Genomic DNA, 144,179 nt, shown 5'->3' with positions numbered 1-144,179 from the left:
GAGGTGGGGTGGCTAGATGGTAACAGTGGGAGGTGGGGACCCAGTGGGACGAGTGTGTGGGTGACCAGCAGATAGAGTGGGTGGAGAAGGTGAAAGAAATAAGGTGACAAGGGAATGGTGGGGGCAGTGGGGTAGGTGTAGGAGGAACTGGTAGATCAGAAGGAGAAAGGAAAGGGATGGGGGGGAGCAGGTTACTTGAAACTGGAGAATTCAATGCTCATGTCATTAGGTTGTAGACTACGCTGTCGGAATATGAGGTGCTCTTCCTCTAGTTTGTGCTTAGCCTCGCCCTGGCAGTGGAGGAGGCTGTGGATAGACAGTTTGATGTGGGAATGGTTAGGGGAACTAAAATGGCTAGGAACTGTGAGCTCCAGAAGGCCACAGTGGATGGACTGCAGGTGCTCAGCAAAGCGGTCTCCTAGTCTGCTCTTGGTTTCACCAATGTAGAGGAGGCCACATCATGGGCATTGGATACAATAAACAAGGTTGGAGGAAACACATGTGAATCTCTGCTACACTTGGAAGGGCTGTTTCGGCCCTGGATGTTGGTGAGGGAGGACATGTAGGAACAGGTGTTACACCTCCTATAGTTGCAGGGGAAGTGCCTGGAGAGGGGGAGGGATGGGTGGGAAGGGATGCATAAGCCAACAAGTCACAAAGAGAGAGGTCCCCATGAAAAGCAGAAAAGAATGGGGAGATGAAGGTGTGGCTGGTGGTGGGATCACATTGGAGCTGGTGGAAATGTTGAAGAATGATGTGCTGGATGCATAGGCTGCTAGGGTGAAAGGGAAGGGCAAAGGGAATTCTATCCCTGTTCTGTCTGGGGGAAGGTCGGGTAAGAGCAGAAAATAGAAGAGATGTGTGTGAGGGTTCCAACCACTGTGCCACACCCCCCCACCCCCATTTCATCACAAGCCTCGTTTTCTGAAAAAGGAGGACACGTCAGATGTCCTGGTGTCCTGCAGTCATATTCCAGCTGGGTAGTCTACAATCTAATGACATGAGCATTGAATTCTCCAATTTCAGCTAACCTACTCTACCTCTGTCCCTTTTCTCTCTGCCCTGTCAGTATCAAAAGTCATGAGAATAGCATTGAAGGAACAGTAAGGCTGTTTTCAGTTTGCTGAAAAGAATCTGCTTTCTATGAATCTTTCTACTTAATAGACCTACTACAGTTGACATTTATAGTTTAAAAAAGTCTTCTTATTTGCCTGTCAGTTGATACTGAAAGCAAAACGCTGAGAAGACAAAGAAATATTCAATGCTGCCTATGGGTCACCAATATTTTAATACACACAAGATGGCCTGTCTCCACAACTTCTCGCCAGAAAGAAGATTTGAAAGGAGTAGGGGAGGGGTGGTGATTGGAGACTAATGGAGGTTAGAGAGAAAGTCAGGGAGAAACTCATAAGAGTGGAGGTAAATGACTGGAGGGAGAGAAAATTAGAAGGTGCTGTTTTAAAGTAAGTGCTGAGGAGAAGATAACAAGGGGAGAAGATGATCTGGGAGAAAATCAGGGATGAGGAATCGTTGATGGTGGGGAGGGGGCTGTGGTGGGGGTAGTGTTGATTGAGAGAAGTTCCACGGGAAGGGGTACTGAGGGAGAATTGCATTACAGGTACAGATAAGAAGATCTGAGGAACCAAAGAAAAGAATTGAATGGGACAGGGAACTGTTTGGAATGGATCAGGGAAAAGACCAGTGTGTCGGCTGGATTACAGTCAGAGAGAAAAGGAGAAGCTTGGGAAGGGGAGATGCTCAGGGAGCGGTCATTGTGCATTTAACATACTGTTTAATGATAATCCTGAAATTAAGCACAAATATCTAGGGTAGCATTTTTGAAAATGGGATCCATTGAATAAGATATTAAACTGAGACCCTGTCTGTTCTTTCAGATGGACATAAAAGATCCTATGGCACTATTTTCAGGATCAGCCAGTGCTATCCTTAGTGTACCGGCCTATATTTATCCATCGATCGGTGTTACTAACAAGATAAGATAAGATAAGATTTCTTTATTAGTCACGTGTACATTGAAACACACAATGAAATGCATCTTTTGCGTAGAATGTTCTGGGGGCCGCCCACAAGTGTCGCCACGGTTCCAGTGCCAACATAGCATGCCCACAACTTCCTAACCTGTACGTCTTTGGAATGTGGGAGGAAACTGGAGCACCTGGAGGAAACCCACGCAGACATGGGGAGAACGTACAAACTCCAGACAGCGGCCAGAATTGAACTCAGGTCGCTGGCGCTGTAATAGCGTTATGCTAACCGCTACACTACTGTGACTGATTACCTGTTCACTTTTGCTCTTTATGACAGCTTACAGTGTGCGAGTGGACTGCCATGTTTCCCACGCTACAACAGAATCAGGTTTATTATTACTGACATAGGTTGTGAAATTTGTTGTTTTGTGGCAGCAGTACAGTGCAAGATATAAAGGCCTAAAGATCACCATGTCACATTATTTATTTATAAATAGATAGATAGATAGATAGATAGATAGATAGATAGATAGATAGATAGATAGATAGATAGATAGATAGATAGATAGATAGATAAATAGATAGATAAATAGATAGATAAATGAATGAATGAACAAAATAAATAGATAAATAAATGGATGGAGCATAAGAGGAATAATGAGGTAGGGTTCATGGGTTCATGGACTGTTCAGAAATCTGATGGCGGAGTTTAAGAAGCTGTTCCTGAAACGTTGAGTGTGGGTCTTCAGACTCCTATACCTCCTCCCCGATCATAGTAACGTGAAGAGGGCATGTCCCGGGTGGTGAGGTTTCTTAATGATGGATGCTGCCTTCATGAGGCACTGCCCCTTGAAGACGTCCTTGATGACAGGGAGGGTTGTGTCCATGATGGAGCTTACAGAGTCGACAACCTCTGCAGCCTCTTGTGATCCTGTGCATTGGAGCCTCCATACCAGGTGGTGATGCAACCAGTCAGAATGCTCTCCACTGTACATCTGTAGAAATTTGCAAGAGTCTTTGGTGACATACCGAATCTCCTCAAACTCTTAATGAAGTAGAGCCGCTAGCGTGCCTTCTTCGTGATTGCATCAACGTGTTGGGTCCAAGGTAGATTCTCTGAGATGTTGACACCCAGGAACTTGAATCTGCTCATCCTTTCTTTTTTTCTTTCTTTGACAAACCAGTGCAATTTGCACCTTCATTACTGATATCACCCAACGCAGAAACTCTGCTTCAATGATCTGAAAAAACAGTCTGGAAAATATAATAGATTTCAGACTTTCTTCCTACATGTATTGTTTTTTTATTGTTCCACCCAGTTGAGAGGGAAAAGGGTAAGGAAATAATAAAAAGGCTAACATAATATTACATTAACATTTTTGTTTTATCTTTCATCAATTATTAGTTTAGACCTCAGAGGAGTTTTCACAGTAGACATTTGTCAGTAGTAGCATGAGCTCAATACATAATACAGGAGTAAATGCTCGTTGCATTCCAGTTCCAAATACAATTGCATTGATGATGCAATATTTTGCATTTTGTGCATGATGTGGACATTGAATGTCTACCTACTGTCTCCCAGCCCACACTTTTTAAAATTAACTCTTTCTCTGATATTCTTCTTATTTACTATCTCCGAGAGTTCCAAATGATATTCAACTTTACTCCAAACACATTTTAAAATAAACAAGAGGAACATAGTTACAAGGTAAAGTCATGCCTGTCATGCTAATCCATACTTCAAGGACAGCAAGTGTCTTTTCCTGATGGAGCTGAATTTTGTGTTAGGCAGAAGAAAAGGACCGTAACTATCTGTTGCAGAACCTTGGCATTGTGCTATTACCAACAAAATTATGTCAATCAGCGCTGACATATTGATCAGACAGGGATCTGTGCACAATTACAAGCTTTTCCCACACAACTTCATCTTGACCCAAGCATTTAGCAAAATGTGAGGATGTGAACACTCCTGGAGAAAACAGATGTGGGTAACTCTTTCAGAATTCAAAACCCACATCAAATAAGCAGAAGAAAGTTCAACAGAATTTCCTTTTCTGCACCTCCATGTAAAGAATCATGCTGAGTTGAGGGATGTTTTGACCTTTCCAAAGAAATGAATTTAAACCTTGTACTCCATATGTTTGATGATAAAGGCAACCTGCACTCCAGAATGTCTGCCTCCTACATATTTATCTTGAATTTTGCTATGTAGGATTTTCTATATTCTCCTTCTGAAAAACATAGACAACACTAAACACAATTTTGTTTATATGCAATGATCATATGTCTGTTGTTTGTTTTAATTAACGTCCTGTCTTTTAGAAAAAAAGTATAAAACCCAGTTTAACATAATTAATATTGGACTGAAATTTAGCCATTTCTACAGATTGTTTGACTTAGATTTGGATGCTCAATACTACATTCAGGATGATCTTCCAGTCTGGTGTCAGAAAGACTGAACATTGAATTATAGTAAAGATAAGTCTTAATTAGAGCATGAAGTCTTCAGTAAGTAGCAAGAATGTGATAATGGTAACTCCAGGCAACACAACATTTAACAACAACAAAATAAAAGGGAATGTGTGACAAGGCAAGAGAAGATACAATAAATGGAAGTAGAGTGAGAGGTGTGGAGGAATAGATGGACATTGGAGTGTTTGTCTATTGGTCTATAGGAGTGTTGGTCTACTGCTCAATACTTAAAAAGGCACATTTCTTTAATTGGCCAAGCCACAGAATATAAGAACAGGGAGGTTATGAATACAACTGAATACAATGCTGGCTAGATCACAATTTGAGTATTGTGCTTCATTCTGGTCACCGCATGGAAAGAAAGGTGTTTCACTGAAGAGGGCACAGAGAAGATTTATGAGGATGTTGACAATACTGGAAAATGTTAGCACTGAGAAAAGATTGGATAGACTGATATTATTTTCCTTACGAGAGCCTGAGGGAAGATTTAATTGGGGTGTATGAAATTATGTATAATTTATAGAGAGTAAATAGAAAGGAGCCTTTTCTCTTATCAGAAGCATCAAAAACTAGTGGCATAAACTTGAAGTAATTGGTGAAAGAATTAGAGGAGATATTAGATAAAAAAAAATTACAAAGAGAGTGGTAGGAGTCTGGAACTCACTTCCTTAAAGAATTTGAATAGGTATTTCATAACATTTCAGGACTTTCAGGGCTCTTTTTCCACCAACAAGAATACAATGGGTTGTGTAGATTTCTTCTGTGCCACAATTGTTCTTTAATTTCATTATGATCTGCTGGTTTCAAGTTAATACAATCTATTAGAGTGATTTCACAAGTGCTGCCTAGAAGACCATTTTGACAACTTTGCTACTCAATATTCATTTTCTATTTAGTCTCCCACACGTTAATATTAGTACATTAGTAAAATATGCATTTATATTAATTCTTTCACAGTCTCAGCCTTCCCCAAATAGGGTCACATTTGACTGAAGTAGTTCCCAATGATAATTGTATGAACTGCTCAGTAGTGCCAAAGTCAAAGTTGACTTTATTGTCATATGCACAAGTACATGTATGCAATGAAAAGCTTACTTGCAGCAGCATCACAGGCACATGGCACCAGGGACTCAACATTCACAAGAAAAACATAAATTAAACTTAACTTATACAAAATTATACAAGAAAGAACACAATTAGAAGAACAATAAACAAAGTCCACTGTAGTGCAAAGTGGTCAAGGTGATCATAGTGTTGCTCATAATTAGGATTGTGCAGATTGGTTCAAGAACTGAACGGTTAAAGGGAAGTAGCTGTTCTTGAACTTGGTGGCGAGGGACTTCAGGCCTCCGTACCTCCTGCCTGATGGTAGCTGTGAGAAGATGGCATGGCCTGGATGGTGGGGATCTTTGATGATAGATGTTGCCTTCTTGAGGCTGCACCTCATGTAGATACTTCTGATGGTGGGAAGGATGTGCCAGTGATGTAATGGGCTGGGTCCACTACTCCCTACAGCTTCTTATGTTCTTGTGCATTTGAATTGCCATACCAGACCATGATGCAACCCGTCAGCCAATAGAATACTCAGGCATGAACCAAAGATCCTGGCTATTCAATTGTATTAATGGTCTGAAATATGTCTTTTATAAATCTTATGTTTAAATATAGGGATGATAAAACAATTAAAATGTAAGATGTTAAATTCAAACGATTGTAGAACTTAGTAGCTACAATTGATTAACATTCAGAAATCTTTGGTAAATTGCACTGAAACTAAAACTGCACATAGAATTGCAAAATATTGTTTCATAAATGGAATAAGAAATAGATTTGATTGCTATAAATTGAAAATGTCAAGACTGCTCATTGTATGATAGCTTAGTAGTTATGATATTGGAACTAAAGTCCAATGGCAGCGAGCTTAAAGTCATATAATGCTAATGCAAGGTTTGTAAACCAGTGCAAGTCATTCCTGAATAAGGGTGGCTTGTTTTGATTTTGGACAACTAAACATTTGTTCCAGTGAAAAAGAGAATACAACCTTATTTAAATTCAGTAGGCAAGGAACCCATGCAGTTTGTTGACTGAAGCCCTCATGACAAGCCTGGGCAGCCATCAGGATGTTAAGTTACAGGAGTGCAGGTTCTGGATAACTGTTTAGGAACCACATCAACATGCTCCAGCTCCACTTTGACCTTGTTCATGATTTGTCATTTGCCTTTGAAAGGCTTCTTTGGTGAAACTGATTGGAGGTTAAATAGCAAAAACTGGTATTTGATGTTCTATTAATGGTTACCAATTTCCATATTAACAAAGGATTATTAATTGAAACAAGTACTTCTGCAACCTGACAGTGAGTAAATAAAAAAAAATAGAGATGGCCGGTGTTAACAGGAAGTAATAACCTCATTTTGAAACAATTGCTGTGAGGTTAATGCCAGGAAAAGCATTAACCTTTCAATCAACCTTAATTCTTACTCAAATTAAAGTAACTCGAGCTCAAGCTTGATTGTCTGTGAAGAGTTTTGTGCTGTGTTGTGAAAGGCATTCTCATAAATTCATAAACATTCTTCCTTTTTGTCTTAAATATTTATGATCATCAAATAGATTGAACATGCATAGATATCTTATGTAATAGTAGGAAAGAATCTTAAGGTGAAGCCATCTGGGACAAAAACTTTCTCCATAATTTCTAAGGGCTTGTCAAAATCAGACTTTTTGCTCTGTTGCCTCCGTTGTTCTCTAAATCACTCCAGATTTAAATTGCCTTTTGTCCCAGTGGCCATCTCTACCCAGCCCCACACCTCCATTCTACCTGCAGCTCTTTCCTCCCACCAGAATTGCAGCTAAAATCCTCACCACTAGCAAAGTGATGCCATAAATTACGTGAGAGTCCATCCTTTCTATTTAAGCTGTCTGTTTCAAGGTAAGTACAACATCTGCAAAACCCAAAGGATAATTTGACTTTTAGAGATGGGGGTCTCAGAATTTAATGGCTGGTGCATTTAAGTTGTGTACTTAGCTTAAGGCCATCTGAAGAAGGCAAACAAAAATGTAGAATCATAGGATGTTATGGCACAGAGGGTGTCCATTTGGCCTATTGAATACATGCTGGCTCCTTGTAGAACAATCCATTAAGTCCCTTTCTCTTGCTCTTTCCCCCAAAGTCTTTCAGATTAATTTTTCTCAAATGCCCATCCAATTCCCTTTTGAAAGGTCCAATTGACTTCTAAAGGTATTGAGTTTTAGATCATTGTTACATGAAAGGATTTACCTCACAATTCCCCCCATTCCAAATCGTTTGCCCATCAATTTGAAACTTTGATTCAAAATAAGACAATTAAATCTTGTATTTGACATTGAACATTCAGAAACTGGCTACAGAAGAAACAGTTCAGTCAGAATCTTGGTCCTTGCAGGTCATCAAAACAGGATACTATATAAGGAAAAGTTTCAACACATAATAATTAAACCTTGGGTGAACCTCATCAGTACAACACTAATACACTATAAAGCAAGCAAAACAAATCCTGACCAACAAGAAGTTTCATCAGCTCCATAATATTCACAGTTGTAGTGGATTAAGAAGTGACATCTTAAAGCATTTTTTGTTTAATTATCAGCTGCATCAATTATCCACTGGGAACCATATTATATTCTTAAAACAATTTAACAAAATAGCATTTAATGAGAAAAAAAGTTGGAAAACAAAGGATAAGGTTATGTCATTCACCTGAAACTTTAAGTCCATTCTTCCCTCCACAGATGGTATCTGACCTGATGAGTATAAAGCACCTGGCATTGGGTAGGATACATTTTGTCTCTCTGAATGTCCATTTAAAGTCTAATTAATCTGTAATTGTGTGCTGAAGGGAATCTCCCACATGTGCCCCTCTACAATCCCCTACTCATGCCCCCACTGTGCCAGTGTCTCCTTGCCATACTTCACCCAAGCTTCTGAGGCCTGCTTGAGACAGTTGCAGATACCCATGAGCTCTTGGACAGACTGCTGGTTGGACAAAAGACAATGATGTCATCTATGTTCAGGGCACATTGACTGAATACGTTTGCTGCCTGCGATCACCACGCAATTCCTTGCCCTAGGACCTGTGTGCTTCCTGATGGATGCAGCAAAGAGCTCATTACAGCATTACAAATAGAGGCTGCCCTGCCTGTCTTCAGATCTATTCAGAAAGCTCTCCAACTTCTAGCCACTGCAGATGTCCACTTAGAGCATTTATAGTCAATTGTGGACTCCCTCCCGGTCTATTTTGGAAAACATAATCCTCAGGTGAAGGTGGAATATTTTGCTGAAGGCTTTTACTTGGTCTCTGACAATAAGCTTTTTGCCCCTTACCCTACATATAGGTGATCATAAGTGGTGTCAAGCAGTCTTCTTGGCCACTGGTCTGATCAGTTGGATCACCATCAAAAGAGCATATCCAAGCCTGTCAACAATGATCTTCGATTGTATTGTGTAGCTGATATTTAGCAACAATAAAGATTGCTAGTTTATGATTTCTTCCTTCTCATTCTTGGCTGATTTGTAAGGACAATATTGCTTTCCTTCAGTTACTTTGAAATGCTACTTGCTAGAAGCAAATCCACATCAACTTACAACCAGTTCTAATGTAATAAGTGCAATTCCAGCAGTTAGTCTTTGCTTCCAGGGGTGACCTTTTAGAGGGGTATAGATAGAGTAAACACACATAGTCTTTTTCCCAGGGAAAGGGAACTAAAAACTAGAGGGCATAAGTTTAATGTGAGAGGTGAAAAATTTAAGGCAGGCACAGTAGCGTAGCAGTTAGCGTAACGCTATTACAGCGCCAGTGACCCAGGTTCAATTCCGGCCACTGTCTATAAGGAGTTTGTACGTTCTCCCCGTGTCTGCATGGGTTTCTTTCCACATTCCAAAGACATATGGGTTAGGAAGTTGTGGGTATGCTATGTTGGCACTGGAAGCGTGGCGACACTTGCGGGCTGCCCCCAGAACACTCTATGCAAAAGATGCATTTCACTGTGTGTTTCGATCTACATGTGACTAATAAAGATATCTTATCTTAAAAAGGACCTGAGGGGCAACTTCTTCACACAGAAGGTGGTGGGTATATGGAATGCCAGAGAGAAAGTACAATAATAACATTTAAAAGAGACAAGGAAGGGTTTAGAGAGATGTGGGCAAAACACAGCCAAATGGGATTAGCTTGATGGGCACCCTGATTGGCATGGACGAGTTGGGCCAAAGGGCCTGTTTTCATGCTGTATCACTCTATGACTCTATGACTTGAGATCCAATGCGGACACCAACTCTTCAGGCTATTGTTACATTTTAAAAGGTTTGTCTGATTTGCCACTTAAACTCCATTCCAATTATTACTGATGTATAAGACCAATTCTGTGCTGTGGATTCAACACCATGAGAATCATATTGAGGTTTACTAAACAAACTTTACAAGCAGGGAAATAGAAGATTTTTATCTCAGTACTCATCTAACCCCATTCAATTTTTAATCTGAGCCATAATTTTTATTACTATATGTTTATTACATCAATTTGTGAGGTGAAATTGGCATTTATCAAAGTTTATCAGTAAAAATTATGTCCTACCATACCTATATTTACTAACTCTTTAAATATTCCGTCATTTTCAAAGATTTTGATACATTCGGATTCAGATTCCTCTATTCTTGAGTACCTCTTAGAACTGTGCCACCTCACCCCACCTACCCCATCAAGAACTTCCTACCTCATCTGTGGAAGAATTTGTGGTTCCCACAATGGGCTCTTTAGCTACCTCAGAACCCACGAAACAATGGAAGCAAGTCACTCCCAATTGCCTAAGACAGGAAAGCTCCAGGTGCAACCAAACTTGTGTATGTTCTCTCATGTCCTGCTACAATATCCTACAATATGTGATTCACTACATTTGAATCAATGCCCCGGGCTGTGTAAATTTAAATGATAAAAAATTAAATGATCAAGGAAGTACACTTATGTGTCTCACCTGCACTTGTAGAAATATCTATCGATTCCCCAGTCAAACCTGATGTTTAGTTCCATACCCTTTTTTGGCACCGTTAGCTTGTCACCTTCAAATTTTTTCTCCATAATTACTTGCCAGTGAACAGATGTTTTCCATTCAGCACACTGAGATCCCTGGATTACCTCCTTTTACAATTTCCCGCCCTGATGATTTGACACGACTTCACCTCTTCTGCACCTGCTGGGCAATCAGTTGCTAGAAAATGCATATGAAGAACAGCTCATCTTATTAAGTGGTGTCAGATTATCCCACACAACTTCTTGGTCTCAGTAACCTTTGGCACAAGTAGTTAATAAGGAGAATTTCCAAACCTTGAGACCATCCTGAACTCACTTAGCATCCAGGATAAACCATATCGCCAGACACAAACATTACAGGCTTCAGCTGCCTTCTGCCTTGCAAAACTGGCTTTTTTCTTATTACTTTAATAGAATCATGCTTCGTGGTTTAATCTGTCAATTATTGAAAAGTTTAAGCCCTTAAATAAAAGTTTAAGTCACATGTACCTTGAGGTCAACATTCTGCCAGGTCTGTTTAAGTGATGGTCTTTGCTAATCTCTTACTTTTGATCTCTCTTTTCACAATACTGCACTGTAAACATACTTTTATGACAACACACATGTCATTACCATTATTTTATCTTGTTTGATTGGGCAGCACAATTTAATCCTGGAATCAAAACCACATTTTTTTCTAAACTCAGCAGAACAAGTTGCATCTTCCAGTAGAAAAATGTTCAGTTGCCTCATTCCTGCCATGCAGAATTCTCCACATAAACTTCTCTGCCCTACCACCTTAAAAATCTCCTCAAAACCAACTCCTTGACCAAGCTTATAGTCATCCACCTAACTCAGGCATCCCAACTCAGCATCCATTCACTTGCATGTATTTGTAAATCTTGGGGAACTATATTTATGTTTATTTAATGTCCTGAATTTCTTTACAGTGAGGTAATTTTATTATTGTTGTTTGACATTCTTAATTTGCAACTATAGAAGTTTAAAAGTACTTAAAGCATTAAATATTTTTAAAATGCTAAGCACTGGTAAAGTTATTACATCAGAGGCAGGGGTGAAACATTGAGTTGTCCAATTTTTAACTTCTGGCTGCCATTGTTTTAGTTCAGTTTTTCTTTTTCTCCTTCTCTTTTCTGACTCACTGCCACATTAAGTCATCCAATCTCACTCTATCAAAGATATTCCTTTTGTTTATCTGCTATCTAAACTAACTTGTTTTTAAATTCTACTAAAGGGTCCCAGACCTGACATGTCAACTGTTTCTCTTTCCATAGATGCTGACCCAATTGCTGAGTATTCCCAGTAATTTCTGCTTATACAGTAAAACTCAATAATCTGCTATCTGACCAATCGGGAGATCCTGATGGTACACCATCTGAATCACCAGGTGTTGTTTGCTGCACTCCAACTTGTCGGGGCCTCGGTTCCAACTCACCTGAGCCCTGGTTCTCGTGCTTCCTTCCATTCGCCACTGCCCATCTTCCCACACTTCCTTCCCACCCACTGGTGCCCCAATTCCTGTGCTCCCTTCCACTCCTAGAGTCTATGTTCTGGTGCCAATTTCCAACTCACCTTGGGCCCATTTCCCAAACTTCCTTCAAACTGACCAGGGTCCCATTTCCTGTGCTCCATTTAAACTTACTGGATTCACTGGGGAATTTATTCTAATACTCTGCAACGTCTAAACAAAATATATAAAAAATGTTAGCATATTAGCAGGAATAACATCCAATAGTCAGGAAAATCTGTTCGTTTGGTATCCCAAAGTCCTGACTATACCAGATTATTGGAGGTTTACTGTATTTCAGATTTCCAGCATCAACGGTTTATTTTGATTCCCTTTAATTTGATAAACTGCTTTCCTGACATCCAGCACTAGATGTGCTGGCATTTTTGCCAGCTAGGCATTGAGAGGAGCAAAGTCATTGGCTCAGAGAAGATAAGATATCTTTATTCATCACATGTACATTGAAACACACAGTGAAATGCATCTTTTGCGGAGAGTGTTTTGGGGGCGGCCCACAAGTGTCGCCATGCTTCCGTCGCCAACATAGCATGCCAACAACTTCCTAACCCATACATTTTAGAATGTGGGAGGAAACTGGAGCACCCGGAGGAAACCCACACAGTCACGGGGTGAACATACAAACTCCTTACAGACAGTGGCTGGAATTGCTGGCACTGTAAAGCATTATGCTAACTGCTACGCTACCGTGCCTGCCCCTTACTTAATATTAATGCTTTCAATTAATTAATACCGGAGAGACTTGATACTTGATTTAAATCACAAGACCAGCAAAGGTCACTGTAGCCACAGAGATAGTGCAGAGGGTAAGTGCAAGGAGGTACAAGCTGAATTTACCATGATCTGTCCATTATACTCAATCCCCATCACAAATTATGCTCCCTAACCATTCCATCCTTCTCCTGGGCATTTGTCTAAAGCTGAGCTAGTATGCCACAAATTTAGTGTCATATTTGGCCTTGGACTGACTATGGATTGCATATCTCCAAGATCATTAAAATCTCCTATTGTTACTTCCACATTGTACAAACATAGAAATATACAAATGAGGAACATTTGACTCCTTTAGCCTGCTTCATGATTCAATTAAGATCACAGCTGATCTGTCTGTAACCTCAGCTCTGCATTCCCTTCAATTCCCAGTGACCTTGCTTCTGAAGAATCTACTTAATTCTCTTAAAACTATTCAAAGACTCTGCATCTACCGCCCCTTGAGTAAGAGTTCAGAAGACTCTCAATCCTTTCAGAAAAAAGATCACCTCATTTCTGTGTTAAATAGTGACCCCCGGTTCGAGATTTAACCACAAGAGGAAGCAACCTCTTCACATCCTTCCTGTCAAGACCTCTCAGATTCTTATATGTTTCAATTGAGTTGCCTCTGACTCTTTTAAACTTCAGCCAGTCCTTTCTTTCCTTAAAAGACAGATACTTGTCTAGTAAATCTTCTCTGAGCTGTTTCCAACACACTTACATCCTTCTTTAAATAGGAAGACAAACACTACACATGGTACTCCAGTTGTGGTCACAGCAAATCCCTATATAACTGAAGCATAATCTCCCTACTTTTGTATTCAATTTGCCTTGCACTGTTGAGTGGCTATATGCCTCACAGAAGCCTTCACCAGTTAAAGCTAACCTGCTCTACTTAAAACCACCTACATTTAATAAATGGGAGATTCATTGTGACTGCAACAGGTAGCAGATGTCAGCAAGGATATCCCCATTTAAATGCAAGCCTCTCATGCCATTCCTTGCCAAGGAGAATTACTCCCTAAAAACCATTCCAAGAGAGTTGTGTGATCCCACATCCTGCCTGTCAAGACCACTCAGAATTTACAGATTAGATTTTATAATTACACAGAACACAGAACAGTACAGCACTGGACAAGCCATTCGGCCCACGATGTGGTGCCGATCTTGATGCCAATTTATACTGAATGTCTTCCTAAATGTATCATCCATATCCCTTCAGCCCCTTCATATTTATGTGTCTATCCAAAAGCGTCTTAAACTCCACCAAACTGCCTGCTTCCACCATTACTTCTGGTGACCTATTCTAGGCATCTACCACTCTCTGAGTAAAAACTTGTCCCTCACATCACATTTAAACTTCCCCCCTCAAATCTTAAAAGTGTTCTCTGGTGTTTGACATTTCTACCCTGGGGAAAAGATTCTGACTGTCTACTCTATCTATGCCTCTCATAATTTTAAAAACCTCTAATAGGTCTCCCCTCAGCCTCTGACACTCCAGGGAGAACAACCCAACTTTGTGCAACAAGTTCTGAGACATTCAGTTGGAATGGTGGTGAACAATGAAATAGCTAGCAGGAGGAGTGAGCTCCAAGAGTATTCCCATCTTCAACAAAGGCAGGGCGTAGTGTGTGAGTGCTAAAGGGAAGGCTGAAGCACTTGCAATCATATTCAGCCAGATGTGCCATGTAGATGATCCATCTTGATTTTGCTCTGAAATTCACCATTATCAAAAAAAAGTCTCCAGCCAATTCAATTCACTCCACATGATATCAAGAGACAGCTGAGAGCACTGAATACAGCAATGGCTATGTGACTGCTCAACATCCCAGTTGTAGTACTGAAAACTTAGTCAGAACTAGCTATGCCTCTAGCCAAGCTGTTCCTGTCGTTACAACACTGGCGTGTACCCAACACTGTGGAAAATTACCCAGGTATTTCCTGTTTACAAAACACAGGCCTAATCCAATCCAGCTAATTACTGCCCAATCATTCTCTTCTCAGTCATTAGCAAGGTGATGAAAGGTGTCATTGACAGTGTTATCAGATGGTACTTGCTCACAAATAGCCCACTCACTGATGCTGAGTTTAGGTTTTGCCAGGACTACTTGACTCCAGACCTTATCACTACCTTGGTCCAAATACGGTACAAAGAGCTGAGTTCCAGAGGTGACGTGAGAGTAATTGCCCTAAACATCAAGCATTTAACCAATTCTGACATCAGGAACCCAGGTAAAAATGATGTCAATGGTACAGGAGCCTGAGGGCACATAGCACCAGGCTCAAGGACAGCTTCTACCCCACTAAGCCGATTGAATGGTTCCCTTATACGATGAAATGGACTCTTGACCTCACAATCTACATTGTTATGACCTTGCACATTATTGTCCACCTGCAATGCACTTCCCTGTAGTTGTGACACTGTACTCTGTACTCTGTTATTGTTTTTACTTGTACTACCTCAATGCACTCTGTACAAACTCAATGTATTTGCATTGTGTAATGAATTGATCTGTATGAACAGTATGCAAGACAAGTTTTTCACTGTACCTCAGTACAAGAGACAATAATAAATCAATACCAATACCAAGGGGAAAGCGCCAAATGATTGGAGTAACAAAGGAAGATAGTTCTGATTGCTGGAGGTCAATCACTTCAATCCCAGGACATTACTGAAGAGGTCCTCTGGACAGTGTCCCGGGCCCAGCCACCTTCAACTGCTTCAATGACGTACCTATGGTCATAAAAGATGTTCGCTGATGATTGAACAATGTTTAATCCATTCTAAACACCACAGTAAATGAAGCAGTCCTTGCCTGCATATGGCAAGGCCTGAACAGCATTGAAGCATGGACTGTTAAGTAGCAAGTATTATTTATGACATAATAGAGCCAGGCAATGACTATTGCTAAGGAGAGTCTAACTACTTGATGAAGGATTCTGAGCCTGAAGCATTAACTGTTTCTCTTTCCTGAGTGTTTCCAGCATTTTCTGTCTTAATTTCAGATTTCCAGCATCCGCAGTTTTTTTGATTTTTGTCTAACTGCCGAAACATGAAATTCAATAGCATTGCTAACACTAAGCACCCCATTGTCAATGTTTTGGGGTCACCATTGTCCAAAAAACTCATCTGGACCAGCCACATAAATGCTGAGGATACAACGGCAAGTCACAGGCTGGGTACCTTGCAGCTAGTGAGTCATCTCCTGACACACCAAAACCTTTCTATCATCTGCAAGACCCATCTCAGGAGCGTGATGGAATAGTCTCTGTTTGTTTGGATGACTGCAGGTCAAACAACACTCAAGGAGTTCCACATGGTCCTGGACAAAGCAGCCTGCTTGACTGACATCTCATCCACACCTTAAGCATTCCCTCCACCATCAGTGCAGTTTGACTGTAGAGTCTATGCATGTTACTCACCTAGGCTACACCAACTGCACCCCCAATCCTGCTACCTCTGCCACAGAGATGGACAAGGGCTCATGGGACACTATGATCTACAGGTACACCTGTAAATCTCACACTATCCTAAGTAACATATTGTTTTTCCTTCATATCTGGGCCTAAGTTTGTAATTCCCTACCCAAGTGCAGCATGGGAGTACCTCACCAGGACAACACTGGTAGCAATGGCTAAGAGGCTGGTTTAGCACCAACTTCTCAAGGGCAGTTAGGGTTCAGCAATAAATGCTGGCCTTGCCAGCAACACCTAGATCCTGAAAAATGAATGAATAGAAAAAATATAAGTCATTCAGACATTAACTTGAAATTAAATTGGACTAGAGGGGGGTCCTCCATGCTGAAATGTTAAGGTCCAAAGTGACAACACCAGTGTTAGATCAGTATTGCATGTTGGTTGACATCATGATCTGCATGCAATTATGGAGCTTTAGCTCAGCATCAGCTAACATCCACAATAAGTGGTATCTGGTGCAAACCATGCCACAGAAGTCCCTGAATTTATCAGACACCATTCTGAAATTGAAGCTGAATCACAGAAATCCCAGTCCAGATGAAGGATTTCGACCCGAAACGCCACCTATCCATTTCCGTCTACAGATGCTACTTGACCCACTGAGTTCCTCCAGCAGTTTGTTTTTTTTGCTGCAGATTCCAGCAGCTGCTGTCTCTTGTGCCTTCATCTTACAGAAGTGGTTGCAGCATTAAAAGAGGCCATTTGAACTATCGAGCCCAAGCAGTATCCAGCATTTATTTCCCATTCCTAATTGCCCTTGAGAAAGTGTTGTGGATCTTCCTTCACCAACTAGTGAGGTGCTCATTTTATTTCCTCAGTCTTCAGGATCCTTGTGTTGTTGGCAAAGCCAGCATTTGTTGTCCATTCCCATTGCCCTTCAGAAGGTGGTACTAAACCACCTTCTAGAACTGCTGTTGTCATTCCGGTAAGATACTTCCACACTGCAGTTAGGGAGGTGATCCCTGGCACATGGGATGATGCAGAAACTGTGATATGTTTCCAATATATTTTTCTGTAAAATTAATTCAGCAAATCCCACTCCCCACCATCTCCTCATCACATTGTAATTTCTTTTCCTTTCAATTACTTACACCACATCACAATTGAATTTGCCCTCACTACTACTCCTGGCAGTACACTGTAGACCCCAACCATTCAGAAATATATTGGCATCCTTCATTTCTGGATCTTAGTGCTGGAACTTCCTGCCCAACTGCAGCATGGAGTACTTTACCAGAGTTTTGTTCAGATCAGTCTAGTGGAGCAGGGTCAAGGGGCCAAGTGACCTGTTCCTGCTCCTAATCCATTTGCTCACATGATCCTCCTGCCAATGAGAGCAGTTTCTTCTTGATCTACGCTGTCTTGATTTAGATACCCCTACTGGATTCCCTCTCGATCTTTGCTGTTCCAGCTTCTCCAGTCCATCCACATAGCTAAAGTCCGCATGGACTTATTAGGGAAAGTCAGCATGGTTTTGTGAGGGGTAGGTTCTGTCTTACAAGTTTGATTGAGTTTTTTGAGGAAGTGACAAAGATGATTGACAGGGATAGGCAGTGGATCTTGTCTATGTGGACTTTAGTGAAGCATTTGACAAGGTTTCCCATGGTAGGCTGGTCCAGAAGATTAAGTCACATGGGATCCATGGTGAATTGGTAAGTTGGATACAGAATTGGCTTGGTCATCAACGACGGAAGGTAGTGGGTGGAGGAGTGTTTCTCTGACTGAAGGGCTGTGACCAGTGGTGTTCTGTAAGGATCAGTGCTGAGACCTCTGTTGTTTGCGATATATATAAATGACCTTGATGAAAATGTAAGTGGTCCGATTAGTAAGTTTACAGATGATGCGGAAATTGGTGGAGTTGCAGATAGCAAGGAAGGTTGTCAAAGGGTACACCAGCATATAGGTCAGTTGGAAATTTGGCCAGAGAAATAGAAGGTGGTGTCTAATCCAGACAAGTTTGAGGTGATGCATTCTGGGAGGTCAAATGCAAGAGGAAAGTATACAGTAAGTGGGAGGACTCTTAAGAGTATTGATGTACAGAGGGATTTGGGGTGCAAGTCCATAGCACCCTGAAAGTGGTAACACAAGTTGATAGGGTGATAAAGGCATTTGGCATACCTGCCTTCATCGGCTGGGGTGCTGAGTATAAAAGTTGGGAAGTCATATTGCAGTTGGATAAAGCTTTAGTGAGGCCACATTTGGAGTAGAGTGTGCAGTTCTGGTCACCACACTACAGGGAGGATGTGGAGGCCTTGGAGAAGGTGCAGAAGAGTTTCACCAGAATGTTGACTGGATTGGTTTTAGCTATAAGGAAGGGTTGGACAAAGTTGGATAGTTTTCTCTGAAGCATTTGTGCTTAGGGGTAATACTAAAAGAAGTACGTAAAATTATGAGAGGCATAAATAGGGTAGATAATCAGAGTCTTTTTCCCTAGATGGAAATATCAAATACCAGTGGGCTTAGGCTTAAGTTGACAGGGGAAACATTTAAAGGAGATTTGTGAGGCAAGTTTTTTTACCCAGAGAGTGGTAGGTGCCTGGAATGCATTGCCAGCGGAGGTGGTAGAAACAGAGATAATAGCAATGTTTAAAAGGCAGTTAGGCAAACACATGAACAGGCAGGGAATAGAGGGATATAGACCATATGCAACAGATGGGATTAGTTGGACTGGCATCATGGTCAGCGCAGACATGGTGGGCTGATGGGCTTGTGTCTGTGCTGTACTGTTCTGTGTTCTATGTTCTATCCCCCAGACATTGAATTTGCCCACCCAAAGTACATTCTGTGCCTTTGCTACTTCCAAGTGTTGTCCAACACTGATTCATTTGCTGAGGAAAAGAAATATATAGTATTTTAGGAGGATGTTTCCTTGGGCTTGGTTGACCTGACGCACTTAGACATCATAGAGCCTGAAGTCAATGTTGAGACTCCCAGACTATTCCCTTCTGTCTGTATACCATTCTACTACCCCCACTGGTGGGTCTGTCCTTACAGAAGGATAGGACTTGCACAGGGATTGTGATGCAGGAGTCTGCTATATTATCTATAGGTATGATTCTGTGAGTATGATTGTGTCAGGCTGTTGCTTGGTTGCTTGACTAGTCTGTGGCCAGCTCTCCCCATTTAGACATCTGACCCAGATGCTTGTAAGGACTTTGCAAGGTCAACAGGGCTGGGAGCCCTGTTGTCTGTCTAAATTTAGTGCTAAGATCAAAGATGAGCAGTCATTTTCTGTAACAGATATAATACAACTGAATGGTCTGTTAGGCCATTTCAGAGGGCAAGGAAAAGTCAACCACAATACTACAGGTGTTGAGTCACATATAAAGCAGACTTGGTAAGTGTGGAACCAAATAGATTTTTATAAAAATCCAGTGTTTGTTTTTGGTCATCATTACTAAGGCTAGTTTTTCTTTTTCATTAAGTTCCAGAATATTAATCTGAATTTAAATTCCCCAGGTTACTGTGGTGGAATTTGAATCCACATCTCTGTGGTATTAGTCCAGGCCTTTGAGTTACTGGTTTAGTAGCTAAACCACTGCTCTACCACCATAACTTAACCACTCTAGGACATCCTTTCTTCCTCTCTCTCCAGCACTGCACTATTCTCTTTAATTAATACTGCCCATCCACTCCCTGACCCTCCAGCTTCCTTCCCTATCTTTGCTGAATGCCTTGCAACCTAGAATATTTACTACCACATCCTTTTTTTTTAGCTAAATCTCCATTATATCACAACATTAGAATCCCACATGGCTAATTACATCTGCACTTCTAGCACCCTATTTTGATACATTTTATCTGTTAACGTACTTGTACTCTAGGACTTTCTTAGATCTTCCTGGACTCTCTCTTAGTCCGGTCCCACCTGAAACAATACTATTTCTTGCTTTTGTGCTATCACTCTCAATCCTTTGTGCATCTTACTTCACTTTTCAATGAAATATCCCTGGTGGCTATCCCCCTGCCTAATCAGTTTAAATCATCCTCCCTCTGTCGTCTAAATCCACAACCCTAGCAATCTTCATGAGGACATAGATAGGAAATATTTAGAGGGATATGGGCCAAATGTGGGGAAATGGGATGAGCTTAGATGGGAATCTTGGTCGGCATGGACCAGTTGGGCCAAAGGGCCTGTTTCCATGCTGTATGACTCTATTACATTAGTTCCCACTCTGATGAGGTGTCATTTGTCCACCTTTAGCAGGTCCCACCTCCCAGAAATGGCCCCAGTAGATGTTGTCTGGAATGGAGGGCTGTAGTCATGAGGAAAGATTAGACAGGCTTGGTTTAGTCTCACAAGAACATGGGACACTAATGAGAGACCTTACAGAGGTTTATAAAATTATGAGGGGCATTGATAGGATATATGGTCAGTCTTTTTCCCAGGGCAGGGGAATCTAGAGCTAGAGGGAAAAAGTTTATGGTGAAAGGGGAGAAATTTAAAGGAGATCTGAGGGGTAAGTGGTGGTTATCTGGAACAAGTTGCAAGAGGAGATGGTAGAGGTGGATATAATTACAATGTTTGAAAGGCACTTGGATAGGAAAGGCATAGGAGGATTTGGCCTAATACTGGCAAATGGGATTAGGGACAGGCATCATGGTCAGCATAGATGAGGTGGCCTGACAGGACCCATTTTTATGCTGTATAATGCTATGATTCTATGACACTATTGTAGTGGGCCAAATCTCAAATAACATTGAGTCGGGGGTTAGGAAGGAGGTAGAGAGGCTAGTGACATGGTGTCATGACTACAACCCTGCCCTCAATGGCAGCAAAACAAAAGAGCTGGTCATTGAATTCAGGAAGTGGGGCGGAGTACATGCCCCTGTTTACATCAATGGTGCTGAGGTCGAGGTGGTTGAGAGCTTCAAGGTCCTAGGTGTAAACATCACCAATAGCTCATCTTCAGCCAACCACATAGACACCATGGTCAAGAAAGTGCACCAGCACCTCTACTTCCTCAGAAATCTAAGGAAATTTGGCATGTCCCTGTTGACCCTCGCCAATTTATATCGATGCATCATAGAAAGCATCCTATCTGGATGCATCATGGCTTGGTATGGCAACTGCTCTGCCCAAGACCGCAAGAAACTGCAGAGAGTTGTGGGCACAGCTCAGCACATCATGGTAACCAGCCTCCCCTCCATGGACTCTGCCCACACTTCTCGCTGCCTCAGAAAAAAAGCCAGCATAATCAAAGAGCCCTCCCACCCAGACATTCTCTCTTCTCTGCCCTTCTATCAGGCAGAAGGTACAAACTCCTGAAAGCACATACCACCAGGCTCAAGGACAGCTTCTATCCTGCTGTTATATGACTATTGGATGGACGTTTTGTACAATAAGTTGGACTCTTGTCCTCACAATCTACCTTGTAATGGCCTTGCACCTTATTGTCTATCTGTACTGCACTTTCTTTGTAACTGTAACACTATATTCTGCATTCTGTTGTTGCTTTTCCCTTGTGCTATCTCAATGTATTGATGTTGTGAAATGATCTGCATGGATGGCATGCAAAACAAAGATTTTCGCTGTACCCGGTACATGTGACAATAATAAACCAATGACTAATTCCTGGCCTAGGACCACTCAAAATAGAGAAGCAACATTTGGGATGGCATTGTGAACCTTGAGTCCATGCGTTGGGAATTCTAGCGTAGTCGGTGGAAGGAGTTCATCACTTCCCACATTCTGTGGAAATCCATCAGCTACCTCAAAACTAGATTGGAACCAAGTTGTCCTCACTCCCAATGGACTGCCTAAGAAGAATTCTGAATGAAAATGTTCTCATATCCTTCTACCAAGTATGAAATCTCAAACAAAACTGTGTAAATGTGATGCCACAGCATGCAATTCGTGGAATTTTTTTTGATTGTATATCACAATTTTTGTTTGTAGAAATGTTTTAGACAAGAGTAGCCAGCCTTCAACTTCGAGTGATAAGTTTGTTTTTGCTATTGTAATTGAAAATGGCCTGATATTATCATTTTTATTTTAGGATCAATCAAAACGTCTGGCATCTTGACCAGACCATTTAACTTCCTTAAACTTGCATGCAGCAACTGCTGATTAAAGTGCAAGACGTTTTTTTTGAAATGTCACACCTGCTTGCACAAAAATGTGAACTGGGGGAAACTATTTTTATTCTTGGTATTCTGAATTTTGTGCAAGCACGCAGTAACAATGTTGGGTGGATTTTAAAATCAATATTCAGCCAGTATTCAGAGGTATTAGGACAACTGTGCAACCGAAGCTCTGTTTTAGTTGCATTTTGTGTGTTCGCCGATCCATCGATACGGAGGAGCCAGCCTGTCTAGCTCTGAAAGGAAATATTGGGCCTGTTCCTTACTTAACAGCTGATGATTGTCAGTTTGGATGGAGACTTCTTACCCCTCCGATTGGATATTCGGGGTTAGTGCTGACATCACTCTGTTGCTGGGTGGAAGACTGCTGGGGCAAACCTTGTTTGTTTTGCGGAGATTTGTCTAATTTAACTATTGAATGAAATCTTTATGTGGTGCATTTAACATCCGCTGCATGTGTACATATAACATTTTAAAGCAAGGGACTTCAATTAAAATATAGTATTTACTCAAATTTATCTGTATTTGAAACTATGCTGTTCAATTAACGAAGCACAATAGATACTACGGTGCTGTAACCGATTTCCACAAACTAGTTTGACCTTCGGTAGTGTATTAGCATATTATAATTTGCTAATTAAAGAGGACGAACGTTGGTTACACAATTAAGATTTCATTGCACAAGGAAGTGCATTAAGATTTGCATTGTTTTTTTAACACGGTGAGTTTGTTTTCATAACAAACTTGTTTTCAGCTGAACAGAAGTTGTTAAACCAAGGTGTTACTTTCTGCCCTTTGCTTTATCAACGATTTTGACTGACAGCCGCTATTTGGAACGTGAACCCGGCCGGAGCAGTCGTCCGGGGCTACGTCTTGGTAGGAGCAGGCGTTCGGTGCTTGGAACACGCCACCAGCCGAGCAAAGGAATCGGTTGCAGTGGGATTTCACTTGCAAATGTAATACATTTTACATTTAATGGTAGTTAATGACCAAGTTGGTTGAAGGGGTAAATGTATTCAAGATCCATGTAGAGCTGCAGATCATTCTGAGACAAAAAAAACCCTCAGAAAGCAGCTTACGGTGTCTTTTTAAATAAAGGTCCTTATATTTCAGGAAATGCAGCCTCCCGAATGTGTTGCTATAAAACACACGAATTTGGCATTTCACCCATCCGTGCAAATATAGTAAATCAGCGCATACAGATCTTCACATATCACAAACATATCAAACAATCCAATGTCAAAAGATTAACAGAAACAACTTTTTTCCCGTTGTCTTTCATTTGTGGCAAAACATTTATACGTTTGACTATTTCACTGCAAGCGACGAAGTGATTGGACCAAACCTGCGAACGGGACAAGACGGTTGGTCAATGAAAGCGGCTGTGTAACTGGCTCTATGTTAATGAGGACTATTGCAGCGAAAGACGATTGGTTAAAGGGTGGGCGTTGATTTAATATCAACAAGGTTATTGGTTAGAACTGCGGCGCAGTCCGTGATTTTATTGGTTAAGGCTAGTGCACAATGATTGGCTAGATCAATGGTGGCAGGCTATAGTTGTACAATGATTGGTATCGAGAATGTCAGCCAGAATGATGCTGTGTAATGATTGGTCAGAACGATGGAAGCCGGTAAAACTCTTGTGCAATGACAGGTCAGTGTGCAGGCAGCTGGTAACGGTCTAATGTAATGATTGGTCAAGAGGCAGGCAATTTGGTTACAGCGGTGAAATTGTTACATTAAACTCAGTGGGAACAGGCGGCTGGTGGGATTGAGGGAAGATTAGCTGATGTAGGTGTTTTGTTGGAGTTGAGGAATTGACTGAGAAAGATCTAGAAATTTAGAAGTCCTGGCGTTATGTCATTACATGAAAGGAACTAAGTGTGTGCACCTTTTCCCATTGACTCACACGCACATGGAATGCTTATTATCTCGATCGTGTTAGAAAAGTGACCCCCAAATCCCGTGTAACAATGTTCATATCTACAACTTGCAAAGAAAACACGAATGCCATGAATACGGAAAAGGTTTCTACCAACTACATGATCTGCGCCAACTGCCAGAAAGTTCTTCGAAAGGTAACATTAGTGCAGCTGGCACGTTTTAAATGCAAATAGAACTTAGTGTTTGGTGTATATGGCTCGGAAAAGGAAGAGCTTGTTATTAACGCGTTTTGTGTGTTTGTTAATGCACCTACACTTTGCTTTTCCTTTTTTTTAAAAAAAAGAAAACATTACACTGGGCACTTTGTGGTATCTACAGTATGATTTAAATATGTAAATAGTCACGTTTGTATGTTGGTTATAAAACGCTCCAGAGCAGGGTTAGTGTGAGTTCAGCGTTTTATTGTATGTTTCTTGCAATATGAATTTATACTTTCGGGATAGTTTTGTATGACGAGGAATGGTTCTCTCGCATCGAAACTGTGGGCTAGACATTGAATCGTGCATGTCTTTGGCTTCTCCCTATCGGCTGGCGGAGATGTCAATCAAAGTTGTTTTTAACAAACTCCGTCTGCGGGACTCGATAAATCCGATCTCTTTGACACTCTACATTTTGCAAAAATAATGCGCTTGAAGAATTTCAGTAGCAATAACGAGCTGATTTTTTTTAAAATTACAGACGCCGTTCTGCTTGTTTTGGCAGAATATATTTGTAATCCCCACCCTGAGTTCCCAATCCGAGATAGCTCTAATGTTATTATCACATTAGGGTTGATTCCTTTCTATCACTGGTGCATATGTCTTTACTGTTTTTATTTCAAATATGCCCAATTCCAGTCCGGAATGTCCCAGTGTTCTCTTCAGTTTTATTCGTTCATCCATTGACTGAGACCAGCCCCGGCCACCGCTTTGAGCAAGCAGCATTTCCATTACCATTGCGGCTCGTAAGTAACCTCTGGCCACAAATCCGAAGAGTTCACTTGAGATCAAGCACGCTTAATTGTCCGTAGTTACTTCATTAGTTAAACATTTAAATGCCTCGAATATGTTGACGTTCAGAATCGCGACCAATTGTCTGGCCAACCGTTCGCCAGTGAGCTGATCTTGTGGTCAGCTTGCACTGTGTGTCTGTTCTGCGGTGAATTTCATCCTTCGAACACTGGGGCTGATGAAATGCTGCATGGATGCCTGCACTTCTTATAGGGACAGGGCATCTCTGCGACTTGTGATTTTTAAAATTAAACTCCATTTCAAATCAAACCCAAATTGCTGCAGTCTGCTTCCTCCCGTCGGAAAATAGTTTATTTTCTGACGGGCTCAAATGTCGTACTTTATCTAAAGCGCAAAATATAAAGACAGACTGTGATACGGCATTGATCAAAAAAACAAAAAAAACTGCGGATGGTGGAAGTACTCAGCAGGTCAAGTAGTCTTTGCAGGGAGGGAAACAGTCAATATTTCAGATCACTGACCTTTCATCAGCACTGTCGAACAGCTTCTGGTTTTGTGATTTTTAATTTTGCTTAAATGTTGAGCCCCTGGTGAGATTAGAACTTTTATTTTGTTGAATTCCTTCTCCCTCTCTCCACCAGCTAGTTTGTGTATAAACTCTCAATTGTTCTCTAGTAATCATTCCTCTTGGTTCTCTGCCACATTTTGGAAGTGCTTACAGACTTGCTGATTCAGCAAGCAAGTTTATGAAGACTGCTAGCACCACTCAACAGTCAACAGCCTGGCTGAAATGGGAAAAATTGAGATGTTCTTCAGAGAATTCTTTTATTTCTGCATTTTGGCTGTTTTGATTCTGTTATGTGAAAGATGCTGCTCTTTGTGTTGTTCTGTCATGACTGTTGTTGTGGTTTGAAAGCTCACAAAGAAAACCTAAGCATGACCACTTGACATGACACTTGAAATATAAAAAAAAATGAATCATCTTGCACAACACACCTAGTTCCTAATGTGGTATTGGAGAAGAAAGTAAATATAATGGGTAAGACTTGATAACTTAAATATTTTGTTTGGTAAACAGTGTCGTTTGTCATTCAGCTGCTCTTGTTTGATGGCAATGCTTGCCTTGGTTTCCATAGTCCATCTGAGGTCTTGGTCTTCCTAAAACTCATCGTCAAGCTTATGGTTGACTGAGCAGCAATGACGCCTGCTCTGTTGTACTCCTCTGCAACTTTGTTGACACCTCCAAAGACTAAACAAAAACATCTATTTAGTTCATGTAAAATCAAACGGGTCCATTGGCAAGTCAGTGAGGCTGAAAGTCTACGCATCCCATGGTTGGCCATCATTTCAGCCTATTACAGCCATTCCCTTTGTTCCACCCATCACCCTCCCCAACCTTCTCTGCTACTTAAACCAATGAAGGGTCATTGACTGGTTTCTCATTCCACAGATGCTGCTTGACTGGCTGAGTTCTTCCAGCATTTGTGGTTTTGTTTGGGCAAACCAGTATCAACATTCTTTTACAGGAAAATGTTTATAGAGTATTGAGGCTCTTGGTGCCCAACGAGCTCCAGTGAGCATGCCACCATGTCCCAGTATCTGACACCAGATACCTGAAAGATGTGCTCTACTCCAAGCTCTGTCACAGGAAGAAATCTTCAGGAGGAATGAGAATCTAGTTCAAGGATATTCTTAATCTTCGTGGGGTGGGGGTCGTGGAAAGTAATGGCCCCACTGGCTTGGGAATCCCTGGTCCATGGCCACTCAAAATGAAAATGGAGTATCTTAGAAGGCAATGGGTGCTTTGAGCCTCTACTATGAAAGCATTTGGAGGCCATTCAGAAATGGCAGAAGATGTGCACAACTTCATTAGTTACATTCCCTCCCGCCCCAAGTTTATTGTCAAGCATTGCCCAACTGCAGAATTAGCAGATCCCACATGGAACCTGCCTGCCACTACTGACTCCATACAACTGGAGCAGAGCATGTTGTACTCTATCTCAAGGTACTGCCTTGGTGTAGTAATTGCACGTGTTTTTTGCGTAGTAATTAATAGAATATCTGTAGGTTGATCAGTTGTGTAGCGGTTCTTAATGCATAACTGAATAGGAGGTAAATTTTAAAGGTTGATTAATGTTCTTGGTGTCTGTTGTGCTTTCATTTGTTTTTTGCAGATAAGTGTCTTTTGCTACAGATGTGAACCACCTATAAGTATATTGAAGGTCAAATTTTGCAGTGCTTGGTATGTTTTAATATGGTTGCAACAGTTTAAAGCAAGTTTTTGTTTTGGAATATTATTGGATTTGTACATTTGAAACAAAAGTAGGCCATTTTGGCTCTTCACATTATCTGCCTTCTAATGAGATTATGGCTGATCCAACAAATATTTATCTTCATAGTTAACAAAAATCTATTAATCCCAGGTTTCTACCATCCTCTATATAGAACGTTTCACTTCAGCTTCACTCCTGTAGGACCTGGCCCTAATTTCTTTAGATGATAGCACTTGATCCTACACATCTCAACTTCCTAGAAGTACTTTCTCTGTTCCCCATTGGTTCCTACTAATGTTTTTAAAATTGGTATCAATTAATGCCCTCTTCTTTCTAATTCTAGGGAATTCCACAATACCTTTGGGGAATTTATCATCTTAAGTTTGGAATTCACTTTGACAGTTGCAAAATATTTTGAATCAAATGGCTGAAGGTCGCCTGGCTTGTTGGTAATTTATGCTCCATAACCTTGTAATTATTCTTTTATTCTTTCTCCAGACTTTAAGGATATCCATATTTGAGTAACATAGAATGAGTTTTTGCAACATCATATTTTAGCACAGAATGAAGTTCTCCACTTTGATTCTTTTCTATGAACTGGGTATCTTTCCTTTGACACTAGGGTTACTTTTCCAGTTACTACACTGACTGTTCTAAGGTCTTGATGCTGTTAATTAACAGGTTTAGGGTGGTTTTATTCTGAGGGCTCAGTATTTTTTTTGGAATCAAACTGTGCAGGAGGTCGGTACTATTCTGTTTTTGAAAGAGCAATCCGTCCCACTTCTCTGCTCTTTACCCATTGCCCTAATTCTTCTTTTACTCTCCCTGTTTAATTCCACATCCTGATTTGAAAGGCACACCAGATGCCTCTCTACCTGTCCCCATTCCCTTCAAAGAATTGGTACAGCAAATTCAGCTGTTTGAAATTCATGTTGGCTCTCAATAGATTTGTCTCTTTCCCCATATCCCTGTATATTATTTTCCCTTGGGTGACAATCTAATTCCTTTTTCTCTGCAACAGACCATGTGCTGGAGGAACTCAGCGGGTCATGCAGCACCTGTGGGAGGAAAGAAATTCAGGTCAAAACCCTGCATCAGCCCATTTTTTCCTCCAATTGTCATGGTATCATTTGCCTGAAAACTTTAAATCTGTGGCCCCTGGCCTGGGTGCATGAGAAATGGAGTAGGAGCCATATGGATTCTTGAGCCTAGTCTGCTATCAACAAGATCATGGCTGATCTTCTACCTTGCCCCACATTTTCCCTTCATTCTGTTAAAATCCAGAAATCTATCCATCTCTGTTTTGAATGCAATTGATAACGGAGCCTCCGCTGTCCTCCAGAGTAGAGAATTTAAAATATTCAGCACCCTCTGCATGAAGAAATTTCTTTATTTTGTTTCTAAATGGATTTCCCTCATTTTGAAATGGTGACTTCCCTAGTTCCAGACTACTCAGCAGAGGAAAACATTCTCCCCACATCTACCCTGTCAATCCCTGTAAGAATTTCTTGTGTTTCAGTGAGGTCACCCCTCATTCTTCTAAAATCTAGAGAACAGAGGCCCAGCTTACTCAATCTCACCTCCTAAAACACACCTGTTGATGGACCAGTTTAGTAAATCTTTGCTGCATTCCCTCTTGTATCATGTATTTCTTTTTCAGGCCTCTCTCTCTCTTTTCACCTATTATGTTCTTGGACACCATCTATCACATCTCCTCAGTGATGCCTATGCTCAAAGAACAGCTCAGCTTTTCAAGTCTAACATTGTAGTTGAAATTTCTTACCCATCGAACCATTCTGGAAACAAAAGTTTCTATATCCTTTCCAGGGCCTTCATGTCCTTCCTAAAATTGAAGTGACCAGACCAGAATTCGATTCAATACTCTAGTTGTGGTCTAACCAGTGCTCTATAAAAGTTTGTCTTCCTCCTCTTTAAGTGTTGTGTCCTGGATTATATTGCGGTATGACTAAAATTGAGGGGGTGGGGGAGGACCTCTTCTCCTTTGTTTTAAATCTTAGTCTTTTGTCTATTAACTGCCTCTGCTGCCAGTAGAAATTTGCCTTTTATTTCCTCTTACCAAAACATTTCATAATTTGCATAGCATTATTAATTTTTCCATTGACCTTTTGCTCTAATAACAGCAGTTTCTGTACACTCCATATAACTAAAGTCTATGACTCCTGGTTATTACTGATTTATTTTAGTTCTGAAATTAACCTAGTTTGAATACTTACAGACTTGAATTGCAGTTGTGATTATGAAAAATTCTTTATTATTATTATTGGAATTGGTTTATTATTGTCACATATACCTAGGTACAGTGAAAAACTTGTCTTGTATACCATTTATACAGATCAATTCATTACAGCAGTGCATTGAGGTAGTACAAGGTAAAACAATAATAGAATGCAGAATAAAGTATAAGAGCTACAGAGAAAGTGCAGTGCAGGTAGACAATAAGGTGCAAGGTCATAACGAGGTAGATTCTGAGGTCAGGAGTCCATCTTATCGTACTAGGGAACTGTTTAATAGTCTTATAACAGTGGGATAGAAGCTGTCCGTGAGCCTGGTGGTACGTGCTTTCAGGCTTTTATATCTCCTCCCCTCTCCTGTCAGGCAGAAGAGAATGTCCAGGGTGGGTGGAGTCTTTTGATTACGTTGGCTGCTTTACCGAGGCAGCGAGAAGTGTAGACAGAGTCCATGGAGGGGAGGCTGGATTCCATGATGTGCTGAGCTGTGTCCACAACCCTCTGCATTTTTTTTTTTGCAGTCCTGAGCAGAGCAGTTGCCATACCAAGCCGTGATGCATCCAGATAGTACGCTTTCTATGGTGCATCGATTAAAAATTGGTAAGAGTTGATGGGGGACATACCAAGTTTCTTTAGCCTCCTGAGGAAGTAGAGATGATGGTGAGCTTTCTTGGCCCTGGTGTCTACATGTTTGGACCAGGACAGGCTATTGGTGATGTTCACTCCTAGGAATTGAAGTTTTCAAACTTCTCAACCTCAGCACCATCGATGTAGACAGCAGCATGTGCAGTGCCCCACTTCCTGAAGTCAATGACCAGTTCTTTTGTTTTGCTGACGTTGAGGTAAAGGTTGTTGTCATGACACCATGTCACTAAGCTCTCTAACTCCATCCTGTACTCTGACTCTTACAGCCCACTACAGTGGTGCCATCTGCAAACTTGTATTGGATTTGGAGCAGAGTCTGGCCATGCGGTTATGAGTGTACAAGGAGTACACTCACAAGATATATAGGGGGCTGAGGATGCAGCCTTGTGGGGCACCAGTATTGAGAATAATCATGGCGGAGGTGTTGCTGCCTATCCTTAATGATTGCAGCCTGTTGGTCAGGAAGTCAAGGATCCAGTTGCAAAGGGAGGTGTTTATTAAAAAATGTAACTGAATAAATTTTGACAATACCAAAGTTGGCTCAATGTTATCGTAGGGTGGCATGGTGGTGCGGTGTGTGACCCTGCTACCTTTATAGCTCCAGGTATCAAGGTTTGATCCTGATCTCTAGTGCTGCCTGTGACGATGTTGGTTTCCTCTGGGTTCTCTGGTTTCCTCCCACACACCAGAGTTCTGCTGGTAGGTTTGTGGCCAGTGTAAATTTCCCTTCAAGCTTCATTGCAAAAATATTCAAAGGGGAGTTTGGTCATGTGAGAGAGAATGTTGCAGCAGAACAGGGAAATGGAGCCAATAGGATTGCTGGCATGGGCCGGATAGTCGGCTTCTGTGTTGCAAGATAATAACAACCTTTGGCTTTTTGTTTTGAATGTTTAATAGTTGAGAAGTTGCCATGTTGGTTTATTCCACCAGTCACAGTTTTGAAAAGACTATTTGCATACCAGAGTAGAAAATGTAGAAAAGTCACAATACAGGTTTTTTTAAATTGCAATAATCCCAAACTGTTTATTTACTAAACTGCAGTAGGAAGTGAGACAGCTGAGCAAGTAAATTTACATTAAGCAGGAGGAGGATGTTTGTGTGCTTCTGGCTATAGGAGCAGGCTACTCAAAGGTTTGACCTGGCTTTTCCTGTTTCCCTTTTTTAAATCCATTTTTATTCTTAATCACTAGCTTACGTTTACTATTTTGTCTGAAATGGATGATAAATTCCTAGTGTCTTGAGCAAATTTACTGGGAAAATACCATTTGTATAAAATCAACCTTAATTCCATTTAACTAGAGAACATAACAGTGAACAATATAAATGGCTGCCTTTTGTTACAGAATGCCAGAAAAAAGCAATTTATCATTTAATGGATGATTCTAGTTTTTTTAATATTCTGAACAACATCAGAATTTATTGATTTGGATGAATAAAGGATTCTAAATGATGTCCATGCAGATTGCCTAGTTTCATGAGTCAATTCACTGCTGGAATCTTCCTTCCCAACCATTCAGTTGACTTGGTGCTGTACAGTCTGGTTTGAGCTTTGCTTTCCCTACCTTTCCCACCGTGATGTGGTCACCCATTGTGCGGTGTCCTCATCTCTGGATGTAAAACACTTATTGAGTACAGTACCTCATTCTGCTACTTGATCAAGTAGCAGAATCGTAATAAAGATAATTGCGCTCTCATGATTTTTGGTTGAGGTAACACTGGGTTGTAAATCTCAATAGTTGCAATGCCATCTTCAAAAATGAGGTGATCCGTTAGGATTTGGCGTGGGATTTGAACCTATAATAGCCAGCCATACTTGAAGCACACAATATAGAGTGAGTGTAGCTTGGATAAAGGCTGCAAGTGGAAGAGGAAGGGCTTCCCCAACAGGAAGTGAATATTGAATGACTTGCCTGCAGACCGTGCACTGTGGGGTGGAATTGGCAGAGGTTAGCAACTAGGCATTTGTACATCAAACTTTAAGTTGCAGCACCATTATGGGCTGCTTTGCAAAATGAAATCAGAAAATATCTGCTGTGGTAGATGTGAGAGCCAGGTTAGGTGATTTGAGCTGCTCTCTATAGGGTTGGATGTGGATGAATGAGTCCTGAAAGAGCTCCACTGTGTGCCATCCACCAGTGGCAGGGGACGGCGATTAAAAAGAGTGCAGGGTGAAAGTAAGTGGTGTTGCAGGGTTGGGAGCACATGGATTTATTGTTAATGGGGTTTGGGGTAGGTCAGTACTGGAACAAACAGGTTGGAAAGATATTGTAAAACATCAGCAGAAGGGGGAAAAATGTAGTGATATCCATCATCTCTTTTCTATTTTTTTTTCTTTCTGTCTCTGTGACCTCCCACATGCATGGACCATTCATTGTCTTGGAAGTTAACTGGGTCAAGTGATTTCACCAGTACCCAGACATGTGATGAGAGATTAGAACAGATGGTACTAAACCTGCCTCATTTGACCAAGCTTTAAGAATAATCTTAAAGATGGGGAGTTAAAGGAGCAGGGAGGTTCAGGGAAGGATTTCCAGAGTTGTCGGGCTTGGCAGCTGGAGACATGCTACCATTACTGGAGAGAGTACATTTGAGAACGATCAAGAGGCCAGAATTAACCAAGTGCAGATATGAGGATAATGGGACTGGAGAAGATTACAAATGGAAGAGGTATTTCAAAATAAAGGTGGAAATTTTACCACTGAAGTGTGGTTTAATGAGGAACCTGCATTTGTCCCAGTTCCTGCTGACCATGGCCAAATTGGACTTGGGATTGGAGAAATTTATGGCCATACAACCCATTATCTTACTGCTGGCCACAAACGGCCCTTTAGGTTGATCTAGCTTCCCCAATCTCGGTCCTGAGCCCTGTTGATTATGACTTTTCATGTACTCATCCAAGTACATTATAAATGTGAGAGCTTCTGCGTCCTCTGCTCTTTCAGGCAGTGAGTCCTTGACCACCATGGCATATTGAGAGGAAATTTCTTTTTTTTTTCAGTTCTCTTCTAATCCTTCTATCAGGGAATTTAAGTCCATACCCCTACTGATTTCTGCTAAGGAAATGGGTGCTTGCTATGTATCCATTCCAGGCAAATGTAATTTTAGTTCGTGCGGTGGTGTGCTCCTAATGCATCGGCTTGGTTCTCAATGTCATCCTGAATGCTCTTCTCCACTTTGAGTAGTTATGGGCCAGATGTTCCCAAGGAGATATTGATGTTGCACTTCATAGAATCTTTAACTACATCCTTAAATTGTCTTCTATGTCCCCTACGACAGAGCTCAGAATAGTCTGCTTTAGGAGTCTAATGTAGGGCATTTGCACAACATAGCTGACTTGAGTCACGAGGGCCTTGATATTGGGTTGTTGGCCTGGCCCTTGCCCAATTTGTGGATGAGTCTGCTGTTCCCACAGTGGCCTCGATACCCATCTCAGTACCCACAAAACCAAACTGGAAGAAAGTTGTGAAGGTCAAAAGAAAAATGCAGATGCTGAAAATCTGAAATAAAACAAAACTCAGCAGTTCAGCCAGCATCTGCAGAGAGAGAGAGGAAAAATAGTTAATGTTTCAAGTTTGGAATATTTCATCGGAACTGAGAAAGGGAGAAACAATTAGTCTAGGAGCAGAGGAGGTGGGGGAGGGTGATGGGTGGAACAAAGGGAATTTCCCTGATAGGTGAAGTAATAGGTGGCGCTTTTAAAAGCGATCAGCTAATCTATCGTTCTTGCCAAAGTAGAGGAGGCCACACTTTCCAATTGTGTACAGGCAACCTCAACATTATTGGGGGAGGGGGGGTGGTGTTGTGTTCCTAGCAAACAATCTAATCTTCTGTAACACAAAGCCTTGTCATCTGCACATACGTCAAGAAACGTGAGTTGAAAAAATTCTTTTTATTTATTTATGTTTTATGCACACAAATTCTGTAGAGTGAGTTTATGCCATATCTTAAATTTATAAGTTATGATTCGTGAATTCTGTAAGGGCAAACTTCCATTACCCAAACAGGTGGGGGTTGCCTGTACTGCGTTTGGTGATAAGGCCTTTACGCAGACAAAGGAACTTAACTGCCTCTTAGTGACCACATTATTTCCACCCGATCAGAGAAATTCCCCTTGTTCCGCTCATTGCCCTCCCCACCTCTTCTGTTACCTCTCTCTGTTCTAGGGAAGGATCTCAGACCTGAAATGTTAACTGTTCCTTTTCCCACAGATGCTCTCTATCCTGAGTTTTTTTTTCCCTCCTAAGTATTTTCTGCTTTTATTTTGGAAGCAAGTCATCTTTAACTCTGAGGAATTGCCTAAGAACAGAAGATGCTCCGTTAAATTTACCCGGTCCCTTGTGTTTCAAAGAAGCCCAGCCTAGACTGCCTGCCTTCAACTATAATTTTCTAGCATTGCTAATGCCCTGGTATCTTGCTGCAAGTTGGGACATGAGCAGAGCCATTTGAGGAAGAAGGTAAAAGAAGTGTCCTGTATTAGTCATGACAAAGGTACTGATAGCAGGTGAACTGAGGTGTGGACAGAGTAGGATGAGTTAACAAGAATTGAAATAAAGTTTCTTTAGTGACGGCAGAGAGATGTGGGACATTAGCTCATCACTGGTCAGGCGTGACATCTGATATCTGAACAACCTGATTCAACTTCACATTGATGCCAGGGAGAGCAATGAGGTTGAGTCTAGGGAATGCACTTTTAACAGGATCCAAAGTCAATTGATTTAATCTTTACATTTTTTTAATTGAAGGAAGTTTCAGCTCATTCAGTGCATTGGTGTGAATTAAAGTTATTTAAAAATAATAAACCTTGAAATCTGTTGTGCAACAGTGTTAGCTGGCAGGGTAATAATGAATCAGGCAAAACTAATTTGCACCAAAAAATTTGTTTGCTTTTGGCATTGCATAAACTATGAAATCTGCCCCTGGGAGAAAAGAATGACATTTTAAAATTTTTTTTAGGTATTAAGGAAATTGCCTTCAAATACTCTCATTTCGTCCAATATAGTTTTCATTGTATATTGTAAGGACTGTAGCAGGTATGATGTCCAGATGATTTTGTTTTTAACTTGCATTTGACTCTTCAAGAGACCTTTGTCATGCCATGCCTTCCATTACAAGTGATGTACCATATTTAACATTTTCTGAAAGACCCTACCACGGGAACCAGCAGCCAACTGTTTTGTCCAAATGTTTTTATGTATCTTGTCAAGAATCCTTGGGACCAATTCTTTCTATGCCGCGCCCCCCCCCCCCCCCCCCCCCCCCCCCCCACCCTGCCAAACAAAAAACACTCATTGTTGTCCTTGTTGGTCAGTGAACAACAGGCATTTTGTATGCAAAAACGACAAATTTGCTGGGCATCTGGCATCTAATGCAGTATATAGTTTATTTATTAGGCTGGGCCCAACGTAAATTTGACACCAAATAAAAGTGTAGATTTCACTGGAGAATCAGCCTGCTTAAGAAAACTGTTTGCAAGGGAGGAAATGGCTTGGAAAGAATCTCATTGTAAACAAAAAAATACTTGAACATAATCTCTTTAATGTTTATCCATTGTTGTTGCACTTCTAATGTATAAAACACTTTTGTATTTTAATGATTTAATTGACATGGGACTTCTGGTGTCCCTGGCCATCTGATTTTGTATGCCCTGATTGATTTCAGCTAGGGCTACCAGAGGCTTGCTTTGGAATGCAGAGTTCTCACTACCGTATTTGAGTTTGGAAGTCAAAGTCGAGTTTATTGTCATATGCACAGGTGCGATGAAAAACTTACTTGCAGGAGCATCACAGGCACATAGTATCAGATATACAATATTCACAAGAGAAACATAAACTGAAGATATATTATTCAAGAAAGAACACAATTAGAACAAAAAAGGTAAAGTCCATTGGTGTGCAAAGTGGTCATAATGTTGCTATACTGAGGTAGTGGTTAGGGTTGTGCAGGTTGTTTCAAGAACCGAATGGTTGAAGGGAGGTAGCTGTTCTTGAATGTGGTGGTGTGGGACTTAAGGCTTCTGTTCCCCCTGCCCGATAGCTAATCTATCTATTTAACTGTGAGAAGATGGCATGGCCTGGATGGTGGAGATCTTTGATAGATGTTATCTTCTTGAGGCAGTGACTCATGTAGATGCTACCAGTGGAGGGGAGGCATGTGCCAGTGATGTATTGGGCAGAGTCCACTACTCCTTGCAGCTTCTTGTGTTCCTGCACATACATTCAGGTGTGCTTTTGAGTACAGTGACAATCCTGGTGGGCTTGCAGTAGTTTAGCTGAAGAAGAAATGTTGGGGCAAATAATGTTGAGCACAATTCCTACTTAAAAACAAAACTTACTCGTTCCAAGAGCAAAATGCCATGTCTGCTGAAAAATTTTTAAATGACTGAAGCTGATTGCTGATTTGCTGATTCACTCTCTCCACACATGCTGCAAGACTTGCCAAATATTTACAGCATTTCCCAATTAAGTGTTCCTAGGGTGGTGCTTTGCTAATATCTGTCAATATCAACAAATCTACTGTGCTCCATTAGAATAGTGTGTTTTTTTTAATTAATCTTCATGTCAAAGGGGCCAACCACTATAAATAGCAGAAATATTGCCTTACAATCCAATTCGTGGTGGAATTGCCCAAGTGTTGTGTTTTGTTTTTTTTAATGGAAAGTTATAATGGTGTGCAGGTTTGGCCCAGAGCAGAGCAACCATGGTGCCCAATTCCAGGCTCCAAGTGCCCTGGTGAAAAATTTGACCATGAGTTTCCAGCAGGATTTTCATTAGCATGTGTTTTTAAGAAAAAATTGTCCTGAATGACAAGTGTCCAAAATTTGTTTCCAGCACAATATTTCAATCTCTTGTCTAAACTAACAATTCTGATTAACTTTGTGAATAGTTAACTTCTATCAGCCCTGAAGCAGTGTTATTTAGAGGGCTTTCTTTGCCTGGCTGCTCTAGAACATTCTGCATATTGCTCACAGTTAAGATCAAGTCATCTTTACTTCAATTTCTTTTCTGCACTCCAAACTGACTTCCAATGAGAATTCACCTCCTTTTCTCTTGCTACACAAAATGGAGATGGATCATAAAGATCATAGATATCAAAGGCAGTCATGGGAACAGGATAGAAGAGCTCATCACACATGATCTTTCCCAGCTGGAACACATAACTAGACCTTTCCAAGGAGCAATATCTGTGCACAGGCTAGGTTTCCCCCAAGGAAGTTTTCACTGTGACCTTCTGTAATCACAAGTATAGAGCCTCTTGTACGTGCCAACGTTGCCTTGTTCAAGGTCACAGGCACTCAGCTTCTAAGCCAAGACCATTTCAGGCTGCTGCCATATATTGTTGTTCACTGCTACATTTGTGGAGCTCACCCAAACTTCATACTCGAAGATTTTGTCCAGTTTTCCTTCAGCACAGGTAGAGCAGGCACAGGGATGTTCTATCATTGCAGCTTCTCCAAAGTGCAGGTGTTCAGAGAAACAGTAAAATAGGAGTAGTCTTCTCCACCATTCAATGTGATCGTGATTGATCCTCTATCTCAACATCATATTCCTGTTCTCTTGTTGCATTTTGGTGTCTGAAAATGTATCAATCTCCTTAAGCATATTCACCATTGTCTGTGAGAATTCCACAAATTCACCACCTTAATGAAGAAATTTCTCCTGCTCTTGGTCCTAAACGTCTTGCCCCATATCCTGATATTGACCCTTGGTTCACATCTCTTTAACCATCGGAAAAGTCCTTCTCCCTGCATGCAAACTATCAAGTCCTGTCAGAATTTTGTACATCACAAGAGATCTCCATTTTTTTTAATGTCTGGAGAAAACGGGCCTAGTTAATGCATTCTCTCCTTGTGCAAGACTCCCACCATCCCAGGAAACAGTTCCAATCTCTCTCTCTGGCTAGTAGAGACACCAAAAATTGCACACATACTCTGGGTGTGGTCAAGGCCTTGTATAATCGTAGTAAGGCTCTTGCTCTTTTATACTCAAAACCTCTTCCACTGAAGGCAATTGTACCATATGCCACCTCAATTGCTTTTTGCACCCACTTGATTCTTTCAATGATTATCTCAGTGCACTAGTGTAATGTTGCTCCTGACAGAGACCTTGGCAGCCTCCAACCACAACTGCCTGCTTGTAGCCCCGGGGAATCTCCATGGCCCACTCACATAAAGGCCATGTTTCCTGTCGGTACTATTCTCTACCAGTCTATCCAGATCCCTCTTGCTCTTTGGGAACACTTCTCCCTTCATTGCATTGTCTATTGAAGTAATTGCATTAGAGTGTTGCTTATAATGTGCATGTGTCCTGTTAAAGCATTGATACCCGATCTTGTAACTGCAAAACCTTTGAATAGATCAGTGACAGGTGGGTTCTGGAATGTGCTGTTTTACTAGGGGAAATCCAACAATCTTGTTCTAGGGGCCTTGTGTTACGGACTCAGTGAAAGTCCCTTTAAGATAGAGAGTGTGTGTGTATGTGTGTGTGGGCCGTGCTTACGTCAATAGAAGATAAAGGACGTAATGACGTTGTTGAAGAAGTTAGAAGAAGAAGAAGAAGAAGAAGAGAGAGAGAAGGGAGAGAGACACCAGCCTGCTTGTTTTCTCTATCGATGGATGAGAAACAATAACTGTGTTTGCCACTGAAATCCATGTATGGAAGTTGGAAGTAATCCGGTGGAGTTCACTTTGTTGCTGACCTGTAGAAGGAAACAGGTATTTGTGTGTGGACGACCACGGTTCGGATGCTTTTCGGGGTGAGGAAGTCACTACCGAGTAAACACTGAAGTGTCGTTTGGGTTCCATCGTGGAACATTTGGATTTCGTATGTACTCTCTCTCTATGTTTTTCTACATCTACATCTTATCTTCAGACAACGGTGGTTGTTGAAGAAGCCCTTGCTCACGTTTCACCTTATGGCTTGCGGAACTGAACTTTAAGAACCATTCAGGAACTGGGAGTTTTGGACTTTGTCACACACACACACGAAGAGTTTAGTTTTGGGGTTAACGTTCGAGGTTTAACATTCTTGAATTCTAACATACTAACATTTTTACTTTTATTTTACGTATTATCATAAGTAGTGATTAATAAAATAGTTTTTAACACTGAATCATGCTCAGTGTGTTTCTTTTGTTGCTGGTTCGTGACAAAATTGGGGGCTCGTCCGGGATAGTTCCCAAGGTTAACGAGTGTCGTCTGGGATTGTACCCCAGATTGACGAGATTTGTTCGAGATTCAATCCAAAGATTTTGAGGGAGGTCTGATAAATTCTTTTTAATTGGCTTGTGTGTGTGGAAACCAGCAGCAATGGATATTAAGGCATTTTTGGAGACACCAACCCAAAAGGGATTGGAGGTGGCGAAAAAGGATGATCTGATAAAGATTGCTACAAGGCTAAACCTTACAGAAGTAAAGCAGTCTATGAGAAAGGCAGATATTCAGAGACTGATAGCTGGCCATTATGTGGAAAAGAAGGTGTTTGAGAAGGAAGTGTTAAAACAGTTTCCTGGCAGTGAAATAGCAATTTCTGAGGCACAGGTGCAGCTGGCAAAGATAGAGGCTGAACGAGAGCAAACCCAGTTAAAGATAGAAGCTGAACGAGAACAAACCCAGTTAAAGATAGAGGCCGAACGAGAGAAATTAGAGGCCGAACAAAAGATAACTCAGATGAAGATAGAAGCTGATCTAGCAATGAAGCAGATGGAGCTGGATAACGAGGAGAAAAAGAGGCAGCATGAGTTACAAATGAAGCGTAGGAGTTCGGAATCTGATTCTGATGATGGTTTTTCAGCCAGCAGGGAGGTTCGATTAGTCCCTCCGTTTGAAGAAGATCAGGTTGATCAGTATTTCCAACATTTTGAAAAGGTTGCTGTGAGTTCAAACTGGCCAAGGAAAGGATGGGCTCTTATGGTACAGAGTGTGATTAAAGGTAAAGCTCAAAAAGCTTATTCTGCTTTGTCTGTTGAGGATGCAGCTGATTATACCAAGGTAAAACAAGCTATATTGAAGGCCTATGAATTGGTCCCTGAGGCTTATAGACAAAAATTCAGAGACTTGAGGAAATCTGCAGATCAGACTTATATGGAATTTGCCAATGGAAAGAGAATATGTTTTGAACGATGGTGCCTGGCTAAAAATGTAGATGGGGATTACGATAAATTGACAGAATTGATACTGGTGGAAGACTTTAAAAGATGTGTTCCAGCTGAATTAACAACATATTTAAATGAAAAGGCAGTGGAAACTTTACAAGAAACTGCTAGGTTGGCAGATGATTATGCTTTAACCCATAAATCCAAATGGGGACAACCTAAAACCTTTCAAAAGAGTTACAAAGACAATCCAGGAAAACCAGAGATTAAATTGGGAGGTAATCAAAAAGGAAAAGATGAAAAGAAGCCAGGGCTGGAGAAATCTGTTGAGCGTACTTGTTATTACTGTAGGAAACCTGGCCACGTGATATCTAATTGTGCCCTTTTGAAGAAAAAGAAGGAAGCTGGGCCCAATGCTTGCTTTCAGGCAATTAAAAATCAAAAAGGTTTAGGAGATGCTGTTAAAGATCAGTCCTTGCAAGAGGTAAAAGTGGAAAAGTTGGAGGAGGTGAGAAAAGAATTCCGTTCGTATGTATCAGAGGGTTTTGTTTCACTGAATGATGAGTCACCCCAAGTGCCAGTGAAAATTCTTAGAGATACTGGGGCTAGTCAATCTCTCTTGCTGGACAGTGTTTTAAATTTTGGTGAAGAAAGTGACACTGGTGAGGTAAATCTAGTGCGAGGCGTTACAGGTGAGACCATGTCTGTCCCTTTTCACAGGGTGATTTTAAAGTCAAAGTTCGTAGAAGGACCAGTCGAGATAGGGATAAGACCTAGTTTGCCAGTGGAAGGAGTTTCTTTGTTATTGGGAAATGACCTTGCAAATGGAGAAAGTGATCCTGTGGTACGGTTAACAACCAAACCAAGGATTGATGAGTCTGAGGATGATTCAGATGTTTACCCATCATGTGCAGTGACTCGAGCTAGAGCTAAAGAATTAGCCAAGACAGACAGTCCGGTGCAGTCTGATGTAGTTCCTTGTGACAGTCCTAAACAGGAAGAAAATTTTGATGCCTTATCTGAGACTTTTCTGTCTTCACTGGAGGATCAACATCCTTACAGTGAGCCTGAATTTAAAGATTTGTCTTTGTCGAGGAAGGATTTTATGGTGGAACAGACAAAGGACCCTGAATTGACAGAATTGAAAGAAAAAGCACTCTCATGTGAGGAGATTGAAAAGGTGCCAACTGGATACTATGTCAAAAATGGAGTGTTAATGAGGAAATGGAGACCTCCTCGTTTCTGTTACTGAGGAATGGGAAGTTATTCATCAGGTTGTTGTTCCAAAAGTTTATAGGGATGAGATTTTAAACCTGGCCCATAGTATGCCTTTGGGTGGTCATTTTGGTGTGAATAAAACTGTAGGGAAGATCTTGAAACAATTCTATTGGCCTGGTTTGAGAAAAGATGTGGTGATGTTTTGTCGAACCTGCCACACATGTCAGATGGTAGGTAAACCAAATCAAAAACCCCCTGTGGCTCCTTTGAAACCAATTCCTGCTTTTGATGAACCCTTTTCGAAGGTGATTGTGGACTGTGTTGGCCCCTTACCAAAGTCTAAGACTGGAAATCAGTATTTGTTAACCATCATGTGTGCCACTTCTAGATTTCCAGAGGCAATACCCCTTAGAAATATTAAGGCCAAGACGGTGTCAAAGGCTCTTGTAAAATTTTTTACCTTGTTTGGTTTGACAAAAGAAATCCAATCTGATCAAGGTAGTAATTTTATGTCAAAAATTTTTCAACAAATAGTCTATGAGCTGGGAGCAAAGCAGATTGTATCATCTGCATATCACCCAGAATCTCAAGGAGCTCTGGAGAGATTTCATTCTACTCTCAAAAATATGCTGAAGACTTATTGCTTTGAAAACACCAAGGATTGGGACGAAGGTATCCATTTACTTTTGTTTGCCGTTAGAGAATCGATCCAGGAGTCAATAGGATTTAGTCCGTTTGAGCTTGTGTTTGGACATAGGGTGAGAGGACCTTTGGAGTTGTTGAGAGAGCAATGGGTTAATGAGGAAGTTCACTTGAGTCTGTTGGACTATGTCCAAAAATTTAAAACTCGGTTGGAGAGAGTCTGCCAGCTAGCGAGAGAGAATCTGAAAACAAGCCAGATAAGAATGAAGACATATTTTGATAGACGTGCTCGGCCTAGGACATTCGCAGTGGGGCAAAAGGTGTTGGTATTTTTCCCTAGCCAAAATAATCCCTTGCAAGCTCGTTTTTCTGGACCCTATGTTATTGAATCTCGAGTGACTGATCTAACATATATAATCAAAACACCAGATAGACGCAAGAAAACACAACTCTGTCATGTAAACATGCTAAAACCTTATTATGAGAGGGATTCAGTTGTGGCCTTGGTGGATGGTGAAAAGGTTGTTTCTAGAATGCCTGATGTTGATGTTGAGGAAGGCCAATTTAGACCAAATATTGTTCCATCGAAACTGAAAAACCAAAATATCATGGAGAACCTTGAAACGAAGTTGGACCATTTACAAGTTTCACAAAAACAACAGATGAGAGAATTAATTTTAAAATTTAAAAATCTGTTCCCAGATGTTCCAAACAGAACATCGATAATTACCCATGATGTTGATATTGGGGATGCAAAACCAATCAAACAACACCCATATCGAATGAATGTGGAAAAAAGTAAACTTGTTGATCAGGAAATCAAATACATGTTGGAAAATGATATTATTAGACATTCTACTTCAAATTGGAGTTCGCCCTGTGTTATTGTACCTAAACCTGATGGAACTGTTAGATTTTGCACAGATTACAGGAAAGTGAATGCTGTAACAAAGTCAGATGCTTACCCTATTCCTAGAGTGGATGATTGCATAGACAGAGTGGGAAAGGCAAAATTTCTTACAAAGATTGACTTATTAAAAGGGTACTGGTGTGTTCCATTAACAGATAGAGGAAGGGAGATTTCAGCCTTTGTAACCCCTTCTGGATTGTATGAATACAATGTTTTGCCATTTGGAATGAAAAATGCTCCGGCAACATTTCAAAGAATGATTAATTCAGTGATTCATGGGTTAAAACATACAGATGCCTACATTGACGACTTAGTGACTGGGAATGATACTTGGGAAGATCACATCTCTGCGTTAGAAAGGTTGTTTGAAAGACTTTCCAAGGCTAACCTTACAGTTAACTTGGCTAAAAGTGAATTTGGCCATGCCACTGTGACGTATCTTGGTTATGTTGTAGGTCAAGGCAAGCAAGCTCCTGTTCAGGCAAAAGTTCAAGCAATATCTGAGTTCCCTATTCCCACAGGTACGAGGACTGTTAGAAGATTTTTGGGAATGGTTGGATATTATCGAAAATTTTGTAAAAATTTTGCTGATATTGCTCTTCCCCTAACTAATCTTCAGAAGAAGGGAGTAAAGTTTGTTTGGACAGATTCTTGTCAAGAAGCATTTGAGAAGCTGAAAGCCATTTTATGCTACCATCCTGTGCTCAGAACACCTGACTTTGAAAAGCCATTTTCATTAGCAGTAGATGCCAGTGATGAAGCTGCAGGAGCTGTGTTGTTGCAGAAGGGTGACCTTGATGATATTGACCATCCTGTAGCTTACTTTTCAAAGAAATTTAATGAGCATCAAAAGAATTATTCCACCATAGAGAAAGAATTACTGTCGCTTGTTTTAGCCTTGCAACATTTCAGTGTATATGTTTGCACCGCTCAGAAACCATTGACTGTGTATACAGATCATAACCCATTGGTGTTTCTGAGCCGAGTCAAAAACAAGAACAGAAGGCTGTTAAACTGAAGTTTAATTTTGCAAGAGTTTGATCTCATGATAACTCACATTAAAGGCAAAGATAATGTGATTGCTGATTGTCTTTCCCGATGTTAAATGGGAAACATGTATCTGTACTAATCTGATAGTCTGTAGTTGTGTAGCATGATAATTATTAAAATTACTAACTATGCGCGGTTAAAATTTTCTTGGAAAAATTTTTTTTTAGGTGGGAGGTGTTACGGACTCAGTGAAAGTCCCTTTAAGATAGAGAGTGTGTGTGTATGTGTGTGTGGGCCGTGCTTACGTCAATAGAAGATAAAGGACGTAATGACGTTGTTGAAGAAGTTAGAAGAAGAAGAAGAAGAAGAAGAGAGAGAGAAGGGAGAGAGACACCAGCCTGCTTGTTTTCTCTATCGATGGATGAGAAACAATAACTGTGTTTGCCACTGAAATCCATGTATGGAAGTTGGAAGTAATCCGGTGGAGTTCACTTTGTTGCTGACCTGTAGAAGGAAACAGGTATTTGTGTGTGGACGACCACGGTTCGGATGCTTTTCGGGGTGAGGAAGTCACTACCGAGTAAACACTGAAGTGTCGTTTGGGTTCCATCGTGGAACATTTGGATTTCGTATGTACTCTCTCTCTATGTTTTTCTACATCTACATCTTATCTTCAGACAACGGTGGTTGTTGAAGAAGCCCTTGCTCACGTTTCACCTTATGGCTTGCGGAACTGAACTTTAAGAACCATTCAGGAACTGGGAGTTTTGGACTTTGTCACACACACACACGAAGAGTTTAGTTTTGGGGTTAACGTTCGAGGTTTAACATTCTTGAATTCTAACATACTAACATTTTTACTTTTATTTTACGTATTATCATAAGTAGTGATTAATAAAATAGTTTTTAACACTGAATCATGCTCAGTGTGTTTCTTTTGTTGCTGGTTCGTGACACCTTGCCATTGAAGGTGTCTTAGTAGGACCATGAAATGCTCTTTTAACAGATTAAAGAGTAATAAGGGAACTTGTATGCCACTGCCTCTATCAGACTAAATTTTATAATGACTAGTTAACACACTGGGGCCAAACAGTCTGCCAATGAGCTTGGAAGCAGGGCAGGACTAATGGTAGGACAGGCAGCAAAGAGTTTGGCTATTGATTTCTGGGTTCTGTCTTTCTGCCCTTGAAGTTAGAGTTGCTCTGGTACAGTTGGGTTGTAAAATTTGTAAGACAGGTTAGCACAAGCTAATAACTATGGGCTGAGGCAGCAAGCAACAGAATTGGACTGAGGGTCAGTGACATTAACAGGGCAAAAGTGGAAGGAAGTATAGAGGTTAAATCTGATGTGGAAAGGTTGCATTGTTAGAGGTTGAGAAAATGGTATTTTTTAAAAAGTAATTGTTGTTCAAAACTGACTAACTGCAATACCTATTTTTATTAAAAAGGATGCTTGTATTGAAAATGGGTAAGACTTGGTGCATTTAGGTCTAACTACCTTGAATATACAGGAACATCACTCCATTTAATGCATTTCTATGATGAGCAGAAAGGGAGATACTGGTTTTTGTGAGGCAAATGGGGGAGCTGTGTGCCTTTGCCGATTTGTTTTTGAGATGTTTGTATTTAACCATGTATGCATCCATGCACAAAGTTGTTCCAGCACTTGTGCATAAGTAATAGTGACTGCTTTTTAACCTTGATTGATATATTGACAGCAGGTTACAGACTTGGTGAACATTGAGTTTAATTAGAGTGTGGAGCTGTCATTACTCCTGAATCTGCAGCAATTTCTCCTGATAAAATCACAATGATCTCTCCAGCAAATGCTGTAGATGGTGGATAGTTAAACATTAAATATGCACAAACAAATTAATCCCGATCGCTTTCGGCAGTCTCAATATTTAATTGATGAGAAACTGTATCCAGTCATTTCCATCTGGGGGACAGGAATGTTGGTGCAGGCAATTCATTTAGTCTAAAGGAAACACTACCCACTTTCATGGAATTTGCAAAAATGGCAAATTGTGTGGAAAATTTATTTTGTTTGTTAACCGTTAATGACCTCATTATTTGCATCTAGTGTTCTCCTTCACTGAGAATACATTTGTAATGGTGTCAGTTGGAGCTATTGTGATGCACAAAAAATCTTGAGTACTTTGACTATTTTATTCTGCTGTTGTCCTGATCTGTAATTCACAAGACCAGGATTTTCATTGAGATTCTTGCTATTTCCTGTGAAGTAGTGTTCTAAATCAGTTTTATCATGTTTTAAGGGTTATCTGGAACAAATGTAATTGACTAACCCTGAAAACTCTTGCTAATGTAGCCTTAAACAGTATGCAGCTGGTTGAAAAGTGGGCCCTGTGAAGGGATTATACTGTTACTTTTTGATTTGGATTCCAAGTGTAACAAATTAATGGCTTCCTTATTGCCATTTGTTTTTGTGTAGAATGTGTGGTGGAAAAACTCTCATCGCATCTGTATGGAAGGTTAAAATACCAGGGAGGGAAGAAATTGCACAATGTTCAGAAAGAAATGCATAACAGATGTGCTGAAGGCATTTTAGAAAAGTTGCTGTAACTTTGAGGAAACCTGAGAATTTTGTCACCTACAAAATTGCTATGCATTTTGTTATCTGGATGGCTGACAGTAAGTTGCAAGTCGATTTAGGCAAGTGCTACTGATACTGCAGACTGCATGAAGATGGCTCCACTGGTTTATGAATGCTTGACTTTAAATTCATTGCATTAGTTTTCAACTTTATAAAAATCCTTTTATTCTTTACTTTTGGGAAGACATCTTTGGGATTGTATTTTAATCTTCTTCATTATAGTGGCCACGTTCTCCAATATTTACAGTATGTAATTATGGTTCAATGTGAGAACCACAGCCTGTGTTTTGTATGGTGCTTTAAGCATCCCAAAGTGCTTCAAGAATACAAATCCTTCACTTTCAACCAAGCATGTGTCTATCAGCTGTCAGCCTCTGTTATCATTGGGGCTGTCTGAAGCCACTTAAGGATTATTCTCCATTTCCAATTATTGTCTCTTTCGAATAGTTCCTGTATAAAAAGTACAAGCAGCCAAAATATTACAGGAATTTATTTTTAAAGGAAAATGACCTGGTAATATCTGCTGACACAGTGTAGAAGCTAGGAAAACAATTGGAAACAAATTCCCTGGGGATAAACTTACTTGTGGTAGTTGTGATAATGACATCACACCTCCTCCTCCCACCCCCTGTATGAAAACCTTTTAACCTTAAATTCTCCAGTTATGCAGCAAACCTTCTGAATTAAATATGCATTTTTTGCATTACATTGACCTATGTAATATTTATTCCAGTTAAGTATTGGGGATGCATCATTGGTGGAAGCTATGCTGCTATTAAAAGACTGTGTAAAGCAAGAGTTTATGATATGAACAATAATCTGATTAGCATAATTGCATTCACACCAAGGTCTTTTATTTTTCCACATGTATGCTGTTTTGTCACACTTTCCCTGGCCTGTTCTTACAAGAGTTCAGTGAAGACAATGTTTTCTGAGGGGTTTAAGCTGACACCATATGTCACGTGTCTTATGTTGCAATAAGCTTTCAAACCACATCTGTAGAAGTTATTTAAGACTCTCCTAAGGCTCTCTGGAAGTGCCTCATTTAATGCTAGCTCATCAATTTATTCTTGGTGGGCTTTGGGGTTATAATGGGTAACGAGGGAAGGCTTGCAGGGTTAACTCGGGTCTCCCTGAAATAGTCCTCATGGTCAATATTTGGCTGAAGATGGCCACATTCAATAGGCAGCTCATTTGAAGCTGTTGAACAGATAAGTCTTAACCTACAACCTTGACATGCTGCTTAGTCATATGCAGGAAGACTGGACAGGCTACTGGTGAAATCATACAAAGGATTATAGATTTCAGATTGATCTGTGGATGGTTGAATTTGTCTCCATGAAATTATCTGTATTTGTGTAATATTCTACTTCTTTTGAAAGTGGGAACAAAATTCTTCAAACCCTGCTTGTACTGAAAGCCGCATCTTTCCTCCTATCTGGGTTTTGTGTATTGAGCCAATCACCGTTTAGATTTCACAAGCAGTTTCACTGTTTTCAAGCTCCATCAGGAGTGTGACAGAATAATCTTCTCTTAGCTGGATGAGTACAGCTCCAATAGCCTGCTTACTTGGCACTCTCTCTCCAGCACACTAAATATTCACTCTTCCCTGGCACAAGAGAAATGTAGAAGGTTCCATCTGCAAGATGCATCAACATCTGAGGATTCTTCACCTCTGCTTTCCAAATTGGTGACCTCTACTTCCTAGAAGGCTGTGGATGACAGGCTCAAAGACCCATCTTTCTGACTTAAATGTGCTGCCATTTCTATATGGTCATTGGGTCTAAATTCTGGAACTGTTTTTTGTGTATATATAACGACAAATGGACCACTGAGTTTCATGAAAGTAGCTCATCACTGCCACTTCTAGGGCATTTTGGGGTGGATGATAATGCTGGCCCGGCTAGTAATTGTGCAGGTGCACAGACATGAATGAACAAAAATATGCAGTCTCAGACTGAAAGCAGTGGAATGTAATTTGCATCCTCCAATGTCTACTTTGGTTCAGCGCTGCAAACTGCTGCAGGTGCTTTACCTACTTGGCATCCATTTTAGATAATCGTCACAGGCCCCTGGTGTTGAGCAGTCCACTAAGCTGGTGTCCAATGCCTCTGAGATTTTTGATTTTTTTCCAGCTAATTAAATGTACAGTCCGTCAAATCGGAATTTGGGCTGTAAAACAGGATTTCATAAAAATAGGATTTGGTTTTGTATGATGGTTCCAGTTTGTTTAGTTTCACTGTCTTATTTAAATCAAATTCTACTTGGGCTTTGCCATTTAAAAAGCTGATTTAGCCCTGCTGCTGACCTAGATACTATTAAGATGGTTCCCCCAGTCTTAGAGCCCAGACAATTCTTGGCTACAGATGTTCAACAATGAACTATATCCAAATGCTCATCTTGATGCTTTTTAAGTAGATTCTGAAACACAGCTTAAAGATGAATGTCAAGACAGGAGATCGCAGATGCTGGAATCTGAAGGTCCCAATGCAGGGTCTAGATCCGAAAAGTCAACAATTCCTCCCCTTCCACAGATGCTGCTCCTCTAGCACTTTGTTCTGTGCTAAAGGTGCACATCATTGGCTGGATTAATTAATGTGGAACATTCTGTTGGAAGATGCCATTAAAAGAAATTGGTTTATTAAATATCCTCTATTTACTCATAGTTGGTTGTCATTGGTAATGTTCAAGCACAGGAGCTTTTGTGACCAGCCTGCAGCTGACACAAAATTCAAAATGGAAGTATTTAAGAAGTGACGAGACATTGAAACTGAAACTTGCATTCATTGCCTTTAGGATGCTACAAAATAACCAAAGTGAGCATTCTTGTGCTTTGTTGAATTAAGTCACCAGAAAACACCTGTATATTATGACCTGCAATGAAGCAATTGATAAACCAGCATCACTTTCTCCCTTGCTGCTACTTCTACACATGTTGGAGGCCAGACAGGAGAACATGTAATTCCTAATGTATGATCAGTTGAATACTTTATAAACCCAGTTTCAGCTGCAGTGCAGTTGCGCAGCAATCTCAAGGGGTGTAAAATGACTACCTGGAGATCTCACTTAGTCTATAATCTGGAGTCCATCCAAATAAAAATGGATAGTCAACATTTCAGGTCGAAGGGTCTCAACCTGCAACGTCGACTGTCCCTTTCCCTCCCTGATGAGTTCCTCCAGCTTTCTGTGTGTTGCTCCAGATTCCAGCATTTGCTGTCTCTTGTATCAACAGTTTCTCTTTCCTGAATTGTTTGGGACTGAATGCATGTGCATTGGAAAATACTTTGCACATTTCCAAATTTTTTTTTAATGTAGAAAGCAAACCTGGTAACTTGTTTAAAATTTCATTACCTTAATCCTGACTCAAGCAGCATGTAATTTGTTTCTAATAATGTGCTTCCTGTTGCTCTCTCTCACCATCTTTGTAGAATGTGGTTGTTGTTACCTACACATTTTTTAACATGACTGAACACTGCAGGCCTGAACTGCAAGGGTTATCTTAACTGTAGATGTCAAACAACCTGAAGGCTGGGATTTGCTGCTAGAATATTGGGCCCTTGTGGCCTTGCAATAAACTACGTGCAATGCCCCTCCTGAAAACTGAACACAACAGTGTATGTGTTATGTGATCGTGTAGCCACACACAATGCACTACTCAAGGAACACACGAAGGCAGAGAGTATTGAACTCAAAATCCTTCACTCATTCTTCAAGGCGCGCGAAATCTCCCTACCCGTGGGCCCCGTGACCTGCGGGGCGGAAGTGACGTCCGACTATCCCCGGAAGGTCCGTCCTGAGCGGGTAGTTCAAAACGCTTTACCGCGTGTCTGCCTGCGGCTCCCGTTGGCAGTTCGAGCCCCGCATGTGCAGGCCACCACCCCACCCCCCTCCAGAAACGTCCATCGGGGGAGTGGAGCCCCCAGTCCGTGTGGGTGGCCAGCCATGCCGGTGCAGTGTGGGTACCCTCACTGGTTGTTCAATGTCCAAGTGCGCTGGTTTGAGGCGGTCCACTGTAAAAGTCTCTTCCCGGCCACCCACCTCCACGACGCGCGTGGATCCGTTGTGCTGGATCATCTTGAAGGGTCCTTCGTACGGCGGCTGTAGAGGTGACCTGTGCATGCCCCTGCGAATAAAAACGTACTCACAGTCTCAGAGGTCTTTAGGGGTGAAGGATGGTGTGGGACCATGTCTGGAGGTCAGGACTGGTGCCAGGGTCCCTACCTTGTCCCGCAGCCTCGTTAGTACCGCTGCTGGAGTTTCTTCCGAGCCTCGGGCCTCTGGTATGAACTCGCCCGGGACCGTCAGGGGGGCGCCGTAGACCAACTCCACCGAGGAGGTGCCCAGGTCCTCCTTGGGGGCTGTGTGGATGCCCAGTAGGACCCAGGGAAGCTCATCTGTCCAGTTGGGGCCCTTGAGGGGCATCATCAAGGCTGACTTGAGATGCCTGTGGAATCACTGTACCAAACCGTTGGACTGGGGATGGTGGCTGTGGTGTGATGCAGCTGGGTGCCCAGGAGCTGCACCAGTGCTGGCCACAAACCAGACGTGAACTGTGCCCCTCTGTCGGAGGTGATGTCCATTGGGAGGCCGAACCTGGCGATCCAGTTTGCAAGGAGCGTCCTGGCGCAGGGCTCAGTGGACATGTCTGCGAGCGGTACGGCTTCTGACCATCTGGTGAACCTGTCTACCATGGTAAAGATATACCTGGCGCCGCGGAAGACTGGCAGGGGGCCGACGATGTCCACGTGGATGTGTTGGAACCTCCCGTGCGTCGGCTGGAACTGCTGGAGGGGAGCCTTCACGTGCTGCTGGACTTTGGCAGTCTGGCAGTGTACGCTGGTCCTGGCCCAGTGTCTGACCTGTTTGTGCAAACAGTGCCAGACGAATCTGTCCGCTACCAGCTAGATGGACGCCTGGATGGACGGGTGGGCCAGGTCGTGCAGCGTGTCGAACACCCGGCGCTTCCAGGCTGCTGGTACCACGGGTCAGGGTCTGCTGGTAGACACATCGCACAGGAGTCGATCCGCTGCCAGGCCGATGGGGACGTCCTCCAACTGGAGCCCTGAAACTGCGGTGCGGTAAGTCGGGATCTCGGTGTCCGACAGTTGTGCTTCCGCCAGTGCTGTGTAGTTTCATCCTGAGGATGATATGCCCGCTGAGTGGAGGCAGGGGCGAGACAGTGTGTCGGCGATGACGTTGTTTTTCCCTGTGATGTGGCGGACGTCCGTGGTGAATTCTGAAATAGAGGACAGGTGCCTCTGCTGCCGAGCCAACCGTGGGTCCGGTACCTTGGCCAGCGCGAAGGTGAGGGGTTTGTGGTCCGTATACACGGTGAACTCCCTTTCCTCGAGGAAGTATCATAAATGCCGGACAGCCAGGTAGAGTGCTAGCAACTCTGTCGAAAGCACTGTACTTCACCTCTGGTGGCCATAGGTGCCGGCTGAATAAAGTGAGCGGTCGCCACTGGCCCTCAACAAGCTCCTCCAGGACTCCGCCGACTGCCGTGTCAGAAGCGTCGACTGTGAGTGCCGTGGGTACATCGACTCTCGGGTGCACTAGGAGGGCTGCCTTTGCCAGTGCCTCCTTGGCCTGCTCGAACACCTCCGTGGACTCCGTGTCCCATGCCACTTCTTTTGCCTTGCTGGCCATCAGGCTGAACAAGGGTCTCATGATGTGTGCTGCCGCCGGCACGAACCGATGATAAAAGTTGACCATCTCTACGAACTTCTGCAGGCCCTTGACTGTGCTGGGCTTGGAACTGGCGGATGGCCTGGACCTTGTCCGGTAGGGGAACTGCGCCATGTCGGTTGACTCTGTGGCCCAAAAAGTCGATCTCCGTCAGCCTGAACTGGCACTTCGCCGGATTGATTGCCAGTCCATGGTCACTCAGGCATTGGCAGAGCTGGCGCAAATGTGCCACGTGCTCTTGGTGCGAACTGCTGGACACCAGGATACCATCCAAGTAAATGAAAACTAAATCCAGGCCACGTCCCACCGAGTCCATGAGCCTTTGGAAAGTTTGGGCTGCATTCTTGAGACCGAAAGGCATCCTCAGGAACTTGAACAAGCCAAACAGGGTGATGAGGGCTGTCTTGGGCACATCATCGGGATGCACTGGGATCTGATGGTATCCCCTGACCAGGTCGATTTTCGAGAAGATGATCGCTTCGTGCAGGTTCACTGTGAAATCCTGAATGTGGGGTACTGAGTATCTGTCGGCAGTTGTGGCGTCATTGAGCCTTCTGTAGTCTCCACAGGGCCTCCATCCTCCTGCGGACTTGGGCACCATGTGCAGCGGGGATGCCCACGGGCTGTCTTGAGCGGCATACGATTCCCATCTTTTCCATCTTGTGGAACTCCTCCTTGGCGAGATGGAGCTTGTTGGGTGGGAGCCTGCAAGCTCGGGCGTGCAGCGGCAGTCCTTGCGTGGGGATGTGGTGCTGCACGCTGTGCTTGGGGTCGGCCATGGAGAACTGCGGGGTGACTATGGAGGGGAATTCTGCCAACACCCTGGCGAATTCGTTACCCAAGAGGGTCACGGAATCCAGGTGGAGGGCCGGTAGCTTGGCTTCTCCTAGCTGGAAAGTCTGGAACGTCTCGGCGTGGACCAAACACCGGCCTTTTAGGTCGACCAGGAGGCAGTTGGCTCGTAGGAAATCTGCCCCTAGTAGTGGCTGTGACACCGTTGCCAACGTGAAAGTCCAAGTGAAACGGCTGGACCTGAAATGCAGTGGGATAGTTCATGAGCCATACGTCCAAATACTGGTGCCATTTGCAGCGGTGAGCTCGGGGCCTGGGACTGCGTTACAAGTTTCCATGTTCGGTTGGGGGGGGGGGGTGAAGTACACTGACTTCGGCTCCAGTGTCTACCAGCAAGCGCCGCCCGGAGTGTCGGTCCCAGAGGTACAGGAGGCTGTCTCAGTGGCCAGCCATCGTGGCCATGAGCGACGGCTGGCCCCGGCACTTCCTGGAAAAGCACGTGGTGGACAGCAGTGGCGTGGGCCTGAACCCCATCTTTGGTGATAGAAACACCATTGTTCTGAACTTTCGTCCTTTTTCCCCATGGGTCTCGATGGTTGCGGGGCCTGGGCTTTGGGGTGCGCGCTCGTGGCTAGGCCGATGGAGGCTGCTCCGCGTTGCTTACTCTGCCAAAGGACATCCGCTTTAGCCGCGACCCTGTGTGGGTCGCTGAAATCCTCACTCGTGAGGAGTAAGCGGATGTCCTCTGGCATTTGCTCAAGGAACTACTGCTCAAATAAAAGGCATAGCTTATGGCCGTCCATGAGCGTCAGCATATCATTCATGAGCCCGGCTGGCGTGCGGTCACCCAGACCGTCCATGTGTAGGAGCCACGCGGCTCATTTCCGGTGGGAGGGTCCAAAGGTACGGATCAGGAGCACCTTAAGCTTAGTATACCTGTCCTCCATTGGTGGCTGGTGTAGGAAGTCAATGATCCAGCCTGCCGTGTCCTGGTCGAATGCGCTGACCACGTAGCGGTACTGCGTGGCGTCGGCTGTAATGTCTCTGATATTGAACTGGGCCTCAGCCTGCTCGAACCAAACGTGGGGCTGAGTGGCCCAAAAGGTCGGGAGCTTCAAAGAGACTGCGCTGTGCGAGTTGCTTGAACTCCTGGCTGGTCGCTGAGTCGCCAGCTCCAGATGCCGTCTGGAACATCGGGGTCACCAATGTAGTCGCACGCAATGCGCTACTCAAGGAACACAGAGGCAGAGAGTACTGAACTCAAAATCCTTTACTCATTCTTCAAAGCGCGCGAAATCTCCCTACCCATGGGCCCCTGCGACCCACGGGGCAGAAGTGACGTCCGACTGTCCCTGGAGGGTCTGTCCCGAGCGGGTAGTTCAAAACGCGCTACTGCGTGTCTGCCTGCGGCTCCCGATGGTGGTTCGAGCCCCGCATGTGCAGGCTGCCACAGTTGTGTCACTTCTTGATTCTGTATTGCTGCACTTCAGCACATGGTTGTGGGAAGCCAACCTATTTCACTCCTAAAAGCCAATGTAACCAGCATCCAAATTGGGATTGTTGTAACTGTATAAATGGATACTGTGTAAATTCAAGGTGTGACTAATAATCCAGAAACATGAGTTTAAAGTCCAGCGAGGCAGCTGGGAAATCTAAATCTTTAATGGTAGCCCTGAAGTTACTGATTTATTTTGAAAGAGAGAAAAAAAATTATCTGGTTCCTTTTTAAAGAATGTAACTTTGCAGTCCTAGCAAGGCTTAACTTCAAGTCTCCAAATCTAAAGTGTTTTGTTCCTTCCTGTCTCTGAAAGGGAGGACTATCAGTCTGGTGAACCACCTGAAAATGCCTAGTCTTCCAGCAGAAGGAATTATCAATGACTAGGGGAGGGAGTTGCCAACTGGTACATTCCAAGGTGCAGGAGTATCTGCTATGCTGCACAAGGTGTGACTTATACTTGGGACCTATGGGAGGAGGCCACTTGTGTAATGTCACCATAAATAATGTCATGCCATGCATAAAGATGTTTATGTGGTGGTTTTGTAATTAAAAATTGCTTGCTTTTACTTTAAAAATTGACTCTACATGTCAAGTGTTACTAATTGTGCATGTGCAGTTCTATGAAATATCTACAAGTTTGCAGATGATACCACCGTAGTGGGCCGTATCTCAAATAACAATAAGTTGGAGTACAGGAAGGAGAGCTTAGTGACATGGTGTCATGACAGCAACCTTTCCCTCAATGTCAGCAAAAGAAAAGAGCTGGTCATTGACTTCAGGAAGTGGGGCGGTGGAAATGCACCTGTTTACATCAACAGTGCTGAGGTTGAGAGCTTCAAGTTCCTAGGAGTGAACATTGCCAATAGCCTGTCCTGGTCCAACCACGTAGATGCCGTGGCCAAGAAAGCTCACCAGTGCCTCTACTTCCTCAGGAGGCTAAAGAAATTTGGCATATTCCCTTTGACACTCACTAATTTTTATCGATGCACCATAGAAAGCATCCTATCTGGATACATCACAGCTTGGTATGGCAACTGCTGTGGCTGGGACCACAAGAAACTGCAGAGAGCTGTGGACACAGTTCAGCACATCATGGAAACCAGCTTCCCCTCCGTGGACTCTGTCTATACTTCTCGCTACCTTGGCAAAGCAGCCAACATAATCAAAGGCCCCACCCACCCTGGACATTCTCTCTTCTCCCCTCTCCCATCAGGCAGAAGATACAGGAGCCTGAGGGCACACACCACCAGGCTCAAGGACAGCTTCTACCCCACTGTTATAAGACTATTGAATGGTTCCCTGGTACGACAAGGTGGACTGTTGACCTCAATCGTTATGATCTTGCACTTTATTGTCCACCTGCACTTCCTCTATACCTGCAACACTACCCTGCATTCTGTATTGTTTCACCTTGTACTACCTCAGTGCACTGTGTAATGAATTGATCTGTATGAATGGTATGCAAGACAAGTTTTTCACTGTATCTCGGTAAAGTGACAATAATAAACCAATTCCAAATATCTCTTAAAAGAAAGTGGCCTAGCAAGCAACTCATTAGCATTTTAAAAAAATTACTGATCTAACCAGTAATTTTAATCTGGCAGCGCTACAGTTTACTGTATGATGGGCAATCAATGCTGGCCTTGCTAACAACAAAAGAAATAATGAAGCCTGGATTTTTCTGGAATAGCATTGTTTACATTGGCATTTATTCATCCACCAATGGTGATGCAAGAAATACAAGCAACTTGTATACTTGCAGATTGTCCCAGGTTACGGCAGAGATGAGTTCCTGTGAACTGTAAGTCAGAAATGCAATTGTGAACAGAGTTCCCCGGCAGCAGAAGATCCCTGCAGCAAATGGCAGATCCAGACCACCAGTCTCCCAAACACTCATATGTACAGACTGTACATAAATTGGGTGACCGTAAGCTGGGGAGGACCTGCACTCTGCCCACGAATGCTTACATATGCCTTCCATGGGATCCCTTAACTTTCTGTTCCTGGACTCTTTTGATATTAACAGTAACCGTTTTTAACTTCAAAATGATTAATCTTGATTTAAAATTAATAGATCTGAAATCTATTAATCTGGATCTGAAATGCTAATGATTTCATTGTGATTAGTACATAATTAACATCTTTCTTGAAATGCACAGTTAATTTCTTTGCCTCTAGTATTTTGAGACATTACATTTTACTAATTTCTATCAATAAATGTAATCTTTTTTAAAGAGTACAGATATAGTAGAATTTTCCTCTATATCTTGGTTGCTAAATTACAGTAATTGTTCATTGTTGTGTTAAATGAACTGAAAAATCGCATTAGTGAAGAAACTTCTCTACCTAACTTAGAAACGGCAGCAAGTGATAGGATGAATATTTGGCAGGATCACCAGCATAAACATGGATTTAATTGTTATGTAAAGTACACTTTTGTTTCATCACCATGTTAAAACTAAATGTTGATGATCAAGTCATCTATGGTGGAAATGAACATATGGGAAACCACCTTTCAAAAATAAAACTTTTTTATATTGGTGTAGCATAAAATACACCAGCTAATTTTGATAACTCTGTAATTCCGGATTTAGTAGTCTTTTATCAAAGCCTTGCTTCAAGCCAAAGCCACTTAAGAGATTGTCATTGCATGGAATTCACAAATTTTCCTTCCCATGTTTCAATCCAAACCACTAATTCCAAGGCTAAATAAACAATTTTAATGGTCATCAAAGGGGGTAAAAGTACAATAATGAATAATAATATTTAATTACCTTAAATCCAACATTATTCAAATGATGTATCACTAATGTGTGTTTGTTTGCTTTCTGCCAACTTCAAAGATGGAATCATAATTCACAAGCTGGAGGTGGTAATGTAGCTAAAAGTAGGGACTTTAGAGTTGGACTAATGTATAACTAATGACCACTTGCCTTTTCTAATAAATATCTCAGCCAGCAAACTTTCTTGTTACTAATGAAGCATACTGCTGAAATAGGATTTTGTTTCTTTGCTGTTTTAGCTTTAACAACTATTTTTTAATTACCTTTTATTTTGGTTGAGCAATTACAGGGTGGAAAATTCCATAAGTTTAGAAAGAAGAACTTGAGTTTGGGTTTTGCCATTAGACAAGCTCTATTTCATCAATTCAGCTGGAGCCTCTCCGAGCTTGAAGAAAGCCCCATTTTGCTTAATTTGGATGTGTACTGAAGGAGTGTCTGACATCACTTTAAGTTTCATTCCTGGGATCCAGGTAAACGGTTGTTGCCCATCCGTATTAGACCCAAAGTTAGTAATTGTTTTTGAATTGCTGCAGTTTAAGTGTTGAAGGTAGGGCGTCCAGGACTTTGACCAATAATGAAGGAATGACCATGTGATGCTGGTCACAGAGAAAAAGATAAATACATTCTTGGTTTTGGACTCATTTGAGTGCCAACCCTGCTTCATCATGCATGTTTTCAATGTGCTTGAGAATTATTGCGGGATTCTTTTCCCTTTTGAATTGTTCCGTAAGTGGTGTTGGAGCTTTATGTTGAGAACAGTGTCAGTGTCCATTCAGACCAGTCATGGCCCCCAAGGAGTCCAGTTGCATTTCTGGTTAATGATGACAAGGAAGTTGATGGTAATAATATTGAGCTTCATAGGAAGGTAGATAACCTTCCCCTTTATTGGAAATGGGTTTTGTTGGCACATTTGGGATCAAGTGTTACTTGGCACATTTCTGTTCAAGCCTGGGCATTGTACAGGTCTTGCTGTGTTGGTGTGAATTGCTTCATTGTGTGGAATTGTATCAGAAACCAGCCAAATCCCTGCAATTAGACCCACTTACATGTGTGAGCAGAAACCTATGGGAAAACAGTTAGGTCAAAGAAGTCTCCTTCGGTCTTGCAGTGATGCCTATAGCTTAGGTGATGAGTCTCCAGTAACGACAACCATCTTTCTCTTTGGCAGACTTTAAACTTAAGTGAGAATATTCATGTTGTATTGAGTGCAATATAGCACCATGCTGTTAATTTTGTTTAAATTCAAAGTCAGAATTGTTTCAGCATGTGCATGTCAACTCTCTGTAAGAGCAATCCTGTCGATAGCGTTTGCTGGCTGATTTGGTTTATCCCATTCTGGTCTTGGGCAGTTAAAGGCAAATTACTGCCAGTGATGGAAGTTTGTAATTTGGCAGGAGAGTGAATGTTTTTGTGTGGATCTGAAGAAAACTGCCTAAAATTACTGAATTACTTTAAAAAAAGTAACTCTATAATGCATAATAAGTAAAAAGAAAAATGCCTTTTCCTGTTTTATATTAGAAAGATTTGGTGACAATGTTCACTCTTGCAGATTATCAACCTCTTATCGTTGCCGTTATGGAGGGAAGATCTGATCGACAAACACGAGGTTCTATTTTGTTTTGTGAATGCTGTTCAGGAAAACTACGTTTGCAAAAGTGAGCGTTAGTAAATGAGAATTTTTGGAGTTGGGGTCTACAGTAGCTTATTAAGAAAAGTTAGGTGAAAAAGCGTTCTGTACTGGAATCGAAATCAGTCTTGGATACAGCTGGGAGAAGCAACTTGTCAAGAAAAAATTCGTGAGATGGATTGGTGGCCTTGATCAGATCAGAAGGAGTGGGTGAAGAGAATATGAGCATGATCTACTGGTTTATTATTTGAATGTATCTCTGATGCTCAGAACTGTGTGAAGGAACTTTGAGAATTGCATGCTGGGAGGGCTGACAAAACACCTTGTGCCTCTTGGCTAGCTATAGACCTGAAACGTAACTGGATCTGTGTGGGAGGTGAAAGGGAGAAAATGCAGAAGTGCCAAGAAAAAAAACAGAACTGGGAGAGGAGAAGTGAAGATGGTGGTGGATGGAGAGTTGAGGGCATAGTGGAGAGAGGGAAAACAAATGGAAATTAAGAAATGGTAATCCATGAAAGCCGATATCCTTTGCAAGCAGAGATGGCAATAATTAAATGTGGAGAGAAATCATGGAAGTACTATAGGTGTGTGAGCAATCTTAGGAAATTAACCTGTATCACTTTTGATTTGAGTTTATCCTCTCTATGTAATTGCAACGAGTGTGATGTCATTTTTGCATTGCAAAAATACATTCTGTTAACTAATCATTTGAATTGAAATGAATGTTGTATACAACACTTCCTGAATAAAATTTTGCATTGGATTTGTATTTATTAATTATAGTGGCAAGAGTTAACCATTCAACTTTTCCCACATCTTCCATAACTCTGAGATCATGTCTAATCTGTAATCCCACACAATGCATCCATTTTTTTTGTTGAAATTCATGGCCAACAAACTGATCTGTCCTTGATTTTAAAATTAATAAATGACTTGGAATCGATTGCCATTTGTGGAAGGGAGTTTCAAACTTTTTCCCTGTATATGTGGAAGTGTTTCATAACCTTGCTTTTGAAAGGCCTGGCTGATCATGAACTCCTCAACTGATGGAACTAGCATCTTTTGATGTGATCAAAATTTGCAGGATGTTAAAAGATAATTTAAAGTCCTCTGCCAACCTTCTGAATTTTGGGGAACACTATCTTGTGTAATTTCTTCTTTTAATCTTAATATATGGAATCCATGGATTTGAAATTCTTTTGGTTAATGATGCTAAATGTGTACCAGGATTTCAGGCTGCTGTATTTAGTTCCATTTGAAGTTAACTGCAGATGAATTTCTTTTCCCAACCTTTTCGGTAAATCTATGCAGCACTGTCCAAGATCAATATGCCCTTCTGGGTGTGTTGCCCAGAAGTGCTCAGTACCTCTGTGATCTAACTAAGTCTTTATAGTACTAGAACATCCAACTCTTTTTTTTTTCTGTTTAGTTCTCTGACATAATGGTCAATGTTTTATAAAGCTAAATTCCTGTATCTTTTTAAGGATCTATGTACTCTGAATCCTACCACTCCCCTGCCACCTCTCTAAAGATCACAGTACTGTTGCTAGCATTTTGCCATTTAAAGTACTTTTTTTCCCCATGGGTCAAAAATGGATGCCTTTGCATTTACCTACATATGAAATCCATTTGCTTTGGTTTTTTCCCTATTTGCTTAATGTATTAAAATCCCTTTGTATTTAATGTTTACAATTCCTTCCTTAGTTTCAATGACTAACTTGGATAAACAGCTTTAAATCACCTCTTTACAGGGGACTACCAGGGCATCTTGCCATTTTGAGTACCTCTCTGATATCTTTACTTCCCTTCTCCCGTTACTCAGCCAATTTCCCAGTAAAGTTAATAGTTTGACTTCAACTTAATGAGCTAATTGTCATTGATGAGGAACTTCTGTCAAATGTCTTCCAAATTTCATGTAAATAACATCTGTAGCAATTTCCTAGTGCATTACTATCGTCAGTACTTAAGGAACTTCAAATTCTGTTCATCAACCATGACCTTACAAATCCAAACTGTTGTCTGATGTTAAAGATTGTTGCATACTTTATCCCTAGTCAAGTAATTTTCCGATGAAAGATGTTCAGCCAACTGATTTAGAATTCTTTTATCATGAGTTGTTGTTTGATGCACACAGTTTTATATAAGAATGGTTCCTGAATCAAGAGAAATGGGAAGAATCTGATTGGGGTAGCTATAATTTTTTTTTGCCCATTTCCTTTTAAAAAGTGTTGGAAACTAGCTGGTTTAGTATTTTTTTTAGTGCCATTATTCTGATTTGTTAATTTTTGAGTCCATAGCCCTGCTTAAGTCGCAACTTAGGTCTTTGGTCCTAGCACATCTTAATACTGGGACTTCATGTTCTGTCATGGAGATCTGAATTACCAGTGCTGGTGTGTGCCAGAGGCAATAGCTGCATCTTCTACAGTGCTGCTGGCTGCCCCTGCACTGTTGTGGTGCAATCCTAAAATTACAACCACGCAGCATAAACTTCTGAATTTCCCAGGTTTAATAGCAAGCATAAGAGAAAGGTAAATGGAGCATATTTTATCAACCAAGTTAGTCGTAAACTAAATGTAAGACTTTTAATGTATTTTTAAACGGCAATTTTATTATCACAGGCCCCAAGTGTTGTTGAATGTTTGAAAATTGAATAACACTGATAGCTTTGACAGCCAGGTGAACTTGAGGGTGACAACTTAAGCAAGGAGAGGCCATCTGCTGCACCCTGCCACATTGATGCACTGGGTGCCAGGCTTCTGACAGTAGACTGGACCCAGGCCACATTGTTAGAGAGCAGCCCTGTGGTAGGTGGCTAGTGATGTTAGGGCAATGGAAGATGTGCCCATATCAAGCATGCTACCCTCTTCCTCCATTGTATATAAATATTAAGGCATTTGCATTCTATTATTAAGCATTTGTTGGATGGGGTGTTTATTTTTAAGCCAGAATGTAAAGCAGTGATTGTGATGACATCATTGTAGAGAAATTAAAATACATTATTACAACCAGTCTAATTTTTAAATCAAATATTTACTGGTAGTTTAGCTTTAAGGTAGACTTAAGCAATTTATGGTTTACGACGCCTAGCTGAATATTTATCATGCGATTGTTTAAGGTGAATATCTGGTTTATTATGTAGAATCAGAACTAAAATCAGGTGGGTTGGGGGCTAGACAAAAGAATCTTTAAACACTTGGTGAAGAGGAGGTGTGTTGTAAGAAGAGTCATCACTGTAGTCATTTAGGAATCGATGCAAAATGACATGTTGATTAGTTTTGTAATGCTGTAACTGTTTCAGAAGTTATCAAATAAGCTATACAAAAGCAGAATAAAAACTTGCTTTGTGCAAACTTCTACTTTAGAGAATGACTTTTTTCCTCTCTCCTTTCTATTTGTTGAGAAGTGGCTGTCTTAACACCTTTGCACTTCGACCCCCCCCCCCCCCCCCTCCCCAACAGCTCTGCAAATACTGTTCCAGTAAGGAACACTAAGACTTCACAACAGCAGGAATATTGGAGACCGGGTACAGTTATGCATGATCTGTTCGTGTAACGTTGACAGACTCCTAGAGCTTGTTCTATCTTTTCCTGCTGCTTCATTGCATTGTCTTAAAGCTTCCACTTAAAGATTCTGACTGTCATGCAAACTTGATGTGAATTTAGGTGGAGTATTTCAGGAGCGTAACTGCCCTAATATTCTGCCAGAACTAGTGGTGTGCATAATGTGTGAGTTGAGAATTAGAAACATAGTAGAGGACGTGGAAAATTTGTATATCTATTAAATAAAGTACTTCCATTTATGTCTTCATCTTCAGGGCATTTAAACATTTTCAAAGAATGAATTAATGAAAAGTAGTCACTCTCTTGTTATGTAGGAGAAAATAGTGATTTATTTTGCAAACAGCAAGGTCCCTTATTGACCTTTAATCTGCTTGGGTAATGTGTATGTGGATTAATAATTGAGCTGCACGGCTCCATGTCAGTCTTTACAATAGCACAAATGTCCACCTGAACAGGCATACTCTCAAGTTTTGGGCAAGGGTGCAAACTGGCAATTAAAATAAATATTTTAAGTAATAGCCAAGGCCTTCTGGCATTTTCTACAGTTCTTTATTAGGTTAAATCGTGTCTGTAGAAGACCACATTTTGGGAGGGTGGAGTGCATCTTCCTCAGTGGTGACTTGTATGTGATTAACTGGAAGTTCAGTTGAGGCTAATGCATTTGTTTTATATTTCTCTTGAATATTTAATTGTTGTTGTTAGATCAGACAAGAAGTTAAAATATTAAGGGTGAGAAAAGGCATTTTGGTTTGTCAGTGCTTAATTTGCTTAACTCATCCACTATAATTTTAACATAAAAAGTTTTTAAAGAATGTGGCAAATAAGAATTTTACATATCTGTTTTATGTAGCTTAATCAGTTTGTGATATTAAAGTTAAATCAAACCTTTTTAAAAATTGGAATGTAATAGATGGTGGTTTCAGTCAAAATATGGAAGCAGAATTAAATAATATGCAAGAGCTATTGCTTTAGCCTGTTGTAATTTTCCATCACTTGGTTGGTGATTCCTGAACATAGCTGTGTGTTGCAGGCAGGTACCGTGTATCTGTTACCTTCAGTGATGGATTATCATGTGATTATTGCCAGTCATTTAAAATTTGTGTTTACTGCACTAATCAGTTTATCTTGGAGCGCTTATCCACTGAAGCAGTGTTATCCAATACATTATCTGGTAGCCGCATATGGCTAATTGCATTTCTGATTAGCAAATACAAAATGAACAGTGGTCCATCATTAGACATGTAATCTCATTAGTCAAATTTGCAGTGTATTTATTTGTTAAAACATGAAGCAATGTGTAAATGCTTCTGATTTGTTATGAGTGCATTGCTGCTTTGGTTAATGAATAGTAGATATTGGGGTAGGTATGCATGTGAAGTACACTTTGTACTGAGTGTGTGAAATGTCTTTTCTGTTAAGTAAGAGTAACCGGGTCTTCCATATCACCTCTCCACCAAAACTTAGAGGTAAATTCAGTTGTGTTAACTTGGGCTGTATTCTGTTTTGAGTTTGGATGGTTGAGGAATGATTTGATTGAGCTCTTTTAACATGCAAACCTGATATTCATCTTCCTACTCCCATGCGCCCCCCCCACCATAAAAAAAAATTGTGGATCAATAATTTTTTATTGGATAATATGGAACAAAGATGGACAACTGGACCTGAATTGTAGATGGGCCATGATCTAAATGAATGACAGCAGGCTCATAAGACTGGATGGCTCTCTTGTTTTCCCATGTCGTCTCTGTTATCTATCTTTATACATGACCTAATTTTGTATGCATGAGCCACAATTTCCTCCAGCTAAGTATTAGAGGGGCAGGTCACCATTGTTGGAGCTTGCCAAAAGTTTTATTTTCATCTTCTGTTGTCAGTCATCAGCCAGTGACTCAAGTTAAACCAATTCATCTGCAACTTCGACACTGTTTACCTCCGAGCTACGTTCTGTTCCCATATCCTCTCCATCTGTGGTTGATTAATATTAACCATCTTCACCCTTCATCACCTGAACAGCTGAAGTCCTTACTGTTGTTTCCTCAGACTTTACTGTTCCAATGCATGGCTGCCCAACCTCTCTGCTTCCATAAGTTTCAGTTGATCCAAACTCTTATTGTCTGTATCCCGTCCTGTGCAATATCCCACTTATCCATCTCATTGATTAAAGTTCTGATGTTAATGAAATGCTGCATGGTCATACTTTATTTGAACTTCCAGTCTAGTAATTGCTTCATCCAAGCTGCAGTCTTTTTTCCCCTCTTAAATTGTAGCCTCTTGTGTTCTTACCTCAACCCCCACCAGCACCAAAGCCTCAGTCTCTGGACTACCTCCCACTTCATTAAGACATTTTCTGAAACACTTGCATTTGTACAAGGTGCCACATAAGACACTGATTAATAAGGTGAGAGGTCATGGAATTACAGGTAGGATAACAGAATGGGTGGAGCATTGGCTGGTTGGCAGGAAGCAAAGGGTGAGAATAAAAGGATCTTGTTCTGGTTGGCTACCGGTTACTAGTGGTGTTCCGCAGGGGTCGGTGTGGGGCTGCTTCTTCTTACCTTGTACATTAACGATTTGGATGATGGAGTAAATGCTTTTGTGGCTAAGTTTGCGGATGACACCAAGATAGGTGGAGGAGTAGAGAGTATTGAGGAGACAGGAAGGTTGCAGAGAGACCTAGATAGTTCAGGACAATGGGCAAGGAAATGGCAGAGGAGATTCAATGTTGAGAAATGTGCAGTTGTACACTTTGGAAACAGAAATAAATGGGCAGATTATTATCTAGAAGGAGAGAAAATTCAAAGTACAGAAGTACAAAGGGACTTGGGGGTACTCGTGCAGGATACCTTAAAGGTTAACCGCCAGGTCGGATTGGTGGTAAAGAAAGCGAATGCTATGTTGGCATTCATTTCTAGAGGTATAGTGTATAAAAGTAAGGAAGTGTTGAGGCTGTATGGGGCACTAGTGAGGCCTCATTTGGAATACTGTGCACAGTTTTGGGCCCCATATCTTAGGAAAGATGTGTTGATGTTGGAGAGGGTTCAGAGGAGATGTACAAGGATGATTCCCGGAATGAAAGGGCTTACATATGATGAGCGTTTGTCGGCTCTTGGACTGTACTCACTGGAGTACAGAAGAATGAGAGGGGACCTCATAGAGACATGTAAAATGTTGAAAGGACTAGACAGAGTAGATGTGGTTAAGCTGTTTCCCTTGGTGGGTGATTCCAGGACCAGAGGGTACAATCTTAGAATTAGAGGGTACAGGTTTAAAACAGATGAGAAATTTCTTAAGCCAGAGGGTGGTGAATTTGTGGAATTCCATGCCACATACAGCAGTAGAGGCCAGATCATTGGAGGCGTTTAAGGAAGAGATAGATGGATATCTAAATAGTCGGGGTATCAAGGGATATGGGGATAAGGCCAGAAATTGGGGTTAGGTTTTTTTTTGTGCCCCCCCCCCCCCCCCCCACAATTTCTCATTTCTTTTTCTTTTTTCCTTTTCTTTAGAACAGACTCGATGGGCCGAATGGCCTACTTCTGCTCCCTTGACTTGTGATCACTTGTTCGTCCTTTTGATTCAGTGTTCATTTTTTCCTTGCACCTCTTTATGGAAACTTCAGTGTAAAGGATCTATATAAATTAGCTCCTGTCTGTATCTTCCATGTTTTCGCTATTTCTCTTTCTGTCTTGTAAACCTCCCTCTCTGTCTCGCTCATACTATAGTTTTGTCTCTTTCCAGTGATTAGAAATAGCTGTTCTGCTATTTTTAGGTTTATTTTAATTACCATTTTCTTATTTATCTAATTTACTGTTAACATCCATTTTAATTTCCTAGCCCGTTTTGATGGGCAGCACCAGGTCTACCTGGTGAAGCAGAAAAGCAGTGGTTTGCTGCAGTCAATATATATAATTATGTTTTTTATTTTAAAGAGGCAAAGCATCCTAATTTTTTTAAAACCAATAAATGAAAGTATACCAGCCATCTGCTTATTGAGAGGGCAATTGTACTAAATGTTTCCAGCAGTAGTCAACGTGGTGAAGGGGATGGGAAAGAAACCATGTTTTTGTTATTGACTTGTTACTCAGTCTTCTGTGGTTCCCATCTTCTGTATTTTTGATACACATGGAGAACAGCTGCCTTGTTGAGCAAGATGCTTCATTTTGTGATTGCAACCATTTTTTTAACAGTGGCACAATCTAATTCAAATGCAAAATTGATGTTTTTAACAATATTCCTATTACTATACTGAAAGCATTCAAATGATACTTGTGTCATTGTTAATAGACTGCCATTTTATTTAAAAGTGCAAATATACATAATTGCGAGTTGTTGAATGACAATTTCCAGTATCAGTAAGCAAAAGAACAAAATGCTCTTCTTATTAAGTATATAGATTTTTAACAATAAAGTATGTTTGCAAATGGATTTGGGACACTAATTTGGCACATCAAAATGTCTATCTTTATTCTTCAACTTCATTTGTAAAGTATTTTAATTTCATGGGATACTTGCAATATGCCAAATGTCTGAAGCCATCCTCTGGGATCTATTTTTGTTGCTTTGAATGTTATCTGTTCAGATGATTCCAAATATCTTCATTTAAGATGTGCAGCAATACATGCAACCTTGTGCAGGTGCACCAGACTCCATTTAGTATGGACACAGGAAACTCCCATCTCTGTCAGATAGTTGGGGAGCAGCAAAAGATTTAGGGAAGTAATAGGGGCAGAGGACAAGGAACAACATGAACAGCAAACATCTGCAATAGGAATTGAGATTGGGTTAGGACTACTTAGCTCCGGAGATGACTAAGCACACACCAAAGTTGAAATGGATAAATGAATTGAGAGAAGTGTAGAAAGGAATAATGAGGACAACAAAACTTGCAAAGGCAGAATGTACTCTAAGCTTCAAGTTTCTTTTCTATTAATTTAAAATTGTCTGGCATGCCCTCTGTGCAATTATGGTTTACCCTGACAAGCACTGTTTGCCTGTGTTCAGCCTGCAGCTCCCAGGGCCTGAAATCAGGCAGCAAAAAATTAATATTCCAGTTAAAATGGAGAAAATAGAGAAACAATGTCAACATGAACTGCATACAAAATGCACTGGAGGGGCTAAATGGCCACCATCTGCAGTTTAAGAGGAGGAGGGAACATTCTTTAGAAGAGAGTATACAGCTGTAATTAGGACGGTTAGAGAATGGTGAGGTAGAACTTCAATCTTGGTTGCATGTAATAAATGCTTTTTGTGTAATAATAGATGTAATTTGAACTAAATGTTTTAAGAGGGGTACAATTCACAGCTCTTGTGACATGTAAAGGAGCATTTACAGGACTGCTTTGAATCGGTGGACTGGGCCATGTTCAGGGATTCATCTTCGGATCTGAATTAATATGCCATGGCCGTCACCGACTTCATCAAGATCTGCATGGATGAATGTGTGCCTTTGAGAACATACTGAGTTTTCCCAAACCAGAAACCTTGGATGAACCAGGAGATATGCAGTCTGCTGAAGGCTAGATCTGTGGTGTTCAAGACCAACGATCCAGAACCCTGCAAGAAGTCCAGGTATGACCTATGGAAGGCCATCCTGAGAACTAAAAGGCAATTCCGTGTGAAGTTAGACACACATTTGGACGAACGACAGCTGTAGCAGGGTTTGCATGCCAATACTTCCTATAAGGCGAAACCTACCAGCATAAGCGGCTGTGATGCTTCTCTCCCTGATGAGCTCAACATCTTTTACGCACGCTTTGAAAAGGAGAATAACACTACACCTATGTGAATCTCCACAGTATCTGGCGACCCTGTGATCTCTTTCTCAGAGGCCAATATCAGAACATGCTTCAAAAGGGTGAACCCTCGTAAGGTGTCAGGCCCTGACAGTGTAGCTGGCAGGGTATTGAAAATCTGTGCCATTAACTCCTGCCTGAGCAAGGACCTGGACCTGCTGCAGTTTGCCTACCGCCACAACAGGTCAATGGCAGACGCAATCTCACTGGCTCTCCACTCTGCTTTGGAGCATATTGATAACAGCAAAACATGCATCAGGCAGCTGTTTATTGATCGCAGCTCGGCATTCAACACCATCACCCCCTCAGTACTAATCAACAAGTTTCAAAACCTGAGCCTCTGTACCTCCCTCTGCAACTGGCTCCTCGACTTCCTTATCGGGAGACCACAGTCAGTGAAGATCGGCAATAACATCTCCTCCTCACTGACAATCAACACAGGCACACCTCAAGGATGTGTGCTTAGCCCACTGTTCTACACTCATAACTGGCTAAGCACAGCTTAAATGCCATTTATAAATTTGCAGATAACACCACTGTTGTTGGCAGAATCTCAGATGGGGATGAGGAGGCCTACAGGAGTGAGATAGATCAGCTGGTTGAGTGGTGTTGCAACAACTACCTCGTACTCAGCGTCAGCAAGACGAAGGAATTGATTGTGGACTTCAGAAAGGGCAAGTCAGGAGAACACACACCAGTCCTGATTTGAGGGGTGAGCAGCTTCAAGTTCCTGGGTGTCAACATCTCAGAGGATCTATCCTGGGCCCGACACATTGATGCAATCACGAAGAAGGCATGCCAGCAGCACTACTTCATTAGGAGTTTGAGGAGATTTAGTATGTCACCAAAGACTTGCAAATTACTACAGATGTACAGTGGAGAGCGTTCTGACTGGTTGCATCACCACCTGGTATGGAAGCTCTAATGCACAGGATCGAAAGAGACTGCAGAGGGTTGTAGACTCAGCCTGCTCCATCACGGGTACAACCCTCCCCACCATTGAGGACATCTTCAAGTGGTGGTGCCTCAAGAAGGTGACATCCATCATTAAGGACCCTTGCATTCCAGGACATGCCTTCTTCGTGTTACTACCATTGGAGAGGAGGTACAGGAGCCTGAAGACCCACACTCAATGTTTCAGAAACAGCTTCTTCCCCTTCACCATCAGATTTCTGAACGGTCCATGAACACTACCTTGTTATTCCACTTTTGCACTATTTATTTATTTTTGTAACTTGCACTGTACTGCTGCTGCAAAACAACAAATTCAGCTGCATCTGTTGACAAGGGCACTGCACAGTCCTCGTGGATACAGAGTCTTGCCTTTTCATCGTGTTTTCTGGCACCACCATCATGCTAAGTGGGATGGACTCAAAATAAATCTGATGTCTTAGAACTCGGTAGTCATGAGGCACTGTAGACGACCAGCAGCAGCAAACGTTAACTCCACAAATTGTAACCTTACAGCTTGGGTTATACCAGGAGCTGTACTAGACATGTCTAAAAGATGAGGTGCCAAGCTGGTGAAGCTGCAACACAGGACTCCATGCAAACTAAACAGCATGCAATAGACCAAGTTAAGCAATCTTACAAACAATGAATCAGTTGGAAACTCTGCAGCCCTATCACACTTAATTGTGAATGATGGTAGACAATTAAAGAGCTAATGGGAGAATTTGCCTCTCAGGGTAATGACCTATGCCCAGACATCTTCAGCTGCTTCATCAATGACCATTCTAAGATTAGAACTAGGAATGTTCACTGACAGCAAAACATTCATTTCTAGCTGCAACTTCTTGGCAAATTAACCAGTCCATTACCAGCAAGCAGGAAGACCTAGATAATATCCAGGTATGGGCTGAAACGTTACATGTAAAATTTACACGGAAGAATCGTGGTGAGTATTGCCCAACTCCAAGAGAATTTAACAACCAACCTTTGGAAATTTCACGGCACTACCATTGCCAAGTCCCCTAGCATCACCATCAACTAGCTAGAAACTCAACTGGACTAGCCACGTTAATACTATGGCTAAAAGAGGAAGCCAGAAAATTGGTACAGTAAAACTCCAATAATCTGCTATTCAATCATTCAGAAATCCTGATGTTCTGGTATTTGACTCAACTCACTTGGTTCTATATCCCACACTCCCTTTAAACTCACTGGGGCCCTGTTCTTGGGCTCTTTTTAAATTTGCCAATCCCGGTTTTCCCCCACTCCCTTTATACTCGCTGCTGTGCTTTCTTTAAACTTCAGCTGGTTTACTGAAATTAAAGTGTGTTAATAGAAGTAATACCCAATTAGAAAATCTGCCAGTCCATCACCACCCAAGTCCTGAGACTACCAGATTCAGTTTAGTGTATTTTAATGTAAGCCAGAAGATCATTGTTTTTGCTATCTAAATTGAGCATTGTATCTCCTTGCATGTAGGACTGTCATGCTCCATATATGTAATTTTTTTGGGCCAACACAAGTGATTGAGAGTATTAACAAGTAGACTTGTATTTAGTTTATAGATTCTGAACTGTAATGCAGTTCAAAATGCTGGTAAAGCATTGAAGTGTCAATGTTTCTTAATTGTGGTATCCCTTTCACACATGCCCAACAAACTTGCAGCATGAGAGAGCAATTTTCCTGTCTAATTTTATTAAAAATCTAACATTGGAAAACAATGGATATTTGAAAAATTTTCATTCAGTCTGTTGATTTACGAGGAGGAAAAGAATTGATTGCAGGAATTCGTCATGTCAATTTTTTCTAATGCTTGTCATGCATATTTGAGGCCACTAGGTTTCAGATTCCCTGGAACCACATCTGGATGTGATTCTTAAAAAATCATTAATGATGTGCTATGGTAACTTGGTGGGTATTGCACTGGCCCAGGAATGCTCAATAGTGTGAATCCCACAAAGCCATCGTGCAAGGTTGACACTGTTAATTTGTAAGCTAGAAACATGAAAGCTGCTAATTTTGTTAACCAATTATTCACTTTTATCCAGCAGGGGCTATAAGTAGCCTACCCTATGCTGCCTGGCTTGTGTTTAACCAGTGCCAGGATTTTATTCTTGGTTCACTTCAGTGGTGGTTCATTTGGTGATTATTGCTTGGAACAATCATGTATCTTTGGTTATTTAAAAACAACTTGAAGTACATATATCAACTGCAACTTATAGACAATAATAATACCTACACTTTTTAAAGTCATCCATTGTCACCCACCTTTTTTTTTAAGTTTTCCTGTATTATTGTATGTATCTCCAAACAAATGTGTTTGGCCAGTAATCTATGCATTGATTGCATTTTGAAAGCCACATCTTGAAGCAAATTTCATGCTGGGTATTAAACACATATTGTCAATGTATTTTTCAGTATTTCTGTTTTTTTTGAAAGGTGATACAAACTGAATTTTCTAAATAAATTTAGAGATTTTCAGGGAAACCAAACATAACTGATCATAGCCCTGCATTGATATGACTTTAATTCCAAGTTACTTGATTGGCCCAACACTGCCGCCCCACCCCAGAGTGAGTGGGGATAAACAATAATTGCACGGGGAGGGAGTCAGAATGAAAAATCCATTAAAAGTGATATCATCACATTGAAGCAGTGATCTTGGTCAGATGTTCATTCAGGGCAAAAAATAAACTGCTGGAGGAACTCAGCAGGTCAGGCAGCATCTGTGGAGGCAGAGAGGGATAGTCGATGATTCGGGTTGAGACCTTGCAGATGTTTGACCCCTGAGTTCTTCCAGCAGATAATTTTTTTTTTGCTCCAGTTTCCAGCATCTGTAGTCTCTTGTGTCTCCATTCATTCAGGGGCTTTTTTTAAGCAAATGCTTTGTACTTTAAGGTATTTTGAAGCTATTAGTCAGATTTTTATGTTGGCATATTGTAATCTTGTATTGGATTACTCCATAAATTTCCTGCTCTGCCTCCCATTACTATCCTATGTGAACTTCCATCAATGTAAAACTCCTGTCTACACCCTATCTTGCACTGTACCAGCAATGCTGTTTTCATGAACCTTCATTGACTTCCAAATTTGCAAAATCTGATCCTTGTGAATTAATTCATGTACAGCCTTGTCCCATCCTTTTCTTTATACAGCCCTGCATTCTAAACTTGGGACTCTTTGAACATTCCCTTCTTAGTTTCATAATGCTCACCCATACTTCGAGCTGGACCTGAAGTTCAGGCATTCCATCCCTTAAACCCTTCTCCTATTTAAGTATGCTCCTTTATTCTGCCTTGGCTTGATGTACAATTTTTTCCACGTGCCTCAGTTTCCTTGAGCCAATAAGCCTAGCAATGATTAAGGAGACAGGTTTGTTTAACAGTCTTTAGAATGTGAAAATATTAATCCAATAATGATTATAATGTGATAAAAGTTCAGTCCTGTGTTTTGAAAGGAAAACATGAAACTGGTTCTAGATTAGTGCAAGACTGACTTCCATTTGACACCCAACCTATCTAAAATAAACTGGGCAAATCTGTTAATTAGTAAAATCTCAGCAGAGCGGTGGAAAGTGTTCAAAAGAATGATAGAGACATGGATTTACAGATGCATCAGTTTACACCTGTTAAATCATGGCTCTACTTCTGGTGGTGGTGAGTCATGAACCAAGGAGATAAGCGATTTCAAAACAAATCAAAAAGAGCATGTAGAATCGCGGTAATGGTCACATCGTGGTCACTGGGAGCAAAATGAAAGGTGACCAAATTGATGGTAAGAGCTGTAAAAGAAAATATGAAAACAAATGTGCAAAGGACAAGGACATCAAAGTTGACAGTTTTCAAAATTATACAAAACTTTGGTGGTAGAAGTAGTGTGGGTGGGTCCCTTAAAATCAGATAATGATGAAATTGTAAAGACAATGGAAGATGTCGAATGAATTACTTTGGAGCAGTGTTTAGATTAGAGTAAGAGGACAGCATCTTAAAAAGGGGGTGGGTGGGGGAGAGAAAGAGATTTAAAATCAAGGATTAATTACTTTAAGCACTCAGTTCTTCAGAGAGTCACTCCAGTTTTGTAAAGAGAATTATGCCAGATGAACCTGATTGAATGTCTTTGAAGAGGTGATTAGACAAAGCAGTAGACAGAATGTTGATGAATGTTACTAATCTGGAGTCTTATAAAGGATTTCATCAAATGCCTTCTAGGGGGTCTGGATTAGTAACATTCATCAACGTTCTCTGTCTACTGCTTTGACTCGCATTGAAGCTCTCAGAACTGAAGGCAAAGTATTGACCTCTGAATAAAATTGTCAGTGTAGCAAGGGGAAGGGTAGGGAAAATGTGACTAGTGGATTCTGCAAGATTTTTGAAGCTGGAGCTGGCTATCATAAGGCATTTTGCAAGTAACTTGGATGATGGAATCGAAAGCGCTTCCCAAGCTTGCTGATGATACAAAGATGCGTGATGTAAGCAGTACAAACAGAAACATTTTAAACTGCAAAAAGATTTGAGCAAAACTGGCAGATGGAATTCACCCAGAGAAATGAAATCATCCACTTTTAATCAGAAAAGGAGGAAAATAAAAGTGCTTCCCAGATGGTTTAAAAACTTCAAAGTGATGGAGGTGCAAACAAGTTTCTGTATATACCATTGACAAATACAGGAAATAATCAAAGGCTAATTGAATGTTAGCCATTATATCCAGAGAACCGGAGTTGGAAACTATGCCTTATCAACACAAAGCTCTTGGTTGTACCACATCTAGAGTACTGTAAGCTATTCTGGACACGACACCTTTGGGATGTATTGGCCTTGGAGGGAATACAGTGTATAATATCTGGATTCCCAAAGCATAAATTACAAGGAGATATTGCAGATAGGGCTATTGTTCCTGGAATTAAACTATTGGAGAGAAACTATTATTGGGATGGAGTTGGAAATGGAGATAATGCAAATTTGATACTCTTCTATAATTCTTAAGCTCCACCTGATTTTTAAATCCTAAAATTGGTCTTGGTGAATTAGTAAAGATCAAAGGGCACGATGATACTCCACTCAGCTGGTCACCCTTTGGCTTTTCCTTCTCTTCATTGAATTGTTGCCCCCTGTTCCCTCCCATTACAAGGGCCTTATTTCAGTTATCAAGAAGTCTTTAACTGGCACCAAGAGTGATCCTTGTTTTGTAATGCTTCTGTTCTGGACCTGTACTGTGTAACATTGCCAGTTATGTATTGAGGAGATATCTACGTTCTAACCTAGACATATCACCATGGCAGCAGATTTATAATGCCCCCAGTATCAGTCACGTGCAGCTTACCTAATTTCTTTCTTGTCCTCTACAATGCTCTTTCCCCAAACTACTACTCCTGCTGGGACCCCCATCAACTCCACCTCCAGGCTTGACACTTAGTTAATTTCATTGCCTCCTTTCACAAAGGCTAACATCCAAAATGCCTTTTTTCCCTGCTGCCTTTGGGGGAGCAAGCCTGTGCACTCTTCCTCATCCCCTCAGTCAACCCCCACCTACACCCTCACCAAGGTTTTTAGTCAAATTGGTTTGACTCGTGGGATTCAAGACCCACTATCAAAGTGTGTTGATTCTCGGGTCTAGATTGACATTAGATATAGTTGCTGAATTGTCTATTAATTGATGTTGTCTACTTGTTTTAGTTGACAAGTAGCAAAGGGAGAGGTGGTAGAAGGAAACAATAACACGGGTGGAAGAAGTGTCGTCATTCTCTGAATGTCCTGACCACCATTCCTTCACCAAAACATGCTGTTGAACGTCATCTATGGCCTGCCCTTGATCCTGCACTTTAACTGGAATAGATCACTGGGCACAGTGTTTGCTGGGAAGGTGCTCTGAGCTGATCTGCAAGGTCCTGTATTGCACAGGGCTATTCCAACCACTGGCAAGCCCTGCCCACAGAAGCTTCTTTAAGCCCCTTGTCAGCTGTCAGTGCGGTTAAAAGTTTGGTGAGGGTTTTTGAGTGTCATCGACTATTTCTTACAAAAAAAAGTACATATTGAGCATTTTGAAAATTAAAAACATTGGGAAAAGTACATTTCCCCCCTCCCCACCCCCACAACTTCAGTAGCTTCCCATTCCATAGAACTTGCACTTGTTCTAACATGAAGCTTCAATGGCAGAATTCCCAGACAACATCTTGGGCAATGTGTAGAGGTTTACTCTGTCCTCCACACTCCACTGAAGAGCACCTCATGGAATCCATGAGAGCGACAGATAGCTGAGGCAAGTTTGGCACTTTCTCTGCTGCAAATTTTCTCTGTTGCTTTGTAAAATATTTGATCTCTGGTTCCAATGATTTGCCTTGCCCTTCTTCTGTGATCTTGAGCAGTATTGGTATTCATCCTGTAAGTCCCCTCCACCTCTAATCTGTGCCCATTGTTCTTGCCTCCCTTCCATTGGTAGTAGTTACTGTTCATACTCTTTTTTTTTGTATCTTGCCCTCCAATTTATTTTTTAGCCTTCTGCATTGTTGCCACTTGCTTTCAGAAGCTTTCATCTCTTGCTGGCCCTTATTTAGGATCTCCAGTGTTTGTGTATCAAGTACTTTTCAATTAATAGCTATTGTAATATGGAAAACTCTCCTTCTGAGGTTGTGCTTGGCTTACCTTTTTATTTTCCTCATGGCATCTACTACTTGCTCCTTCACTCAGACATTTTTTTGTTGGTGTGGGTTTATTTTAATATGAAGAAGCTATTCTTTGTTCTCACTCATTTTGAGGTAAATGATTAAAGTTTAATGACATGATTTAATGCAGCAGTGCAAGTTTGAACAAGCAGTGTTATTTTTGACAGAAGAAGCCCTGTTCTAGAAAACTTTTGCAATGGAGCTGAACCAGGACAGAAACTCTCCATCCTCACTTCTCCACCTCCCATCTCTGGCCCTCCCCAAGAAGAAAAGTACAGAGGGAGGAGCTTATTCCTTTCACAGAACATGTTTTCCTGGACTGGTTTTACTTCAGAGTAATGGAAGCCCTCTAATCTGTACCCCTGGGGGATGGGTGGATGCTATTGAATCCTAGCATTTGCTCTGTGTGATGATATGGAGGCCAGATTTTCAGACTGGTGTTCCTTTGTACTTTTGGCAATAACTTTTGTGACAGGAAAAATCAGTGGTAGAAATCTAAACCTGGAGTGTCAGTATATGGTACAGCCCACAATGACTAGAAAATGAAACTAGTATGCCTCCTGATCAAGTTGTGATCCTCTACTCCACTGGTATTATGGAAGCTAAAGGCAAGGCACAGGAATTGCTTTTGGATAAACTGTGATGGAATGGTTAGTTATGTTTACTGAAGGAACAAACACTTTAAATAGTTCTGTAATTCTATCTGGAAACAGTCCTATTTAACCAATAACCATGAGCTTCATGCTCCTAGAACTTGGGCTGTAAAACTCTGGGCCATCAAACTAGTTTTTGTTTATACTAACTCTGATTGCTATTGTTACACAAGATTGATCTAAGAGGGTCAACTCTTTATTTTCCTGGTGGTCAATTGGAATGTAATTATTTGTTACTAGCTTTCTAGTCCGTTCACTTGTAGTTAATTTCTTATTCTTTTGGCTGGATAGTCATTATTGATTTTGCTAACTGTAATTAAATAGCATGGACCTAGTTCCTGTGTAATATGCTTTTAACCTTCAGTTTAGTACCTGCATCAAAATGATATCATGGACTGGGCTTTACATAGCAGGAATGTGCCCAAAGTGAGGCTGGTATCTATAATTCTTAGAAACTGAGGTGTCCTAGTGATTTGGATGATCTTAAATAAGTGGAATTTTAATTTTCATTATGTGGCAGTAGTTATTGAGTTTAATACTCCAATTGAAGTTTTATTTTTGGACGGAAAGCTAGTGTAAAAACAAATGATTAAATGACAGTAACATTGGGGTTTTTAGATTGTAAGAGGAAACAAATGCCAAGATTGAGGAAACTGTGAATGACTGTCCACGTAAAGCACAGTAAGAACGGAGAGAGGGAGGACTTAGTACAAAGCTGATAGCACAATGGGTTGCAATGATAAATTATGAAGGAAAGTGGCAGCTCATGTGGCAACTTGGGGAGACAAGTCATTGGCTATAACATGGGAGTTTCCTTTCCATTAATTACAAGTTCAGGTATGAATGGGAGAAGCAAATATCAGCAAATTGATTAGTTGGAGAACAGGCTAACTAATTAACCAAATTGTTCAAACAGTTATGGTGGGGTTTGACTTCCTGTTTGTTGAATTACTACTAACGTAACAGGCTGTACAAATGCCTTGGGTATCAGGAAAACTTTCTTGGGATAATGTTGTTAAGAAATCTGCCTAATTTTCCTTTCAGTAATGGGGGGGGGGGGGGGGGAAATTTGAGTATATTGTTATCAGATTTGCTATGATTGGCCAAAAGTCGCATGCACAGGCAACCAATCCTGTGTAGACCTGAGTTAATGATTGCTGCAGACAAATCTGGTCCTTGACTTGCAGATGAAAGAGGCACTTAATAAATGAAAGAGGTATGAAAGGTAAAAGGAGGAGCAAAGAATCTTCTGAATTTCTAGGTGGAAGCTGAAGAGGTGAGCCATTTAAAGATCTCAAACTCTAGCTTTGGTTAGATTTTGAAGATGTGAAGGAATGGTTGGAAAACAATTTCCTTTCAGAGAAAGGGTGGGATCGGGATCTTGAATGTGGAATTTATGTTAACCACCAAATAGGCTTTGACATTGTCAATAATGAGCTGCAGCACCTGTCAACTGAGAGTGGGTAAACAGGTAATTTGTGTCATGACTGCAACCATGCAGTGTTGGGAAGTCATGAGGGACTTATTATGAATATGTCACAAACAAGAAAAAAAAGCATGGTTTTTCTGTTAATAAGTGGTGATATCACAGGTTGTGATCTAGAGGAAGGGCATTGGGGTGAATACATCCCATTACTGGACGTGGAGTTTTTTTTTCCTTGGGCCAAGATCATTTATGATGCGAAATTGGAAGTGGACTTTTTCTGACGTGCTTGAGGTTAAGATTTTGCATAATGACATCACTGGGTGTATGGTTGTTGCTGCCTAATTCTGTGTTGGCTGCCATTGACCCAAGGCTAGGAAATTGAAGGTGGGTGGGTAGGGGTTTGTCGTTGAAGAGCTACTTGGAGAAAGCTTGTGAAGAAAATAGTGATCTTAGGAGGTGCATTTTGAAGAGACGGTAGAAGTGAAACAGGTTTCTGGACTCAAGTAAGGATGAGGGATGCAGAGTGAAGAAGTCTGAATGCTATGGTTGAGATAGAACATAGAACAGTACAGCACAGTACAGGCCCTTCGGCCCACTATGTTGTGCCAACCTTTAAACCTCGCCTAAGACTATCTAACCCCTTCCTCCCACATATCCCTCTATTTTAAATTCCTCCATATGCTTATCTAACAATCTCTTGAATTTGACCAATGTACCTGCTCCACCACCACCACCCCAGGCAGTGCATTCCATGCCCCAACCACTCTCTGGGAGATGGTTCCTTTGCTTTGGTTGTTTCTACCCTTGCACACTTTTGGTATCAATATTTCAGATTGCTCTGGGAGTGAATTTTTTAAAACTCATAACCATAACCTTATTGGCCTTTATCTCAGCTAATGCAAATTGCTTAAGATGACCCAGACCAAATCTATTCCAGTTCTGGCTGCTAGATCTGTGTCATGTCAGCACAGAATATTTTACAGGGGTTTCAGATTTGGGTCCCACAACAGACTTGCTCTAATCCACACTGAGACTTTAATGTAGTTCTGCAATCTGTTCTGACGAGGGTTCTATCTATTGGACCTGTCTATTCTGTCCATTAGCCTCCTCAGATAGACTCAAGATACTGGTACTTTTGAAGAACATGCAAATCTTCCTAAATAAAAACAGAAATTACTGGAACCACTCAGCTGGTGAAGGGTATTTGACCTGTAACATTCACCCTCTCTCTTTCACCCTATCTCTTTCCACAGATACTGCATAACCTGTTGAATGTCTCCTCCAGCATTTTCTGTTTTTATCTCAGATTTCCAGCATCTACAATTCTCAATTTTTTTTTCAGGGAAGTTTTTCTGTTGTCGTTGATAGCCTGTACATTGCTAAAAGAGAAGAATCAAAAACTCCGAACAAAATAGCAGCACTTCCTATCGGACCACATTTTGTATCAACATTTTTATTTTGAACTATACATAAATGTGAATATTTATTTACAGAAGATCTACTACAAACTTTGAAGGGAAATGTAATATTACAATTCCTGTTCCTTGTGATTAACATTTTATAAATACAGTTTGAGACCAGGAATAACAACCATAGGAATAATCTCTCTTTCAAAGTTTCAGGCTAACTTATCAATGCCCCTGCAGCCTTTAGGCACTCATTTCCAACAGTTATTTGAAAACTTACCGTGAACCAATTGTACTAGTTCAAGTTTATTGTCATAGCCATACATAGGGTATAAATGCCATGAGAATGAGCTTTTTGCGCAGTACATAACAAACGTGACAAATAAGTTAACAAACTTAAATTAACATAAATTACATACAATATGTCATAGTAAGGCACTGCATTGAATTTTACAGTACAGGAACTTGCTTTTCACCCCAATGGGCATTTGTCAGTGTTTATTCTCCACCTCTCCTCCTCCATCTCACCATGTTGACAAGTCCTTTCTTTAACTTTAGCTCTCTAGCTCCTCCTGAACTCCATCACCTTTATTTGTCTCAACCACCCAGCTAGGCAGTGAGTTTCACACAGCTGAGTAAAACAGGTTTTCCTTAAATTGTTATTGGATTAATCAGTGACTTCATGCATTTATGGTTCCTTGTTTTGGGTCCCCTTCTACAACTTTATGAAGATCCCTCTAGTGTTGAGTTGGGCTGCACATCTAATTTTATCTGCAGCTGATTTTTTTTTTAAGAGTTCTGTTGATCTTTTGACTAAAGAAGAACCCTGAGATTTTTACTGTGGTAAAACTATGATTGTTAGGTATTCTTGCACTTTGAAGAGAAGGGGGTTTGGTATGTCATCTTAAAATCCATCTTGTTCTGATGGATGCTCTGCTCTTTGTACATTAGCTTAGAGTTCAAATAGAAAAGATTTTTGAATAGTCTTACCAATTTATTGGACACTATCAATGTGCAATACAATAATTTGTCCCTATGTTGACGGTTTTATTCCAAAAACTGCAAGATATAATGTGGATGTGGTCAGAGGATCAGCCCATGTCTTCAGATTCAAGTGTGCTGGATATCAAAATAGCTTTAAAAGTTCATCAAATGAAACCCTTTTAAGTAGCAATTATGATTTCTGCAAATCCACACTGGCAGAAGAGTTCCAGTTGTGCAGATAAAAATTTTGAAGGTATTAGTTACAATGTTTCTATAAAGGGCATTGTACAACTAATGCATTACAAACAAAAGTTCAAAGTCCCATTAATAACTGATGATCACAAATTTTGAAGATCAGTTTCAACTTTTGAAATTGCTCTCTGCTGTCTAGTTTTCAGAATGACTGTCTTGTGAACAAGATTTAATAAGTCAGGGTAGTTTTAAACCACTATATGCAGGTTGAGGGATTTGTACAGGTTTTGAGATTTCCCCAAAAGGAACTTGCAAATCTATTCTTGATGATTAAAAGATGGAACAAATGCATATGAAGAAATATTTATGGCCACTACAATTATAATCACAGTCTTGCCTGGAAGTGCAGTTGCAAAAAGCTATTTAATTTTCATCATCACAAAATTGAAAATGAATTAATGGGTTCCTTGTCCTTAAACCACCCCTCCCTCACCTAGGGTGACACCTGATAATGACCACCTCAAGTCATTCTGCATCACTTTGAAAATTCAACTGGTCATCATCACCGTTGTGACCCAGATTTCTGCCTTGGGCACAGACACTGGGTGATCCCTGTGCAGTGCTCCTCTAGGAACATTGCATGGGAGTTTGGATCCTGTAGTACCGGCACCCACACCCCACCCTCCATGGCAATATTCTGCTGTGTGCTCCAGATTGCACTTACACTTCACCTCATCCCAACCAAAACTCCTCCTTTTCCTCTCCACCCTTCCCTCCCAGCTCTCTCCCAGAGATGAGGACCAGGGAGAATGTGTAACATCTGGTCTGTCATTGCAACTAAGTCTGTGCCAGTTACCATAATATATACCCTGTTCCAGCCCACCCTAATCTGTGCACTAGAATTTCCAGGCATCGCTGTCGGACTGCTGAGGGGTTCGGCATGTTTTAGCAATTAATCAATGTGCTCTTTCCATAAACAGGAAAATGGTGCAAGGGTCCCTCAACCTCTGGCATGTGGACCAACTGCTTTCATACCAGAAAAGGAGGTAATTTTGTATATATTCTGTAACATTTTAAAATAATAAACATTTTAAGGCATCTGTGTTTGTGCAATGATTAGTATTGGTTTGGGCCCACCATTCACCTGCTTCCCATATAAAGTACAAGATTCCAGGCTTGTATAGGGAACATTGAATATAATAGAACAAATTTGAGGGTGGATTGGTGAAGTGAGAAGACATCCTCATTATTTATAATACTAATGAATTCTATTAATACATCAGTTAAACTTGCAAAAGATGTAAGTGGTGAGTTAGTGTAGAACTGGAAGAGGTTGCAGATGTGGGAGAAAAGCAGGGCAATGAGAAGGTTTATAGACAGGATGAGAATTTAAAGTTACAGGCATTGGAGGTGTAAGTCAGTGCTTATCAGAAATCATAGGATTATGGGAACCAGACTTGCTGTGAAATGGGCAGAGTTTTGATGGTGTTTACAGCAGGTGTTGATCAGGAGGCTGGGGTAGGGAGAGTTGGAGAAGTAACAAACTCGTAAAAGGGGAAGAATTCAGCAGCACATGGGCTGAATCAGATTGGCAGTGATGTGGCAGTGAATTTTTGCTGTTTTTAACTCTGTCACTTTTCCACTCCAGAGGTTATATACAGTCTGTTTCAGCCTGGGACTGAGCAGGGAGGAGTGTGAGCCACTGGCAGAGGTACAGAGCTGGTGGGCCAGGTCAAAGGTTGGAATTGGAATTAATTTATTATTGTCACATATAACAAGATACAGTGAAAAACTTTGTTTTGCATGCCATGTAGACAGATCATTCCAAACCCAAGTACATCAGGGTAGTACAAGGGAAAAGCAATAACAGAATGTAAAATATAGTGTTACAGTTACAGAGAAAGTGCAGGTAGACAAATAAGGTGCAAAGGCCATGACGAGGTAGATTGAGAGATCAAAAGTTCATCTTTATCATACAAGAGTTCTGTTCAAGAAGCTTATAATAGTGGGGTGGAGACTGTCCTTGAGCCTGGTGGTGCATGTTTTCAAGCCTTTGTATCTTCTGCCTGATGGAAGGGGGAGAAGAGAGAATGACTGGGGTGGGAGGATTCTTTGATTATGTTGGCTGCTTTCCCGAGTCAGCGGGAAGTATAGACAGAGTCAATGGAGGGGAGGTTGGTTTCCATGATAGACTGAGCTGTGTCCATAACTTCCTGCAATTTCTTGCGGTCTTGGGCAGAGCAGTTGCCATACCAAACCATGATACATCCGGATAGAATGATCTCTATGGTGCATCAATAAAAAAAACTTGAGGGTCATTGGGATAACAGCATTGCTCATCATGACTAGATGTTGGATAAATGGTTTGAGAACGAAGAAATACTTGTCGAGAGATGGAACTGGGTATTGGAAACAGACCCTAGGACTTCTGATTGCATTCCTAAGGCAAAGTGTTTAGATGAGGAGAAGGCCAAAGAAAGGTTATTGTGAGATTCTGGATAAAATGAAACCAGGGCAACCTGACTGAGCTGGACAATGAAGATGTTAGTCGAGGATGGTGCAATTAGAGGCTACAACAAAAGCAAAGAAGAAATAACCTTTTGGAATGAATAAACTATGTTTGTGACATCTTTAAACCTGGTGGTGGTGACATTGTGGATGGGTGACTGAGGAGAAGCAATGTACAGTGACTGATAGCATTGGGAGACTGCAAGTGAGGGTGAGTGATCAGCCATTAAGTGGGGACTGGGGAAAGGAGGTGGAAAGATGATCCTGTTAAGGGCATTGAAGGAGATAATGAGGGCGGAAGGTCCGGGTTATTTGGGACAAGACTTGGTATCGTGGACAAGGAGAAAATTTGGTCGAGGAGGGAGAGGCAGTAGCAGTTTAATGGAGATCTGCATCTAGGTGGCAAATACCATTGCACTCCTTGCAGACAAAAGAAATGTAAAAGACACTTGGTACTGGAGATATTTTAAAAAAAATTGGAGGTGCAGCAGATAAACATTTTTTTCTACCATTTAACTATCTAAAGAACTTTCCATTACTTTATCATTTAAAGTCATTGTTTTCATTTCTTTTGAGAATTATCCCAGGGATGTGGGTGGTTTTGGCAGAGGAGAGGAAGGGTGGATTATGATTGTATTTTCAGCAGGATCGCGTGACGGCAGATAACTGATGCATGCAATCCTTAATAATGAAGAACCGTCCCAAGGCGAAGTGGACAGAAGGGGTGGGTTTAATTCCCACCCCGAGACTTGAGCACAGACTTCTCCAGCAGATCCTCCAATGTAGTACTGAGGAAGTTCTGTATTGCAACACCATTTCTAATTTAGGAATTAAAAAGGAGGTTTTGTGTTCTCTCTTAGTGGCCTATAAAAGATGCCGTGGCATCAATTCAGAGAAAGGAAGGGGAGATGGCCTTTGTGTCCTGATCAATAGTTATCAATTACTCAAATTGATTATCAGGTCACCATCACTTTGCTTTGTGGAAGCTTGTTGTGCACAAATTAGCTGTTGTATTCCCACACTACAATGACTACACTTCAACACATATTTCATTGTCGGTAAAGTGCCTTGTGATGTCTTAAAGAGGATGTTAAAGAGGCTATGTAAATGCAAAATGCTCTATTAATCATCAACATTGTTGAGTATCATCCTCAAGTAGGTTTAGGTAGATTAGGAACTATGACCTGACAAAGGCTTGCATAAAGTCACGATTTTGTGCTGTTACTGATTAAAACAGAATGGTTTTAATCTGTTGTGTAAAAGCTTCAAATTGCTAAAAGGCAATTTGGAGCAAGAATTCTATAGCTTTTCATAAATGTTAACATTCTTCTCTCTTCACTCAACCCTCCATCAGCTCTCCCTCTTCCTTTGGTGAAAATGCAGTGTTCTTTCCATGGTCATGATGTAACATACTAAACATTTTCTTTTATAATGACTTGTTTATCGGATGAAAAAGTGGCTTTCATAAAACATGTGATGTTGTTGCTTCTTTCCCCAGATTGCACAAGATAATCCTGTAGATGGACATACCAGCTTGTTATTTCTTGAAGAATACTCCACCACTGGACACCCTGATAACACAACAAAAATCATGGGTTTACACCCTCAATACCTAGAGTCTTTTCTCCGCACCCAGTATTACATACTGCGCATGGATGGACCACTCCCCTTTGAACACAGACACTACTTGGCAATAATGGTAAAGTAAAATGAGTATAAATATATAATTTAAAATTTTTTAAAGTTGTATTTTTATCATTACAGAGGATTAATCATTACATTAAAATAGTAAAACGCCATTGTCTTATTACCACATAGTTTTACATGCTACTTCATACTTGAGCATGCCATAATAGAAAGAAATTACATGTTTTGAGATTGAAAAATCATGTTTTAACTGAGTGCCATATCCATGATTTGGAGTGTTTCAGTTCACAATCTAGGCTGCAAGGTTAGTGGAGAACTGAAGCAACAAACAAACCGTTGGAGGAATTCAGCAGGTGAGGCAGCACCGTGGAAGCAGAGGGATGGTCAAAGTTTCAGGTCAAGACACTGCATCAGGACCAAGAGTATGGAGGAAAGGTAGTCAGTATAAAGGGGTCAGGCAGGTGATAGATGGAACCAGGTGAAGAGGGGGATGATGAACAGATGGAGCCAGGTGGGAAGGGATGGAGTTGGAAGTTGGTGGGTGATGGGGTAGGAACAGGAAAGGGTGCAGATGGAGCCAGGTGGGGCAAGGAGAAGGTAAAGGTGGAGAAAGAGGCTAGAAAGTGCTAAGTGGAGACACGAGACTGCAGATGCTGGAATCTGGTAAGTAAGGAAGGTGATGTGGAACCAGAGATGGGAGGTAATGATCGGCAGATGGAACTAGTTGGGGGAGGGGATGGGAAACCAAATTAGGTTAAGTGTATAGGTGACAGGCAGGTGGAACCAAGTAGGGGAGTGGAACGAAACTGGAAACTGGGTAACATGGGATTTGGGGGGGTTGGAAAAAGGGAGGGTTACAGGGGAAGGTGCCAGGGAACAGGGAGGTGGGGGGGGGGGGGGGGGCGGGAGGGATGAGTGAACCAGGAAGTTATGGAAAGAGTGGTCCCTGTGGAAATTAGAAAGGGGAAGATGTGACTGGTGGGTGGGATCCCGTTACAGCTGATGGAAGTGATGAAGGATGATGCGCTGGATGCCAAGACTGGTAGGTGAGGACTAAGGGAACTCTCTCCCTGTTGTGTCTGGGGGCGCGGGGGGGGGGGGGAGGGGGGGGGGAGGTGGGTGAAAGCAGAAGTCCAGGAAATGGAGGAAATGCAAGTGAGAACTTTGCCAACCACAGGAGAGGGGAAGACACGTATCCTGAAAAGGAAGGACATGTCAGACTTCCTGGAGTGGAAGGCTTCGTCTTGAGAACAGATGAGGTGGAGAAACTGAGAGAAAGGGATGGCATCTGTACAAGAGACTGGGTGGGAAGAGGTGTAGTCAAAGTAGCTGTGGGGTTGTATAAATGTCAGTAGTTTGTCTCCTGAGATGGAGACCGAGAGATCCAGGAAAGGGGGAGTGGTGTCAGAAATGGCCCAAGTGAATTTGAGGGTGGGGTGGAAGATGGTAGTGAAGGTGAGAAAATTGATGAGTTCCATAGAAGGTAGCACCATTGCAGTGATCAGTGTAGCAGAGAAGGAGTTGGGGTGTGGTGCCAGAGTAGGTTTGGAACAAAGACTGTTCCACGTAGCCAACAATTACATAGATTTGCTCCAAATGACAGCATCTTGGCCAATACCTTCTGAATATTGAAAGGCCTGGATAGAGTGAACATGGAGAGGATGTTTCCAGTGGTGGGAGAGTCTAGGACCAGAGGGCACAGCCTCAGAATAGAAGGACATCCCTTTAGAACAGATATGAGGAAGAATTTCTTTAACCAGAAGGTGGTGAATCTGGAATTCATTGCCACAGATGGCTGTGGAGGCCAAGCCATTGGGTATATTTAAAGTGGAGGTTTATAAGTAAGAGCATCAAAGATTACAGGGAGAAGGCAGGAGAATGGGCTTGAGAGGGGAAAAATAAATGAGCCATGATTGAATGGTGGAGCAGAATTAGGCCATTCAGCCCTATGTCTTATGGCCCTATCTGCAGTCTCTTGTGTGACTCCAATGGAGAACTGAAGTTGTTGGGGCAGCTGTCTTTTGAATGAGACATCAATGATGCCCCATCCCCTGCAGCCTACCCCCCACCCCACATACCCTCCACTGAACCTCAAAATCATAAAAGATCTCTGATTCCTTCACCTGGAGGAATTCTGTTCAATCTCTTGGTCAATATTTACTTTAGTGTTATTGAGTTCATTTAATTTCCCTGTATAACAAATGTATCTACAGTTTTTAAACAAAAGATAAAGCACTTTAGGATAACCTATGTTAGTAACAGATGTGGCATGAATGCAAGTTCTTCCTTTTTAAGTTAAGAAGTTTGAGAGGATTTGTTTTATTTGCAAACCATGTTTAAAAATGAGAGTCCACCTGCAGGTCATAGTCATGTACTGTACCTGTTACAAGGAAACAGTTCTTTGAAAGCTTATAAAAGAGCTATGAAAATTATGGTTTGCATTCATACTGCCTAAAGATATTTTATATACCACATTATTCCATTATAACTATACTGTTTCCATGTGATTAGGCTGTTATTAATAGGTAGCCACAGAAATTTGTTTCCAAGGTGTACTCTTAGTTTAAATAGGGCAAAATATACTTTTTCACTTACCATTTGGGGTAGGGTAATGTGGGTGTATTCTGCTATTTTGCCAGCATTTATTCTGAGAAACCCACAGGCTCAGAATTTGGTGACCAGATGTTGTATTTGCTTTGAACCAAATTCAGCTTGCAAGTCAAAATGCATTTTTTTGTAAAATCAAATTCGAAAATCCAAAATTGATCTTGTTCCCAAGTATAAGGGAGGGTTATATCAGTGATATAAGCCAACATTGCATTACAAGCCAACATTAGATAGTTATAATCAAAACAGCAACCTTACATTTTTAAGGGAAAGCTAGGGCAAATTGACTGTTTACAAAGTATTCCTTTAGACATCTAACAAAATATGCACTTTGAGGCATTGTGAAAAGCTTGCATTTTCAGATTAGACTTGCTTTTGGAGCACTCAGAGTTACCAGTCGTAGTTTTTATTTATGGAGTCAGGCTGCTATAGAATTCTAGTTCTAATTGAAGTAAATGGAGCTGCTCTTAAAAAGAAAGGAGTCTCCTTTTTTGTGGCTTTGAAAGCTCCCGAAAACATTTCTATGTTAAATTTTCCTCCAGTGTTTGGCCAAGGTACTGTACAACAATGGATGTGTTGGATTTTGAAGTTCTTTATTTGACTGCAAAAAATTGTCATTCTTTGTGTATTGCTTGCCACTACATTATGACATCTCAAAATGTGGAAATTAAAATCCATGTGTACCTGTAGTCCAATGACAGTGGGGTCCTCCTGTGGTGTACAGCTACTGATTTTAGCACACTGCTTCAGTTGCAAGATTTCTCGATACCCTACATGTTCATCATACTCATTTTCAGACTGTTTAATACAACTGCTGATTCTGTCGTCTTCTTGTGATCTTTTCCAACTAGGCTGCTGCCAGGCACCAGTGTTCCTATCTGGTAAACATGCATATAAATGAGTTCTTGCAGGTGGGTGGAGACAGTGAATGGCTAAGTGGCTTGGAGTACATCCCCCAGAAACTGAAAAACCTCAACGAAGTCAACAAAATCCTTGCCCACAGACCCTGGCTGATCACTAAGGAACACATTAAGGTAAAAGTCTTGAACACCCTTCTGCTTTTGAATGCTCTTTGTGGCCTTCTGGAAATGTTAACATGTTATTCTGTATGCCTGCACTCAAAGAGAAACAAAAGTTTTTTATTTTAGAAGTATAGAAGGTGTAGGCTGTTCAGGATCAAATGTTCATGAGATTTGTTTCTTTATCTTCCATTATAAAGAGCTGAATAACTCTTGAGGCTTTAACATTTTGCAAGCCACCCTTGCTCATTTACATTATTTCTCAAAATTCCCCTGTGTGATTAGTTGAAAGTGAATGATAAGGAAACACTGGAATTTTATGTTTCATTTACTTTGGATGCAATGTTTAATGACTGGTTAAATAGAGATTTAGTTGGAGACACAAATATTAATTGCAGTAAAACATGTCATATACAGCAGAGAAACAGGCCTTTTGGCTCATTGTATCCAAGCCAAACACCAAGAACTAATCTGTACTAATTGCATTTACCAGCACTTGGTTCTAGCCTTCTGTGCCTTGATGATTCAAGTGCTTATCTAGTCATTACTTAAATGTTGTGGAAGTACTTGCCTCTGTCACCAAATCAGGCAGTATTTTCCATATTTCAACCACCCTCTAGTGGAAAAAGCTCTTCCTTGGATCCCCTCTAAATCTCTCGCTCATTTGGTGTCACCCTATCAAAAATATTCCCTTTGTTTTACACATCTTCTCATCAGACCCCCAGCCCCGCCACTCTCACCAACTCTGCTGCTGAAACCTAATTTGTTTCTTCTTCCTAGTTTTGATGAAGAGTCCCAAATCTGACATGTTAACTCTATTTTCTCCACAGATGCTGCCTGTCCTGCTGAATGTTTCCAGCATTTTCTGCTTTTAATCCCAGTACCTCCTTTCTGCACCATCTGGCCATGCATCCTCACCACCATTGTCCTATTTCTATATTTGAACACAACACTGGAGATTGACTGTTGTGTTTTGAGGTCTTGCTTCTTAGTGTCTTTCCGAGTTCAAAATCTGCCTGCAGGACTTCATCCCTTTCTCTGCCTAAATACTTAGCACCAACACGGACCATTACCTCTGGCTGTTTGCCCTCCTTTAATTATACAATCACCTATATCTATTGTTCTATAATCTTTCGCCTCTGAGCTAGCCATGGTGCTATGTTCTTGGCTCTGACTGCACTCCCCGCGATGGAACCCTCTTTTTTCGCCTTCACCCCCCCCCCCTTTTTGATGTTTGGAACCAATAACTTGTCTGAGAGCAAAATACTGTCTGGGTCTCCAGAATCACCTGCCTGCTCTTTTTTTTAATGTCTGGTAGTAACCCAGTCCAACTCGAATCAAACTCTTTTGAGCTGTGGGATGACCACTTCTTGAAATGTGTGCCAAAGTTGCAGATGCTGGGGAAAAAAAAGATTTACAAGAATGTTGCCAAGACTCTAGGGCCTGAGTTCTAGGGAGAGGCTGGGTAGGGTAGGACTTTATTCTTTGAAGCATAGGAGATAGAGAGGTGACCTTACAGAGATACATAAAATCATGAGGGGCTTAGATAAGGTGAATACACACAATTTTTTTTCCCCAGGGAAAGGGAATGGAAACTAGAGGGCATAGGTTTAAGGTGAGAGGGGAACAATTTAAAAGGGACCTGAGGGACAACTTCAAACAGAGGATGATGTGTATATGGAATGAGCTACCAGTGAGGCAGATAGAATAATAACATTTAAAAGACATTTAGACAGGTACAGGTATAAGGGGGCAGTGTACATGCACCTGTCTACATCAATGGTGCTGAGGTCGAGAGGGTTGAGAGCTTCAAGTTCCTGGGAGTGAACATTACCAACAGCCTGTCCTAATCAAATCACGTAGATGCCACAGCCAAGAAAGCTCACCAGTGCCTCTACTTCCTCAGGAGGCTAAAGAAATTTGGTTTGTCCCCTTTGACTCTCACCAACTTTTACCGATGCAGCATAGAAAGCATCCTATCTGGATGTATCGCGGCTTGGTACGGCAACTGCTCTGCCCAGGACCGCAAGAAGCTGCAGAGAGTTGTGGACACAGCCCAGCGCATCATGGACACCAGCCTCCCCTCCTTTGGACTCTGTCTTTACCTCTCGTTGTCTTGGTGAAGCAGCCAACATAATCAAAGACCCCACCCACCCGGGACATTCTCTCTTCTCTCCTCTTCCATCAGGTAGAAGATACAGGAGCCTGAGGGCACGTACCACCAGACTTCAGGACAGCTTCTACCCCACTGTGATAAGACTATTGAACAGTTCCCTTATACAATGAGATGGCCTATGACCTTACGATCTACTTTGTTGTGACCTTGCACCTTATTGCACTGCACTTTCTCTGTGGCTGTGACACTTTACTCTGTACTATTATTGTTTTTACCTGTACTACATCAATGCACTCTGTACTGACTCAATGTAACTGCACTGTGTAATGAATTGACCTGTACGATCGGTTTGTAAGACAAGCTTTTCACTGTACCTCGGTACAAGTGACAATAATAAACCAATACCAAATACATGGATAGGAAAGATTAAGAGGGATATGGGACAAATGCGAGCAAATGGGAATAGCTTGAATGGGTATCTTGGTCGCCATGGATGATTTGGGCCGAAGGGCCTGTTTCCGTGCTGTGCGACTCTGACTCTATAAACCTGAAATAAAAACAAAAAATACTGGAAACCCTCAGCAGGCCACGCAGCATTACTGGAAAGACAAAGGCAAACATTTCAGTTTGAAGACCCTTTGTCAGAACTGAGAAAGAGATACCAATTTAGTTTTAAATAGCAAAAAGTGTGACCGGGTTGGATAGGACAAAAGGAATATCTGTGACAGGGTGAGGCTGTGGTTGCCATGGAGAAAGCTGTACATGAGGTTATCCAGTTGATAGATTAATGAGGGTAGTTGAAGAAAAAGATGATGAACAAGAGAACATAAAAACTCAACTGAGCACAGTTAGAAAGCAAGATCACCAACAGTCCAGAATGCTGCAGTGTTTCCGGATTGACATCAAGGTATTGCTGCTCATGCTTGCATTGGGCCTCATTGTAAAGCAGGAGGCTACAGATAAAGGTCCCAGTGAAAGTGGATTGGAGTGATAAAGTTGCAGGCATAGGGAAGTTTGAGGATCACCTAATCCAGACTGAACACAAGTATTTCTGGCCACTGAATCTGTGTTTGGTTTCTCCAGTGTAGGAGAGACCACATTGTGAATACCAAATGCAGAACACTGGGTTGGATATCAGCTGTTGTGCAAGTGCAAGCTTGGAGCTGGAGCTCCTCCAGCTGATAGCACCTTCTGTGCCTATGTTTGTGCAGATATGGGAAACATCCTGAAATTCCCACGTGGTACAGGATGTGCATTCCACAGGTCTCCATTGTCTTGCCATATTTCTTTCTGCTTGATTACCTCACCAAGCAGAAACTGGAATAACCAATTTTTAAAAATGTAAATCTGCATCATTGCCCTTTCCTCACTGAAGTCCCTTTCTCAAAGTTCACACTTCATGGACATTGCTCCATGCTAAAACTTGCTGTACCTTAGCAAAACCTACAGATTTGTACTCCCGGGTACCATGTTCTGAGTCATTTTAAAGCTTCTAATCACTCTAAATATTTATAAACTTCCCATTTTTATAACAGTGTGCAATGCATTCAATGTGGAACGAAAAATAAAAAAATGCTGGAAATGCTTTGCATATCTGGCAACATCTATGGAGAGAGAAACAGTTAACGTTTCAGCTTAACCTTGCAGATCAGAGTTCTGATGGTCATTGACCCGCTGAATATTTCCAGCACTCTTTACTTTGTATTCCCAGTGTCTGCAGTATTTTAGCTTTTTATTTGAAGATTTCTGTTTGTATGTTATCCAACATCTGATAATGGATTTGTGGATGAAATGATTTTTAATCATTAAAATACCATGTCAATAAAGTGAAATGTTTCAATTGCACACCATTATTCTTCTGTTCCTGAAGTATTTTTAAAGTTGATTGCCAGTAGCTCTGTGACCCATGTATCATTTTCACTCTTCTTTATGAAGAAGGTAGGTGCATTACTAAGAGCTTGAGTACACAAGAAGTAAGAAATAATTGTTTTTTCTTTATTTTCAGAAATTGCTTAAAACGGGGGAGAACAGCTGGTCCCTGGCTGAGTTGGTGCATGCCATGGTGCTGTTAGCGCACTATCATGCCTTGGCAAGTTTTGTCTTTGGAAGTGGCATTAATCCAGAGATTGATCAAGATACCAGCCACAGCTTCAGAGCACCAGTCGTCAGCAACTTCTGTGTGTGCAGTAGCACCAATGAGAGCCATGTGGAAGATGTCGTATTTGTGCAGAACAGTCCTGGGGTTAGTGCAGGGAAATAAAGATCATTATAATAAATGTTTAAACAAATTAACAAAATTAATTTCTTTCTTTATCTTTAGGGTAATTTTAAGTATTATAATGAAAATTGGTGCAGTACTGTTTTTAGAATGTATAATTTCTGGATTTGACATTTATGGAACTTTGTAAAACCACTTATGCAGTAGATGTAAGTACTTGGTTGCTTCGCTTAGGAACCACTTGGACCCTGTGAGGCATTTACTGTCATCAGTCTGTTTGATCTTTGTCTTCACCATCCTCACTTTCTTTCTCACGTATTTAATATGGGCCACATATTAAACTATTACTGATTAAGCCTAGATCAAAGCAAACGAGAGAGACAGTAAAAGGAAACTACTCACAATGTTATTGCTGGTCTTTAAATATTTTCTTTTTCTTTACTGAGTAGAGTCCCTTTGTTAAATCTCCTCTGTCAAATAGAGAGTAAAATAAAAAGGTAGAGATGGAAATTGGACACTAATCATAAGCAACTAAACGAGGGAGTGGCAGGAGAAGGAGAGTTGCTTTCATATAGGGTTGACCTAAACCAATATTGAGGCATTAATCACTTAGAACTTGTAGAGCATAATGCCTTACTTTCTGTGTGTATGGAATTGGAAAAATTGGTATCATTTGTCCTGGCACAGGGTAAGTGAAGGTGGATATGTTAATGAGTCATGAATTCTTTCTGAGGGTGAATGTGAAAATGAAAAATTGGTCTTGTTTGTCTTGGAGCAGGGAAAGCCAAGATGGATTTCATGAATCATGAATTATTTTCTAGGGTGAATGTGAAATCTATTTTCCCTGGGTGAGTTGTTGATAAAACACCAGCTTAAAGTTGGAATTGAGGATAGAAGTTTCCAGCCTATAAGGGTGCCTTCTTACAAAAAGTAGTTTTAACAGGGGTGGCACGGTAGCGTAGCGGTTAGCACGACGCTATTACAGCGCCAGCGATCAGGGTTTGATTCCCGTCGCTGTCTGTAAGGAGTTTGTGCGTTCTCCTGTGTCTGCGTGGGTTTCCTCCGGGTGTTCCAGTTTCCTCCCACATTACAAAGACGTATGGGTAGGTTAATTTGGGTTTAAAAATGGGAGGTGTGGACTCATTGGGCCAGAAGGGCCTGTTACCACGCTGTAAATAAAATTTAATAAATAATTTAAATTTTTAAAAAAATATATTTTTTAGCTATCCTAAGAACATAAGATATATAGGAATAAGCCATTTGGCCCCTTGAGACTGCTATGCCATTCAATAAGATCATAGCTGATCCAACTTTGTCAAGTCTTTTTCTGTCCTATCCCCTTAGCCCTTTACCTCCACAGATGCTGCTCGACCCACTGAGTTCCACCAACAGTGTTTTTTTTGTTCCAGATTCCAGCATCTGTAGTCTCTCGTGCCTCCATGTTTCTCTGGGTGCCTGAGGAGAATGAACTTGGGAACATGGAAATATTAACTTAAATTTTGATACTTTGACCATTCAGGCTTTTATTTTTCTGCCTGTAATTTTTGTGTTCCTATTTTTTTTCTTTTCCCAATATTTGTTCAACTTTCAAATCAATAGCAATTATTTTTTATAAATTATAGAGTTGTACAGCACAGAAATAGGCCCATCAGCCCACCACATCCATGCTGACCTGTTTGCTCATCTACACTAATCCCATTTGCCCACACTAGGTCCATATTCTTCTATGCCTTGCCTGGTTAAGTGCAAGTCTAAATGTCTCTTTTTAAAGCAGTGAGTGTATGTGACTCCACACTTCCTCTGGCTGTCAGTTCTAGATATCAACCACTCTGTATTTTGAAAACTTTCCCCTTGTATCCCCTTTAAAACTCCTTCCTCTCACCTTGTACCCTCTTGTTTTTAATACCCCTACCATGGGAAAAAGATTCTGATTGTCTACCCTATCTGTTCCTCTTGTAATTCTCAGTAGCAATTCTCAGTTCAGTCTCCTTTGCTCCAGGGAAAACAAATTCAATCCCTCCCCATAACTAGTCCTCCAGTCCAGCATAATCCTGGTGAATTTCCTCTGCATTCTCTCCAGCACAACCACATCCTTCCTATACTGAGGCAACCAGAACTGCACACAATACTCCCAAGTGCAGACTAACCAGTGTTTTGTAAAGCTGCAATGTAATGTCTCAACTTTTACAGTCTGTGCCCCTACCTATGATGGCAAGCATACCATACGCCTTCTTCAGCCAACCTATCTGTGTTGCCACTTTCAGGGAACTATGGACCTTAACCACCTAGGTCTCTATTCGTCAACATTCCTTAGTGCCCTACCACTTACTGTACATGTCCTACCCCTAAATGAAATTTGTCTTCCCCCAATTTAAGGGCTTAACTTGAGAACCAATTTTATGCCTTCCCATAGCTACCTTGAAAGTTATAGAATTATGGTCATTGTTCCCACCAACATTTCCACCACCAGCCAAGCTGCTCACAACATTTCCTTTTAACTAGAGGCCAAAAGTATCTTGATGTAAAAGTTGTGGCCCATTGAAAATTTAACAACTTTTAGTTATTTAAGTTTACTATGAAAAATGTATTCTGTGTTTTAACATGTTGAGCTAAGTTGAGGGAGCTATGCCTTTTTGCATAATCTGCAATCAATTTTACAAAGATATGATTATTGATGAAACAGAGTTGACCTGTTGGCAATGTAATCTAGAGAATTGTACCAGTGACGTTAGGCCACTCTCTTGGGGAATAATGAAGAAAACCTTCAGAAAGAAATTGAGGTTTAACTGTATTTTGCCTTGTGTCAGAGTGAATTAACCAAGAAGGTTAATATTAACCCTGTGAATTTCCCTGAGGTTGGAAATTAGTCTGGCCTCTTTTTCTGGATATCTTCTGGATTTTAGCCACCAAAACAGCATTTGTAATTTGGAGCCAAGGAAATAAAAACAATTCTCTTTCCAATCTTGAGCCTAGAAATTCTGTTATGAACATATTTTAGATTACTACACAGTAGAATTTAATGTAACCACACAGTGATGAATGGGTACATTACACAGTGTGTGTCTTTGTAAAATGGAGCATAGACCTCCACATGAATGTGCATAAGCACAGAGACCATTTGTGTGATATTTTTTTCCCCCCAAAAGCTGCATGTACACTATTATCAAAATGCATGGGCCTCAACTAGTGTAATAGAACAAATAGGATAAAGCCTGCTGCTGTATTTTTTTTAAAAAATGGGTCTTCACCACCTGGGACATGGTCAGTAGTAATCCAACAATAAAGATCTAACCCATTCATCACAGTGTTGTTTCTGTTTGCTTTTCATATCCAGTGTGTTCCACACACACACACACACACACACACACACACACACACACACACACACACACACACACACACACACACACACACACACACACACACACACACACACACACACACACACACCTCTCGCCATGACCAGTTTCCACTTTCTGCAATTTTCTCCTCTAACAAATCTTTGCATTCTGATATTCGCCCACCGATGTCCACCCTCTCCTCTGATCTCCCCCTTCCACCATAATTGGATATTGTGGAGGAAAGACCAAGCATGCAGTTTGTGCACAAGTGTGGGTGCAAAGCCAGGATTTCCCATTTCCATTGCACAAAATACTTGGATTGTTATTTGTATTAGAACATGGATCATTCAAAACCTTGCCCAAAATTAGCACATGTCCTCCGTGCAGTGCTACCTCAGTACACTGCACACGTGCTGAAGGATTTCTATGTCACATTTTTAATTGTGAGATGTGATCTGGCTCCTGCCCTTCTCTCAACAGTTGACACAGTTCATTGTTTTGACTCCGCACTAGAGGGATCCAAGGGATCATCCTGCTGCTGAAATTTAGAGTCCTTTGGAACATATAATCTGTTTTCCCTACAGTAACCACCTTCTCTTGGGAAATTGTCACTCAGCAACTGCAACGTTCATGGTCAGTGGTGAGAGCCACAGGCTGGTGGAAATGGGCGTGATCTTCTGATTCGTACATTAGTCAGTCTACACAGCTGGCAGCTCATTTTTGCTATGTGCTTATTTTCTATCTCCATTCTGAATCTGAAAAGAAGATAGTATAGTAAGGATAAACAGGAGATGCATGTAAGTTATGACATCAGAAAAAGAAAGTTGAACTTTCTGGCACAGCAATTCTCCTGAAAAATATTTGATGATCTGAACATGATCTCTTGGGTTATAGGTGTTTTCTTCACAGTATAATTTCAAATCTCCTTTACCATGACAGTGCTTTACAACAGTCTGTTTCAGGACAGTATTTCTGAAATTATTATTCTTTTGTATTTGTGCATTCTTCTATTTTGCACTGTATGCAGGAGATGTCACAAGAATATGTTTTATTTTTTAACCCAGCTTCTACTTAGTGGGTAAAGTAATCTGTGTATGGTATTCAAATCTCGGTCAGAATACTGCAGTACTGTCCTCCATAATAGCACTAACATATGATCAATTTATGGTTCTGTAGACTTCTGACTCAGTCAGTGAATTGGAGGCTCTGATGGAGAGAATGAAGAGACTTCAGGAGGAGAATGAAGAGGAAGAAGCATCACAAGAGGAGATGGCAACACGTTTTGAAAAAGAGAAAAAGGAGAGTCTTTTGGTAGTTGCTGGAGGTAATTCAAACTTTGTTTGCAATCTCATGTTAATCTTCAAGGTGATTTACAATTCTGCTTTGAATCTTACCACCACTGATCAGAACTGTACGCAACTGAGTTTATCATGAAGCAGGAAAGGAGACATTCAGCCCTTTGTGCCCGTACAGCCTCTTTGGAATGATTAACAAATTAATCCCACTCTTTTTGCTCATTAACCCTGCAAGTTTTTCCTCTTCAGGTAAATATCCAATTCCCTATTTGAAAGTTAGAATCTACTTCCCCTACCCAGTAATGGATTCCATATCATAAAAACTTGCAGAGCTCATTTAAAAAAAACTTTTCTTTAACTTTGCTGCTTTGGTTACTGACCTACACATGGAAACCAGTTGTCAAAATTTTATGTAAATGATAAGAAGGCAGATAAAACAATAGATGACTTTGACATTTAGTGTTGTGACTGTGATCTCAGTCACCCGTGAGACACTGAAGCTGGTGATATAAAAGTCTTTATTCATCATGACAAGCAGGCATTCTTCTGGAGACCCTCTTGGCCGAGTCACATTTTTATACCCTTAGGATCAAAGGTAACAGCAGGTGATTCAATATAATTTCAGTAGCTACAATGATATCATTTACTTCAATATTTTGAGTCTGACAGTGCTTCCTTTGAGTTGTGTATCTACAATGGGAGATACCTCTGTTCAAACACCTTTGCTGGGACAAAATAATTCACAAGGATGGTCTAACAGCTTTTGGGGACACAGAACCCTGACACCCAAAATTAGTCTGAGGGCTGATTCTCTGAGTACACAAATATCTCAACTATTGATCGATCAAATATGCTTGTGACTATGTTTGACGGTGCTAAGTAACGATATCAGTCTGGTCTACAAGCTTCCCTGAGCTTGGACACAATGGTGCAAAGTAACTTAGCCATGGTTGCCTGGTTTGATGCAGGCCAATTAACATAACCTCATTGTCTTGCGTTTGGCTGATGCAGATGAGAACGTCTCATGGTCACTTCGCTTTGCAAACCACATCTCTTGAGCAGCCAGTCCCTGCTGTGGGGCTAGTAACCTGTGCTCTGTACACAGTGTTATTTGTTTGCAAAGCTGTCCTTTTAACTTCAATCTGATTACTGCTTGCAATTTACATTAATAACTGAAGACTGGGGGTTCTTGTTTGAATTAATAGCTGCTAAATTATAACTCCTGAATCTCTAACATTTAGTAAGGCTGTAATCATGTAATAGTGAAAACAAAATGCTGACCATTGAGTGGCTTTAATTAATGAATCACAGAGTATTCAATTCCACTCAACTCCTCAGTTAATGAAGCAGCCTGTGCCCACAGGCAGCTAGACCTGGACAATATTCAGGATGGACTGATCAGTGGAAAGTAATATTCTTGCCATCAGAAGACATTGTACTAGTGAAGTGAGGGCACTATTTCATGGAACAGTGAAGACTTTGTAATGTAAGTTCTAGCTACCAGTCCTGTAACATAACCAGAATGCTGCCTTACTCCCAATATTTAAACCGTATTAATATCATTCCCTAATATTTCTATTGTGCCACTTTATATCTGCTTTTCGGGTAAGAAACAGGCAACATTTAGTTGAAAATTGGCCCCCAAATTTCCTCTAAATAATAGTGACTGAAGCCATGAGAGACTTGAGTATTATTAATAAGACTTACATTACCAATCTCCACCAGCATCCTGGAGGTCACCATTGACTAACCACACAAGTACCACGGCTATAAAAGCAAGACCTCCTGAAACCACAAAGCCTTTCTACCATCTCAAAGACTTATTAAGGATGTGATGGAATGCTTTTCACTTATCCGGCTGAGTGTTTCTCCAACGCTCAAGGTTCAAAGCAAGTCTCACTCCTTCTACCACTCTGACTATTTGCATCCTCTGCCAGTGGTGTGCTCAAGCTGCACTGCAGCACTCCAAAATATCTCCAAAACCTCTCAATTCTGCTAGTTAGAAAAACAAGATTGAGGGCATCAGATTACCAATAGCTGCATATTCTGCTCCAAATTGCATACCATCCTGACACGGAAATATATCACTGTCCACTTACTGCTGCCTTGAAGTCCTGGAAGTCTTTGTCTACCAGCAACGCAGCAGCATTTTCATCACAAAGTTTGAGCATTTCAAGAAGGTGGCTCATTGCCTGGACCTCCAAGACATTAAGGATGGATATTAAATGTTGATCTTGCCATCAACTCTCATATGCTCTTAGGAGAATTTTTTTTTAAAAAGCATTCAGGTTAGTTACACTAGCAAAATGATTCTTTCCTATTGCAATTAAGCCAATTACCACCATTGTGGGAATTAGTAGGATACAAATAAAGCCATTTGTATATTTGCTTCAAAACAGTGATGCTTTAAATAGTCATCTGTTGTTGTTTTAGATTGACTTATCCTCTGTATTGACTTGCAAAGGAATACTGTCATCACTTAGTGAGACAAAATGCACACTGTGTACCTATTTGAAACCTTGCCACATAATTTATTTAATGGCTAACAGATTATGAATTAAATAGAAAACTGTACCCTTTAACTGATTTGACTTTATTCAATGAGTTGCTGAGCGAAATAGACCAAGACGTACCTAGATTTGATCAGCAATTCATTACAAAATACCTGACCTCTGCATTAGAAAGCAGAAAGTTGCCAAGTATTGGAATTATATGCTACTGTATGTCTGTCTATTTATGACAGAAAATGACTCTGCTGTGGTACCATGTTAGATATCTTAGCAGACTTAAAGGCTGATTAAATCCCAAGAGCCTGATGAGATGTATCCCAAGCTGTTTTAGGAGGAAAAGTGGGTGAAATTGCTGAGCCTCTGACAGAAATTTTCAAATCTTCTTTGGCCACAGAAAAGGGGGCAGATGATTGAAGTTCAGCAAATGTGGTAGCTTTTTATTCAAGAAGGGCAGCCAGGTAATTACAGAATCTAGTATCAGTGATGGTGAAATTATTAGGAAAAAATCTCAAGAACAGGATTAATCTGCACTCAGAAACGCAGGGATTAATCAAGGATAGGCAGCATGGTTTGATAAGGGGAGATCCCATGCAACTAATTTTATTGAATTTTCAAAGAGGTCACCAAGTATGTGTCTGGTTGATGTAGTCATTCATGAACTTCAGTAGGGTCCTTATCAAGGCCCCACTTGGGAGACTGATCCAGAAGATGATAAGAGCCCATCCAGGACAATTTGGCAAATTTCCAAAATTGGCTTGGTGATGGGAGTTAGAGGATGGTGGTAGACGGTTGCTTTTTCAATTTAAAGCCTGTGACCAGTGGTGTAACATGGGATTGGTATTCAATCATGTTCTGTTTCTTGTACACATTAATAATATGGAGATAAAGCAGGAAGTATAATTTGTAAGATCACCTGATGACACAAACTGGCGGTGCTGTTTATAGGAAGGAGGGTGTTCTTTGGCTACAGAATGATTATTGACGTGGTGGTAAGGTGGTGAAAGCAATGACAAATGAAATTTAATCTTGAAAAATGAGATGATGCCCTAGGAAATACTGAGGAACATCAGAACCTTGGTGTACATATCCAAGGATTCCTGAAGGTAGCAGCACAGGTAGATGATTTGGTCATGAAACAAATAGGATACTTGCCTTCATTAACTGGAGCACAGAATATTAAAGTAGGGAGGTTATAATACAACTATATAAGACATTAGTTTGACCACTGTGTTGTTTCCTGATTGCCACACTCGAGGAAGAATGTGATTCCACTGGATATTCACCAACAACGTTGCCTAGGATGGAGCATTTTGGTTATGAGGATAAACTGACTAGACAGAGTTGATTTTCCTCAGAGCGGACAAGGTTGAGGGGATTAAAGTATACAAAATTATGAGGGGCATAGATAGGGTAGTTAGAGAGAAACTTTCCCTTTAGCAGGTATGTCTTTAACCAGAGGGCAAATATTTAAGTCGAGGGATGGGAGATTTGGAGGTGATTTGAGGAAAATGCGGTTGAAATCTGGAACACTGCCTGAGGGAGTGATGAAGTCAAGTATGTTTAGGACCATTTAAAAAGTACTTGGATGAGAACTGAAAAGCCATTGCATGGAAGGCTACAAGCCAGTGGCTGGAAAATGGGATTAGTATATACTCGATGGCCAGGACAGATACAGTGGGCCAAAGGGCCAGTTTTCTTGGTGTATAACTCTGAACTTTAGTCAAGATACATTCTCATGATATGAAGGCAAATGAATATCAACTGTTTGGGTGAAATCACAGACAGTGACATTGGTCTATGGAAGCAAAGCCCGTCAAGTAGTCGATGCCTTTATGGGAAATTAGGAGAAAATAATATTTTCTTTGCAAGCCAAGATAGATTCCCTCCAGCAATCTCCTTTCGGTACCAGCTTACTGACATTCAATTCCTAAAAATAAAACATTCATACAGTTAAAACATAGAATGCTGGAGATGCTCAGCAGATCAGGTAGGATCTGTGGAGAGAGAAACGGTTAACATTTCAGGTTGATGAATGGTGAGTATCTCCAGCGTTTTTTTGCTTTTATTTCAGATTTCCTGCACCTGCATTTTTTTTGCTTTTCAATATGTTCACAAAATGTGCTTAAAATCTCTTCAGAACTGAACTGATCTAAAATCTCACTTGAAGTTGTATTTTTCTGAATACAACAGTGGTAAGTAAGTACTATTAAGTTTTGGAAAAACATAGATGGACAATGAACAAAAGGTGAGGAACTAGTTTCATTCTCATGTTCAGGGCTTACCCTAAAGATTTCATTGCACATTGCTTGGAGGCCTAGTTGTAATTTGAGGTATTCCAGTTGAACGTCACTGGATATGATCCTATCACAAAAAAAAAGGATGTGTCTGTTTTGTTTCCTGCTGGCAGCTCGCATCTGTGGTCCCACCTTCCCCAAGCACCCCCACCCCAAAAAACAGAATAACTAGTGCATTATATAGTATACGAAGGGTTTAATTCTTGTCATCATGATACAGATGGAGTGCCTGCCAGCTTTCAGTTAGCCTCCATTTGCGTAAGCTCCAGGATCACTCAGCTAAGTGAAAGTGCTCCCAACATGGCAAGAAGCCAGAGCCACCTAATGTCCTTCAAATTTTAAAGGCAAATTTGATTGAGAGGACACGAGGGCTTTCAAAAGGGCAAAAGAGAGCCGGAAGTTCTCTTTGCAAATCAATATAATAATCCTGGAAATAAGATATAATTCAGAGAGGTGGATGATTCAAGCTATTAGTCCAAATTTTTGGTATTCATTAATGTTCTTGATCTAGAGTCTTTTCAAATGAGAGTCTTCACTTTTGTTAATTTCTCAAATACACTTTAAGCTGATGATTAATGATATTTTAAGAGGGACAAAATAGTCAACAGATTTGAAAAGTGAGTTGACTACAAATTCTTCCTGACCTGAGTATTTCCAACACTTTCTTGCTGCTTCACATTTCCAGCTTCCACAGTGCCTTTTAGTGTTGAGAAAGATAAGGTTAATATATATCAATGTATGTTTCATTGCATCTATTGCAGGAGATGCTAGGGGAAACCCTTACCAGGTATTGAGTCTGGTGTGTGATGCTGATGTGTTACTGGACCTCTTTTGAACAACGTGTGGGCAGTTAGATTTAACTTGATTTTAGTTAGTACCAGTGAAACTTTAATGGCAGTGGACTGAAGATTGGCTGTGAAATACAATTATCCAGAGAAATTTAAATGGATGCACTTTTAAAACTATTAATCCGTACAGTACATGTATCTCCACAGTCATCAGTTAAACAAAAATAATGTGATGGCCGAAAGCAAATTAAAGCAGAAGTAGACTCTGATTACAGAATGAAGCCAAGGGCAGAAAAATGGGCACTTCAATTTGCTGAAAGAACATTGGAAATGAGATTAGTGGATGTACAGTAAAACACCGATTAATCTGCTCTATGATTGTTTAGGAATTCCAATGGTTTGGCATCTCTCTCATTAGGGCACTTTCCTGTGCTCCCTTTTACACTTACCAGAGCCATGTTTTTTTCTGTTCTTTAAACACAGTTCATTACAAAATTTATTATACTGCTGTGTAATAACTTAATGAAAAAAAAGTATTGATATTAATATGAGTAATATAAAATAGTCCAGAAAATTTGCCAGTCTGGCTCCACCAAAGTCCTGAGGATGCCAAATTATCCGAATGTTATTTTATGTGGCAGTGATGACGAGACAATGTATATTTTTCTAGGTTAGGAACTGAGAGCTATCAGAGACTGTATGGTCCTTTAAGGAATTTGCAAGGGGAGTTTTGAGCCTCAACAAGCATGGAGAGTTCCAACACCATGCTTCCCCAGGCCTTTGACCAAATCCTTTGAGTAGGGGTCCAGCATGGAAGTGGTGACCAATTCAACCAGTACGTTTGGGTCCAGCAACAATGGCATTGTGGCTGGAAATTGTGTTTATTGCTGGAAATTACATTGGTAGAAGGGGCTTACAGGGGGTCACAGCACAGCAAGAGTCTGGCAATTTTCCCCACAGCAAGTTACTAGGGTTTCTGGCGCACTGATCTGAAGTAGCAGTGTCTTTGGGGAGCACAGACCTCCTGTCTGCTCAGGAAGGTGACATTTGTCCTCCCATTTCTTTTGCTTCCCCCAATGTCTTTAGCTGTCAATTGCCAGCTAGCATAGTCTCCTGTTGCCAGTGCCAGAATGAAGGCTAGACTCGTCTAGGCTCAGAGCTATTCAAGTTATCCTGCAAGGTGATGTACAGCTTCCTCTGCTGCTGCCTACCTACAATGCTGCAGCCATTGGGGAGAATGCTCTATAGGGGCAATGGGACAGGGAAAGGCATTTGGAACGTACAACAGTAATTATTTGAAACTTAGCATGATTGTTTATAATTTTGACCTGGAACATACATTGTGTAGTGGCTTTAATTTTTTACATAGTGTTCAAACAGATTCTGTGATAATACCTGTCAGAAAAGTAAGGTCTGGGACTGCTGTTGAATGGAGATGGAGTTTGTGCTGCAGATGTCACAGTCTTAAGTTCCTTGTGGACAGGCTGGGCAGAAAAGCACTGAATAGGTCATCTTCTTTCTTAACGTGATGTTGAGCTTATGCAGCAGATCACCTCAAATCTTAGCAACTACTGTAAGCAGGTGCAGGATTCCTCCAGCATGGTTCAGGAGGCAGAGGCATCATTTCAGCATGTCTGTTTCAGGTTGTTGTGTGCACACTGACCACAGGAGTCACAGACGTGTCATCGGCAGATAACTCTTGTCACCTAGTTTCCACCCTTTGGCTAATCATGGAGGCTATAATGTAAATGGAGAAGGAAGCTGCCAACTGGCAAGATATTGATGTCAACCTGCATCCTTTGCTGCTGATATTTATGTTCTAGCTGATGCTGATGGAGTAGAATTCCTTTAGGTTCCACTGTAAGGCAGAGTTGATGTAAGATCTGGATAAATTCAGACCCTGTCCCATGTAGAAGCATGCTAACCTGTCGGCTTGTCCCATTGGCTTGCTTCTGGCTAGGATAATTAAATTGGCTGGCTCTCTTGAAGTTTTGGTGACCTGTTACGCAGGCACGGTAGTGTAGTGGTTAGTGTAACGCTATTACAGTGCCAGTGACCTGGGTTCAATTCCAGCCGCTGTCTGTAAAGAGTTTGTACATTCTCCCTATGTCTGCGTGGGTTTCCTCTGGGTGCTCTGGTTTCCTCTCACGTTCCAAAGACGTACGGGTTAGGAAGTTGTGGGCGTGCTATGTTGGTGCCGGAAGCATGGCAACACTTGCGGGCTGCCCCCAGAACACTCTATGCAAAAGATGCATTTCACTGTGTGTTTCAATATACATGTGATTAATAAAGATATCTTAATAGTGATTTGGGGCACTGCAAGATGTTGCAAATATCTCCAGCCAAGTGCATATAGATACATTGCCATAGTCACCTGGCAATCACCAGCAATTAGATCATGCACGCAATGAGTTTCAGCAAAGGCTCCCTTGCAGTGTAGATGTTTCACAGTTATCTATTCCTTGTTAATCTTCATGTATAATTGCTCCCTTTCGACCCTAAGTGAATTAGGCTTCTGCTGAGAGCTCTGCTCCTCACCTTCCTCCCCTCCGCTAGCAGACTTTGGGTGGGTGCCCTGTTTATTCTCCCTGCTATCTTGTATTTAAAGGGGATTTCCTTTTTAATGCATCCAGATCAGTACAAATGGTGAGTATTGTACAGGAATTTGACCTGGATTTTGCAGAGTGGGGCCTGCCATTCACACATTGTGCATGGATTTCCCATTTGCCCTTTGCTTGGCTGCTTCAAATATGAAAGGGAGCTGAGTAAACACCTGGATGAACAGCAAAGCTGGAAGATGTATGCCTTTGCTCTCTAAGCTATTAACCTTTATGGAACGCTTCTGAATGTCCCAAATGATCAGAAACATTCAAAATTCTAAAAAGTGAATTCAATGCCATTTGAAATTCTTAAATGCATTACTTCAAATACATAATTTCAAAGCAAAAACTTGTCTCGTCCTTAAAAAGTCAAAAGTGCTGGAGGTACTTGACAATTCAGGCAGTATCTGTGGAGAAGTACACATAAAGTGCTGGAGGAACTCAGCAGGTCAGGCGGCATCCACGGAGGGAAATAAACAGTCGACATTTCGGGTCAAGACCCTCCGATGAAGGGTCTCGGCCTAAAACGTCGACTGTTCATTTCCCTCTATGGATGCTGTCTGACCTGCTGAGTTCTTCCAGCACTTTTTGTGTATTGTTCCAGATTCCAGCATCTGCAGAATTACTTGTGTCTCCAGTATTTGTGGAGAACTGCATTCCGATCAATGACTATTTATCAGTGGTAAGAAAAGTTAGAAATCCAAATCCATTTTAAGTTGCAGAAAAGGGAAAGGGCTGGAGGGATTTTTCTGTGATAGGGTGGAATCTGTGAATGCTGTGGTGGTGTGGTGTGAGAGGCTTGTGAAGACTTTTTAATTGCAGCTGATCTTTCAGGAAGAGTTGTAAATGAAGGCAGATGAACGAGAACAAAAGAGGAGATTTAAAAAAGAAACAGATATGAGACTGCAGATGCTAGAATCTGGAGCAAAAAAAGCAGAACTAGAATGGAGATACAAAATGCTGTAGTTTATGGAGATCTGGTAGCATTTCTAGGGAAGAAAAACATGAGTTAACATTGCAGAACAGACTGGAATGGTTGGTTATCTGAAAGCATCGATTTTAATGTTGAGTCCTGAGGAGTATTGCCTAGTAGGAAGATGGGATGCTACTGAGTTTGGGTTGGGCTTTAGAAAACTGTAACAGACAAAAGACTGAGAAGACAGTGTGGGAGTGGGATAGAGAACTATAGTGTCAGGCAACTGGAACTAGGGATCTTCCTTGTGGATTGAACAGAGCTGTTCTGCAGATTGGTCACCCAATTTGCATTGGCAGCCACTATAGAGGAGACCAAATAATGAGCAAGAACTAAGTACGTGAAATTTAAATCAGTACAAGTGAATTGCTGCTTCACCTGCAAGGACTGTTTGTTTCCCTAGATGGTGGAGAGAGAAAAGAGGTAAAAGGAAAGATGTTGTATCTCCCACAGTTGTGTGAGACGATGCCATGTGAAGGGGTATGTTGTTCAGCAAAGATGGAAGAGTGAACCAGGGAGTCATAGAAGAAATGGTCCTTTTGGAATGCTGAAAGGGGAAGGAAGGAAACCTATGTTGAAGGTGGTGGGAATTGTGGAGGATGATCCATTGAATGTAGAGGGTGATGGGGTGGAAAGGAAAGATCAGGGGAATTCTATGCTTGTGTTGGGTGGGAGGAGAGGGATTCTGAGCAGAAATGTCTGAAGCAGAACAGGCAGTTGATTACTGTGTCGACTACAATGTCTAAGCACAATTAGAGAGAATTGGAAATGGTGCACATTAAAACTAGGATATTTTAATTGCATTAAAGCATGACAACAAATGTGATAACTGAGATTTCTAAGGACAAAATAACAGCAAAGACTATATTTGAAAAGACAAATAACTTTTGTGCAATCGGGGCAATTTATTTTACGAAAGCAAAAATTGATTTAAGGTATGAAAGCAATAGTATCAACCACAGAAGACTGGTCATTATAATGGGCTATAATTGCTAAGAAAGTGAAAATAGTCTTCCAACATTCCAGGAGCAACACAAGATTGTTGGAAACATAAGGAACTCCAGTGTTTGGCAGTAAAAACAAAAGTGGAATAAAATAAGCAACTGTCCAAAATACATCCCAAATATGAATAGTCACTTGGCTTGAACATGTAAACAGCTGCAATAATTTAACACATTTCTGGTAAGTCCTTTTTTACACACTTTCTGTATACTATGTTAACCATATATACATAGTTAATATAACTGAATCACAAGGAACCAAGTTTCTCATCTATATTTCTCAGATATAGCAACATAAGATGCCTTTTCTTTCTCCTGTCTTCAGCATTCCTCCTTCACATGCTCCAGACTGAGTTCACTTTAACCAGTAATGCCACAATACTCTTACTTTCTCAAATGAACTATTATCATTTGCATTATCCATTTCTGATAGTAAAACCATTTTAAATAAAATGTGGAAAATTATATCCTTGTGCAAAGAGAACTAATTTTACCTGCCTAGAAATGCCAAATAAAAGCAAGACTACATGATAAAAAGCATTGGGGAGAGTCTTCACCAGAAACACAAAGCTTATTTGTACTTCAGATTAGGTGGAGAGAGGACTAGCAGGTGAATTAACTCAGTTATTGGAATTGCCTTTAATTTTCGGCAAGTATAAGATAACCAGTGGCTAGTAGTGTCATATTGCATTATCTTAAAGTACAAAGTTTGAGAAAGAAGTTTCCTTAGAGAAAGAAGTAGGAGAATGCTATTTGTGGTCAATTCAGTAGTCAGGGGTATAGGCAGGCGTGTTTTGAAGCTGGGACAAGGAATCCTGAGTTTAAATGTTTATTCCTCAGTGGATAACAAACTCCTGGAAGGGGAGAGTGAGCATGTTGAACTATTAAAAAGCAATGAGCAAACCAGGAAAAAAGGATCAACTTTCCAATAGATTGAAGTTGAAATTGTGTAGAATTATGCAAAAATGTATATGTCATTCAAAACAGGGAGAACATTAAAAGCTGTAGAGCTTGTACAGATTTGATAAAATCATGTTGATAGCAAGGTCTGGAAATTATAGTTTGAGGAGGGACATAACACTTCAATAATTTTCACAAGGTAGGACTAGAGAACTTAAATATTTTTTTAAAAATCGAGTAAAATGAATTCTCACCCCACCACCATCATTTCTCCTCCACTCTAGTTCTTTCCCCTTAAACTTCAATCTTCTGAATCTAACCCTTGCACCAGGTGAAACTGAGATTCTGAAAGTAAAGGGTGGTTAAGCATTGCTACAGAGTAGTAGAGGCAGAGTCTGTCACATCTTGGAAGTGAAAAGCAGATGAACATCTACTTTGCAGCAGAGAGATGCAAGAGCAGTGAGGTGAGATTTGGCTTGCTCTAGTAAAGAACCAGCAACAATACAATTCATCCAAAAGGCAACAACTTCTGTTGCAAACTTGTAGCTCTTACAATAGAGAACAGTAAATTTGCTGCAACAAATTTAGCAGTATTTCTAAAATAAGAAAAAGATCTGGACTCTTCAATATCTCCACCACTATCTTGTAAGTAATGCACCTTTTTGTTAGTGGTTTGGTATTCTACATCAAATGCTTGCATACCCCCTACCTTGCCCCATCCAATCACTGCTGATGCCCTTGGATCCCCTGAATGGCTGTTGAACTATGTCCCAACACTATCCCCAATTCCTCCAGCCTCTCTCCCCTCTCCCAGTGATGACCCTTTTTCCATTCACCATCACATTGCTCTGGCCCCGTTGTCACAATGCTGCCCACACCCTTGTGACCCAGAGCCCAACTGATTTCCACTGTGAGCTCCATCGTGGTAGTCACTAATGAAGGAAAGCCTTTTGGCTTTCCGCATCGTGGAATTTCTTGCTTGGATCCTTGCACTACATGGGTATGGGCAGCCACTCAACCTGTGCCCTAGCTGCACACGGCACTGACTTAATACACGTCTGGCACCCTGGAATTTCTGGAGTTTTGCTCAGGTGCTAAAACAGGTTTGTGGTGTACCAGGAGGAAAGGGAACCATCTCTTCCCTTCATTTCAGTTTTCTAGCTTATGGGATGCACAAGGTTCACTGTTGAAAGATGGTAAAATAACTTCTTAAATTGTTGAAAGAAGTTTCTTTTCTCCCCCACTTTGTTTTCCATAGTCTATATGATGCACAATGCTTATTAATCATCTCGGGGAGGGTGGGGAAAGAAGTAAAATGATGACTACTTTTGCATTTAGCTAGGCATACTTGCCTTTCATTCATTCTGCAGAGGCTTGCTGTTCTGTCATTCCTTTCCAAAGGCTTCATGTGGATTCTGATTTGAACTGATCAAACTGATAAAAAAAATAGGGCCTTTCAGCCCACTGAGCCTGCTCTTGCCAACCATCAAGCATCCATTCACACTTAACCCTACACCAACTCAGTTTTGTTGCCATATTTCCATCAGCTCTCCCATTCCACCACCACCACCACCACCCCCCCCCCCCCCACCCCAGATTCTACCACTCACCTATTAGGGACAACTTGCAGTGGCCAATTAACCTTCCACCCCGGCGTCTTTGGATGTGGGAGGAATTTGGAGCACCCGGGTGAAATTCGTGTGGTGATGGAACATGCAAACTCCATAGAGAGTACACCGGAGGTCAGACTTGAACCTGGGCTGCTGTAGCAGCTCTATTAGCTGTGCCAATCTGCCACAAGGGGAATTTGAGAAAGCGACTGTGGACTATGTCAGTTTAAGTACAAAAGGGAATCACTTGCCCATTTGGTTTCTATTTAATCCCACAAAGTGTTTCTGTTTGAACTGACTTTGCTTCCCCCTACCCCCACTGTACTGCTGGGTGAAGACAAAATAACTGATTCAGTTGTTGTAAAGCAGTGTGAAGTTGGTTTTCAGCAGCTTTATATAGTGTCAAAGAAATTGATGCTATATTAAAGTTCAAGCAAAACTTTTTTCAATAAACCAGCAATATGTCCAAAATATCCCAATATTATCTCAATGACTGTTGAAAGGGTTTGTGCCTCTTCGTTAAAACTCTCGAGTGTATGATGATTATGGTGATGTCATTTAATGTAGGTAATTGTGGAGCATGTTGATTGAAGAACTAATCTCCTGATTAGAGAACAAACAGCCACCCTCCACAGAGTATCAGGGTTTTCATTCAAGTTATTGAAGCTCTTTATAAGGGATTCTGGATGTTTCTGGTTCTGGCACATATGAGGACACTCCTTTCCAGAGAATCTTTTCAAATCCCCTTAATTGACAGTCAAATTTGCAAGTCCCTATAAATGGAAGGGGAAACATGATAACCTGTATACTTTCTCCACTGTCTCCATTGTGGCACAAACAATTTCAGCAAACTCTATGGTCTTTGAGAACATGGGAACAGGTCATACACCTTGAGGCTGATTCGCCATTCAATGAGATCATAGCTGATCCTGTACCTTGTCCACTTTGCTGCCTAATCCCCATGTCTGTTTTAAGTATTGGCTATCCATTTTCCCATGGTTAGTTTCAGGAATGTTCAGACAAATGGTCTCTTCATTTGATGAGTCCTGCTATCATTAACATATTGAATGGAGGGACTCTCATCATGTACAAGTTACAGCAGAAAAGGTCTTTTACATTAATATTGCACTGACATCTTTAATGAAAGATGCACCCTTGGGGGGAAAATATGGTTCATTGTTCCAGGTTGAAATGAACAATTAACTGAACTTCCCTGGAATGATTTTCATGTGTTGTGTGAGTGAATCCAAATATGAGCACCTTTATTTTTCTGCCATACAAGTACAGTCTATATTTGAATTAATAAGTTATGTAAACATTTGCTGATTAAACAAATGCCATATAATTACCATCTGCTGGCTGGTTTGCATGTAACCCAGAAGATTGAATAAATATCTTGATAGTGATCATGTTTAAATTGTCTTGAGTTTGCTGGGATGCTGGGTAAGATAGCCTTATTAATTGTGTTCACAACTACAATGTTTACAGTCTGCTGGTCAGGGTGTAGTTTCAGTTCTGTGCAACTTGCTGTCGTGGCATAGGGACCTGTCGATCATCTATCAGATGGCAAATTATAAGAGGCAACAGTAGATATATATACTCACTTCAAAGATATAAAATCAAATATACAGTGCCATGCAAAAGTTTGGGCACCCCGGTCAAAATTTCTGTTACTGTGAATAGTTAAGTGAGTAGAAGATAAACTGATCTCTAAAAGTCATAAAGTTAAAGATGAAACATTCTTTTCAACTTTTTAAGCAAGATTAGTGTATTTTTGTTTTGTACAATTTTAGACTGCAAAAAGGAAAGGAGCACCATGCAAAAGTTTGGGCACCCCAAGAGATTTGAGCTCTCGGATAACTTTTACCAAGGTCTCGGACCTTCATTAGCTTGTTAGGGCTATGGCTTGTTCACAGTCATCGTCAGGAAAGGCCAAGTGATGCAAATTTCAAAGCTGTACAAGTACCCTGACTCCTGAAACCTTGTCCCAACAATCAGCAGCCATGGGCTCCTCTAAGCAGCTGCCTAGCTGCTTATCAAAGCAAATTAATAAATTAATTAAAATAAGTGATGCCCACAAAGCAGGAGAAGGCTATAAGAAGATAGCAAAGCGCTTTCAGGTAGCCGTTGCCTCAGTTCGTAATGTAATTAAGAAATGGCAATTAACAGGAACGGTGGAGGTCAAGTTGAGGTCTGGAAGACCAAGAAAAGTTTCTGAGAGAACTGCTCGTAGGATTGCTAGAAAGGCAAATCAAAACCCCTGTTTGACTGAAAAAGACCTTCAGGAAGGTTTAGCAGACTCTGGAGTGGTGGTGCACTGTTCTACTGTGCAGCAACACCTGCACAAATATCACCTTCATGGAAGAATCACCAGAAGAAAACCTTTTCCTGCGTCCTCACACAAAATTCAGCATCAGAAGTTTGCAAAAGAACATCTAAACAAGACTGATGCATTTTGGAAACAAGTTCTGTGGACTGATGAAGTTAAAACAGAACTTTTTGGCCGCAATGAGCAAAGGTATGTTTGGAGAAAAAAGGGTGCAGAATTTCATGAAAAGAACACCTCTCCAACTGTTGAGCACGGGGGTGGATCGATCATGCTCTGGGCTTGTGTTGCAGCCAGTGGCACGGGGAACATTTCACTGGTAGAGGGAAGAATGAATTCAATTAAATACCAGCAAATTCTGGAAGCAAACATTACACCGTCTGTTTAAAAAAAAAGCTGAAGATGAAAAGAGGGTGGCTTCTACAACAGGATAACGATCCTAAACACACCTCAGAATCCACAATGGACTACCTCAAGAGGCATAAGCTGAAGGTTTTGCCATGGCCCTCATAGTCCCCCAACCTAAACATCACTGAAAATCTGTGGATAGACCTCAAAAGAGCAGTGCATGCAAGATGGCCCAAGAATCTCTCAGAACTAGAAGCCTTTTGCAAGGAAGAATGGGCGAAAATCCCCCAAACAAGAATTGATAGAATCTTAGCTGGCTACAGAAAGCATTTTACAAGCTGTGATACTTGCCAAAGGGGGTGTTACTAAGTACTGACCATGCAGGGTGCCCAAACTTTTGCTTCAGGCCCTTTTCCCTTTTTTGTTATTTTGAAACTTGTAAAAGATGAAAATAAAAAAGTAATCTTGCTTAAAATATTAAAGAAATGTGTCATCTTTAACTTTATGCCTTTTTGGAAATCAGGTCACCTTTTACTTGCTTAGCTATTCACAGTAACAGAAATTTTGACCAGGGTGCCCAAGCTTTTGCATGCCACTCTATATGAAAAGGGTGTGCATGCATAATAACATAAAAGGGGATAGGGATCATTAGCACTGGGATCAGAAAGAGTAGAACTGATTTCCAGGAGGAATAATAAACTCATCTAATCGGAAGTATGTTGAGTTGGTATTGTGGAAAAAGTTAGATAAAGTAAATTGAAACACTTTTTTTCTAAGCCTATTTTGTAATGAATATTCCCAAGTCTATAGTATAACTGTTAAATTAATTGCCTTTTTACTTCTTCAAATAAAACTTGTGTGTTTAAATTTGCAATGTGATGTAAATGTTGCTCAAATCTACTTGAGCACGTTGATCATTTTTAACTGCATGGTTATGAGTTAACCAGATTACTGTTGGTCAAAAAAAATCTCCCTTTTTGTTTTGCTGCCTTCTCGCAAATGTTCAAAAAAACCTTCCGGTTTTGCATTTTTGTTTTCTTTACCGTAGGAAGAGGCTGAATTTGTCCTTCATGCTTACATTACTTATGCATTGAACTTAATGACCCAACAGCTTATGAAGATGAGTGGATTCCGACCTCTTGCATATCTCGCTATGTAGACGACCCAACCTTTGGGTATAAGGACTTTGCCCGACGAGGAGATGATCAGCTTCCTACATTCCGGGCACAGGTAATTTATCTCTGATTTGGGAGCAATAAAAATAGATTCTTGTGTTTAAAGAGCTGTAACAAAAGATGCAATTTGAATGATGGCCTGATGTATGTAGTCTAGATGGAGTTGCCAGGATCTCTTTGTACAAATGGAAAAAATAATCAATATTCAGATTATTAAAGGAAACCCAATTAGAATGTCTTTTTCAGAAAGAACATGATAACTGTCACACATGAGGAATGGAAAATCAAGAATAGAAAAGACCAGTGGAGAGCAAAATATTACAAATGCATTTGAACAACATCAGATATTCAATTTCAGACTGAATATCCGAACTCTCCCTCACTGTAGATTTTTGGCCATGAAATTATCACATCAGGAGCCCAGTGAAAACACCATCATTTATACGGAGAAATGTGAATCTCTGGAGTAGCTTGAAAGTTGCTGATCTTGAATTAAGTGCCACAGTATAAAGGAACAATGGATGCAGCTATACTGTTGCCCACGAACCACAACGTTATTGGCATTTTCAGCCTAACATCAGTGCTCCTAGTCTTAATCCAGGAGAACCAGACTAGCTTGTCATCATCAGTTTATTTTGGGTACAGTAGCACAATGGTTATGTTATTCAACCAGTAATTAAGTAGCCTGGTCTAATGATCCAGAGGCACCTTTAAATAACTATTCCTGCAAAGTTGTAAGAATCGGTGTGGAGTGGAGGAGGAGGGTCAGTGCGGGCAGTGGGGAAGGGGTTTTTATGAGAGTTGAATGTGAAGTAATGGAGTAAAGTTGCTGATCAAATTTCTCCTTAATTCAGAGATCAATTGAGGTATAATATACAGATCATCATACATGGGAAAGGTGAGATGTAGTAAGATATCAGCCATGTCCTGTGACCAGCAAACAATTCAAAATGGCAAATATAGAACATAGAACACTACAGCACAGTACAGGCCCTTCGGCCCACAAGGTTATGCCAACATTTTATCCTGCTCTAAGATCTATCTAACCTTTCCCTCCCACATAGCCCCCTATTTTTCTATCATTCATGTGTCTATCTAAGAGTCTCTTAAATGTCCCTAATGTATCTGCCCCCACAACCTCTACCGGCAGTGCGTTCCATGCACCCACCACTCTCTGTGTTTTTAAAAAAAACACTTACCCCTGACATCCCCCTTATACCTTCCTTCAATCACCTTAAAATTATGTCCCCTCATGTTAGCCATTGTTGCCCTGGGAAAAAGTCTCTGACTGGCCACTCGATCTATGCCTCTTATCATCTTGTACACCTCTATCAAGTCCCCTCTCATCCTCTCCAAAGAGAAAAGCCCTCGCTCGCTCAACCTATCCTCAGAAGACATGGTCTCCTATCCAAGCAACATTCTGCTAAATCTCCTCTGCACCCTCTCTAAAGCTTCCACGTCCTTTCTATAATGAGGCGACCAGAACTGAACACAAAACTCCAAGTGTGGTCTGACCAGAGTTCTATAGAGCTGTAACATCACTTTGCAGCTCTTGAACTCAATACCCTGACTAATGAAGGCCAACAACCCTATCAACCTGTGTGGCAACCTTGAGGGATCTATGGATATGGACCCCAAGATCCCTCTGTTCCTCCACACTACTGAGTCCTGCCATTAACCTTGTATGCTGCCTTCGAATTCGATCTCCCGAAGTGTATCACTTCACACTTATCCGGGTTAAACGCCATCTGCCACTTCTCATCCCAGCTCTGCATTCTATCAATATTCTGCTGTAATCTACAGCAACCTTCTACACTATCCACAACACCACCAACCTTTGTTTCATCAGCAAACTTACTAACCCATCCTTCCACATCCTCATCCAAGTCATTTATAAAAATCACACAAGAGCAGGGGTCCCAGAACAGATCCCTGCGGAACACCACTGGTCACCGACCTCCAGGCAGAATACGCTCCATCTACCACCACCCTCTGTCTTCTATGGGCGAGCCAATTCTGAATCCACACAGCCAAGTTTCCCTGGATCCCATGCCTCCTGACTTTCTGAATAAGCCTTCCATGAGGAACTGTATAAAACACCTTACTAAAATCTATGTACACCACATCCGCTGCTCTACCTTCATCAATGTGCTTTGTCACATCCTCAAAGAATTCAATCAGGCTCGTGAGGCACGACCTGCCCCTCACAAATATATTCAGATTTAATGCCTGAGGTTTTATAGGAAGGACAAACAGTTGGGCAGGTTGCATTTCCATCAAGTATCTTGCATAAGCATAAAGCTTGAAGTGTTCTGTTGAGACACTATATCACTGGCTACAGTTAAATATTCAGTATAAAATTAAAGTTTAAAACAAAGTTTTTTTTATTATAAACAGGTTTTGATGACCCATAACAGGAACAGAACGAACACGAGTAATCTTTTGAACCTTTTGGTATAGTTCCTGTGCCCAGGCATCAGCACTTCTGTTAGACTTGGTCATGCTGGCCTGCTGCCTCTGCCCTTGGCTACCCTGCATTGTGCCCATGGAGTCCAACAGCCTACAGGGTTCACAGTTCATTTAAGAGCATTTTCTTGTGTGTTTTCATTTAAGCATTCTAAAAAAATGTAACAAATTTAGTTCATGTATGTTTGAATGTCAGACATTTGTAAATGTTCAATTTCAGTGATGGCTTTGATTGCCAGTAAACCTGGGGACAGGACCTCATCAGCTGTCAAAGCATTTTGTGAACACAACTGGTCACTTATGGAAGGAGAGCTCCTGTAGTGCACTGGCATATGCCAATGTGCTGAGAGCCAGCCTACTAACTGAAGCCTCTGCTTGGGATCATACTGGAAGCTCGGTTGGCAAAGATTGCTGGCTGATTCCTTGTCCAAGCATAAGTTAAGATTTGTTCTTGCCTTCTTGCCTTGACTAATAAAAAAAAATTGAGTTGCTTTTCATTGTTCTGGTGTATCTCTCTTGGGATAAGCCCTCTCCCTCTCTTTTTTATCTTTCTTCACCTTTCTTTCTCTATCTCTGTAGGACTACTCCTGGGAGGATCATGGTTTTTCTTTAGTTAATCGTCTTTATTCTGATATTGGCCAATTGCTCGATGAAAAATTTCGCATGGTTCGCAACCTGACCTACAACACCATGGCTATACATGAAGATGTGGATACAACCACCTTAAGAAGAGCTATATGGAACTACGTTCATTGCATGTTTGGAATAAGGTGAGGCCTCATATCTGATGAATGTGCAGTGCTTCATCTTCAAAATAATTGTGTATTAAAGCCTTAAATCTTTAGCAGGATCTTGAGCAAATTTTGAATAGTGCAAAACAAGAGAAGCACTCAATTAAGCATACTAAAGGAAAACCTGCAGTTAGAAATTGATAGTTTGAAAATATCATTAGATCTAAGAAGCATGATACTGACTTGTTTAAACAATTTTTCTTAAACAATTTTTCTTAAACAATTTTTCTTAAACAATTTTTCTTAAACAATTTTTCTTAAACAATTTGTTTAAGAAATAGGTATAATTTACTGTGTGGAAACAGCCCTTGTTGGCAATTGCCTCGATTGATCAGGAATGTCTGATCACGTTTATCCATTCTATTCCCTGTCCCTTGCATCCTTTCTATCTACTACTGTCTACCCACGTACTCTTGAATGTTGCTATACCTTGCATCTCAACCAGTGGCTCTCAGTCTTCCAACTTTTGTAGAGAGGTTTCCTGTGCCCTTTATTGAGATTTTTTGCAGATAATCTAACATCTTGTCCCTCACATTTTGCAAATAGTTTGCATATTAACTACTCTGTACCATTCTTTCAAAGTTTTAATATGCTCAACTGCCTCTCAACTATGTATTATCTATTGTAATAGAAAAACAGAACAATATTTCAAATTTTCCTTTCTCATTGCATTTCTTCATACATGGGAACATTCTAGTGAGTCTGAATTACATTTTCTGTGGTACCAATGTTCTTCGAACAACTAATCCAAAAGCTGCAAATGATGCCCTGGGATCTTACCAAGTTATGTAGGTTCATCATTATTGATGCTTTCATATTTACTACCATAAATATTTAGGAAAAAAGAACCAGAAAATGCTGAAATCATTCCAAACAGGTCAGCCAGCATTTGGAGAGGGGGGAAAGAAGAATTAACATATCAGGTCTGAATTTTTTTCCCTTCCCCAGACCTGCTTTTTCTGCATCTCCAAAGCATGTTTATCTCTAACCTAACCCAATTGTAATGAAAGATCTTCAGCTTGAAATGTTAACTTTTTCCCTCCCCCTCCCCCCTGCCTGCTGAGTATTTCCAGCATTTTCTGTTTTGATTTTGGATTTCCAACATCCACAGTATTTGGGGGAGGATTTTGGATTAAATTCTAGGCACTCATTAGAATTTTTTGTTAATGGGTTTATAAACTAAGCTGCTGTCTGTTGAATCTGTATCTCCTCCCCCAAAATCCCTCTGGTCCATTAATATTTCACTAAAATGTGTGAAATTTGATAAATACAAATTTCTACATTATTCTTATTAGGTCTATGATCAAATCTTTGATGTTCACAGTGGGAGAAAAAAAGTGGCCACAGATTGAACTCTGTGGAACACCACTAACAATTTTCAACCATTGTGGGAGAGAAATTATCCTTGACTTCTGTTTAGTTCTAATCAACTTTCAGTTTGACTATTATACCTATTCTTCTGCAGTAATTTCTCATTGGGATTCTTGTTATAAAGCTTTCTTTAACCACAATACGTCCTTTACATGAATCTGTCTAACACATCTGTTACCATGTTAAGGGATTTAATAAGATTTGTCAAGCGCAGTTGTCCCTTTTGAAATCTGTACTTGCATTTTTGTTTTCTGCTCTAACTAGATGTGTGCTCGGAAGTGTTTACTGTCTTCTAAGCATTATGTATTTGCAAGACTGATGACCAAATATCTACTATATGTGAAGTGAGGGCCATAGGGAAGTGGCAGAAAATTGGAATTGAGGCCGAAGATCAGAATGACTATGATCTTATTGATTTGGTGAAGCATGCTTGGGGCTGTAAGGTCTACATGTATTCCTACTTCTTACTACCTTTGCAAATCAGCCAGTGCAGAATCAGTTGTCCTCGTATTGAACTATCTTGCCAGAACTTGACAGTGAAAATTAGTCTTAAATGAACTTTTTTTTCAAAAGTAAAACAGACTATTTTAATGTTCAGTTATTAGAGTTGATTCAACTAGTTCAATGGCAATGAAGGATGTTCAGTAAATACTTCAGTTTCATTGACTGAGTTCAGTGGAATGAGCTGATGCCATCAAGGCTCTGCTTACTGCCCTTCCCTTACAGCCCTGAAAACGCGCTGAGGGATTGTTGAATCCCCTCATGCCTTGTGCTATGGTTCACCCATGATTTTGTTTCAAAATCTATTCCCTTTTGGTATAAGATTTGCATTAAGTGTGTTAATTTTTCTAACATTGCTACTATCTTTATAAAGATGTAAACAAAAATCTCAAAATTAGAATTGATTGGTATTATTTTTGTTAAAGATACGATGATTATGATTATGGTGAAGTCAATCAGCTGCTAGAACGGAGCCTGAAGGTTTATATCAAGACGGTGACCTGCTACCCTGAAAGAACCACAAAACGCATGTATGATAGCTATTGGCGGCAATTCAAACATTCTGAAAAGGTGAGTAGATCAAAGCTGGGAAGTATTTCTTGCTGACCCCAATTATTGTGTTGGAGGTTCTTCCTTCTTGTTAATATTTTACTTACATTGCCTTTTCACGTATTCTCATTTGTATTTAAGACTTCAAATCTCGCCAGTTCTCTCCTCTCCCATTCTGTTATGAGGGGATTGCTTTCTCACTCGGTAACACAGCACGTGATCTACAGTGCCTTGTCTAAGTCATGATTGTAAAATTAAGCGTTCAGCATAAATACAGCCTCCGTTGTGTGCAGGGTGAGCATTTGCTGTTTGTTTGATTTGCCCCATATGATCATTGAATGATTAAACCATAATAGTACCTCAGTTGTCCTAATATTAGACTCTTAATTTCCTTTAGCAAATGGTTTTATCAAATTAATGGCTGGAAGGAGTGTTCTCTACAATTTGCACTGCTTTCCAGTTCCAGTTATCTTCAATACATCATCACACTTCAGAGGTCCCTTGAGTCACTGCAGTGCTGCTCCCTAAGAATAGAGCCAGCCAACACATTATTAACCCTAGAATTCTTTGCAAAATTGAAATTCATTGATATTTGGGTGTTAAGTATTGAACAGTATCCTGTAAATTCAAAGCTCGTTTGTGCTTCTTCTGTTTCCTTCATTGCTCTTTTTGATGCCTTGATGTGTGTGCTTGTAATTGGCATTAATAGTACTGAAAATGAGTGGCATTGTTTACTGAAACATAGTAAACTGCTGTGGATAGCAGATTTAATGACTCTGTCAGCAGGCCTTTCTACCATGAAGACAATCTTTGTGGGCATGGAAATTCTTTGAAATTTGTAATATGCCAGAGCAGCAACTCATTGGTGTCTTGAGGTGCTGAGGAATTGATTCAATGACCCCACAAGGTCAGTAGATACCCTGAGCTAACCCTTGAACAGCTGCACCAAAGGTCCTCCTAATAAAGTTTTCAAGTTCCTTTATTTGAAAATACGTGGAGAAAGATTGGGATGACGCATTGAAATTCTCAAGAGTTGGTATACATTTTTACCAGATTTTATGCATAATTCAACTCTTTAAATGGAAGTGAGTTTTTCTTTGAAACAGTGATCTTATCAGATATTTAGACTGGTAGCCTTTCAAAATGTTGCACCTCTGTTGCAAATGTTGGGCTGTCCCAATCCACTGCCCAGACTCATCATTCATAATGCACGTCCTTGTTTATTTTTTCCAAATGACCTGCCCTCCACACCTAAGAGGCACAAGTAAGATGGACTGGACTCTTCTAGGCAAGTTCGCCTTGGGTGGTGTGCACTGAGCCTCCTTCCCTTTATACCCTGATAACTTTCGTGCTGTTAAAGGCTTTGAAACTAACTTGCCTCTGATAGAAACATTTAAAATCAGTTCAGATTGATGCTAATTATTTTTTTAATATAATTTAAAATGCTAATATGCGAGCCAGCACTAGCATAAAGCTGTCATGTAAAAAGCATGTTTATTGCTCTGCAAAAATTTAAAAAAAAAATTGCAGATGCTGGAAATCTAAAATAAAAACCGCTAGACTCAGGTGAGTTTAACCAGTGGCGGTTGGTGCGGGTGGCAGGTCAGATACATCACCATCTCACCTCCAGGTCAGTCTGAACTTCTGTGCTTTCTCATGTGCAAAAGCTCAAAGCACTTGGCTGGGAACAGCTGTCAACTGCTGATTGCCCACCGGAATCCCCCCTTCTGACCCAACAGAGCATCTTCAACTGTGGCAAGCTGATACTTGGATTACTGTAATTGCTAAAGATGATGAAATCCAACTCAAGATTTCCTCTTGCCATTTATGTGGTACTTAAGTGATGTACTCTGAAGGTGTGTGACTTCCTGGGTGAAATTAAAGCACGCCCTTGATTTAAGAGCCCTATGATCTGATACTGATGGTATGTTATAACTTTTTACTCATTTCCCTTAATGGAAGAAATTTTAAAAGCAAAATAAATGGTGAAATTTTTTAAAGCCGAGAATGAAAGCCCAAAACAGTTGGTTATTTTTGTAGATGTTTGATTTTCCTTAAGTTTGCATCAGCGATTCCTTTTAATATTAAAATTTATAAATGATTGTATTTCTCTTCATTATTATTGATTTATAGTTTATATTTAGGTCAGAGTGTCAATTTATAATGCAGTTATCCAAGTGGAATCTGGTTTGTCGTGCTTATTGCATAATTTGAGATGAAAAGGCAGTTTTCTATTTCCCCCTTTCTTTCTTCCTCTCTTTATTTTAAAAAAAAGTAATTTGGAATGAAAGTGCACTTTTCACATGTTTCATTGGCATTTTTAATTTTACTGGAAAAACATTGAGAAATTTTTTTTCGCATCTGGTCCCCTCAAATGACGCACCTGAGATCGAGATCATGAAATCTGGAGCATCCAGTGTCCAATCCATCACTAACCTTTTAACAGCACAATAGATGAGGAATGACTTCTAACCCACTAAATGATCAGTAAAAGCTTGTTTGTTTTTATTTTCCTCAGATCCACGTTAATTTGCTGTTGATGGAAGCACGTATGCAGGCAGAACTCCTGTATGCCCTGCGAGCTATAACTCAGTACATGACTTGAAATCAGGAGAAAATATTTTCTCCAAGAACATGCTGACAGTGGAAGCTGAACCAGTGCTGATTCTGTATTTTTTGGGGCAGTGACAATGAATCCATTCTAGAACATTGTCCAAAACATTAGCCATTATGTGCAATTTGTGCTGACTATAGAATAACTGAAACGTTGCTAAAGTTTAACACTGAAAAGTAATCTTACAACTGATATTACTTGCCAAATTCACAGCCTATTGATAATCTGTTTGCCTGTGCAATTGTTACAGTCAGGTGTAAATGTGAAGTGGTTTGTGAGAGAAAGCTGGTGAAGGAGGATCTTGGTAATTTCCAAAATGTGAATCAACAATGCAGACACTTCTATAAGGTTTTGTTTGCTTTAAATCTAGCGTGGAGATTGTTCACCCTCCTATGAATTGTTTTCTTATTTTCATTGTAGTTGAATTCTATTTGCACATCTGCCTTTATAAGCTAAACTACAAGAGCTAAATTAATCTCTGATGCAAGAACTGGATCCACTAAAGATAGAGAACAGTTTAAAAATAAATGTATTTGTTTATGTGTATGTTATCCTAAACTTATGAAATTCTGCTTTAAATATTGACCACCCTCAATTGTATTCTAGTCACAATCACTTTTATTCGTATCTCTTCCCATTCTACATAGTCCAGAAATGTAATCTGTAGAATAATGTTTTTGTAGAAACATTACTATGGTAAATGACACTACTTTGAGCAAATTGAATACATATGTGATTTGCTTGGACTATTAAACCATTAGATTGGTAGTAGTTAATGGCCATTTAGCCATTCATTGTTGAAACATGGATCAGATTTTCTTTTAATTAGCAGATAACTTTTAAAGAAGAGTTAAATATTGACATTCCACCTTAAAAGTTCATTTACCCTCATTGCTGCCATTGGGTTACATTCTATTTATGATTTCCTAACAAATTGATGCTCTGAAATAATATTGCAATAACAAATTTACATTTGAGCAAACTGGCCATTGAAACATTGCAAATTAGATGATACATTGGGTAGATTCTTGTAGCGTGGATGTTTGAAGTCAGCAGGAGAAGTGCTCCCAGGAATTGACAGTACAAATCTTTACAGCTTGAAAAGGAGAATTATTCCAGTGCTCACCAAAACTAATTCCTCCTTACAAAAACATTAATGAATATTAATTGGGGAGATCCACTGTTTAATATGCAAACTGACACTGAGCAAAACAGTATGGCAATTGTTAAATGATAATCTTTTTGGAAACTTGTTTTGATTGGGAATATTGGCACAATGAGAAATAATACTGGAATCTACCTTAAAATCTAAATAAAAGATGAAAAAATCAGAAATGGTAAATTGTGTTACACCGTTTATCAGAGAAACAGTGATAGTTATGCAAACTACCTATTTGTATGATACTTATTTGGCAATGGAAGCTGTCAGATCCCAGAAGTAACTTTTTAGAGTGCATATTACTGCAGTTAGCAACAAAACACTAATTGCTGAGGAGTAGTTAAGTATTGTGTAGCATTATTTGAGCAATAAAAATGCCTGCTCAGCTCTTTTATTGTACTCTTGCAGTTAAAACTTTTGAAAGATATTTTGAGGGTTAAGCAGTGTTGGGGCAAGGACTCTTAAATGTTTCAAAGACAAACTAGGATTCTCTTGAGTTTTTATTTCCCACTTTCATAGGCACAACCTCTTGCTTTTTTTTTTGGAAGCAGATTGAAGTCTTGTTAACCATGGTGAGTGTATGTTGTGTCATTGTGTTGGTTAAGCTTCCATAAATGTTTTCAACTAGAGCTAATTTTAAAAAAAAAACATTGAATGATGCAAACCTATCTTGGTTAGATATATTAGATTAAGTGAATCAAGTGGTTCTATTGCTAGGTGTCTATATTTAGCTGGAAGTGGCAATTATGAAAATACTACTGAATTTTTATTGTGTCCTCCCTTTGTTGAGCCCCACCTATCCTCCCATCTGGCCATATTCTGAGATTCCAGGATTATTCCTAAAACTGGAAAAAATTAATCCCAGAAGTAGTGTTTAATTAGAGGACAGTGACTTCTCTACTCGTAGGGAGGAGAATCTCTGCCTGATGTGCACTGGACTGAGTCCTTCCAAAAAATGATGGATGACCAGATCATTGTTTTTTGTACAGATTGCATAATGAAAGGACATCTGATTTGATGTAAAAATGTGTGAGCAAAGATGATGCTTTAATGATATACGTGGAATATCCTTCAGTGTATTGTCTATACATTAGCTTGGATTATCAATTCAAAAACATGGTGCAGATGTTCTAAGTATTTACTTCCATTGACTTTTTCAAAACAGTAAGTGCCACCTTGTGCCAAAATTATAATACAAGTGTGTACTTTGCGCACAAATATTTAAACTCCATGCACCAGGCTAGGGTTAAAACATTGAAACCAGCATTTGCAGTTGATCAACTACATTTAGGGATGTCTTCACTTGTACTATTAATAACCATAGTACACTTTTGTATTAATGCACAACTTTCCACCTAAGGGAAATCCTAATTTTAAAGTGGAAGTATAGCTTTGGTATTAATAGCAACAAATTCCAGCATAATCTTGCCCACTTTATAGAGACCAGAAAAGTTCCACCTTCTTATTTCAAAAATGAATGTCAAAAGGATTCTGGTTAACTTAATGAGGCAATTTGTCTTTTTTCATTGTGCTTTGCTACAGATCACTCCTGTGATCTGAATCAATACCGGCCATCACTTAAGAATTGGTGTGAGATAACTCCATTGGTTCTGTTGATTTTAATACTTGATAGTAATCATAAATGTAATACTAATTGTGCAGTGCAATCCATGAGGGATTAGCAGGTTTTTCTTAAGCGTTGGCTACAGTTAAATCCTTCAATCAGGCAAAATGCTCATAATTGTGCTTGGAGCTGCAGGACCCAAAACATCCATTGCCTGGTGTACTTGGCTGCTTTAACCAGACAGGCAAATTTAAGGTGCATTGGAGCTTTAGTTTGTGTTGTAAACTAACCTTCAAATTTCTCATGGCTTGCCATAGATTATGACAGTAGTTCATTAGTCCGTCATTAGTTATGAAATGTTTCAGGATGTCTGAAAGTCATTAAAGTTAATGTATAAATGCAGGCTTTTCAATTTCATGGCTGGTATGTAGAATGAAGAATGAGAGTATGAATAAATTTGATTCTTATCCAAATAACAATGATGCTTTCTATTTTGAAACAACAAAAACTGTTGAGTCTTAAGTATCATCTTAAGGGGGGGATATTGAAGCTACCAAATGGACCAGCTTTTAATGTGTGCTGGTGGGGGGAAAAAAAACTGGATTTAAATTAAGTAATGGAATTGAAACTTGAAATCTTCACCAATGCCTTCTGGATGACTAAGTATTATCTGAATGAAAAATAGTGAATGTATGTTCCTATTGTGCATCTAGAAACTGAAGCCTTTTCAAGTGTAATTATTCCAAATAAAAATACTTCATAGATTTCTACAGAGAAACTACAGGTATTTTTATGTTATGTTGAAATCATCTTGTGATTATCTATTTAGCTATCCAACAGTATTATAAATAATCTTGGATGCTTTGGTACTATGCACATTCAATCATTTATAATTGAAAAAAGCTGTGATACTAAGCTTCTGTCTTGTGCTTTGTTACTGTATGATTAAGTTGCTCTATAATTTGTATGCAAAATATTGTATTGCATGAAACAGGTATCACCAGTTTCGATCCACCCACCTTGTTTTGCAGTGTATTTTAAGAAAGCTACATTGAGAAAAGGTTCAACAACTGTAAATGCAGAAGGTAGCACCTGCGGTATTTGGCAAATCTTGTTTAATGTGTGGGAATGAAGTATTTTTCTACATCGCTCTTGTTAATTCACTTACTGGTGAAAATGATCCCTGGCAGCTGCAAATAGAAGATGTGAATGGTGAATCTGTGGTCACCAGCAGTAAAAAGGGTGTTTTGAATTTTACTCATTTTTACTCGGTTAATTCTTGCAGAAGTTTTTATTTGACATCTTTTCTGAATTGCTTTTTTTCCTCTAATTTTATACAGAAAATGTGACTATGGTTGTGATAGATATTTAAGTAAAGGTGATTTGTTTTTTTCCCCAGTGATATTTACAATTTGTATCAGATGGAGGAAAAACACAAGGCATAAACTATTGGTACAAATGATATTTTGCATTGCGCTTTGGTGAGCAAGACTGTGAGACTGATAGTTTATTTTGTTTAATTTGACACCAGATTAACAATGGAACAAGTGCATTCTTAACCATACACTCTACCCAATGGATAATCTGCACTTATTCCTGTGGTTGAAGATGTTCGATTATAGGTACGAAACAATGGAGTTGGTTTGTAAAGAAAAATCACATTTATATTTGGAGATTTCATTGTTGTTATTGGGAAGGAAGGGAGATCAATTTTTGTTTCAATAAAATTTGGAAAAACAAAACTTTTTTTCTGGAATAAATTTCTTGTCCATCAGTTTTATTTTAAACGTAGACAAATGTACTTAATGAAAGAGGAAGGATAAAATACCTAAACAAAAAAGGAAATTTTAAGATGTGTGACTAAACTCATAAGTGGGTTCTAATTGAAGAGAAGCAACCAATGTCAGAGCATAGGGAGTTCATGGATGAATGTATGGCTCTCAAATGTGGGGCAGATGCTGTGAGGTCAGAATTCAAGGAAGGCGTTGAAGCAGATTACAGATGGATTGATGCTGTGGGGATTGGAAGAATTGATCAAAAGTGTTTTCTTTAATTGTGGGAAATGAGTTTTTTTTGAGGGACTAGTCAAATTTATTCAATGGCTACAGGGGGAGCTTTTCTGTATAGGTGTTCTGACACATCATGATGGAAGTCCTGTTATGAGCATGGGTTACTCAATTCTAAAGATGCCCTTATCCATTCCCTTGTTAGCAGTTGTAGGACAGCACTTATCAGATAAAAGTAGATTATTTTTCTGACAAAGACGGAATAGAGTAGGAAACGTGACTTATGATTGAGCAGTCTGCTAAGACTGACCTGTTTAATCTAAAATAGCATCTGTAAAAAGTCTCATTTGTGGTACGTATGGAAACCAAGCAGTGATGATCTGGGAAGCTGGGTGATGTAATGCATACAAATAAAAGCTGATGCAGATGTTGTCAATGGATGACAGACAAGGAAGCAGAAAGACTCCTAAGTGGAGTACCTGGTTGTAGTGCAACAGTTTGGAGCCATAAGATCAAGTATGGCCTAGATTTTTTTAGTCAGCAGCAATTTTTGCTTCTGACCTACAGAGAAGTAGCCCATACTTGGCCTTGACAGATCTGCCAAGACCACCTTACAACACACAGCCAGCCTCTAAGGTCCTCAGCAGTGGTGAGGCCTTTTAGAGGTGAAACTTGTTGTGGGACTGGTTTGCAGAGGGAAGTCCAGAACAAAGCCAATTCATGAAAATGGTGAAATGAGAAGATGATGGCTGGCTGTGTCATACTCCTGGCTTAGCTGGCTCTCAAAACAATGCATTCTTTAAAAAATAATATAGTTTATGACATCAAAGTACATTTAGGAAACCATAGGCCCAGAACTTGTGTGCCTCTGCCTGCACCTTTAGAATGAACTCACTGGTCAAGACCACCGCACTCCTTTCAGTGATTCCCTGTGTGGTGCTAAGTCCTTCATACTCTTAGCCTGGTAATGTGAATGGGCCTACACACAAAGCAGCACAAACATTGAAAGATGGCAAAAAAACATGCCACGGGTTTGCTCTCTGCCAAAACTGTTCTTCATTTTTCTCAGCATCTATCTTTCATTCGGAAGGATTTGCGGGGGAAAAATCGATTAAATCAAAATTACTTAATGTTTAAAACCACTTTTTAAAAAGTTAAATTTATTACAAGAGTTTCTCAATCAGAAAAACCTTAATCTTACTACCTTGCCATTGTAAAAATCTCAATTGAAATGATAAAGCTCATGGACCTTGTACCTGATCCAATCTGGCACGGTATCAGTGAGCAAACTTCTCCAGTGCACATGCTGGGGAGTTCCAGTAAGTTTGTGCTCCACTATTGGACTCGTGTTTCACAGCAACTTCTGGCTTATTAATTATTCAAATTATATTTTTAAACTCAAGAAATGAAAACAACACAAATCATTTTAATACAATGAAAATACTTAAAACTAGTCAAAAACTATACAATAATTAAAACTTGCCTTGGTCCCTCACAGCTCCATTCCAAATGAATGGAGCTGAATTCCTGAGGTCTAACTTGGCACTGGTGTTCAGGAAAATACCCCAACATAAAAACTAGAAAATGCCTGCAAATTTGCTCTCCACTGCTGAATTCAGGACTTTTCAGCACCAGGGCAGTCAGGAAAACACTTTTTTTTAAAAAAGCTGCCAACAAATCCAGCACTTTCCATGTCTAAGCATAGTGGTGAGAAACCTGACAGTAATGGCACTTGCAGAGGGAAATGTTAACACTTGCACATGGATCTCCCTGCATTTCTCTCATTTGAGATGAGTGACCCAGATGTGAAGCTTATTAATTGTCATTATAGATCCAGATTTTGGAGTGTGTGGTGAAGAAATGCACTCCCGTTCAACTCACTGGTGCCCAGCTTCCACAGGTTGCAGAATCCATGCATGAGGAAAGTTCCATTGCATCTTGTAGAGGGGCAGGGCCCTAGAAATTACACAGTTTATGTGCACTACATAATGAAAAAAAACACTTACAGAGAAAAGTTGGGAATGTGCTTCATGATCCACAAAGTTCATGACTTCCTAATCATCTTGCATCTGACAAGTTAATAACAATACATGGGAGTGTCTGGACATGCACAGTAATGTCTAATGGTGTGTAATCCCCCAATGTCAGCCCTGAAATTTTGGTCCTGGCATTGGGGCCAGTGGAAGGCATAGGCTGTTGTAATCAGTAAAAGGCTTGTATTATTAAAACAGCCTGCCTGAGCAGGTTACTGCTCAAAGGCTTTCCCTCTGGCTGCCCAGTCCTTCTCATCTCCAATCACTGCTCACTACACTGGCCTTCAGCCATGTGCAGCACCTGGGAAGGTATCAGAAAAACACAACCAGGTATTCCATGGAAATGGAGGTAAAACTAAATGTATGTTAACTATTAACTAAAGCTAACAGAAATGTTTTTAGCTAAATGTCAGATTATCAACATTCTATAAAATAATGGCTTTTTAAAATTGAGATTGGCAGTATCAAAAAAAAATGCTTTGAGAGTTGTAATGAAAGCATCAATGAACCAAACATTACCCAGTTAGGTAAATATGAACTTGAGACAAAAATCTTTCCAGGTGATTGTTCTGAAATTGGTGGTGTTTGTCCCTTAAAATACTCAATGGAATATGCTTAGTGTTGTCAAAGCTGTCAATCTTTTGGAATCTTGAGTGCCCCTAACCATAAAAACTGTTAAAATTCTTAATGTTTACCAAAAAAAAGACAAGTTGCAAATTTTTAATTAATGCCAAGATATTCAATTGTATAACAGGTTATTTCACCCTTTTTCAATTGCAAGTCAAGGTGATCAATTCTGGTTTCATTGCACTCTGGAAATTTGACTCTGTACTTCCAGACTTGAGTCACTTCTGTGCTCCTGAAATAGTGACATCATTTGCCATGCAATGCTCCTTTTGGATCATGGCAGACTACTTGCCCTAGGACTGCCCACCATTGGGCATTTCTGGCACAACCTGATCCTTTCAGTGGAGTGCTGATTGAAGACCCTTATCAGGTAATTCATTTACCTTTCATCCTTCAACCCTGCACTGCATCATCTTGCATCCTTCCCCATTAAAGCCCCTGGTCTTCATCTAGCTGCCCTCAATCAAACCCTAATCTGTCACCCTGCATTAAAAAGCCCCAAGTCCCTTATCTAAGTACTCCCCCCCCCCCACTCACCCACAAACCTGCCAAAGCAGCCAATATCCAATGCCAAACCATTCATGTGTCCCAATATCCCCATTTTCCTGACTGCAACTCCAGCACCATTAATGTGCTGATATCCCATTATCCATAATATCCCAGCTCCAACAGTGGCTCGATGAAACCTGTGCCCATTGGCTGTCCCCAGCGTGGAGCATGTTGTTAAACATGCAGCACTAAGTTTGTGGAACTAGAGGCCGTGGGCACAACTGAAATTTGCAATGGGGACCAGCACTGGTGTCGGACCAACTTTCATGCCCATTCAGTTGCCCATTCAGTAACCCATTCAGTATATCCTTTTTCATGGACTAGGACTTCTTGGCCCTGAAACATGTGCAAGCACATAATTTAATCAAATGTAACATATTCTCTTACCTTTGTCTCTCGCAGTCTTAACATCTCCATGCTTGCCTTTATTAGTCAAGGCATTGAGTTCAAGAGTCAGGAAGTTATGTTACAGCTTTATAAAATTCATGTAGACAGTCTCTGCAGTATTGCATTCAATTCTGGTCGAACCATTATAGGAAGGATGTGGAGGCTTTGGAGAGGGTGCAGAAGAGGTTTACCAGGATGCTACCTGGATTAGAGGGCATGTGCTATAAGGAGAGGTTGGACACTCTTGGGTTTTCTCTGGAGCGGCAGAGGCTGAGGGGAGGGGTTTATAGGATCGTGAGAGACAGATAGATTAGACAGCTGGCATCTTTTTCCCAGGGTTGAAATGTCTAATACTAGAGGGGATGCATTTGTGAGAAGGGGTAAGTTCAAAGGAGATGTGCAGGGCAAGTTTTTATTACACAGAGAGTGGTGGGTGCCTGGAATGTGCTGCCAGGGATGGTAGTGGAGGCTAATACAACAGAGGGATTTAAGAGGTTCTTAGATTGGTACAGGAACGTTGAGGGAATGGAGGATATGGACATTGTGTAGACAGAAGGGATTAGTTTAGTTAGGCATTTAATTATGTTTAATTAGCTCGGCACAACACCGTAGGCCGAAGGGCCTGTTCCTGTGCTGTACTGTTCCATGTTCCAAGAGGTTACCATAGAACGGCTGTCGTTTACCTGCACATTTCATCCAATCTATGACTTTGAGATTTTAATTTCATTTACATGCCTGTCCATATTAAAGCAGGTAACTCCACAAGGAAATGTGGGATGATATTAGTAATCAGTAAGAATATAGCAGGATAGTAGAAGGTGATAACCATAATATTTTGCAGCACCTGCCTTTTAGATACTGCAATGCTGCCCATTGGGTTCTATGATGTGCATGCAGACTTCCAAGAGGAAGTGTGCAGGACACCATCTTGATAGATGAAAGATTATGCCATTAATCAGCATGCAATGCTGATTTCACACCAACATTAACTGCATCACATTGCTATAAATTGGTAATGCACGTGTGGGGATCATAAATTAATTACTGATTAGTTGGTGGAATGTTTTGTTTGGCTGCCAGTACAACTATACGTAGAATCTTTCACACGTTGAAGAAATGGCCTCTTTGGCCCACTTGTGTCCACATTGACCACAGTGCACTCATCCACGCTAATTCCACCCTATTTTCTCCTTATTTCCATCAACTCACACCCCCCCCCCCCACCCCAAATTCTACCATTCATCTACACACTGGTGGCAATTTATGATGCACAGTTTGGGATTTGGGAGGAAACTGGAGGACCCAGAGGAAACCCATGCGATCACAGGGAGAATGTGCAAACATCCAACAGATGGTAATGAAGGTGAAGACCGATCGTGGGTTCCTGGAGTTGTGAGGCAGCAGCTCTATTAGCTGCACCATTTTGCTGCTCATATTTTTGGAGCTTTCCTGTTTATGGCTAATGACTTAATACTCAGCTAGCAGTGATCTGGCTGGTGCTGAAGCTTTTTGTACATTCAAAAGCCGGTTATGAACAGTTCCCAACGGAACATTAAGAGGCAAGAGCAATATTGTAGGGTTTCCCTAGGAATTGACCATAACTGAGCATCCTCCTATATTCACTAACTCAGTGCTGCCCTGAAATATCAGCCTAAACTAATCTCAGGCCATGATATGACCTGAAACCTACTGCATAGGCCCAAATTGCTTCATTAACTGAGTTGTTATTCCAAAATGAGGCTGGAACCTACAATCAGAGGAAATTTTCTTTTACCAATATTTTAGAAACTATTTATGTTTAAAAAAAACTATTGACATTACTTAATAATGTTTGTTTTGTACTGAATCATCAAATGAGGTTCAAGGTATTATTTATCCTAATTCTAAGTTAGATTACTAGTATTGGCATCATGAACATGACTTCAGATGAAAATACATATGAAACCATTGACACCATGTATTTAAATGCTACTAAGCACCATATACTGACACATACTATGAGAATAGGATTTTTCTTGACATTGTTAATATTCCTCCATGACGCTTATCTCCATCTGCTTCTGTTTATCTGACCATTTTTTCTGAAAGGTTTAACAAAGGAAGTGATCAATTGCTCCAATGCTATTTGTGTCAGCATTTATAAATAAAGAAAAACCCCCGTAAACATGTGTCATGTAAGTATCAGACAATGTCACTCCCAACAGGAGAAAATTTTACCAGCTCTCTTTGATAGTCATCGACATTTCTATCATCAAATCCTCCACCATCAATATCCTGGAGGGGAGGTCACTGTTGATGAGGATCGAAGGTTTGAACTGTTTAAAGGCAAATTTTGTTTATGTATCCAAGCTGGGCAATGGACTTATTGTTATAACAACAAGCCAAATACTCTGGAATAATCTAAAAAAAAGTGATGGAATTTCTGTGATTTCTTTTTGATTACATGAATTAAGATTTAGTGCTTTTTTATTATTTGTTAATGTGATGTGGATTTTACCAGCAATGTTGGAACTTACTTGCCCTTGCTAAATGCTGCCTGAACTGAGTGGCTGTTTAGGCTATTTTAGAGAACAATTAAAAATCAACCACATCAATGGATCTGGGGTTGTATATAGTTAAGGCCAGGGTAGGAGTGGCAGATTTCCTTCCCTGCGAGATATAAATGGACTTTCTCCTTCCTCACCAGATGCATTCATCAGGCTCTATAAAGCTGCTGACTACAACACACAACTAAGTTCCTTCAATCCTTCAACTTTTCTGCCCAATGTATCCATGTTCAACAGAGCCTTTCCCTGTAAGTTCTTCACCCACATCCAAGACCATGAAGCTGAACATTTTATCATACATGTCCTTTCCACCTGCAAGGTCACAATCACTTCTGAGACAATTTTCAATTATTTTTTTTCTATCATCCACATTCCAAACTACTTAATCATCTCACTATCCTCTTACTATATTAAAGGTGCTATAAAAATATCAGTTGTTCTCTAATCTTTCACTTGAAAGATCTGAGCAAAGTTGAAACCTTTTAGTCAAACTCTATTTGTTAGCAAACACTGATTTACTTGCTGCTGTCATCTTTGGACAATGTTGATATGTAACTTTATACCACGATGTAGCATTTAACTGGCTTACAATTGATTGTACTTCTGTTAGTCCTTCATTTTATACTGAATTTATTTCAAATAAGGATCTGAATAGAACCGGTTTGTGCTTTCAGTGCCACACCAAAGTTAAGCTGATGCCATTCCAAATAAATCAAGATCCCATCTGCTCAGAAGAAGAGCAGGAGAATTATCCCTGATGTTCTGAGTACCTTTTAGTCCTTCACTCAGCATTCCAAAAACTTGTGTGTGGGAGCTTGGTGTCTACAAATTAATGTTACTGCATTACAATAGTGATTATACTTCAAAACTACTTCACTGATTGTAAATGCTTTGGAACATTCTGAAAGGGCCATGAAAGGGGCTGCTGTATATAAATGCAAGTTTTCTTTCTCTTTCGGGATAACAAAAACTGAATGCAATCACTTAGGATTAATGGGGAGAAGGGGAATTGTAGTAAATTTTTAATATGATACACACTCTGATACCAAACTTTTCTGCAATTCAATAAATCAACCAGCAAATTCTGCCAAGACTGCCTCACCCAGCTTCCTCTGCAGGAGATTTTCAACAACCACCACAATAACTGGAGAAAGTACCAGGCAAGGATAGTGAATTCTATTTGAAGTGTAGCTCTCCAGAAATGATTTGACAACAGCCCTAAGGCATGCAGATCATTCTACATCCTACTCCCATAGCAACATGTATGTCCATGGCCTTCTTTACTGCCATGTTGAGGCCAGACGCATGTTGAAGGAATAACACCTCATATTTTGCCTTGGTACTGATGGCCTCAACATCAATTTCTCTAACTTCCGGTAACCCCTCCCCTCTCCCCCGCCCCTTTTTTCCTCTCCTTCGTCTTCCCTCATTCCTGTGGCTCCCTCCCCCTTCTCTTTCTCCTTCCCCCACCCTCATGACCTACACAATCCTTCCCCCTTCCCTGTATTCCATGGTCTACAGCCCTCTTCTACCAGATTCCTCCTCCTTCAGCCCTTTGCCTCTTGTACCTATCACCTCTCAGCTTCTTACATCTCCCCCCACTCTCCTAACCATCCCCTTCTCACCTGAACTCGCCTATCAGCTGCCTGCATGTACTCCTCCCCCTCCCCTGACTGTCTTATTCCAGCTTCTGCCCTCTTCCTTTCCAGTCCTGATGAAAGGTCTCGACCCAAAACGTCGACTGTTTATTTCTCTCCATTGATGCTGCCTGACCTGCAGAGTTCCTCCAGCGTTTTATGTAGGTTATTTCATTCAACCACCTGGTCTGCATTAGATCATTACCTTCAGTGGTGTAGTTAGCTCCAGTGAACCTGGTTCAATCCTGACCACTAGTGCTGTTTGTATGGAATTTGAATGTTTTCTCTGTAACCACGTGTTTCCCCATGGGTGCACCTGTTTTTTCATGTTTCTTGTAGACATGTGGCTTTGTATGTTAAGTGGCTACTGTAAATTACCCGTAAAATGAGTAGTAGAATCCAGGGGGAGTTAATGGGAAGGTAGAGAAAATAAAATGAGATTAGTGTAAATGGTTGCTTAATGATTAGCATGGACTCGGTGGGCTGTCTGACTCTATGATACTCTGAGTCCATACAGAACTAAGTCCTTGATAACTTCTTATAGCCAACATAGCCTGCTGTTCATCGACATTGGCCTCTACTTTTTAGTCATCAACAGCTTGAAGACATGATGGAACTTCTGCAAAGTAGTTTGGATGGGAGGCAGTGAAATCTCAAGGGAGGCATTGTGACATTACTGATGCAAAGGATACCTACAGTGAGAAAGCTTAAACTGTCTCATGGTTATTTATACCATTTCATGATATTAGGGAAACCCATCCCCAAAGGAGTACAAATCATAGCAGAACATCTCATTGAGTCCCTTGATACTGTTGTTAACGTCACTAAGGGGAAACAATGTAAGATCTCAATTTTGCCCTGTCCAGCTGGAAATGCTGGAGCCAAATCATCACCTTGAATCAGCACTGAGCACCTCAACTAAACAGTCCATCAGTTACTCCAAAACAAGTCGCCTGTCACCTTCAATATGTAACCAAGGCACTATGTAAAAGAATATGAAGCTATAAACTGAAACACCAATTCCAGCTTCATTCCTGAAACACAACAGCTTGGATCCCTTTGACGCCAAAGCATTGGGTGAAGCAGCCAGCATAATCAAAGACCCCACTCACCCGGTTCATTATCTCTTCTCTCCTCTTCCATCAGGTAGAAGATGCAGGAGCCTGAGGGCACATACCACCAGGCTCAAGGACAGCTTCTATCCCACTATGGTAAGACTATTGAACAGTTCCCTTATACGAAGAGATGGACTCTGACCTCACGAACCACCTTGTGACCTTGCACCTTATGTCTACCTGCACTGCACTTTCTCTGTAGCTGTGACACTACTCTGTACTATTACTGTTTTACCTGTACTACCTCAATGCACTCTGTGCTAACTCAGTGTAACTGCACTGTGTAATGAATTGACCTGTACGATCAGTATGCAAGACAAGTTTTTCACTGTACCTCAGTACAAGTGACAATCATAAGCCAATACCAATACCAGTGAAGTGGAGAAAGCTTTTAAGTAGCCTGAATAGTGGTAAAACAGTCTTATCTATGATAATATTTCCTGAAATGTCTTGGGCCTGGACCTGTCATCAGCTCAAGCGTATTCCTGAAGTCAATGCTGTACCAAAGCCTGGTAAAGACTAGTGACTACTAATATCATTGCTCTTGCTACGAGGTCCTTGAATGCCTAATCCTCCACTAGATACTCTCTAACCATGGTGGTTAGAGAGTATCCGTAGCGTTGACCAAGCAAGGTTTTGTAAGGGTCACAGAATATGTGATCAAATACTGGTATTTAGCAACTAGTAGAAAATGGATTCCAAAGAAGCATGAAGACAAATATTTACTGGCAGAATTCACAGCTACCTACAACAAGGTATGGCTACTAATAAGTCTGCCAAAAGTACTCCCTTACTGGGCAACTGAGACATTACTCTGTAATAAACGATTCACACTGCACCTTTGAGCATAAGTCTGAACACAAGATAGGCCACAGACTACCTCGTAGTTCTATGTTGGCCATGATTCTTTCAGTCTCTTTACAAATGAGCTACCTACAATCAGGTCCATCTATGCCGATAATGTTTACTTTGGCAATTAAGCTAATTCTATGTTCTTGACCAAGACTTGAAAGGAGATTTGGCAAAGGTTGCAGTTCACTGTAACACATGGCAGCTCATGCTGAGCCTTGCCAAGACTGTGTCAAGTATATTCCACCTCCACGATACCAGCACCAAACAAGGACTGAAGATCTATGAACAGGATCGGAAGTTAAATCATGGCCCTACCCCAAAATATTTGTGAATAGAATTAAAATGAAAATAAAGGCAAAGGACAAATCTAGCTGGGTGAACATGGCAAAAACATGGCTGACCTCAGCCCCTGCCTGGTCACATTCAGCAGTGAAGTACTGTGAACAGTGAAGGATAGAAGGAAATCATGGAGCCACGGGCAATAATTTTTCAGTGCTCTCTGAATAGAGGTGGGGTGTGTGTCAGAAGACTGAAGAGCAGCAAATATTACTCCCTTGTTTAAGAAAATAAGGATAAGCCTGGCAAACACAGGCCAGTCAGTTCAATGGTGAGGAAATTTATAGAAATTTTGATCCAAGACAGAATTAATATTCACCTGGTGGGAAATTGATTTATTAAACCAGATTTATTGAGGGCAGTGTTTAACCAATTTGAAAGGATTTTTTGATGAGGTAACAGATAGAGTTGATGAGGGTACTGTAGTTAACGTGGTTTACATGGACTTTTAATAAGGTGGCACATAACAGTGAAGTTGAAGCATAGAGCATAAAGATAATATTGACAGTATGGATCTGAAGTTGATTAAGTAATAATCAACTAGATGTTGTAGTGAATGGTTGTTTTCAGCTGGAGGAAGGCTAATATTAGCATTCCCCACGATTTTTTTCCACCTATTTAATGATGCAGATGTTGGACTGCGAGCCACAGTTTCTACGTTTGAGATGACTAAAACTTGGCAGTATGGGGAACCACAGAGGACGGCAGTAAGTTACAAATGGGCAAATGCATAGCAGATGAAGTTTAATACACAGAAATGTGAGGCGATGCACTTTGATAGGAAGAATGAGGAGAGAAAATGTAGAATAAGGGATACTTTTCTAAAAGAGGTGCAGGAGCAGAGAATGACCCGGGGGTATGTGCGCACCAAAGGCAGTAAATCACAGTATGGGTTGAGAAAGTGGCTAAAAAGACAACACAATTCTGGGCTTCATCAATAGAGGCATAGATCATAAAAGCAGGGAAGCTGTGCTAAACTTTATGAAATACTGTTTTGGTCTCCACTAGAGTAGTATGTTCAATTCTGGTCGCCACATCATAGGAAGAATGTGAAGACATTAGAGGTCCAGAAATGATTTACAAGAATGGTTCCTGGGTTGAGGGGCCACATTTACTAAGATAGATTAGAGAGATGTGGATTATTTTCTTTGGAGAAGGCTGAGGGGAAATTTGATAGAAGTATATAAAATGATAAAGGATCTGGACAGAGTAGATAATGGATGGAGGGGTTGAGTGCTAGAGGTCGCAGGAGCAAAATAAAGGGAAGGCAATTAAAAGTGACACAAAGAAAAACCTTTTCACACAGGTTGTAGTCAGAATCTGGAATGCACTGCCTATAAATGTGCTGAAGGCAGGTTTCCGTGAGAGGTATGGTAGTGAAAAATTTGCAATGGCTATAAATAAAGGGGAGGTGGGTGGAACTTGAGAGTTGGTCTGGTAGAGAGCCAGCACAGATAATGGGTCTTCAACCTGAAATATTAACTCTCTGTTTCTTTTCACGGATGTTACCTGATCTGCTGAGTGTTTCTAGCTTTTTCTGTCTGTTTCGGCACAGACATGGCTTCCTCCTGTTCTGTGCATTTTAAGATTCTGCGATAACACAACTTCCTTGCTTTTATAAATTAAGCTTTTATTTATAATATCAAGGGTCTAGTATCCCTTTCTTAAAAGCCACCTCAACTTCTTCTGTAGCCTAGTTACATACACCCTTGGATCTATCTGTATCTGGACCGTCTTTAGAATTGAACCATTTTGATTAATTGATAATTGGTTTATTATTGTCACACGTAGTGAGATACAGTTAAAAGCTTTTGTTTGCATGCCATCCAGACAAATTATTCCATATATATCAAGATAGTACAAAAGGAAAACAATAACAGAATGCAGATTGTGTTATAGAGAAAGTGCAGTGCAGGTAGACAAATAAGGTACAAGGGCCATGACAAGGTAGATTGAGAGTTCAAGAGTTCATCTTTATCGTATAAGAGGTCCATTCAAGGGTCTTACAGTAGCACAATAGAAGATGTCCTTGAGCCTGGTGATACGTTCTCTCAAGCGTTTGTATCTTCTGCCTGATGGAATGGGGGAGAAGAGAGAATGACTAGGGTGGGAGAGGTCCTTGATTATGTTGGCTGCTTTCCCAAGGCAGCGGTTTGTGTGATGTGCTGGGCTGCGTTCACAACCCTGCAATTTCTTGTGGTCCTGGGCAGAGCAGCTGCCATACCAAGCCATGATGCATCCTGATAGGATGCTTTCTATAGTGCGTCTGTAAAAATTGGTGAGGGTCATTGGGGATTCATTCTTCCTAAAAAAAAATGCTTCTGTGTTAAATTTCGTCTGCCATGTATCCCCCATTTCACCAGTATACCTGTCCTTGAGAAGTCTTGCTAGTGTCTTCACTTTGTTGATTTTGTTCTGACCTAATCTAAATATTTTCATACCAACTCACATTAGACTGGTGAATTTCTGATTTATTCTTCTCCCACTTTTGGAACTGGAGTTTAGTATTTACAGTCTCCAGTCTTCTGGCACCATTTCCAGATTTAGAGAATTTCCAACCACAATTCTCCCAAGTTAAAAAAGGTGCATTGGTGGCTTTACTACTGTTGTTGGTTATTGTTGCTTCCATGAACCAAATTCTACATTGTGGATGAAATTCAAAAGTTAGGTGCTGGAAACGTGAAATAAAAACAGAAGATGCTGGAAGCACTCAGTATTTATGTAAAGAGAAACAGAGTTAACATTTCAGGTCAAAGACCTTTCACCAGAATGGGGAATAGAGAAAACAAATTAGTTTGAAATAGCAGAGAGGGCGGGGGAGGGATAGATAGGACAAAGGACTAGAAGGCTGAATGCCAAGACTCCCTGACACTCACCGCCCCCCACCCCCCCCCAACGCCCCCCACACTCCACCATTGAACATCGAGCCACGATTTCCCAGTCACTGACCTCATCTCCTCTGGAGATCTTCTTTCCACAATCTTAATCACAGACACCCAAACCACATAGCCCACTTCTATCTCCTTCCTATGACTACTCTGGTATCTGTTCACTCTGTTCTGCCTCATGGAACTTTCATTGTTATTGTTATGGAGACTTTTTTAAATCAAATCCCACATTTATTTGATTACTTTAATTACTTATCCCCAATTGAGCTACATTTTTTCCTGCCCTTGTCTAGTAAGTTCTCACCTACATTAAGAGACTCTTCTGTTGCTATCAGCCTCTTCAACAGTTCCCAGGTCTGAACTTTCTTATTTTCACCTGGACATCCAATTCCTCTACACCGCCATACCTTACCAACTTAGCATGACAGCTCTTTGCCTCTACCATGAACAAAGGTCCAATCAGTCCCCATCTACTAATCTCCTCTACTTGGCTGAACTTGTTCTCACATGGAATAACTTATCCTTTGACTCCACTCACTCAAACTAAAAGATATTGCTATGGGGAATCCACAAGTGACCTAGATATGCCTGCCTTCTGATAGGATTTAGGAACATTCTTTGTCCAATTTTATTTAGGGCTCCTACTTCTTCTTGTTTTTCAATACTTTGATGACTGCATCATTGCTACTTCTTGCTCTTACTCTGAAATAAAGTTGCCATTAGCTTTTCTGCAAACTTCCAACATTCCTCACTTTCATCTAATCTCTCTCTGGCTCCTTGCTTCCTTTTCGCATTTGTAAGACTTGGATAGATTTGGAGCTCAAGTCAGCAGTTCCGTGGGATATCTTCTCAACATGAAGCTTTGGCTCTATCAAGTGCTCTTAGCGATTTCTTTATAACACATGGTGTCAGTCGAATTTGTTGAAAAGTGATAGTAGTGACCACAGCAGAAGCCAAAGGGGAGTTCTGCTTGGTTGCAGATGTGTCAGCCTTCTCATTGGCACTCGTGCTGGGCTCCACCACTGTTGATGTTAGGGATGTTTTTGGAGCCAAACCCATGTCCTCTACCAGCTAGAAGGACAAGGGTAGCAAAATCATAGGAACATCATCACCTGGAGGTTGCCCTCCAAGCCACACACCATTCTGACTTGGGAATATATCGCCTTTCCTTCATCATCACTGGATCAAAATCCTGGAAAATCCTCCCTAACTGCCTTGTAGGCATACCGACACCTCAAGGACTTTAGTGTTTCAAGAAGTCAGCTTACGCAATTACAGATAGGCAATTAAATGCTGGCTCAGTCTGCAAAGCCCACATTCCTTGAATAAATTAAAAAAACATACACAATTTGGTATGGCATGACACCATAGCTTTGACCTGATCTGCAAATTGTGGGATTTTTTTTGCTTGGTTTGTTGCTTTTGTGGTTTGCTGTTTAGCAAGCAACTTCACCAAGTTGGGATGTCATTTTTAGATGTACCCATTACTGTTTCCAACATGCCCTTCTGGACTCATTATTGTTGCAGGGGTGGACCCCTTGTTTAATGGCTCATAGGGGTACAGGTTATGGAGGAAACAATATTGATACTGACAGGGACGGTGCTTCATGAGCGTCCATTGTTGAGCTGCCAGATCTGTTCTGAATCTAATCTAATCTGGATAGTGCACACAATGCAACAAAGTGGTGGCTATCCTCGGTGTAACATCAGAACTTTGTCTCCTATTTTGCAATAGGTACATCTGTAAGTCAATATTTATCCCTCATGCTGATTCACTTACCACTTGCTGCACAACCAGTCTGGCACTAATGTTCTTTAGGATCACCACTAAACATAAAGTCCCCTTCAGGTGCCAGATGGTCTATACCAGAGATTGATTTAACAATCTTATCTGCATCCTTGAACAATGACTCTTTCATGGTGCCTAAAGGGATACATTTTCAGAGACACCCCCCTCTGGTTGTTATCTGATTCCATTTCCTGCACACACATTGAAGCAGCCTACTGCCATGTTCCTGGTTTGATCTTGATGTCCTGGCATACATTCCGTTACAAGAAGCTCAGAAATATAGTTTCCTTTGAGAAAAAAACTTGCATACCTTCTGAAAGTAGAACTAATGAGTTGATTAGATATTTATTTAATAGTCACATGTACATCAAAACACACAGTGAAATCATCTTTTTGCGTTACTGAGAATGTGCTGGGGGCGGCCCGCAAGTGTCGCCACTCTTCTGGCACCAACATAGCATGCCCACAGCTCCTAACCTGTATGTCTTTGGAATGTGGGAGGAAACTGGAGCACCTGGAGGAAGGAGGGTGGATATGCACCAGTCTACATTGGGGAAATCGGTGTTGGAGAGAGTAAGCAGCTTTAAATTCCTGGGCGTTAACATATCAGATGACTTGTCCTTGGCCGAGCACATAGATGCAATCACAAGGGAGGCGTGCCAGCATTGTTACTTTCTTAGGAGGTTCAGCTTTTCATCGAACACTCTAACAAACTCCTACAGATATGCTGTTGAAAGTATCCTAACTGGTTTCATCATGGTCTGGTACGGCAATTCAAATACGCAGGAACGTAAGAAGGTGCAGAGGTAGTGGACTCAGCCCAATACATCACAGGCACATCCCTCCCCACCATCGGTAGTACACACAGGAGGCACTGCTTCAAGAAGGCAACATCCATCATCAAAGATCCCCACCATCGGGGCCATGCCATCTTCTCGCAGCTACCATTGGGCAGGGGGTACAGAAGCCTGAAGTCCCACACCACTAGGTTCAAGAACAGCTACTTCCCTTCAACCATTTGGTTCTTAAACCAATTGGCATAACCCTAATCACTACCGTCTAGTAACACTATGATCACTTTGCACTAAAATGGACTTTGTTTTTTTTGTTCTAATTGTGGTTTTTTTTGTAAAAAAAAATGTGTATAATTTGTTTAATTTATATTTTTCTTGTGAATGCTGCTTATATAATGCTAAGTGCCTGTGATGCTGCTGCAAGGAAGTTTTTCATTGCACCTGTGCATACATGTACTTGTGCATATGACAATAAACTCAACTTTGACTTTGAAGTCTTGTGGTTTCTCTTTGGTCCATGGGTTTAAAAAGAAATTTTTGGCTAATGACCCTTGTTCTATCAATGAACATCGAACAGTATAGCACAGGAACAGGTTCTTTGGCCCACAACAGCTGTACTGAACATGATGCCAAATGAAACTAATCCCATCTGCCTGTACATTATCACTATCCCTCCACTCTTTTCATGTTCATGTCTATATCTAAGCGCCTCTTAACCACCACCATCATGTCTGCTTCCAGCACACCCCTGGCAGTGCGTTTCAGGCACCTACCACTCTGTGTAAAAAAAACTTGCCCCACACATCTCCCTTAAACTTTCCCCCCTTACCCTAAAGCTATACCCTCTAGCATTTGACGTTTCTATCCCTGGAGCGCAACTCAATCTAAGCTATCAATGCCTCTCATAATTTTACAAACTTCTATCAGCCTCCAACTCTCTAGGGAAAACAATCGAAGTCTGTCCAACCTCTCTAATCCAGCCAGCATCCTAATGAACCTCTTCTACACTCTCTCCAAAGTCTCTACATCCTTCCTGTAACAGGGCAACCGGAAATGAACACAATACTCCAAATGCAGCCTAACCAATGTTTTATACAACTGCAACATGACTTTCTGAATCTTATACTCAATGCCCTGACCGATAAAGGCAAGCATACCATATGCCTTCTTTACTGCCCTATCTACTTGTGTTGCAACTTTCAGGGACCTATGGACTTGGACCCCAAGATCCCTCTGTGTACCAATGCTCTTAAGGGTCCTGCCATTTACTGTGTATCTTCCCCTTACATTTGGGCTCACAAAGTGCAACACCTCACACTTGTTCAGATTAAACTCCATCTGCCATTTCTCCGCCCCTATCTGCAACTGACCTATATCCCGCTGTATCTTTTGACAACCTTCTTCACTATCCACAACTCCACCAATGTTTGTGTCATCTGC

The 144,179-nt window shown here is 40.7% G+C and overlaps 1 protein-coding gene across 4 annotated transcripts; it reads left to right on the top strand.

Moving 5' to 3' along the window:
* Positions 1–24,034: 24,034 nt before the first annotated feature.
* On the top strand, positions 24,035–126,934 carry LOC127575929 (sestrin-3-like). Of its 4 annotated transcripts, XM_052026183.1 has the most exons (11): positions 24,066–24,434; positions 81,870–81,935; positions 82,538–82,627; positions 84,896–85,096; positions 88,503–88,685; positions 92,792–93,028; positions 97,522–97,669; positions 114,102–114,220; positions 117,211–117,401; positions 119,720–119,864; positions 122,362–126,912. In XM_052026183.1, exons 1-11 carry the CDS (start codon positions 24,330–24,332, stop codon positions 122,446–122,448), a joined length of 1,572 nt encoding a protein of 523 aa, XP_051882143.1. In that variant the 5' UTR covers positions 24,066–24,329; the 3' UTR covers positions 122,449–126,912. The 4 variants fall into 4 exon arrangements, with proteins under 4 accessions (XP_051882145.1, XP_051882143.1, XP_051882146.1 ...); XM_052026185.1 differs by lacking the exon at positions 82,538–82,627 and having other exon boundaries at positions 24,035–24,434; positions 122,362–126,934; XM_052026184.1 differs by lacking the exons at positions 24,066–24,434; positions 82,538–82,627 and adding an exon at positions 25,037–25,243.
* Positions 126,935–144,179: the final 17,245 nt, after the last annotated feature.

This window comes from Pristis pectinata, chromosome 11, assembly GCF_009764475.1.
Source record: "Pristis pectinata isolate sPriPec2 chromosome 11, sPriPec2.1.pri, whole genome shotgun sequence".
NCBI classification, from domain to species: Eukaryota; Metazoa; Chordata; class Chondrichthyes; order Rhinopristiformes; family Pristidae; genus Pristis; species Pristis pectinata.
This window is presented reverse-complemented; position numbering and strand designations above follow the sequence as displayed.

Bases quoted from the DNA above. Each gene is read 5' to 3' on its own strand.
- LOC127575929 (XM_052026183.1), top strand. From the start codon at position 24,330: ATGTTCATATCTACAACTTGCAAAGAAAACACGAATGCCATGAATACG. The intron at 93,029-97,521 runs GTTAGTGCAGGG...ATGGTTCTGTAG, and splicing joins TTGTGCAGAACAGTCCTGGG to ACTTCTGACTCAGTCAGTGA. The intron at 114,221-117,210 runs GTAATTTATCTC...CTATCTCTGTAG, and splicing joins TTCCTACATTCCGGGCACAG to GACTACTCCTGGGAGGATCA.